General features: G+C 46.7%; 20 protein-coding genes across 28 annotated transcripts; 7 read left to right on the top strand and 13 right to left on the bottom strand.

Moving 5' to 3' along the window:
- The first annotated feature begins 622 nt into the window (after positions 1-622).
- On the top strand, positions 623-2,038 carry LOC117846901 (cytochrome P450 89A2). The gene has a single exon (XM_034728026.2). The coding sequence runs from the start codon at positions 855-857 to the stop codon at positions 1,935-1,937; it is 1,083 nt and encodes a 360-aa protein (XP_034583917.1). The 5' UTR covers positions 623-854; the 3' UTR covers positions 1,938-2,038.
- Positions 2,039-11,884: 9,846 nt separating this feature from the next.
- Positions 11,885-20,749, bottom strand: LOC117849480 (DExH-box ATP-dependent RNA helicase DExH12). Of its 2 annotated transcripts, none has more exons than XM_034731047.2 (5): positions 20,589-20,749; positions 19,753-20,477; positions 17,391-19,649; positions 15,488-15,877; positions 11,885-15,354 (listed from the first exon to the last, which is right to left on the bottom strand). In XM_034731047.2, the coding sequence occupies exons 2-5, from the start codon at positions 20,470-20,472 to the stop codon at positions 12,187-12,189; spliced, it is 6,537 nt and encodes a 2,178-aa protein (XP_034586938.1). In that variant the 5' UTR covers positions 20,473-20,477; positions 20,589-20,749; the 3' UTR covers positions 11,885-12,186. The 2 variants fall into 2 exon arrangements, with proteins under 2 accessions (XP_034586938.1, XP_072147691.1); XM_072291590.1 differs by having other exon boundaries at positions 19,753-20,507; positions 20,589-20,746.
- Positions 20,750-27,223: 6,474 nt separating this feature from the next.
- Positions 27,224-29,829, top strand: LOC117861725 (salt tolerance receptor-like cytoplasmic kinase 1). The gene is made up of 2 exons (XM_034745276.2): positions 27,224-27,955; positions 28,841-29,829. The coding sequence occupies exons 1-2, from the start codon at positions 27,289-27,291 to the stop codon at positions 29,545-29,547; spliced, it is 1,374 nt and encodes a 457-aa protein (XP_034601167.1). The 5' UTR covers positions 27,224-27,288; the 3' UTR covers positions 29,548-29,829.
- A 598-nt stretch (positions 29,830-30,427) lies between these two features.
- Positions 30,428-34,585, bottom strand: LOC117861737 (uncharacterized). Its single transcript, XM_034745285.2, has 10 exons — positions 34,277-34,585; positions 33,468-33,546; positions 33,265-33,359; positions 32,618-32,722; positions 32,437-32,516; positions 32,116-32,206; positions 31,903-32,010; positions 31,384-31,470; positions 31,170-31,238; positions 30,428-30,930 (listed from the first exon to the last, which is right to left on the bottom strand). Exons 1-10 carry the CDS (start codon positions 34,484-34,486, stop codon positions 30,790-30,792), a joined length of 1,065 nt encoding a protein of 354 aa, XP_034601176.1. The 5' UTR covers positions 34,487-34,585; the 3' UTR covers positions 30,428-30,789.
- An 875-nt stretch (positions 34,586-35,460) lies between these two features.
- LOC117849641 (uncharacterized) lies at positions 35,461-39,927 on the bottom strand. Of its 7 annotated transcripts, none has more exons than XR_004639070.2 (9): positions 39,729-39,927; positions 39,130-39,204; positions 38,912-39,008; positions 37,793-38,583; positions 37,561-37,672; positions 36,984-37,079; positions 36,798-36,888; positions 36,335-36,476; positions 35,461-36,068 (listed from the first exon to the last, which is right to left on the bottom strand). XR_004639070.2 is itself a non-coding variant. In XM_034731266.2 (8 exons), exons 2-7 carry the CDS (start codon positions 39,183-39,185, stop codon positions 36,805-36,807), a joined length of 1,236 nt encoding a protein of 411 aa, XP_034587157.1. In that variant the 5' UTR covers positions 39,186-39,204; positions 39,729-39,926; the 3' UTR covers positions 35,461-36,068; positions 36,798-36,804. The 7 variants fall into 7 exon arrangements, 1 of the variants encoding a protein (XP_034587157.1); XR_004639072.2 differs by having other exon boundaries at positions 36,353-36,476; XR_004639069.2 differs by having other exon boundaries at positions 36,335-36,440; positions 39,729-39,926.
- Positions 39,928-40,139: 212 nt separating this feature from the next.
- LOC117849663 (uncharacterized) lies at positions 40,140-43,648 on the top strand. 2 transcript variants are annotated; one of them, XM_034731306.2, is made up of 6 exons: positions 40,140-40,704; positions 40,791-40,842; positions 41,188-41,339; positions 41,414-41,527; positions 42,055-42,177; positions 42,447-42,587. In XM_034731306.2, the coding sequence occupies exons 1-5, from the start codon at positions 40,345-40,347 to the stop codon at positions 42,139-42,141; spliced, it is 765 nt and encodes a 254-aa protein (XP_034587197.1). In that variant the 5' UTR covers positions 40,140-40,344; the 3' UTR covers positions 42,142-42,177; positions 42,447-42,587. The 2 variants fall into 2 exon arrangements, with proteins under 2 accessions (XP_034587197.1, XP_034587188.1); XM_034731297.2 differs by lacking the exon at positions 42,055-42,177 and adding an exon at positions 43,169-43,648 and having other exon boundaries at positions 40,150-40,704; positions 42,447-42,599.
- A 2,239-nt stretch (positions 43,649-45,887) lies between these two features.
- LOC117844102 (RING-H2 finger protein ATL79) lies at positions 45,888-47,136 on the top strand. Its single transcript, XM_034724879.2, has one exon. It carries the CDS (start codon positions 46,227-46,229, stop codon positions 46,860-46,862), a length of 636 nt encoding a protein of 211 aa, XP_034580770.1. The 5' UTR covers positions 45,888-46,226; the 3' UTR covers positions 46,863-47,136.
- A 7,101-nt stretch (positions 47,137-54,237) lies between these two features.
- On the top strand, positions 54,238-56,153 carry LOC117865679 (uncharacterized). The gene has a single exon (XM_034749910.2). The coding sequence runs from the start codon at positions 54,426-54,428 to the stop codon at positions 55,188-55,190; it is 765 nt and encodes a 254-aa protein (XP_034605801.1). The 5' UTR covers positions 54,238-54,425; the 3' UTR covers positions 55,191-56,153.
- Positions 56,154-56,781: 628 nt separating this feature from the next.
- LOC117846892 (putative pentatricopeptide repeat-containing protein At1g68930) lies at positions 56,782-57,486 on the bottom strand. Its single transcript, XM_034728016.1, has one exon. It carries the CDS (start codon positions 57,484-57,486, stop codon positions 56,782-56,784), a length of 705 nt encoding a protein of 234 aa, XP_034583907.1.
- Positions 57,487-70,417: 12,931 nt separating this feature from the next.
- LOC117845458 (L-type lectin-domain containing receptor kinase IX.1) lies at positions 70,418-73,010 on the top strand. Its single transcript, XM_034726510.2, has 3 exons — positions 70,418-71,599; positions 71,712-71,861; positions 71,967-73,010. The coding sequence occupies exons 1-3, from the start codon at positions 70,696-70,698 to the stop codon at positions 72,869-72,871; spliced, it is 1,959 nt and encodes a 652-aa protein (XP_034582401.1). The 5' UTR covers positions 70,418-70,695; the 3' UTR covers positions 72,872-73,010.
- Positions 73,011-77,965: 4,955 nt separating this feature from the next.
- On the top strand, positions 77,966-79,152 carry LOC117834175 (L-type lectin-domain containing receptor kinase IX.2). Its single transcript, XM_034713800.2, has one exon. It carries the CDS (start codon positions 78,209-78,211, stop codon positions 79,031-79,033), a length of 825 nt encoding a protein of 274 aa, XP_034569691.1. The 5' UTR covers positions 77,966-78,208; the 3' UTR covers positions 79,034-79,152.
- A 1,866-nt stretch (positions 79,153-81,018) lies between these two features.
- Positions 81,019-84,554, bottom strand: LOC117861538 (sucrose:sucrose 1-fructosyltransferase). The gene is made up of 3 exons (XM_034745111.2): positions 83,880-84,554; positions 82,569-83,464; positions 81,019-82,026 (listed from the first exon to the last, which is right to left on the bottom strand). The coding sequence occupies exons 1-3, from the start codon at positions 84,301-84,303 to the stop codon at positions 81,340-81,342; spliced, it is 2,007 nt and encodes a 668-aa protein (XP_034601002.1). The 5' UTR covers positions 84,304-84,554; the 3' UTR covers positions 81,019-81,339.
- Positions 84,555-94,724: 10,170 nt separating this feature from the next.
- LOC117849171 (uncharacterized) lies at positions 94,725-97,700 on the bottom strand. The gene is made up of 3 exons (XM_034730754.2): positions 96,712-97,700; positions 96,079-96,354; positions 94,725-95,220 (listed from the first exon to the last, which is right to left on the bottom strand). Exons 1-3 carry the CDS (start codon positions 97,462-97,464, stop codon positions 95,017-95,019), a joined length of 1,233 nt encoding a protein of 410 aa, XP_034586645.1. The 5' UTR covers positions 97,465-97,700; the 3' UTR covers positions 94,725-95,016.
- Positions 97,701-98,851: 1,151 nt separating this feature from the next.
- LOC117849186 (L-lactate dehydrogenase A) lies at positions 98,852-100,197 on the bottom strand. Its single transcript, XM_034730763.2, has one exon. The coding sequence runs from the start codon at positions 100,140-100,142 to the stop codon at positions 99,084-99,086; it is 1,059 nt and encodes a 352-aa protein (XP_034586654.1). The 5' UTR covers positions 100,143-100,197; the 3' UTR covers positions 98,852-99,083.
- A 3,456-nt stretch (positions 100,198-103,653) lies between these two features.
- LOC117849180 (L-lactate dehydrogenase) lies at positions 103,654-105,465 on the bottom strand. The gene is made up of 2 exons (XM_034730760.2): positions 104,774-105,465; positions 103,654-104,442 (listed from the first exon to the last, which is right to left on the bottom strand). Exons 1-2 carry the CDS (start codon positions 105,389-105,391, stop codon positions 103,996-103,998), a joined length of 1,065 nt encoding a protein of 354 aa, XP_034586651.1. The 5' UTR covers positions 105,392-105,465; the 3' UTR covers positions 103,654-103,995.
- Positions 105,466-106,582: 1,117 nt separating this feature from the next.
- LOC117849160 (dihydrolipoyllysine-residue acetyltransferase component 3 of pyruvate dehydrogenase complex, mitochondrial) lies at positions 106,583-113,084 on the bottom strand. The gene is made up of 18 exons (XM_034730745.2): positions 112,912-113,084; positions 112,067-112,157; positions 111,443-111,605; positions 110,931-110,971; positions 110,366-110,421; positions 110,196-110,270; positions 109,998-110,090; positions 109,632-109,880; positions 109,483-109,555; positions 108,637-108,713; positions 108,467-108,552; positions 108,281-108,356; positions 108,058-108,125; positions 107,905-107,971; positions 107,717-107,812; positions 107,548-107,650; positions 107,128-107,223; positions 106,583-107,042 (listed from the first exon to the last, which is right to left on the bottom strand). Exons 1-18 carry the CDS (start codon positions 112,945-112,947, stop codon positions 106,972-106,974), a joined length of 1,617 nt encoding a protein of 538 aa, XP_034586636.1. The 5' UTR covers positions 112,948-113,084; the 3' UTR covers positions 106,583-106,971.
- A 695-nt stretch (positions 113,085-113,779) lies between these two features.
- On the bottom strand, positions 113,780-121,005 carry LOC117849141 (protein transport protein SEC16A homolog). The gene is made up of 13 exons (XM_034730730.2): positions 118,739-121,005; positions 118,300-118,617; positions 117,717-117,845; positions 117,521-117,643; positions 117,246-117,404; positions 116,860-116,985; positions 116,638-116,772; positions 116,324-116,451; positions 116,116-116,227; positions 115,653-115,979; positions 115,430-115,546; positions 115,027-115,322; positions 113,780-114,924 (listed from the first exon to the last, which is right to left on the bottom strand). Exons 1-13 carry the CDS (start codon positions 120,698-120,700, stop codon positions 114,372-114,374), a joined length of 4,485 nt encoding a protein of 1,494 aa, XP_034586621.1. The 5' UTR covers positions 120,701-121,005; the 3' UTR covers positions 113,780-114,371.
- A 580-nt stretch (positions 121,006-121,585) lies between these two features.
- LOC117849202 (uncharacterized) lies at positions 121,586-123,772 on the bottom strand. The gene is made up of 8 exons (XM_034730776.2): positions 123,585-123,772; positions 123,410-123,493; positions 123,253-123,333; positions 122,956-123,095; positions 122,720-122,810; positions 122,514-122,583; positions 122,055-122,117; positions 121,586-121,971 (listed from the first exon to the last, which is right to left on the bottom strand). The coding sequence occupies exons 1-8, from the start codon at positions 123,644-123,646 to the stop codon at positions 121,894-121,896; spliced, it is 669 nt and encodes a 222-aa protein (XP_034586667.1). The 5' UTR covers positions 123,647-123,772; the 3' UTR covers positions 121,586-121,893.
- A 189-nt stretch (positions 123,773-123,961) lies between these two features.
- On the bottom strand, positions 123,962-127,340 carry LOC117849194 (RGS1-HXK1-interacting protein 1). Its single transcript, XM_034730771.2, has 9 exons — positions 126,816-127,340; positions 126,652-126,718; positions 126,432-126,509; positions 125,908-125,960; positions 125,524-125,607; positions 125,374-125,426; positions 125,203-125,267; positions 125,038-125,096; positions 123,962-124,427 (listed from the first exon to the last, which is right to left on the bottom strand). The coding sequence occupies exons 1-9, from the start codon at positions 127,107-127,109 to the stop codon at positions 124,338-124,340; spliced, it is 843 nt and encodes a 280-aa protein (XP_034586662.1). The 5' UTR covers positions 127,110-127,340; the 3' UTR covers positions 123,962-124,337.
- A 150-nt stretch (positions 127,341-127,490) lies between these two features.
- LOC117849152 (putative nitric oxide synthase) lies at positions 127,491-131,297 on the bottom strand. Its single transcript, XM_034730739.2, has 13 exons — positions 130,866-131,297; positions 130,587-130,772; positions 130,393-130,479; positions 130,231-130,310; positions 130,051-130,132; positions 129,878-129,898; positions 129,601-129,646; positions 129,364-129,482; positions 128,966-129,079; positions 128,803-128,877; positions 128,606-128,695; positions 128,162-128,271; positions 127,491-127,917 (listed from the first exon to the last, which is right to left on the bottom strand). Exons 1-13 carry the CDS (start codon positions 131,247-131,249, stop codon positions 127,662-127,664), a joined length of 1,650 nt encoding a protein of 549 aa, XP_034586630.1. The 5' UTR covers positions 131,250-131,297; the 3' UTR covers positions 127,491-127,661.
- Positions 131,298-135,256: the final 3,959 nt, after the last annotated feature.

Below are 135,256 nucleotides of genomic sequence, written 5' to 3'. Positions count from 1 at the left end.
ACATTTTTGTGAACGATAAGGCTTCCACTACCTGGAGCGCCCAAATCTATTGATAGGGAACTGAGGCTCGATTGGTGGAGAAAGACGACATTTATTTGAAGATCTAGGCTTCCAATTAAAGATGATTCGAACCAAACTACTGTAACCACTGACTATATATGAACAACGCATGGCATCATTCAAGTGACAAATGGAACATGAATCACAATGAACAATTGCAAATATACATGAAGTATGCAACGGAGATAAAAATCAGTTAGCCTAATCGACAAAGTGACCATGAGAATAAGAACATGAGCTTTGATCCATGGCAATTGATCCAAGTGACAACAAGTGCAACACGGCGCAACAAAGCAAATGCTTACATACACGCATATACACTTGGGTGATCTTGAGATTCATAAAATGAGCATGGCCGCCTCGCTATCCACGGGAACATCAACTATCAACTGAACTACAAGAATAATTAACCATAAATATGAGTACATAACTGAACTAAAAGAATATCGACGTTATCGCAGAAATCAATTGATCATAAGCGCAGGCATCGCCATTCGCCTCCTCCTCTGTGTTGGCTTCACCCAGGAACACTAGGAACGCTTGCTCTCTCTCTCAATCACGACAGCAACGCAAGGAAGAAGATGAACAGTAGATTTTCCGGCGACGAACGCCGTGGAGCCTATCGCTCCTGTATCTTGGCACTGGACTTCGCTCGGCTCGAACAGAACGAACTGGATACACGGTGATTTTATAGCCGCAGCCCCAGGCAACTAACTCCTGCGATCACCCACGCGCACGTACGCACAAGCTCCTGGACACGCAGCAATGGAGCCTCCTCTCGCTTCACGGCGGCCATGCTAGCAAGAACAAGCTCCCTCTTCGCGCCCGCCGGTGCTGCTCTTCCGGCGGCCATCTTCGACCTCGCCCCGCTCCTCCAAGACATGCACGCGCGCTACGGCCCCGTCATCTCCTTCCGCCTCGCCCGCACGCTCGTCTTCGTCGCCGACCGCCGCCTCACGCACCGCGCCCTTGTCCAGGGCGTCGCCACCTTCGCCGACCGCCCACCGCCCGTCGACCCAGCCAGCCTCTTCAGCGCCGGCGGCCGCGACGTCAGTTCCTCGCCCTACGGGGCCTACTGGTGCCTCGTGCGCCGCAACCTCACCGGCGAGGCGCTGCAGCCGGCCCGCCTCGCCCTCTTCGCGCCCGCCAGGCGGTGGGCGTGCGACGGCCTCGTCGCCAGCCTCCGCGCGCGCGCCGGCGGCGGCGACGACGGCAAGGCCGCCGTGGTCACGCTGAGGCCGTTCCTGCGACGCGCCATGTTCGAGCTGCTCGTGTACATGTGCTTCGGCGCACTGCGAGTTCCCGACCCCGACGAGGGTGACCGGCCGCTGACGGACACCGAGATGGTCAGCCTCTGCTCCGAGATCCTCAACGGCGGCACGGACACGACGGTCACCCTGGTGGAGTGGATCATGGCCGAGCTGGTGAACCACCCCGACGTCCAGGCCAAGGTGCACGACGAGGTGAAATCCAACGACGGCGGCGACATGCAGGCGATGCCGTACCTGAAGGCCGTGTGGACGGCGGCGCGGGAGTTCCGGCCGGAGCGGTTCCTGGACGGCGGCGAGGGCTACGGCGTGGACATGACGGGGAGCAGGGAGATCAAGATGATGCCCTTCGGCGCCGGGCGGAGGATGTGCCCCGGATACGCGGTGGGCATGCACCACGCCGAGTACTTGGTGGCGAGGATGGTGCGGGACCGGGAGTGGCGGCCGGCGGTGGACATGGCGGAGGCGCTGGACTTCACCGTCGTGATGAAGCACCCGCTTCGTGCACGCATCAGCGCCAGAAAAATAAGCCAAACTTATGTGCGTGTTGCTAATTGGTACTGTACGTGCACGCGCATCATTGGTATACCAATGCCTCCCTCGACCTAGCTTTAACCATTCAGCCATGGATGCTTAACAGGGATCATCGTACATCGTAAATAACCAATTTTCATATAGAAAGACATATCATAGAAAAATGAAATCGAAAATATTCGGAGATGGCAAATATTCGGAGATGACTATGAAAACACCTCTCTGGATCCTCGAATTGAAAGAGAGATTGAGAGGGATCAAGAATCCTAATTCTCGCTATTTGGAATGGATCCAATTCTATTGAGTCTGACCCATAGTGATCATTTCTCTTTAGCTTCCCGGGATCCGACCTCCCCTGCGGTGGCGGCAACCTGCCGATGTCTGGGCCCACCAACCTCCCTGGCGGCAAGCTGCCGATGTCCGGGCCCACCAAGGTGTCTTCCGTGGATAGGATCAGTTTCCTTCCCGACGACACGCGCAACATCGTGTCTCGTCCGTGGATTCCCAGTAAGGGACGCTGTCAGAACAAATGGCATTTATACACTAACCACGTCACGCCAACAGAGCCAGTTGTAAGGGTGCCTCCGACTATGCTCCCCACCACGGTCCCAACCAACACTCCACCGGACGGTCCAGCAGGCCGCTACGTGTCGGGCAGCGGAGGGCTAGGCAGCGGCGGCGGGCGGGGTGGAGGAGTTGGGGATGATGACGGCGGAGGGGGAGGAGGGGCAGCAGCCGGCGGTTGGAACCGCCTTCTTGCGCCCCCCGCACGTGCCGTAGAGCATCGACACCGAGTCGATGCCGAGGTTGGCTTCGGTGAAGGCGCTGTACTCGCCGATGCTGCAGAGACAGCTGCGATCCGGGTTGTCTACAGTGTCCAGCAACGCCGAGCAGCAGTCTGGAGGAGGAACGGCTGTCAAGAATGTACACTGCTCCGCCAGCCTTGCCGCAAGAGTAGAGTTGTTGCATTTCGACGCCATTCCTACTCATGCATGTCATTACTGTCTACATTAATTAGATAGATGCGCTGCGTTCGTGACTAACAGTTAACTCAAATGAAACCAACTAACTGCAAACCGACTACTCCAGCTACTTTCATTGATCTATGGCAAAAGGAATAAACTACTACTACTACAATGAACAATACTCCTTTCGCGGCATGTCCTACATATGTAATAAACAATTACATACGGATCCTACACACTCCATCTTGTTTATTGGTCAGGAATGGAAACAATTGCATACCTCCTTTTGGTATCCTGACCACTGACACCACGATGTCGCTGGGGCTGGCATGGGGTGCGAGTTGGGAGCTTGTAGCTGCTGCAGAGTCAGACACGAAATAAATATATGATCCAACAAGTCTTTTGCTGCATTCAGCTAGTTCAATGCAGTGCGTGTAGGGGGTGGGTGTTGAACTATGCAATGCATACTTGGAATATTCTAGACGATTGTGGAGATCTCAACTTTGCCATGTATAAGGATAAGATCACGGTAAGGTAAGAAGGTTCTAGAGAATTGGAGAGAATGCATGAGCCATGATTGTCATACTTCATGGTGAAGTGTAGAATACTTTAGAACTAGATATTTTAGCATGGTAGAAATATAAGAAACTAGATAAGGATGAGGAGGGTTCTAGAGTTAGGATATTTTGTATTAAAGAGTGTGGAAGTTGCCACATGGCAACACCACAATAATCATGAGCACCTATGAATAGAGGTGCTTCACTGCCTCCTAGCCGATTTCTCAATAGTGAGCGAGACTAATTATTAACATATACATGTAGAATTTCTGCAATATTTGCTGCAATCAACAGGTTCATCCTAGAAGGTTGAAGAAAACAAATAAAATCTACTTAGAAATTAACTCCAAAGTATCTAACGCTAAAATGCAACTCAAACGTACGTCATAGTTAGGTTCATCCTGCTCCAGGACACCAAAAACATCTCCATAGAGTTGGCGTCCATGCTGTCGGAGAGAAACAATACAAGGCTTAGAACTTAGAAAAGGAACTACCAGAACATCAAGGCAACGTAAAGAGTTTCAATGGATGATATTCCTCATCAGGAGGCTTTCCCCGCTTCCTTGGTCGATAACCAAAACTGGCACCAGGAGGGACTGGAGCATTTAGACCGTCAGTTTCATCTTCTATAAAAACAAATAGAGAAGAGTAGTAAGTCTACCAATAAAATAGTTTTTTTTCCTAAAAAGTAATCAGCATACCAACTCCAGTAAAGAGTTTCTTTCCATGGTCTGGTTCCGGAGAGGGCCAACAACTCCAAGGCTCGGTATCACGGTAACCCTATGGCAGAAGAAAGAAGTGAAGATATAGAAATCAAACAACCCGAAAGGTAAATGCTAGGACATCAATGTACCAAAAATATAAACAATGAAATTTGCATTGTCTAATCTGAAGTTGGAAGGCTGCAAATAGATATGAAGAAGGTTTAAATCACAAGCTGAAACTCCAGTATGTACTCTGAGGTGCTAAAACAAGACTTATACAGAATAGTTATACATACAAATGTAACATTGAGGATTAACATGGGATTGCATGGATTTATGAGATCCGGGATAAATGGATAGTCACGACACCAACAGTTTCTTCTAGTAGCATCATAAATACCCAAATATTCACAATTCCCTCTCTCTCTCTCTTCGACGAAAAAATCGATAATAGGGGTCATGGAAATGATTTATTCGATCATAATAGTAACCACCATCACTGTGATCACTATCGTCATTGGAGTTCCTTGTGGGGGAATCGTCAGAAAGATCATCAGTGTCCAGTACAACAAATGGAAAATAGTATAGCACTTTACGCAAGGCATAGGCTTGTGTATGCGTCCATGCAGATGCAGGGGTGTGTGTGTACCCTTGCCCTAGAAAGTGGAGAACGAGTATGCACTGTGGAGCTCAATCTGGTCATTGCAAGAAAGAGATCCATTACTTTAATGATGATTCTTGCATATGTAACCAGGGATGACAATGCTGAGACAAAGCCCTCTTTGTTCAAACCATGGTCATCGTAAGTGAAATAATTTATGAGTGCAAGCAACAAAAGCATACTGTTGCTTGATAAATCATGCAGCTTAATTCGAACGAAATATGACTACACGAGACAATACAAGAGGGCTGACATGACAAAACTCCAACTGGCAAGGAAATTAAGCAAATAATGAAATTCTGAGTAAAGAATTAAAAATAGCATCTGCAAGACAAAGCAGTAGATTTTTGAACAAGACCATAAAGATACCAAGGGAAATGAAGTCTGACCATGAAAGCGTCTAGCATAAATAGTAGCAGAGAAGCGCAGGGTTGTAGGCCAAAGTATTGCTTTCATGAAAGACTTTAGGCAGCACAAGACACAACACTACTATTCTACAAGGTTGAGGTCGACGCAAGTGTTTGGCTAATGCACAATTATGATGGCAACTCATGAAAGACATTGATAATTGTCATTGCCAGCTTCTAATGAAAACCTTCTGGCAGAGTTATAAACTATAAATCAGAATAATTCAAAACAACATGAAAAACATTGTAAACATTCCTATTACGCACCAAAAAGCTAGTACATGACAGTGGGTGGTTGTCTATTAAAACCATGCTGGAACTCATAGAAGAAACATCCTGACTTTCTTTGTTTCCAGCACAACCCAACTGAGGACCAAAATATAGGGCTTAAAGAACACAGCATGCTTGGGAAGGTAAAAGTGATTCATTACTTCATGCAACATACAACTTGATATGGCCAATCTACATGACAAAATGGCAAATCTGAGAAACTCATCACAAAAGGGAGAACCTCATTGCTTTCAATAATCTGCGAGGAGTAGTAGACCAGTCGATTAATCAAATTTACCAATGATCCAAACATGAGGAGGGTTTAATTGATCAATCGCATCCAACACTGTGGGTAATAGAGCCATACCTTGAAGATTTCACTTGGCAAAGGTTCTTCTCCACCATCCATCACATATTGAATCTAGAATGAACACAACCTCGGAAGGTAAGATCAATAAATTGTACTGCAAGATATATGATGACGCAACAACAAACAAGCTACTTTGCCGCCCATAGTTAAAGGTGGTACAATGCAGTGTCAAGTTGGTGGCTCTAACAAGTTTGGATGCTAGGACCAAAGCAAACCACCAAAATAGAGTTTGAACCAACTATAACACGGACCCATTTATGTGATCGGCGGCGGCTCCACGACCGCACCCGCGGCAATCGGCGGCGGCTCGACCGGCATTTGCGCGACGACGGCGTTCACGGCGGTCATCGTTAGGGTTACATCACAAAACCTATAACTTTGTATGAAACAGGTACAGATCTGCTCCAGAGCAACTTATATCACCAAACTGTAGAAGCACTACATATCCATGGCAGCTTACCATGTATGGGTAGGGTAAGCTGCAGCTTGCCATTGCCTGGCAGGATTGGTATATCCATGGCCTCACAGTAGCTACAAATCGAATCAAGAAAAACAATGTTATTTTTGGGTCTAAGATCAAGAGGGGGGGCAAGAGAGAGGAGGAGGGGGCGAGAGATTCGCAAGGAAGTGAAATACGGTGATATTGCGTCGCCACGGGCAGAGCTACGCGGGCGGCCGGGCAAAGAGAACGTGGGTGGCCGGGCAAAGAGCTATGCGGGCGGCCGAGCAGAGAAGAGAAACCCTAAGCATCAGTCACATTGCCTTATAAAGGTCTCCCGGGCGGGCCTATGGACCTCTATGAAACAGAGGCGGCCCAAGGCACCCGCCTGGATCGCACATGCGGCCCAATGGACTGCATCGACTGCCATGTCTCCCCGAGCGAGCAGCCTCGCACATGCGTCCTGAAATCGGATGGACTGCATCGACTGCCATTTCTCCTCGAGCGAGCAGCCTTGCACATGCGGCCCAAAACTGGATGGACTGCATCGACTGCCATGTCTCCTCGAGCGAGCGGCCTTTCGCACATGCGGTCCGAAGCCGGATGGATCGGCTACCTTTGCTGCAAAGGTGCAAGATATAACACAAAAAATTATTAGATCTATAGAACAAATCAGTTGTACCGACAAAAAATATGATTAGATCTAATCTTATCGATGAGCCGCCTCCGACTGTTTGCAGCCATCTCCCTACTACGTCTCGTCGAATTCTCCACGGGACCAACAGGATTGAGGAGGACTAAGGGGTAAATCCCTTTCAATCCGCTCCAAACCGAACAAGGCCTCGGGGATGTCGGCAAGGTCGTCGAGTTTGTTAATTTGTTCTCCTTATCGCTAAATTAAATTCTTCATGGGATGGAGAACAGACTAGCAGGCTTGACGACCTCGTTGAGTTCTCAAAGAGTTTGGCGAGATGATAACAGAGTAACAGGCTTGACGAACTCGCCGAGTTCTCAAAGGGGTCAGGATCTGCATCTAATCAGGAGGTGGGAGGGAGGGGGCCGGGCGCACGATGGTATCGAGTATCGTGTTTATATAGAATAGGGTGACCAGGCCGTTTGTGCCAAGCGCCTAGTGTTTAATTGCGTGCCCATTCGCATGCCAGGCCTATATATGGACCTAATCAGGTCTTTTTTCCTTGTGCCTCTAAAGTTTAGCTGGTTAAATTTTGCTGCTAAGGATTTAAACAGGTCCAGCGAAAACTCAGCTAAATTTTAACTACAACAAAAAAAACTTTAGCCATATAGCTAGCCAAGAGTAGCTAAAACCAGCTAAATATGATCAAAGAACAAAATACTACGGGTTTAGCAAAACTGCCACAGCATTAACTCATGAAGAGGGCCGCCAGCAATACAGGAAGGGTAGCATGGTCACTTATTTTCAACAACTAGCAATTACCTAACCTTTAGCAAGTTAAAAAGGCTTCAATCTTTGATACAAACATTACCCATCTTTTGATCGGTAACCGCACAAATTAGTTTGCTTACCTGCATAGGAGTTATGGTATGGTAGATGGTAGAGTTACCACTCTCCTTTTCCTCCTCAGTCCTCCACACACTAAAACACATACAATCCTCGCAGAAATTCACAGTATTTCTAAGAGGACCACACAGATACATTATTCTTATTCACTTATTGCATTTTCATTTGTTATATGCAAAGCAAAGTTAAAAAGGAAACAACTCCCACATATGTAAGCTCTGAAACTCAATACTGTTACAGGATGAAAAGAAACTGAAGAATCCCCATTGACCTAAAGCATCGTGACAATGCTTCACCAAAAAGCTTGTAGAATTTTAAAGTAAAATACTGAATTCACGTGACAATAAATCTGATAAATAGTGCAATGTGACATTACCTCTTAATATCTCATAAATAGTGCAAAAAATTATTTCTTTCCCCATTGCCATGTACTGTACCATTCTTTGATTTGTAATTGCTGCCGGTGGAGTGCGTTTGTGTTTCCTGTCCTACGTAGATTATTAGCCTGCATGTAAAAACTAACATCTCGTTTGTTTGGATTAATGTGTATTGGTGTGAGTGTTGAATGATGGAATTAGAGGTATTTTACGATTTATTTTAATTCGAATTAGAGAATAAAACATGACATAAACGATAGCATAAACAGGAGCCTAAACACTTGTGCTTGTAGCAACGAACATAAAATAACAGAAGACACACAATCAACCAGAAAGTTCATTAGAGAGTACCCTGAGGCGGGGCCAGTTCTGAAGGAACCAAATGCGCTGTTACCCGATATCGTTAGTCGAGCCTATTCGATGTAGCCGATAAAACGTTGACGCAGTGTAGAGTTAATGTGGTGCAGATGCATCACCGGGAAGTAGACATAGACGAACAACGAGCAATCGTGCAAGATTGCGCTCCTCAAAAACTTGATCGCCCTTCTACTCCTCGGGTGGGGTGCAGAGTCTCTAGCAAGGGTGCAGCTTCAGAGGCCTGCTCTTCCGGCAAAGTCCGTACACTCAGATCGCCGGAACGGGGACAACAAAACGCAGCGCAGCAATGGAGAAGCTATGGTGGTGTGTGGCTCGCGTGGAAGACAGAGAGAGAAGTGTCTTATATAAGCCCTGGCCCTGGTGGACCCCTAAGTATCCCAGTAAATGACATTAACCTCCGCCATCAACCAGAGACTTAAAATCGTTAGTTTAGTAAATCAACCAGAACGCGCCAGTTACCAGTCACCAATCACTGATCAGAGCGGCAAAACATGACCAAGCCTCTGAACCAGCTTACCACATAAGCGAGAATCGGTGGAAATAAGCAAAGCATTTGACGGGATTCTCGTTTATTTCTACCGATAAGCAGCTTATAAGTAGAAACAAATGGGCCATAAAACAGTAGCATGATTACTGTACAAGGAAAGAAGCATTATAACATAGAACAGACAGCCAAATTGTTCCAAATAAGAAAAGAAGGAATTGACATCACAATAATCGAACTACAGAACATTCCTTCTTCCTGCACCCGAGTATCGATTAAGTGTGATTAATTGATCTTAATGAGAAAAAGAACTAGTGAAAAGAGGTATGGTGGTTCATATGTTGAGCAAGGCAAAAGTGCAAACAAATAGTTTGCACATGAACAGAAGAACACCACAACAACGTAAGCTGTCTAATTGTCTATCAAGTATCAAGCTGATTTCATGGTCCTTGTTTCAACAAGTGGGACTAGCTTAGGGATAGTATCAACCAGCTATCCGCTAGTTTTCTGTACTGTAATAAAGTCTAGTATAGGACATAAGCCCTAGCCTGTAGTCTACAAAATCTGCCAATATTTTGCTTTCAGAGCCATGTCTATAGGATATGGGCCTTAGAATGTCAACTCTAGCTATGAGAATACTGAAATATTTGTTATGCTATAGGCAATTTGGAGTTAATAAACATGTATGTAAATGTAAGAAAAAAATATTTGTAGAAACTGGTTCAGCTTTTCAGTAACTAGCAACTTAAAATGGTGCCAATCAGCCAATGTACTATCGGTGATTAGAAGCACAGAACATAGAAAAGGTTAGACAAATAGGAAGCAAAAGATTGTGATTGCCGGGGAATGGGAAAAGGAAGAAGAGCAATCAAGAACACAAATGCTGTACTGGTTCTTGTTTAATTGAATTATTCCAGAGCTTGAATGTCTTGCATAATATAGAAATTAAAGAAAGAAAGAGAGAAAAATAGAAAACAAGATAAGATAGACTTAACCTCCTAATTCTTCTGCAAATTATACATTCATACCTTGCAGCTCCATTTTGCAATGTCGAATTCCTAACAATAAATCTGATTTTTGCACCGTGGAGGAACGCCGGCAAGCACTCCATTGGACATTATTGTTTACATACAAGGCATTGAAGGTATCTGAACTTGTGTTTTCACTCCACTTTGATGTATGTGGCACAAATCATCAGAATGCCAATATCCAAAGTAATGTGCCACAGCACACCAAAACGGCTAGAAACACATCTTGATCAAAACGGCTGCATTGATAGAAAAAGCCTAGCTAGGGAGTATGGAACCAAAACCAAACCCATTTATAGGACATAATGCATGCCATAATGGTCGGATCACTTAAGAAACAACAGAATCTATACGCTGGCCCAAATAAGCGGGGGGTGCCACGTTATGTTGTCACAAGTGATTAAGTGAAGTAGTTCAGTTGTAGTCTCTCCACTTCTTCAGCACTTAACTGCTATTGCAACGTCAATCTACAGTCTATACATACCCTCAAGCGTCTATGCCTGTTTAAATCTCCATTCTCAATAGATGATACGATGGTTAATTCGTTAAATATAGCAAACAGATTCAGAAATATACCAAATTTTAATATGGAATACCACATGTTGTATGTTGAGAGTAGAAAAAGTTTAAAGGTCCAAAGAGAAAAATAAATAAATTATTTGCCGAGTGCCACATGTTTACACTCAGCAAACATGATGATGATTGTACACGTGGCACATTCTTTGCCGAGTGCCTACCTTTGCCGAGTGTTTTTGTCTCTTTTAACGAGTGTATTTGTTTGCCTAGTGTTGGATGCTCGGCAAATGTACTAACGGATGGCAAACATATTGACAGATGTCCACGTGGTGTTTCTTTCCCAAATGCCTCCATTTTGCCGAGTGTTTTTTTCTCGTTTGCCGAGTGCCAAACTTTACCGAGTGTTTTTTTTCCCTCTTTTGCCAAGTGTAAATATTTTGCCGAGTGTTTTTTGACAGCACAAGGCAAATAGCTTCTTTGCCGAGTGCCCGATAGAATGCACTCGGCAAACGTTTTAGCACTCGGCAAACACCCAGTTTCTGGTAATGCAGCACAGCAGCGTGACGAATAGGCTAGGAATTCCAATTCGGATACAATACTGAAGCAAATTAAAAAATAATCCATCGGTGCACAATATATATGAATATACATGTTGTTCATGACCACTGCTGTTACATGTTCTTCATGACCAGCATAAACACTCGTCACGTCTGTTCTTCCCCATGATTCAATGTTTATTTTCCTGCTTTGAAGAATGCTGCCAAGTATAACAAGGAAGGCGACGACTAATGCAATGCAAGAGAATCTTGAATTTGAATGTTATGGGTATGGGGCATTTAGTTTTGTGGACATCCTGCCACGTTCTCCTTCTCCTAGGTGCTTCCATTTGTGGCATCGGGATTTTCGTTTCTGTTATTCCTAAACCTTTTAGTTTGATCCTAGCTCATGATCGAATCATATCTCCTTTTTGTTACTATTAGCTTCTGCTGCTTATGAATATGTGTCGTCAGAACTGCTTCAGCTGTTTTCAATGAGGTTTGCTGTCACATCTATGGCTTCATGGCAGCCTGTTGCTTCTGTTGTGTTGGACAGCATCCTGGTGACGGAACTGCTTATGTCCCCATCAAGTAATTCAGAAGCAATTTTGCTTTTTTTTAGCATCTTTTAACAAACAGGGTGAAACAACAAACAGGGTGAAACATGAGAGAAGGTATCAAGGGCAAAATCAATTCTGCATCAAGTTTTTTCACCCTCATAGCAGATACTGTCAACTATTAACTAGTGATAACATCATGCATGACGTGCTCAAAACTGCAATTGTCAAAATTTGCATCCAACCAGGAAGAGAGTCTCAACTATTATAGAGCACATCATCGTCCTTGCAAATATCAAAAGTTCAAAACAGGACTAAGGCTACCTGTAAGGCTCATGGCTGACCACAAGCAGCAGCTTACAGGTGCAAGAGTACAAGCACATAAAGATATATCTAAAACGTTTGGTTACGAGTTACAATACACTCTAGAAATATGAGTACAAGCAACCCCGTGTCAGATGACATAAATCTGTCGCTCTTCATCATCAATCTCCAGCATCCTTGACAGATGACATAAATCTGTCGCTCTTCATCATCAATCTCCAGCATCCTTGACATCAACCGTGAACTCATACTCCTGGTCGCAGCCCAAGTAAGAATCTGACATCAAATAAATCATGTAATCCTTTCTCCCAGCTTCTGCAGGAGCACTGAACTCAAGCTTCACCCTTGCCCGCTTCTGCAGTGCGACTCTCTTGATTGCCAGCAACTGGTTGGTGGAGCTGTCACCAATCACCAGCCACCAGCCTTCTTCCTTGGGCTTGGGGAACCTCGGCGCATGAACTGGCCCAACCTCAGACGGCAGGTTCGTCATGTCACGCTCCAGCGTTACCTGCACTGTCACATTGTCACCGGCACTAATGTCGTCACCCTCACGGACCTCATAGGCCATATCAACATTGGGGAACCGCTTGAAGAACTCAATGATATCCTGCAGCTGAGAGTTTGATAGCTGCAACAGATCCCGCATCTCATCAATACCCATCTCAGCAAGATCAAAGATGCTCTCAATGGGCTTCCCTTCATTTTCCTGGCACCTCCGAGCCAAATCCTTTGTGAAGTGTGGAACTTGAAGCAGAACAGAATCACGATCCCACATGCCTTGTGTCACCATTTGACTCAACTCCATTGTATTAAGAGCAAGACTAAGCCAACCATTGCTGGATATAACATCAACCATTGCCTGGAGCAACCTATGGGCAGAAAGGAGAATTTCCCGCTGATCAGCTGCCAGGTTCCCAACAACATTGTGCCTTGAAAAATGGGCTTGCAGTAGAGCATTGGCCTTCACATGTGGATCACCATACTTGGGCTTCTCAATAGAGAATCTCTGGTGGCGAACAAGCCTCTCAATGAAATCTTCCTCACCTGGACGACCTGGAAGTTCTGCATATTCTGATGCAGATGCTAGAATCTCTAGGAGTCCTTTCATCTTAGTCTTCTGGGTCAGCATAGAACTGAAACGTTCAATAGTTGTGTAGCTAATATAGTAGTATGAAGCAATAAGGCCAAGGTTAAGAGGCTTCAGGTACATGTCCTCCTCTATAGCCACACACTTGCTTGATTCCAGGTCATTCAGGATTGTCTCAATCAACTCTGAAAGATGATCTGAAAGATGCCTGTGACTTACACCCTGAAGATTATAGTAGTTAGGATTCTTGGTCAGCCGCCGGTACATGAAAGTCCATGTAAGGTAGTCTACAGCATCTTGCTTGTTCTCCACAACACCAACCACCACCTCAGCATTCATATGATCATGCAAGAAATGGTGAAGATTGCTCTCAACAGGGAAGGCCTCAAAAAGGAACTTCTTGTAGTACTCTTTGCGAGGTGCATGACATAATATAACACATTTCCCTGAGTTGTCTTGAAGTGGCCTGCTGGCATGACCCATCATCTGGAGCAGATCTGTTATTGGATAATCAGTGTGAGCATTCTCACGGCCATCATAATACTGAGTCCCCATGACAACAACCAAATGAGCAGGCAATGGTCTTCCCCAGCACATTGTGCTGCTTGCAACACAGACTTGAATCCTCCCACCAAGGAACAGCTGGGTTACAAGTTCCTGATCAAGTTCACTTAGACCCTCATGCAAGTAGCCTACACCACATTTAAGCGTATTCTTAAGCGTCTCTTCTTCGACGCCACTGGTGAAAGTATCCATCTCTTCTTCTGACCCAAGGAGAAATGGTGTTCCACCACCCTCAACACTAGAGTACGCACACAAGTCCAATGCAGTCAACCTTGCATGCTTCCTTGTCGGTACATACACCAGGGCAGGCTTACCACTCTTTGCATGCTGTGTGATGGCAGTGTATGTAGGCTTTGTCATTGCTTGCATCCTTGCCTCAAAGTTTGCTATATCCACACCTTGAATGTGAATTTCCAATGGCACAGGTCGCACTGCCGGAGGGAAGTTAAAGAGGCCGTGAGAGGTGGCACCAATCCACTCACCAAGATCTTTAGCATTTGCAAGTGATGCTGAAAGTGCTACGATCCGTATGTTACTACCAATATGGCTTGAAATACGCCTCATCCTAGATACAATGACCTCCAAAACATGTCCCTTGTCAGACCCAAGTAGATGAAGTTCATCAACTATGAATAAGCTGACCTGTTGAATGTGCTTTCGCTGTTTCCACCGGCGAGACAGTGCATCCCACTTCTCAGGAGTACTGATTATGATCTCCCCTTTATCCAGAAGCTTCAAATCAGCTGCAGTTTCACCAGTGAGCTCAACTACCTTGGCAAATTCTCCAAATTTCCGCTCCCAGTCCCTGTATCTTTCTTTTGCAAGAGCTTCAATGGGAGCTATATAAACAACCCGCATGTTGCTCTCACCAGACACTGCCCTCTGGTGGTTCCTTAGTATAGCAAACTCAGCACATATTGTCTTCCCACTGCCTGTTGGTGCAGCAACCAACACGCTATCATCACTATTATACAAGACGGTGAATACTTGAGTCTGGATGGGATTGAAATGCTTGAAAGAACTGTAGAGGCCCTCATATCGTGCATTTCTCAGTGCACTAACAGGAAGAGGCTGCAGATCAAGCAATTCAGTTGGTGGTGCATATTTTTCTGGTAGAATTAAATGCCTGAAGCAGACAGGGAGAATTGTCTGAGAACCAAGCCACTTATCAGACACAACACGAATAAAATACTGTGGGGGAAGTGGCTCATATATTGGCACTGTGAAGTTCAATGTATGATCTTCATCAACATATTGCTTCTTAAGCAAAAAATATTCATGGTGAAGAATGTACTCGCCATCATTGTCCTCAACTATAACCCAGAAGGGCTCCACATATCCATGTATTTTATCATCCCACTGGAAATCAGGTGTAATGGTCAGCTCAAAACCCAAAACTGTACGGGTAAAGGGTTGGACATGGGCTGACAGATTCAATTTTGGTAGCTGGTGGATGCACTTGTGCAGCTGCCTCCCCATCTTGGGATAGCGGATAAGTTCACCAATTTCCTGTGATGAAAGATCATAGTACCTCTCCCAAGCCAACTCCTTCTTCTCCAGTTTCATCAAAATCTCCTTTGGAATTCCAGGAAATTGGCGCAAGGGAGTTTGAACACTCCACATTTGTTTATCAACCATCTTGCAAAGATTCAGTGCCTTCTCTGCTAGTTGAGCCCATCCCCTCTTCAAAACAATCTCAAATAGTGCTCGTAAAAGACGGCCAGCACTCTGCATTACAGAAGGGAAAACATAACTATACAATACAATGTAAGCAAGAAATTCAGGTTCAGTAAGTGTATTCAGTAAGGTGAAAGCATGCGAATGAAGTTTAGAAAGTGTAGTTGGCAGAAAAACGCATTACCTGTCTAATGTAGACCATATCAGAACTAAGAGAAAGGCCTTCCAGTTTCAGCCTAGAAATGTATGCTTGCAGCAGAACATTGATCTTTGCACTGGGTTCCTCCAAGCTCTCTTTCACAGGAATCGGGACGCGATCCAAAAGCTTCGCAAGTTCCATTTTCTCATCTTGCCTGACACCAACATACTTGAATTCTTCACTCAGCGAAAACAGTCGACACAGCTCAATATCACCCATTGTAGGCTTCAGGTACTCATTGTATGTTGAGATAGTCCCATGACTAATATAGTAATAACTGGCAATCCTTCCCAGGTCAGTAACTTGAAAGTATCCTGTCTTCCTGTCATACTTTATCAAATTGTTCCTATCCAGTAGATTTGCAGCAGAATGTATCTGCAGCAGCATAAAAATACAAAAAGATCAAGAACAGAACGCACAGAGACAATATGCTGTAAAATGAATTGTATACACAATAACAACTTAAGCCAAAACTTCTTCAGATCTTGTAGTTAGTACCATGAAGTACACATAATACTCCAACAAATACAAGACTCATCTGGCACAAATGAATATCAGCAACCTACATCTTCTTTTCTAACCAAGAAAACAATAATTTGAAAGGGTTCCAATATGATTTACTTCCATTCATGTTAGCACATAACTATAGATACTTTCTGAAGCAAATTTTTTGCACAACAAATTTAACATGTCTGTCAAAAAAAATGTCCTACCAAAAAAAACTGTAGCAATTTTCTATATGCCTACCCAATACCCATTTCACATTATTATCATATGCACATGAAATACATCATACAATGTGCAGGTGGTACAAACAAGTTTATGTTCTGAACCCGTGTACCTATGGAGGAAAAAAACTGTAGCAATGCTTTACCTAGCCAATACCCACATCGTTATTATTATACACATGTGAAAGGAACATACCAGTATGTATAGTGGAAAGATAAAAGAACATGCTCAAAAAAACTGGTTTATTTGGGCTATTCGACAACTAGTGCAACCACAACATGCAGCAATAAATTTATGTTGCACAGAGGAAAATGAACAAATACTACAAGGTCGTCCTACAGTATAAGTGTGTGTAGATCTTTGTAATTGCATAAGGAAACCATTACCCAAAGAAAGCAGCAATACGACACTGCAATACAATATTTCCTGAATATAAGTTAAAACTATGTTGCGAATGCAATACATAATTTACCCCTACTGCAGAGATTATTCAATGATGCTAGGCTAATTATTAGATTCTAACATAATAAGGCTCAGGAAATATTTTGCGTGTGCAGTTGTGAGAACCTATGTGGCAGATGACTTCTAGAAATAGATTGGCCAAAGAAGACACATTAGCAATTGGAGCACATGTATACATAGGAAAGGACCAAACTAGTGCAACCACTGCACATGCAGCAACAAATTTATGCTGCACAAAGTAATAAATACTACAACATCATCCAACAGTACAAGTGTTTTAATAAACATCCTGTAATTGCCCAATGATGACTTGGCTCAAGAAGAGCAGCAATATGGCACTGGTACTACAGTATTTTCTGAATAGCAGTCAAGATTATTCAGCAATGATGCCAATGCAGATAACATATCTTAATCTACATGCCCTTACTGCAGAGATTATTCACCAACAATGCTAGGCTAATGCAAGTGTTGACTATTAGATTACAACAAAAGGCTTAAGAAATATTTTAGACGTGCATTTGTGAGAACCTATGGGCAGAAGACATCTAGAAATAGATTCACCTAAGGATATACATCATCAATTAGAGCACATTTACATAGGCAAGGTACACAGTAATTGAGAAATAAAACAGTAAGGATGAGCAAGTACCACGAACTTTAAAAAGTAAAAACAAACAGAAATACACAGTGTACTTACCAAGTCAGCTCTCCTTCCATCAAGTGTTTTATCACTCTCAAAGATGTCTGCTGGCAAACCATACAATGCTGGATTGCGGAGCATCCGAATATAGAGGTAAGTGTAGCCAAGCCACGAGCATGCCTCCCGAGCATTCTGAATAGTCCCCAGAACAATCTCTGCATTCAATTGATCAGCTAATTGAGATACAAACTGACTCTCAATAGGTAGCTGCTGATTCATAAGAGACAGGTAAAACTGCAATTCACTGTGGCCAGTCAAGATTATTCCCTCTCCATGTGTATCATACTGAGGCCTTCCTGCACGACCAAGCATCTGCATAACATCCAGCGGACTTAGTTCTGTCCAAGCACCTTTTTCCGGGTTGTAAATCTGGGTACCCTTTATAATAACAGTATGTGCAGGCAAATTGACACCCCATGCAAGGGTGGCAGTCGACACAAGAACCTGTATGTGCTTATCAGCAAAAAGTTCCTCAACGAGTTCACGGTCAACCCTTGCCATCCCAGCATGATGAATAGCAAACCCATACGGGAGGAGGTCTTTAAGATCATTGTTTTTGACAAGTTCTGCATGAGTGCCAAGGATCTCTTGGCTTGCACTCTCGTTCTTCAGGAAGCGGCTAACTGTGTCGTTAGCCAAAGCTGTATCTCTGATTGCTTTGGCAGTTTTCGCCGTCTCCTTCCTTGAGTGTACAAATATAAGCACTTGATGCTTACCAGCAGCAGCCATAACCTTCTCATAACAAATCTCATTCATCAACTGGAACCTCTGTAGTGGTTTCCTCACAGTGATCCCAATGTACTGCTGAGCAAGAGGGCAAGGCCGGTAACTGTTGTCGAAATGGAAAATGCTCTTTTTAGGAACACGCAAAAATAACGCAACATCTTCATAGTTTGGTAGTGTCGCAGAAAGCCCAACCAGACGAATATGTTCCTTGGTCGTCTCAATCTGCCTGACAGTCCTGGCAACAATGCTCTCCAGAACAGGCCCTCTGTTATCATGTAGCAGATGGATCTCATCAATGATTAACAGCTTTACCATTTGGGTATAGGTTCTGTCCCCTGATTTCCTAGTCACAATATCCCATTTCTCAGGTGTCGTGACAATAATCTGTGTTTCATCAATCTGTTGCTTGGTCAGGTTCTGGTCTCCGCTGAGTTCCCTAACAGTAACATTGAAAGGTGCCAAACGCTTTGATAGATTTCCAACAACTTCAGCGACCAAAGCCTTCATCGGGGCCACATAGACAATTTTGTACTTGGTATTGTCAAACTCTCCATCCTTCATATGCAGACCAATCTGTTGAAGGATCGTAAGAACAGCCACGTTTGTTTTACCAGCACCAGTCGGAGCACATAGAAGGATATTATCCGGCTTGAAAAGAGCAGTATCATAGACCCTGCTCTGAACTCTGTTCAGCGCAGACATCCCTTCAAAAGCTGGCTGCGCCCACTCTGGCAAGTCAGATATCTTCACAATCTTCTCCCCGGTTTCATATGGCTTAGCTTTCAATGCTGGCACATGAACCTCCTCGTATCCCTTGTGAGGGGTTCTAAACGACCCAGCAGGAAGTTCACATTTCTTGTTAGCCATGAAGAGACCACCCTGGTGAAAAGCGAGGCTGTCAAGATCAAGCAGCTGCCTCTGTCCTTTCAACCATCCACTCTCCATATCCCTCTCGGCTGCCCTGCGATCCCTCGGACCATCAGCGCCAGCACCATCATTGTTGAGGAGCCTCTTGGCCTCATCCCTGATGCTTTTCTCGAGGTTCTTCTGCCTCTCCTTTGCAGATGCTCTGGTTGCATGTAGCTGCTCCAATATTGGAGCCAAGCTCGGGTCACTAGCCATCTCTTCCTCTATCTTGGTCCTCTGTTCCTGATCTTCAGCCCTGGCCAAGCGGGTGCACCAAACAATCTTGAGACGGTTGCGCAGCAGCAACTTAATGAGATCAAACTTGTCATAGTCCAGGAGCATGACAAGGCGATTCTCGACATCTCTGTCATCACCCTCAGCAATGATCTTCAAGATCTCCTCCGCAAGCTTCTGGCTCTGCTGGGCGTCAATGTTCCCGTCCCCATATGCTTGGGATATCTTCCTCTGGAGCCAGTAAGCATCAATGTCCTGAACATTGATGGCCAGTCCCTGGTTGGCGTTCTGCATGTCATCGTCATCCAACTCGCCACCCATCTGCATGCCTCCAGGACCATTCAACTCCGTTGCTTCGTCCTCATCATCCTCATCCAAGTCATCTTGCACCTGACATGCAGCAGTAATAGTAAGTAAATATACATCTCAGTTAAGTTGAAGAAGGATGGCAAGACAAATATACTAAATGTATGCATATGTGCGTAGTTCGTACCTGATCAAAATCACTCTCCTCGTCTTCATCTGACTCTTCAAACTCGACAGCAACACCGACATCATCATCCAGGGTGGTGTCCATGGCATCGCCAGATGGCCCACCGGCAGCGTCGCCAGCTGCCGCATCGTGGAAGTCGGTGATGAGCTTGCCAATGGAGACGAGCTGGTCAAAGAGCTGGTTGGAGATGGGGTTGAGGAGCTGCTCAATGTCCTTCTTCTTGTCAGGGTTCTTGATCTTGTCATTCTTGAGGGTGGCGAGCACCTCGTCGGCGGCCCCAGCTAGGACATCGAGCGGCTGGCCGCCGAGCTGCTGCTGGATGACGCTGAGCAGGGCCTCGTAGGCGGCGCGCGTCTCCTTGGTCTGGGGCTTGTAGACGACGTCGTCGGTGAGGGAGAGGACGCTGACGTCCTGGGTGGAGGCGGCGCGGCGCCTGCGCTTGGCGTCGCGTCGGGGGATGTCGGGGTCGGCGGCGTCGCGCTTGGTCTTCTTGGTGCGCGCCTTGGTGAGCTTCTCCTCGAGCTCGGGCGGCCTGTTCTGGACGGCGCGGTCGCCGAAGGACCTGGGGTCGATGCGGCCATAGAGCGTCTCGGGCTCGCCGGTGGGCTCGTGGGTGTCGCGGGGGCGGGAGTCGGTGGTGAGGACGAGGCTGGAGTTGGCGCGGTACTCGTACTGCTTGAAGCGCGCGTGCGCCTCGGCGCCGCCGCCGAGGTTCGCCATGGGTGCTGCAGAATCGGCACGACGAGTTATCAAATCTGGATTGGAAACCTAATTAATCTGAGGCAAGCGGGGGGAGAAGCAATCGAAGCAGAAGAGAGCGGCGAGCAAGGTATTACCTTTGGAGCGGCGGGTAGAGGCGGAGTCCTCCTGGCGGTCTCCCGGCGGGGGAGGATCCGCGTCTCGTCGGCCTCCCGTCGCGGCGTCGGGGGGCGAGCGAGACTGCTAGGGATTTGCTTCGCTTCAGTGTTGGATTGATTTTCGATGCGGCGGGGGAGAAGAGGGAGACCCAAGCCCTAATCTTTTTTTTTTTCTAGGCAGGCAGGGCGGTTCGAAAGGGCGAGGAGAACCGACTTGGGGCCCGACCGACTTACCTATCCTGGGCCGGCCCAAATAAGAAGAGCCCAAATGCGGCCCTGGTATAACAATGCGGCCCAAATGAATGGATTCATCGCACCATGTTCGTTGACTTGGGTGCAAAGTACGTACGTGTTGGGAAAATAAAGTTGAGATTCTTTTAAAAAAAATGAAAATAGTTTCAGCCTCGACGGCAAAGAAGAAGAACGAAGACGGAGTAAAGAACCAGCAAGATGCAATTTATAAATAAAAAACAACATGGTTTGGTTGACCGGTCAGTCAGAAGCTAAGGACGTTACGATGTCGATGTCGTCCGCTAAATGCATACTGATAGTATGTATATACTAATTCAATGCTAGTAGCTAATAAGTAGTTGATCATCCAATTCCTACGAGTAATGTCCATCTTAATTCTATATGTCGATTTCCTACCACCCATAAAATGGATTGTATAGCATGTATACATACCACGTGCAAGTCAAACTCTTCTTATTAGCATTATATATACTTTTTTTCCATTGTATAGTTAGAGCAACTACCGCCGGCGCCTCATATAAAAAGTATAGGAACGGTTTAATTAAGATATACTCCAAATTACTATTCGTTTTAGCTTTTCTAGATACATAGAATTTTTTACGTATCTAAATATAATATATATCTAGTAATTTGGAGTATAAAAAGTTATGTATTTAGAAAAGTCAAAATGAATAGTAATTTGGGATGGAGGAATATACTTTAATTTCTTTCCATTATATATGTATATACTTTTTTGTTAAAAAAGGATATACGCGCAGTCCACAAAGGTGTAGCTTTGATCATCCATTTCTATAATTACGTTTCTTGATGAGAGTATAGTGGCATCAACCTTATGTTACCATAAACTACATTTATTATTACCATTGATTTATTGGTTGTCAAAGCTTAATAAGCTAGCCTTATTAGGGACAAATCTAGAATTACTCGTATATGATTGGAGGAATTAATAAGTGGTTTTTAGTAATAACAGGAAATTAATTAAGAGGAAGAAGTACGAAGAAAATATGTCCTTGATATTTAGGGTTTAGGCAGAAGCCATTAATTAATAATTTGATGTGGCAGTGCCGTACGGTGCGTGCAAAACGGATACGATAGGAGTAGTCAGTTCGTACGCACTCCCCCGTCCAGCACGCTTGCCTGCACCCTACCCTACCGTATCAAAGCACTATGTTCAAGTCCAGCATTAGGTACTATAGCGTAGTACGTACGTACGTTGATGCGACTGATAGCTAAAACTGTCCTTGTACCGATTATGGCTTGTTTCAAACTATTTGTTGTATAGGGCTAGCTTCTATCAGATTAAACATGCATGGATATATCACCAAATTAAACCGAGCGTATTATGTCGGTGTGCCAAAATTAAAATAACATGGAGAGATCTTCCATCCAGGCTTTTTAGCCGCGGTCGCTTTTGGACCTGGGACTAAAGGGCTTTAGTTCCAGGTCTCTAGTCCCGGGTCAAACGTAGGGCCGGTCCTGAGATTTGGAGGCCCGGGATGAAAGTAAACTCGGGGCCCTTTAATATAAACATTATAGCAAATATATATAAAATGTTACCAATAAATACTTAAATGTATCTAAAAACAATATTTATATTAAATTATTTATACATATCACCTCAAATTCTGCGATCATCTCAGCACAAGCTAAGAAATTACCATTATTATCATTATAAAGTTGCTGATTGCTTCCTCTGAAAGTCAAATTGCGTTTACCAAAAAAATTTCACATTGGCTATTATTCTTAACAAAACTTACCTCAACCGTTCTTTCTCCTTTGTGATTTGCTATTTGCTGCTGCATTTCTTTGTCAATTATTTCCTTTTTCCGCAGTCTAGCTCTTAATTCATTCCAATTGTTCATGTTGCTCGACACTATTTTCATGTTCTCTAAGCTTCTCACTGATATGCCTCCAATTTCTAAACCCATCACTTGCTAAGGAACTAGGACTTTTGCTAGTGCTAGACTTGAAGATCTTATAGCAAAAATAAAAAACTTTATCAACGTGCTTCAAATAAACTAACCATTTTCTATCATGTACCTCTCCATTGCTTAATTTTCTAGAATAATGAGCATATAAAAATGTCTTGAGGTGGCATTCAGAAGAAATTCAATATTTTCTTCTATTATAGGCACTTTCTTGACTAATATGTCTCTTGCTTTATTATCAAGATTATCCCAATTTCTTGGATCATAAATATCTGAAGTGTAAACTGGTTGCTCATCAACACTAGCAAACTGTGCATGTGCACCTGATGCATTTACTATGTTCTTAGAGTCACTTGCATTGTTATCATCGACGATGATGTTAACATTTTCTTCATGATTCCCATTAGTTGGTTTATCCACAACAACTATTGCAACTCATCTGGGTTCGTCGAAGCGCCCGTATTACTCTCAGGGCCTTGATTACTCTTGCAAAATTTATCCATAGCTCCGCTTTGTGATTCTATCAACTCATCCACACCTTGTTTTCTTTTCTTTTTTCTCGTTACCTGATTCATAATTTCTAGATGACATGATATCCCACGGTGCTAAAATTATTATAAATACACAATAGTTATAAATTAGTTGAGATTAAATAACTTGTGATAGTGAATTAATAATTCATGGTATGGAGAATTGGGGAATTAGTAATCAAATCGTCTGATTACAGAAGCAAATTGACGATCTCCTATCCGATCTCCGCCCGTCCGCCGTTCCGCCGAGGGGGGGCAGGAGGAAGGAAGAAGACGGGCTCCTACTAGGATTCCTCTATAATCCTACTAGGACTCATACCATGTAATCCTACTAGTACTCCGCCTTATAACGACTAGTTTTCCCACCTCCTGGAGTATATAAAGGAGGGCAAGGGTACCTAGATCAGCAGAACCCTCAGAACCATCCAAGAGGTTCAACACCAAACAACACCCAAGCGCAGGACGCAATATACAACACCCCAAACAGGACGTAGGGTATTACGCTACTCTGGCGGTCCGAATCTATATAAATCCGTGTCTTGTGTCCTCGCTTTTACCTTTGAGTTCCAGATCCGACGATTCCCCACCAACCAATCTACTACCTCGAGTACCCCCTCGGTAGGTTGCCGGTATAAAACACTGACAGGGCGCGCGATGCAAGTGGGAGAGAGGACCAACAGCAGGATGAGGCGATAGGGATGAGGCGGCGCGGTAGATGAATTGGGTCCTTTTTTTTACCACGAAGTGGGCCCACCTTAATATCACCTTTTACTGTGAACCATTGTGGGCGGGGCAATAACAAAGGCTACCTTTTTCTGAGCTCCCACCTTAATGCTACTTGGAACATAAGCATTGTCCTTGCCTTAAGAATTGCGTTACCGTTACTATGCCCCTGGGATTTGGTCGCCGCGACCACACACTCTACCCCCCAGGGCTGGCCCTGGTCAAACGGCCACCGCTAACGTGAGTTTTAGTCCTAGTTGGTAATATCAATCGGGACTAAAGAGACCCTTTAGTCCCGATTGTAACGGCTAGTGGGACGAGCGAATCTGGTAAGACGTTTAGTCTCGGTTGAAAACACCAACCGGGACTAAAGGCCCCCCCTTAGTCTCGGTTGGAATTACCAACCGGGACTAAATGCCTCGCCTCACCAACCGGGGCCTTTAGTTCCCCCCCTCTCTCCACCTTATCCTCACCAACTGGGACTAAAGAGTTTAGTCTCGACAGATTAGTCCAGGTTGGATTTTCGGAACCTATGCGTCTCTCCAACCGGGACTAATGATCGCTTTTCCACCAGTGATACCTGAAATGGCCTCATAATAATATAATAAACCACATAATACCCAAAAATAAACAAAACCAAAATAAATAATCAAACAAGTATAAATAAATATTCTTTAGTTGCAAAAGGGAGAAAGCTAGAGAAATAAACTAATCCGTAGTTAGCCACTTAATTTGGTGGTTGCATGGATATACATCATGCGATTATTAGATGTTAATATATATCGACCTGATTGAACAAAATTAAAGTGAAAAATACGTACCCATCTGCGTATATCAACAGTTAACGACAGTTGAACCGTTATCTCTGTTTGTGCCTGCATACGACTGGCACAATCCAAAAGATATTTTTTTTAGATCAAGGAAAACGTTCAATCCAAAAGATATATCCAACCACAACTAATATAATATATATCAATAGGCATTTGGTTGTTGCATGCACTGCACGTTTGGTTTATTCGATCTGATGGAGTGTCACTTTTAGCCCTGTCGGTTTTCACTATAATTTCCAATTGCTGCTGCATCTGCATGCGCGCGATGGATGGATGCCACTCAGATCATACATGAAACCTATAATCAATTTAATTAGCAGCACTACAAGTAGAAAATTTAATTATATTCGTGCTTTTCGTTTAATCAAATTATTTATTTCCTAGTTAGTTAGACTTGCTTTTCTATCGTTTGTTTGTGTACAGTACGAGATATTGCTAGCTCTTGACATGATATGACTTTAGTTTGGTATCATATATGATGCATGGAATGTATATGTAAAGTAGCAGTTGCGTGCATAGATATATAATTAATTAACTAACTAACTCTTGCATGCCACCTTTAATCCTTTTTGATTGAGATACATATATGCTGCGAATATATATAGCTACGCACCAACTACAACTGAGAATCTGTGGCGTGCCAAGAAATGCATACATTATCATCAGTAGTGTAGCCGGTATGCATGTCACATATGACAATGAGAGTAGCAGGAACGCGGACGAATGGAGCATCTGACGTGAGCGAGCGAGTATAGAAAAACAAGTTGCTTGCTTTTGTGCTGACATCGATCGATCTTCAGTATGAAAGCGAGAAAGAGAGCGACGGTTCACCTCACCGACAACATAATCTTCGGAGTTCGTAGATCGATGCAGTTTCTGACGAACAATATTATTGAGCAACGACTCAGCTGAGTCTAGCTTGTGTCTCAAGTTTACATATGGTGTTTCACCCCCGACCAGGGTTAACTGATGATTTCGTCAGAAACAGCTTATTATGAGAAGTACAGATAAAGTGGTTGCTGCCACGCATTATTGGCCTCCATCTCGCTGATGCTAGTTAGATATATTTTGGCATATTGCTTGTGTATTAGCTTAGCTAACCATATGGTGATGATGATGAGATGATGGATGGACCCTGTAGCATATTCTCAATTAGCAATAAATCCGTTGGACAACTAACAACTGAGGAACACGAGCAAGTACGATCGACCATGTCGTCACATCTCCATCGATCAATAGGGAACGCTAGCTGTTGCAGCTTCAAGCAAGCAGAGCACTGTTGTACCTCGATCGACGATCGCTTCCAAAAGAAACTACTGTTGTCGTCTGTTTTGCATGCCTTTGGAGAGAGAGATAATTCTTTGTTTATGCATGTAATTAACGTTTAACGATCCAAGCAGATGATGTCGTAGCTAATTATATTAATTAATTACCAGTACTGCATCCACAGTACAGTTTGGTGATAGCTGCGCTGCAGGTATATGCATGCATGCACACGGCACTGTGGTACGCTGCTAGCTGCTGCTTCAACTCAGCAACAGTAGTAGCTGCTAGCTATAGACAGCTGAGGCCAAACCTACTAGTAGTCCTCTATGTACTGTAAATTAAACCGTACGTCCTCTCTCCTAATCTTCTTTTTACTGTACTACTACGTGCCTGATGTGTTGTGTGTTGGGCATGCATCGGAACCAGCGTTACGTTCATTCATTGCACGTACTATATAGTGGTACATGTACGTACGTGCCCATGACCTCATCGATCGATTAAAATTCGTGTGCAGTTCGTTAATAACCGTGTAAACAATGTACAACAGGATCGAGTTGGCGTACGTGCCACCTGGGTGGACTTCACACTGCTCTAGCATAGCATAGTACATGCATATGCATACTACTCGTGTATATAACTAACAATATCGTCGCGCCGTCCACTACAAACAGCCACTAAACATTTGCATTAATTTAATCGGATATATATTATGCTGATCGATGACATTAATCTCGTCACAAGCTAAGTTTGCATTGGTCCCTGCATCTATCGCATATTCGCGTTGCTTCATTCATATGCATGTAGGAAGGTGTGGGTACTAAAAAAATAAAGTACATATAGGGATTTTATCTTTACAATTAGTACAACATTTTGACCATTGATTTAATTTCATACCATAGTCTACTCGATCTTTGCAAATCCAGTTTGAAGCTAAAGCCGGCCTGCATCATTCATCACACTGTTCCCTTTTTCTTTGTTAATTCTAGTCCTCCGCTCCATCTTCTCTCTTTTTTCCTTTTGAGCGGCACTCTTCAACAACCCATCGATGGAGACGGAGTGAATAATGAAACGAGTTAGCTGGTGCATACAAATCAGGCTAGCTCTCCCTCCCTGATTCCCTTTAATTTCATTTCCATCTGATTAATTATATATGATCCCGTGCTGTATTGTATCAGTATTATATACATTTATACACCACTGCACCATCATATATATCGCCTTGAATTCACCTCTGGTTGTATTGCAGCTCCCCCGTTTCCTGCTCTCCCATCCCATTCCCCCCCACACTGAAGCAGCTGCTGCTTCTGACAAGCAAGCAACAGCGCAACCGCGAGCGGCCGCCATGGAACTGCCCGTGGCGCTCGCCATCATCTTCTTCTGCGTCCTCCTCCTCGCCTCCGCGGCCATCGCCTGCCTCCTCGTCCGCCACTGCCTCGCCGCCCTCCGCCGCCCCGACGCCGACCCCGAGGCGCCACTGCCTCACCACCACCAGCCGCAGTACGAGCTGGCCTTGTCATCGGAGTCGCCGCCAGCGGCTGCGGCCAAGCAGCAGCAGCAGCAGCAAGCGCCGCGGCGGCTGGCGTGGCGGGAGGTGGAGGCGCTCACCGGCGGCTTCGACGAGGCGGCCGTCGTGGGCCGCGGCGGCTCCAGCACCGTCTACCTCGCCAGGCTCCGCGACGGCGCGCCCGTCGCCGTCAAGGTGCACCGCTGGTGCGGCGGCGAGAGGCGCCTGCGCGCGTTCCGCCAGGAGCTCGACCTGCTCCGCCGGCTCCGGCACCCGCACATCGTCGCGCTCCTCGCGTACTCCGACGACCACGGTGCGTGCTCATTTTTGTTTAATTATTCGTCTTCCCCTGTTACTTTACTTTTCTGCTCTATTCTTTTTTTTTTGTCTGCTCGTAAAGAATGAATAAGTGAAGCTTTGACGCTACGCTACGCTACGCTACGCTGCTTGGTCCATCTGCTTCAAACAAACTGTCCCTGTTACAAACTTGCTTCTTCCTTGCCCTTTTTAATCACTGATGGCTCCTCTTGATCGATTAGCTTGTTTAACTTCATGTAAGTTCTGGATACCCACCAGTTTATATGCAAGCAAATAAGAACTAATTTGGATTAGCATGAATATTTCTTACACATACATGCTGGCAAAATTTTCTTTTCTTTTTTGGCATGCACGCATTGACGACTTTGTTTACCCCTCAGTACTTATTTACAAGTCATGCTTTTATATATACTTTTTTTTGAGGGAAAAGAAATAGCTTTATTATGTAGACTCGAGCAGTGTTGCTAGTCACCGAGGGGGAAAAAATATTGCAAATAAAAATGAAAAACAGGAGGGGGTGGTTGCTAGTTGCTACAGCTGCAAAGGGTGCGCGCGTGACATCACTTTACTCCCCTCCACCTAACGAGAGGAGAGAGGAGAGCAACGGCTACACCTCCCGCGTATTTATTTCTTTTTGTACCATCTCCACTCCTTTCGTCAAAGTAGAACCAAACCTGCAGCTCGCCGATCAGTTTGGTCGTCGCTGTCGATTCCCTTCGCTTTCACAGTTCACCCCGCGGTTAAAACATACTAGTAAACACCCATGCATGCATGTTCCTAGTCGTATCAAAGAAATTACAGTGCACAGTGTCCTCCTCAGCAAATTAACCATTGAGGAAGAGCAAGTAATAAATTATTGTTACTGCCTACGTGCGTGCAGAGGAAGGCGGCGCGCTGGTCCTGGAGTACCTCGCCGGCGGCACGCTGGCCGACCGGCTCCACGGCGGCGCCACGGCCCCTCCTCTCTCCTGGCCCCAGCGCATGCGCATCGTCCACGACGTGGCCTGCGCGCTGGAGCACCTGCACGACGCCTCCGCCGGCGGCGGCGGCGCGCCCCCCGTGGTGCACGGCGACGTGTCGGCGTCCAACGTGCTCCTCGACGGCCGTGGCCTCGGCGCGCGGCTCTGCGACCTGGGCTCCGCCTGCGAGGGCTTCTCCGCCGCCGTCGCCCCCACGCGCGCCGCCGTGGGCTCGCCGGGCTACGCCGACCCATTCTTCCTCCGCACCGGCATCGTGTCCAAGAAGTCCGACGTGTACAGCTTCGGCGTGCTGCTGCTCGAGGCCGTCACGGGCCTGCCAGCCGCCGGCGAGCCCGGGTCGGAGAACCTGGCGGCGAGGATACTGCCGCGCGTCAGGGCGCGCGGGGTGGCCGGGCTCGTCGACGCCAGGCTAGGGGAAGGGTACGATGAGGAAGAGGCCGGCGAGGTGGCGAGGATCGCCGTGGAGTGCGCGGCGGCGCAGCCGGGGCTCCGGCCGGCGATGGCGCAGGTGCGCGCGTCCATCGCGGAGAAGGCGGCGAGGTCCATTGCCAAGGCCGATCACGGTGACCACCATATTCAGCTGAGCAAGCTGTTGGAGCTCACATGATTCAGGATTATTCTTCGTTCCCATTTTAATTTCCTAGCAGCAAATTGCTTGTTTGTGTCTCTTTTATTTGTGTGTTTGTTCTTGTAGCATTAGTACTAGAATCACCGTTTGGCTGTTCTCGTTGACTAGGGTACAAAGATCGATGGCGAGAACTTAGGCTTGTAAGGAAATGATTGTGCATTGGGAGAGGACAGAGGTTGACCAGAGTGAAATGTAAATATGATGGGATGGATTTTTTTTTTCAGTATCAGTAATTAAAAAGGGTAAAGTTTGTCTGGCCCAGCTCTGCACCAGCTAGTAGAAATGTAGAGATGGGTGATGATGTGCAAGCAGAGCAGAGGAGAAGCATTCAAGTTGTTTGGGGTCGAAAAGCAGGGGCAGTTTTGGAGGGCGGGCCGGCAGGCATATGATTGTTCAAGGATTGGGTTGCGGCTTTGCTCCGTTTCTAGCGGGATTGGATTCTCCAAGCCTGGTCCTGCCCTGCAGATGTTTTTCGCGATTTAGTGCTTGGCATATGAGAGAGCAGCAGAATTTCCAGGACCACGGCATCCAAAACAGATGCATTTTTTTTTCTCTGACCAGACGCACTTGGAACAAGGATAGGCCATTTTTAGAATTCCCAGGACCACGGCATCAAAAACAATGGAAAATACACAAAAATTTATTTGAGCCGCAATATGCACCTGGAACAAAATGATGAATCCCCGTGAGCACTATTCTAACAGCAACAACAAAAAAGTCCCATGAGAATGTACACTAGTAGTCTGCTATTGGGATACTGTTGATAACATATGACCAATAATAAGCTTAACCTTATGTTAAGTAGTTGCAGCAAGGTTGCTTGCCATCATACCATGTGATGGATTGCCAGCACAAGTAGTTGGAGCACAAGACAGAAATGACACTCGTCATTCACACCACCCTGTTTAAAAGAGCCATGACACCACCAAACCTTACAAGCCTCTGCACCATTTATACAGAGCTGCAACAGTCTAATACCCTTATTCTATACACAACTTTGGATACATTACCTATCTTTATCAAAACTCAAAGATTTAGAGCTCAAGCATACATGCAAACTCGCAATTTTCAACTGAAGTGGAAATATTTGTATCTTTTAGTCGTGTCGTCTAGGGTGCCAACTTGAATGACCAATTACCGAAGCAGGGGATTACAAGCAGCCAAAAATGTTTTATGGGTCAAAGGATTTACAAAAGAGATGGTGTCAGAGTTCTGCTTTCGTCAATTTTGATGCGGGCGGTCCTGCCTGCTCTTTGCCCTCTTCATCTTTGCTTTGAACCTCAACTTCAATACCAGTGTCTCCACAGTGTTGACAAAGTTGCCCACTGCCATTACCACCAGCAAGATCCCACAAACTACAACCTGGCAAAATTTGAAAACATGGTGCAAACTTCAGTTCATGACAAAGTGCCATACCAACATGGTCAGGACAGTTTTGACCTATCACTCCATAACCACCTTGATTCTTTAAATATTTTTTCAAATATTAGGCAAGGCAATAAATTCCGAATAGCAATAAATTCAACCAAGGACAGCTGGACAATATCTAATCCTATCTGCCATTCAACTGCCAATAGCGAAAAATGTTAAATTATGCTTGCCTGCCATTCGGAGGCAAGCCCGTGCAAAGCTGTCTGAAGAAGCAAAACTCCAACATACGCTTCAAAACCCTGCAAGCATGGAGTAACAAGGATCAAGTGATCAGTGCAGCATACAGAGGATATCTGTGATATACATAATTTATGTACAAAGGACTGACGACATGTTCTGAAGGAGCTACTAGGAACTGCAGCGCTTTGAATTAACACCACATACCTGTAATATAAAAAGGACAGGGTACAGCAACAAGAGCTGTCCCTCCACACCGGCTGTTTCTCCAGCGACAACATCCATTCTTTTTGCCTGTGTGTTGTGAGGAAAGTCACGTTGAGCTTAAAAAAGGTATTTGCATAATGATATCAGACAAAATTGATTGGATGGTTCACATTCTAGCAGTAACCATAACCACTGCCCCAAGGTTTTTTTTACCAGAGTTCGCTATAGCTTAAATGTAAAACTAAGAAAAACATCAAATAGATTGATGTACTCTTCATAAGCACCAAGTGAAGATACACATGTCCAAGTTCTATCATATACAGGAAACTTTTTGGTTCTAATTAGAGTCATGTTCTGGAACACTGAGACGTGCCCATCCTTTGAATCGAGGTCAAGAAATTTCCAAAGCTACAGTCATGTGATCCAAATTGCGAGTGTTAACTCGTGTTGTACTGAAACTTTCAATTATGTATATGTATATTGATTATTTTTGTTTCTTGAATCACGACAAGATATTACCTTTCCTAGAGCTATGCGAGTGCGTAATCTTTGGCGCTGATATCTGTTCTGTAGATGCATTGCAATCCCTTGCATTATTGCCCAACGCAGGAAGAGTTGCACCCCTCTCTGCAAAAGATCAGTGTTTGAGTGCAGTGTTCGAAGATTCAGGATTGCTGCCAAATGATGCCTACTCCAGTGCCTCCTCCAGGAAAAAAAAATTAGAGCATGTACCTGCTTACTAGAACAATCAGGCTGTCCCTTTATCTCCCATGTAAGGCTAATAAGAGCCATTACCATTGCTAGATAGTGGTGATATATCCACCTGAAAATAGTAGCGAAACATTATAAAAGGAGCATGCACTGGAGAAGAAATCTAACAAGTAAATAAACTAAACATAGTTTTTAGATGTTGATCAAAGTCCCTTCAAGTACCGACAAATTATTTGACTTGAGAAAACTTAACTAAACATGTTTGCAAATGACGCTTAAGTGCTGCAGTCAAATGTTTTAAATATCTTAAGCAATGAAAGTTCAGAAGTGATGATCCCTTACCATGGACGAATGTCACTACCATTTGCAATCAACACATTCTCCCGCAAAGCAAAGCTAGCGTACAGGAACAGTAACCAAGCCTGACAAATGGAAAGACACTATTTAGAATGTTCTTGTTGGACAATACAGTGCTTTAGCAGGGTAAAAATATTCAAGGAGTATCATAGTACTCATGAAATACCTGGTAGACCTGAACTGCCCAAGCTGGAAGGCATCCATCCCATATCCACCATCTCAGTAGGAGGAGGATAGATGGAAACAGCAGAAACTTATAGGCAGTCCTATCCTGCCAATAGAAAAGGTTAAAACATCAACACCATTTGTGTCATGCATTCTTATAGTTTACAAGATGCAATGTCAGTTCAGCTCTAAGATCAATCAATTAAGGATTATTTGGATTCGAAATTTAAATATGTACTTGTACATAACTTTACAACATATTTACCATCATACAGCCCAGCACTGTATGTTTCTTTAGTAACTAGAGGTTTGCAAAACATAACTGTATCACACAAAACAGGCTAGATGTTTCACTGGAACGCTTTCTGAATTTTCCATGTTTACCCAATTATCCTGATGATTTAAATTTCCCTTAAATTTTGTAAGCAGTGGTAGATTAAAGGTGAGATGTTATATGAGTTTATTTCATAATGCTTACAGAAATCAAATTTTACGCGCATAGGAGCAATCATTAGAGTGCGCAAGCCATGACTAGAAAGGGTCTAAAGTTTAAGCAGATGATATTGTCAATTCATCTCTTGATATCATATCCGAAAAAAAATCTATATACTCTTTTTGAATGACATTGAGGAAGTATCTTAAGCGTACCCTGTAATTATTGTACTCATCCTTGATTTTGAGCTTATCTTCCTTCCTAGCCACCCGCACATTCACAGGGCCTAGAAACATCTTAAGGAACTTCCCTGCATGTTCAGAAGAAAGTACATCAAAATCCACAAATCATTACCTGACATAAGCATTAAACTTCAGCCCAAGCAAAAAGGTGGTATATGAAATGAAACATATCTAACCATTTCTCTTGCTGGGGAGAAATGAGGCCACATCACTATCTGCGATGGCAACCCTGGCACGCTCCAATTCCTCCTCGACCTGCAGCAAGTACAAATGTCAGATTTAGCTGATGTCCACATCAAACAACAAACGCATATATGCTCACAAGGATAGAGCTTAAGTGCTGCAAGGTGTTAATAAGTAAGAACATGCTTAGGGTTTTACAAGAGGTGATGTTTCAGGTTTACAGCAGTACATAACCTCCTAAGAACAGGTATGAACTGCCTGGTTGCAAAGGGCAGGCGATGAGTGCAGAACGAGAGCCCGCTAGGTCCAAGCAAAATTAGCTTGAATTCACACAGGCACATGAGCTGTCGTCCTACTGGCAAGTCCTCCCACTTGGTGCGACAACAAGGTACTAGTATGCGTTCCTAAACGTGGATTGGGCTCCAATCCTCGAGCATCCGAAACTGTATTGGAACGTAACCATTGGAGCGCATGCAGTGTAGGGAGGATGTCTGCGCTTCAAAACTCTGCTATGCGGGGACAATAAGAATAGCCAACCTAATTAATCCTCCTCCAGGCGGATATCTTGATGCCTAATCATACAATGGGGATGGTGGCCCAAATTTTGATGATATCCCCGCCGTAGGGTCCATGGCCCACGCATGGAGCACGAGCAGGCATAAATTTGGTTTGGCAAGCTGATCGCGATCTGGAATTCGAAGCAAAGCGTGGTGAAGGCACCCGCGCGGCGCGGCGTCGAGGTAATCGAGCCCGTACGAGGAAGGAAGGAGGTGGAGGATGGGGTAGAGAAGGCGAGGAGGACCTTGTCGACCGCGGAGGGGTCGAGGGCGGGTAGCGAGCCCTGGAGGCGGCGGACGTCGGCGTCGAGTGCGACGGCGCGGCGGCGCAGCGCCTCCTCCTCGGCGGCGCGCGTGGCGACGAGGGCGGCGGCCGCCTCCCGCAGCTCCCGCGCCGCCTCGGCCGCGGCCGCCGCCTCCGCCTCGAGGCCGCGGGCGTCGCCGACGCGTGACATTGGGCTGGTGCGGCGGTGGGGGCAGCCGGGGTTGGAAATCGAAATTCGGAGGATGGATGGATTTTGCTTTTGTGTGAGGTGCGGCGTGTTCGTGCGGTGTGCCTTCCACGTTGTCACTGCCGGGTGGGCCCCACCCCCCGCCTAAAGGGAAGGGAAGGGAAGAGAGGAAAGACAACCAAGGAGGACCTCTCTTTTTGGCGTCTCTACTGCAAACTAAGTATATCTACGGTTATATATACATGCATGTCGTTAAGCATCAGTATCTAGGACAAGTATAGGGTTCTAGTTGACCGCCAAGCAAAACCTGGTCTAGATAGTCGTGCTGCATAACTAATACGCATCCGCTGCCGTGCCTAACAAAAAAAATAATGAAACAATTAGTTTACATCCAACCATTATAGTATTATCATCCTATCACGCTCTTGACCGGTCATAAGCTAACGGGATTATCGTATGCCCATAATGCACTGTTACAAAAACTGGACTCAATTCAACCTGACCGTATACATTTCCTTCCATTTTTGATCTTCCAAGTAGCAATCGAGTACTAGACTAGATAGGAGCTGTTCATCCGGCACAAAAGGCGTTAACAGAGGGGGCGTTAGGTTCCAGCACCTGTCACATCGAATGTTTATATACTAATTAGGAGTATTAAATGTAGACTATTTACAAAACCTATTATACAGATGGAGGCTAAACAGCGAGATAAATCTATTAAGCCTAATTAGTCCATGATTTGACAATGTGCTGCTACAATAAACATTTGCTAATGATGGATTAATTAGGCTTAATAGATTCACCTCGTCTGTGTAATTAGTTTTATAATTAACTCATATTTAATCCTCCTAATTAGCCTCTGAATATTCGATGTGACACGGACTAAACTTTAGCTCGAGGAACCAAACTCCCCCAGAGTTCTGTACTGGGAGATGTGCAATTCAGTGGAAAAGGAATGGCTTGCTTGCCACCCAACATCCAACAAACATCTGCACGTAGCATTCACAAACAGTACTTTCAGGTACCAGGATGGTAGGCAGCATGACACAACAGATAACCGCCACCAAGTCACCTTGTACATATGTTAAGTTCCATGCAATCCAAGTGCAGTGCATAAGGAACACTCTCAATATGCCTGCCAGTTCACCCCAAGACAGAAAAAAAAAACCCATCAGGTCCCACGAACCGACAAGTTTCAGACAATTCCACTTGGATGTTCTTTGCTTCAGGAACCTCATACTGCAACAGAAAGCAGCTTACACCATTTACAGATTCCCACTCATGGCACTCATGCACAATGCAGTCCTCAAGTCGATATTCTAGTCAGCTGAGCTGACTGTGCAGCATCAGATCCATCACAAAAGGCTAACTGTTCGGGATCCAAGGGCAATAGTGTTTCGTAGGATATTGTATATGTACAAAGACTTGATTCCTCCGCTTCAACTCAAGTGACTCTGACGGTCTCTCGTAGGTTGGCCACAGAAGACAGCAACGCTAAGTGCTGTTTCATTTAACTACAGCTGCAGATGCAACCCCCGTCAACTGGTAGATCCAGTCGGCAAACAGTCAGGCTGCTTCAAAGGTCCTGCAAACAGCAGCACAATCAGTCTGGTCGCTTCAAAGATCCTGCAACCTAAGTTAACATATAGTAAGCAGCAAGCCTCACTTCCCATTTCACTCGACATATACTGCTGTCCTAGTTTGCACAGATTTTTCTGATTTTTATATATATATATTTAAAGATAGGGCATAGTGTCAAATATTAAATGAAAAAGTTGAAAAGATATCAATATCATTTACGTTCGTGTATTTCTTTAACAGATATGGGCGTAGGAAAAAAATATATCATACTTCTCTGCAGAGCCATACATGCTACGGCATTCATACATTGCCCAACCAATTGGAGAGCTCGAAAATGTATTAGATGTCCTTGTTTCTTCAAACTGGGAAGAGAACCCTGTATGCACAATACATATGATCGCCATCCCAATTTCTGTTAAGCCATTAGAAATATGCTCCAAATTATCCAGGTAATGCTGCATGAATATAATATCGTGCTAGGCCAAGTAGCTGGTATCAAGGAGTCCATAAAATGGCGGTGTGCAAACAAATAGTTCCTTAGCCACGATTTTTCATAAATTGAATCAATCATTTTGTTTAGCTTACTGTATCATCTGAATGATGGATATCAAGGGGTTGATAAAATGGTGGCGCACAAACTTACTATAGCCATGATTTTCCATAAACTGAATCACTCATCTTGTTAATCTTACCATAACATCTGAATAATAGATAAAAAGCTTTTCATACTTACCAGGAATCTAAAACCTGACAAGTATACTGTCAATTGTCTTGAGTTGCTCTATTTCTTCTGAACCAGCAATTCCAGAATCCACATAACACAACTGATAACATGACATGAACAATGGATCATGTATTATATTGCTGCATCACATGCCTGTAATCCTTCTTAATTTCATGTATTTTGGCCATGGTGTACCTGATACTGTGGCTTCCTGAGGGTGTGGACACCTCTTTTCACCAGAGATTGCCATCCTTTTTTACTTCTGAGAGTCCTTTCTAGATCCGCTGTTCTCTATGGCCATTAAAGAAAAATATTTGAATAATGTATTGACAGGGCAAACAGTAATTCAAAGTCTAGACTAGCAGTTTCAAAGTGGATTATGTTTATACAAAGTAAAGGAACCAAGGAAAATAAAATTTAATCCACAATATGCTGACATGGTACAAGGAATAATACAGGCAGGTGCATTTCTGTAGTCTAGTTGCTGCCTTTTCAATCTATATCACAATAATCCATTCACATGAAAAGCAAGAGGTTCTGAAGCTTCTTTGCAGTGTAAAAAGTAAATGCACACTAAGCATCCATTCACAATTTATGTAGGTGGTCCTTGAAGTGATTGTTCAGAAAATGTGAAACATGAAAATAGCAAATATCTTTGAAATCAACAAGCTAACAGCATACCTTCAAACAGACTGAAACTACATCATAGATAACTGAAACATTGAAGGGAAAATAGTTCACATTAACAAAAGGTATGGTGACAGTAACTTACATGACCAGGATCTAAAATCAAAAGGGTATATTGGTCCTGAGATCCACGACCCTTTTTCTTTTGAATCCCAACTATTGTCCTTGAATGGCCTTGATGTTGGAAATACAGTGGGCTGTGAATGACACCTCTTTAGTTAGTCAATACCAATCTTCAGAGTTATTTCTAGAAACTGCAAGCATTTCAGATTATGCCAAAGAACATTTCTCAAACATGGAGACATAGAAGCTCTTACCTTTTGTTGCTGACAGTGACACGGGGTGTGGTAAATCTATCAGAGCAGCCACTTGCAAAGTAGTTCCAAATCCAGTCAACAAGGACCTGCTGTCCTCTCATACTTTCAGCATCCTCTTGACAAAGTTCAGACGATGATTTTGGAGGATTATTCTTTATCAAGAACTTGTCCATAGGCCCTTGTACTTGACTCGCTGCATGTTTTCCATTCTTACTTTTGAGGCCAGATGATTCTGTGCTATCAAAATCTACGATCCTTGCATGGAGGCCAAAAGAGCGAAAGAGGGTAGCACATTCTGTAGTCCCTATCCATTTCTTGGCACCGTAAACTTTGTTATCAAAGTGGTTCGAACCAATGATATCAAAATTTTTATCCCAAGCAATCTCAAGCCATCTCTGGAGAGATGGGATGTCAGGAACAAATCCAGAACCACCAAATAACACCTCTCTAGCTTCTGGTCTTTGCTTCAACAGATGAGAGCTCAGCATCTGAATATTTCTCCACCCACAACCCCATCCCTTATCTTCTGATGGAAGACTCTGATGATGCTCAATATAGCCTGATATCATACATGTTGAAGAACCACCTTCTGACTCCAAGCAGCTCCTCAATAAGCTCATTATACCTCCTTCTACTTCTTGAACTTTACTTCGAATTTGTGCTCCGACCAAGCAAGAAATCTGTTCATCTAATAACTTTCCATAATGATGCAAGTATTCACTATGACTTGATGAGGCCCCTTGAGCATTAGAGTCACTGGTGAATGATCCCGCACAATGTTCAGGACCATCCTGCAAAAAAATACCAGCTGCATTGGTAACTTTTCAAAAAGAAGGAATGCAAAACATCAAGTCCCAAAAAGTGTTTCTGCCTTTCTGGGCCAGTGGAGCACACTAGGATGATAAGAACCTGCAACTCACATAGAACTTCTACTCTTGAAATGAACAGTGACCAGTGTCTACTGTCCTTAAGAAAGAGAAAATCGTGAGTGGAACATTGCCATGATATATTTACTAGATTCAGCAAGTGTTATGCAGAGAAAGCATTCTATTCTACTATTGAAAAGAACCACGATCTACAGCAGCTATTATTAAAATAGAAAAAAAGCGATTTCGCTACCATGATATCTGTATTTGATTCAGCAAGTGCCATCTGATGTGCCAATTCCATGTCCTTTTGAAGTTGATCATCATCCTCAAAGTGGATGTTGGCATGCCTACAAATGATGAGGGAAAACTTTGCGTAAGATACTGGTGAGTGGGATATAATACCATACTGGAGAGAAAAGAGTCAGGAGAGGTCAAATTGTAGAAGCACAGAGAAGAATCGGCCATTACTGCTCCAGCTCAGCTGTAAGAACTTGTATATTGCAGATGGGGCAGGATGAGATCATCTTGACAGGAATACTCCTACTGTAGGAAATAAAAGTGGTAAAGAACTCAGTGTTTGAGAAGTAAAATAAATAGAACAAAATAAGAAATTATGCGAGTCATCAGGATCAAAACAATGAGTGTGTCTTGAAAATCATATCTAGTGCGTGCATGCCAGAAAGCCTGTGACTGATGACCTCATAGACTGAGAAGTGAGCGCCAGATAAGATAGCTGCTCAAAAAATATAAACATAATTCTCACGAAGAGTTCGAATCTTCTGGTGCATACGGATTAAGGTAAGGAAATGTGGTGAAACTCACAAATGAGGCTGTTGCCTGTTTCAAACTGGCCTATGACGTATGCAGCATTGGATTATCCACTTAAACAAACAAAATGCACTGACTGTTGAGATGATTAGCATTTAGACAAGTAGTAGCAGTGATCCAAGTGCAGAGAAATCCTATTAAAAATCAATCGACCTAGCAAACTTTGTTTCGCAGATGCATGTTTGGTTGGAAAGGAACATCGGCGGCGAAAAAAGGGAAACAAAGCGAGAAGCGTATACCAATTCCAGTCCCTAGCAACTGGTTAGCAGGGACGGAGAACTTCTCCAACGCCGGCGGAGTTGGGAGGCCGAGGAAGACAGCGACGGCAACGCGTGCCCGGTGCGGCGCGCGGGAGGGGACGACGGACGGCGGGGCCGGCGGGCGGCGGCGCGAGAGGTTGGATGGATGGATTTGGGGGGAAATTGTGGTGCGAGACGACGTCACGAGCGAGACGACACACTTCGTCGGGACGGACAGTTGGGCCTTGTATGGGCTGTTCCATGGGCTTCCCAGCAAAAGCTGTGGCCCAACTATATACTACTATTGGACCTTGTTGACCCAAAAGCTGTGTGGTTGCTAGAACCCTTGGATCCTCCAGGTGGTCACCGCGCGACCGTCCGATCGTCTTTGCGGCCTTATCCCGCTCCTCTCGCTCCATCTCAACTTGCTTTCCTTCCCCATCGCCCGACAGGCCACGACGGAGCTGCGCGCGCCGCCGCCCTCTGCTCCCGCGACGGCGAGGACCTGTCCTGTCCAGCCCAGCCAAACACGGCATAAATAAACCCCATCCGCACACGTTGGATGTATGCGTCACTACAACGCCACCACCTGTAAATCAATCCTGTAACCGTCGCCATGTCGCATGCCGCCGCCGCCGCCGCCGCCATCCCGCTGCGTCGCCCGTTCCTCCTCTCCCTCAAGCCGGCCCACCTCCTGTCCTCCCTCGCGGCGCCCTCACCTGGCCTCCGCCACCCGCGCGCGCTCCGGCCCGCGGGCCCTCTGCCCACCGACGCCGCCGAGGACACCGACGATCCGGACGCCGGGGACGGCGCCGCAGTGCCCTTCCGGAGGAGCCGCAACGCGCTCAAGAGGGATGCCCGCCGCGCCGTGCGGTGGGGCATGGAGCTTGCCAAGTTCCCGCCTCCGCAGATCAAGCGCATCCTGAGGGCTGCCTCACTGGAAACCGAGGTGTTCGACGCGCTCATGATCGTCAAGGTAGGGTAGGCTGCATCCGTTTGTTCGTTCGTTTCGGTTGCGTTTGATCACGGAATTGCAATACTCATTTCTTGATTTGTTTGCAGAGATTTGGGCCGGATGTGCGGGAAGGAAAGAGGAGGCAGTACAATTACATCGGTCTGTCTGCTTCTCTGGTCCTTTCTTCTCTTTACGGCCATCCATTTTCGTGTTGCTCCATTGCTGTGTTATTCAGATGTGCTGTGGTTGTTTTCTGTTCATTTAAATCGCGTCAGGTCTCCAAACATTTGGTCGACTCTAAGTTTGAAAGTACTTGCTGATGGCTATATGGTTTTTGTATTTATAATTCTGAAATTGCTGTGTGAAATTTACCTAAGATGTGTCAATCAATGGACATTTGAAGTAACCCTTTTAGAAAAGAAACTGAATAAATAATTATTAAGGTTATATTGTCGTCACATATTAATAGCAATTTAATGTTATTATGTGATCAATTTCGACCAGGAAGTCTTCTGCGCAATGCACAACCGGAATTGATGGATACTCTAATACAGGCTTCCAAGGATGGAGGTGACAGCAAGTTAGATACCTTGCTGAGTGAAAACGCATTGTTGGTGGAAGAGGAGGAAGTGGAGGATCTACCTGATGAAGAAGAGGTAGCTTATTTGCTCAACATAACAAGGTTTTTAATCTAGCAAACAATAGACTAACTGTTTATCATTTCGAATAGGATGATGAAGAGTATATGAAAGTTGCAGATAGATGGTTTGATGGTCTCCTTTGCAAAGACATCTCAGTTACTAATGAAGTTTATGCTGTCCATAATGTTGAGTTTGATCGTCAGGTATCCTCTGTGCTGACATTTAATATATCATTCAACAATGTAACTAGAGTGTTTGCTTATGCAATGGAAATCTGTAGCGCACGACCTTTGCGAACTGTCTGGCTCCCAATGTTTAAACCTTGTTGTATTTCTATCTGAAAATATTTTGTGTTTTCCTGTTGTTCAACCAAAGTATGCATATTTTCTCTTTGCTTTGATTTATATGTCACTGATGTTATTGTCTCGTGTGTTGTCATTTGTTATAGAGCTACGCATGATTCCATGTAGCAACCATATTTATGGATTAGGACTGCAACAACCTTAGTTGCTGAGCAAGTGATGTTAGGTCTATATAATCAGTTAATGTATGTATCCTGATTGAGGCTAAGTATACTAATTATAAGAAGCTACTTTACTGAAACATGAATATTGTTATGTCAAACTACATTATGGATGACTGCTATTTTCCCAGGATTTTTAAGAACATAATTCTGATTCCCATGCGCCATGATCAAAGAAACAATAAGACTTTTGTTGATCCTGTTCAGATTATGCAACATGATTGCAATGCTCCCACATGGGAAGCATGGTTAGTAGCATTGCAATCTTACCATCATTATGCGCAGATGCAGTAATAGCAGTGTTTGCTTTTCAACGTTCTTTGTGATATGGTAAGTAAGACCGTACGCAAGCCTTCTTGATCCTTCTTACTGGCGCTTTTTTAGTATGTAAAGGTGAACACTTCTAGTCCTGGAGCCTAATACATCCAACATCTGATACTGGTGTTTACTTCAAAATCTATAACTTTCACATGAATACCAGTTGAAAGTATCTGGGATGCTCCTGCACCACCCAAACTTCCTAATTAATTCAACTAAGTCAACTGCATTATTACGGCTCAATATATGGTTCCTGTCAGCTCTTAACATTTCGCCAACAGGAACTGCGGAAGCTCGTGAGGAGAGTCCACATGGTTCAGGAAAGCACACAAATTAAAGATGGCGAGGAAGGATCCAGCGGGAAGCTTTCCAGAGCAAAGAAACCGCTTCTGAGGTTCCTTCGCTCCCTTGCAAAGGAGGCGTGTGCTGAATAGGTGAGCCGCATTTTATAGCTTCTTGTAGGATTATGTATGGCTATATATAATTGCAAAAATACAACTTTGGTAGAAATACTACCCAAATGTCTGCCATTGGCAAAACAACCTAGCAAATTTCTGAACTGACATCTGCACTTATACAGGGCATGCTGTCCCTGTGGCCACCAAACTAGCTAACTGTTATTAGTCCCAGCCTGGCCCAGAGGCCCAACAGGGAATAAAAAATATGCTGTCCCTGTGACCACCCAAGGCCCAAACTAGCTAACTGTTGATGAGTGCAGTGGTTTGTGCAGTACAGCATTAGTTATTAGTCCCAGCCTCTGGCCCAGAGGCCCAACGGGAGAAAAAAAAATGGTCATGACTGGCTGCTCAACTGGGGCAATCCAGGCATGTTGGACCTTATGTTACTGCTATGGTTTTCAATTGTGCCTAAAGGTTATCTTTGGAAATTATACTAAATCCCTGCATTCAAAGCCTACAGTGCTAAAAAAAGACTAGCTTACCTTCTCATTGTGTAAACTTAAAAAAATTAGTTAGAAAATTAATACATTTCTTGTTATATTCAGGCAAAAAGACTTACTAATACTTGGAAGGATGGACAGTGGAGTGCAAGTTTGTATCTCACTACCCACTCACGTCCATAGTTTGTATCATTCGTTTCACCAAGGTTGTGTAAGGAGGCTCACCGGCAATGGGGGTTTTTTTTACTCCAATTATATTGACAGCGGCAGCCTGGTATGCTGTGGTCAGTGAGCTAAATTACCATGGATGGAGTTTTGGGTGCACTCATTTCAACGAGGATACGCAGCTTAATTGGGGAATCATATCATGCGGAGACGTGCTTAATTGTTGCTTAATTGTCTCCCAGATATCGATCTGCCATCTACCTGCTGTACGAAAATGGATTATCGATGCCGTAGTATTTTTTGGACAAAAGAAAAGCAGTTATTATTTCTGAAATCGAGTTGCTTTGCTGTGCTGGCGATTCTGTATTTTATCAATCATTTATAAATTTTTTTTAGATAAAGGAAATGTTTCAGTGGCTATTGTTGACCGTAGTTATCCTAGTCTGTTTGTTGGTTGCAACTGACTGATCTTGATCCCTGAACACATTGTGGTCTGTGGTCTGATCTAGAGGTAGACGATTGGTTGGGATGATGATACCACATTGTGGTCTGTGTTGGACGAGTGATTGATTAGTTGGCGGCGCCGCGCGCCGCCATCCGATCATTCATCCCGTTCATACATGTGTCACCCTCGATCGAGAGAATGAGGATGAGATTGGTGTTGGTGTTGGCTTCCCTGATGCATACGGCACCCCCTACCAGCAAACCAATTCCCTTGTAGCTGCTACAGTGCAGACCAACCAATTCGATCTATCATTAAAAAGAATGTTGTGGTCTCTCTTGAAACCATGCAACAATGTATTGATAATATAATCTAAAAATTATCTCTTGGCACTGCACACTTTGTTGAAACGAAAAGAATGTTGTGGCCTCTCTTGAAACAATGTAAAAATGTATTGAATTGACGTTTTGTACGTACACCATGCTGATGATATAATCTAAAAATTATCACTTTGTTCAAATCAAAAGACCACACACACACACCATGCTTACGAGATCAATGCTTGAAAAGGAACAGAAAATGCTGTCTTGAGCAGGCGAGTGCGAGTCTGTGGGCGGGGATCCAACACCAGCAGCTCTAGCATGGATGCCTTGGACGTACGGCTTGGCACGCCACCGGTCCTCTGCCCGCGCGTGATGAGGAAGGAGACAACGCCAGGAACCGGCACGCCACCCGGCCACCACTGAGGCCTAAGCTATTCACCTGTTGATACTGCTAGTAGTTGACTGGTCTAGGAAGGCTCCTCCGGAGACTGTTTTTGAGGTGTTTGGGAGGCATGGGCTAAACTTTAACCCCTGTCACATCGGATGTTTGACACTAATTAGGAGTATTAAACATAGATTAATTACAAAACTAATTACACAACCTCTAGGCTAAATCGCGAGATGAATCTATTAAGCCTAATTAGTCCATAATTTGACAATGTGGTGCTACAGTAACCATTTGCTAATGATGGATTAATTAGGCTTAATAGATTCGCCTCGCGATTTAGCCTAGGGTTTCTGCTATTAGTTTTATAATTAGCTCATGTTTATTTCTCCTAATTAGCATCCAAACATTCGATGTGACAGAGCTAAACTTTAACCCTTGCTATCCAAACACCCCCTTTGTCGGGAGAGAGCAAGGCTCTTGTTTCGATCAGAGAATCGGGATTCTGCTGCCTCTGCGGCTGTCTGAGATTACAAGCCAGAGCACGGCGGGCGAGCGTTGGTGAAGAGGCGGCCGACATGGCCATCGTGTTGCTAATCGGTTTCTGCGAAGATGTGTCTCGCTGCTGCGTAGCTGGCTTATGGTTGTGCCGGTGGATGCGATAGCGTTACATTAATGAACCAAACAAAGATAGTAATTATGCATCCCACCTCAGTAATTATGCCCAACTAAAAAACTACCTCAGTTGAAGGTATGTTTGGTTCCAGCGGCTTATTTTTAGCACATGTCACATCGAATATTTAGATACTAATTAGGAGTATTAAACATAGACTGTTTACAAAACCCATTATACAAATGGAGGCTAAACGGTGAGACGAATCTATTAAGTCTAAGACCCCGTTTGGTTCGGGTTGCTAAATTTTAGCACCCGTCACATCGAATGTTTATATACTAATTAGTAGTATTAAACGTAGACTATTTACAAAACCCATTGCATGGATGGAGGCTAAAATGCGAGACAAATCTATTAAGCCTAATTAATCCATGATTTGACAATGTACTGCTACAGTAACCATTTGCTAATGATGGATTAATTAGACTTAATAGATTCGTCTCGCTCTTAGCCTCCATCTGTGTAATTAGTTTTATAATTAACTCATGTTTAGTCCTCCTAATTAGCATCCGAACATCAGATATGACATTGCTAAAGTTTAGCACCTAGTATCAAACGTCCCCTAATTAGTCCATGATTTGACAATGTGCTGCTACAGTAAACATTTGCTAATGATGGATTAATTAGGTTTAATAGATTCGTCTCGCCGTTTAGCCTCCATTTGTGCAATTAGTTTTATAATTAATTTATATTTAGTCCTTCTAATTAGCAGTCAAATATTTGATGTGACACGGACTAAACTGGTTTAGCTCGAGGAAACAAACGCCACGTACATCTCAATGGTAGATAAGAGCGATGGATACATGCCCTGGTCCCGGGCGCTGTGTGTGCAGTGAGCCAGTGAGAGATGGAGTGAGACGACGTGTTGTCGGCCTCAGGACTGTACGCCTGCATACGCGGCATCGTTTGCCTGGAAAATGAAAAGCAATCCATCAAGCTAGTTATTAAGAGAGGGATGGATCGGGAATGAAAACGACTCGCCCACCGGACCCGATTTAAGCCGCACACCAAATTTTGCAGTTGGCCTCTAGCCAATTCCTTTCCTGTTGCCGGATTCCCTTGAGTTCACCAGTCACCTGCTGCTGCTCCTGCTGCTGCTGCTGCTGGTGGTATGCTAGCTTAGTAGCACTGCACCATCATATCGGAAACCTCCTCTGGTCCTCTCCCACAGGGCCATGGCGATGGCGCCGCAGGGGCAGGAGCAGGAACATGAGCATCCGCACGGCGGCCAGCGCCCGGTGCCCACCGGCAACAGGAGCAGGCCCGGCGGCGGCGCGGCCGCTGCCGGCAGCAGCACCATCGCCACCAACCGCTGGGGCCCCTACTCGGGCGCCGGCGACTTCGCCAGCAACATGGCCGTCATCCTCGCCGCCCTGCTCGCCGCGCTCGCGCTCGCCCTCGCGCTTAACGCCGCCGTGCGCTACCTGCTCCGCCGCAGCCGCAGAGCCCGCCGGCGCGCCGACGCCAGCACCACCGATGGAACGGAGGCGGCGGACACCGCCGACCCGGAGAAGGCGGCCCCTCCGCCGCCGCCCCCGGCCCTGGTGTACTCGGCGGCCGGGACGAAGCTGGCGGGCGCCGCGGCGGAGTGCGCCATCTGCCTCGCCGAGTTCGTCGACGGGGACGCCGTGCGCGTCATGCCGGCCTGCGGCCACGGCTTCCACGCCCGCTGCATCGAGCGCTGGCTCGCCGGGGGTCGACGCTCCTCCTGCCCGACGTGCCGCGCGCCGCTGCTGGCCGCCGCCGCCTCCGAGACCGCCGGAGCCGCGGCCAACCAGCCTACCGCCGCCGCCGCATCATCATCTTCTTGATACATGGTTCAGCTCGGCAGCCCTGCTCCTGGCAGGTGTTCGTTGCCTTTCCTCTTGTTTCTTTTTCTCTTTTCTCTCTGTGTAAATATTGATCTCAGTCAGCAGAGGAGAGGGGAGATTGAAGTGGATGGATGATTTGTTTGATGCCTTTGTCAAGAACTTCTAGTGTGGATTGATGTTCTTTCAGTTCATCTCCATCTCGGTAGCTATTTCATTCCCTTCTCTGTAAGGGTAATCATTTGATGAGAGCAGAGCTTCTTTCTAGTTTGGATAAGCTGCTGCTGCTGGGTGTCCAAAGGAATTGCCTGTTTGCCTGTCAGCCTGTGTGCAGAGATCACAACAAGAGGCGCAACCAAACCTTGATCGTGTAGCGACTTTAATTTTGCTGGGAAACCTTGAAATCGTTCAAGCTGAAATAGCGATTGAAATAGCGATCGATTGTTTTGATTTTTCTAAATTCATAGATATTAATATTCACCTAGACCTATACTATATCTAGATAGTAAAGATTATGTACCACTATATCTATATCTGGATACCACTATATCTATATCTGGATGGTAAAGATTATGTATTTAGAAAAGAGAAGCATGCATGACAGTCGACTGGGTAACTGATTAGCAGACGATCAGAATTGACAGTTACTGTGGCAGTCAACTGAAAAGTGTTCCATCTCCATCAGTATGTACTGTATGGTCATGAGCAGCAAGCACACGGGTCCCTTTCCTGTGTTGTACGACGGACGTACGCGACTGTGCACGTACGCTAGCTCTTGACCTCGTGTCGATCCAAGGATGGATTTGTTGGGTACCTTCTCGATCGATCCATGGACGCGACTGGTCACAGCACAGCCTGAAGCCAGCCATGCATCTCGATCGATGAATGGAGATTAGAATCATCATCATTCAGGTCACAGCTTTGAGATGGAACTCTGAATCCATCCATTGCCTGCTCGGTCAGGCCCCAGCTCGAATCATGCTCACAGCATGCATGATGCATCAGGACCAAGATTAGAATCGAGATGCCGTGCGCATTGTGCTAGCCATAGCATGATACTATCTATCATTGGCCCTCCCCTCGATCATATGCTCATGCATATTGTGTGTGTATGGCATGTACCGTACGTACACTCCTCATCTCCATCGCTCTATTTGTTTGGCAGCAGCTTCGCTAGCTTCTTCATTCGATTCTCATCCATTATTGATGCTTCATCAGAAACACTAAGGTTTTTTTTCCCGTGAATACACAGGAGAGCTACGTATCTTTATATTAAGAAGATGATGAATAAAAGTTAGTACAACACAGGCCTTTCGGATGAACGCACACGGTTAAGACTTTGTTAACTATTACATAAACGATCAACAACCGATTAGGCAAATTCGAAGCTCACTATCAGACTAGACCGTTCCTTGAGCTTCTGATGGCACCGGCCAGCCTAGGGTGGATAGATGATTGGCGCCTGCAGCAGACCAAAGCATTGCTTCCTCTAGGAATTGTTGTAGCAGCTGCGCCGGTTGCATGGGAGACGTTCTGCTGAACACTCTATTGTTACGCTCTTTTCAAATCTTCCGGGAGACAAGCATGAAGCTTGAATCAAGTCATTTCCTCTGTCCAGTGTTTAGGCACTGTCTCTTCTGAAGCCACCACTCGACTAAACCCATATCCTGACTTGGCGCCAAATGTGCAGGATGGAACCATGTCTGTTGTAAGTATGAGCAATGGGCCAACAGGTGGTCAGCACTTTCCAGTTCCTGATCGCATAAGGCACATGCGGTGACCATGCATTATGTTGATTGTGTACCTAGAAATGAATGATTCTCGTTTCTCATTTTCTTTATGGCAAGGATGACACATGCTGAAACACAATCATCATCATATCCAAGAGGTGCCTTTACACTTAATACTAGCTTAAATGCCCGTGTGTTACTATGATTTCTTACCTACTCCCAAGTTGTCATCCGCTAACTCCTAGTTCGCTTGCTTCACTTCCTAATCTGGTTTAGGATGTTTCATAATATTTGTATACATCTATGATAATAATAAGCGGACAACTCCTTTGAATTGTACATGGCTATTTGAATGGTGGAATCTTAATTTTTATACATATATATGTGTCCTACATCTGGTTCAAACATGCATTAAAACTTCCGGTAAGATTCAGTATTAATGCAACTCTTGTCTTAGCTTTTATGAATATGCAACTTACTATGAACATAAGAGATTGTCCACAAAACTTCCAGCCTATAAAAAGAAAAAAAAACTACAGGGCTAAAATAAATGCTCAGTTCTTGATTATAATATGCTCAACAATTCATGCCTGAGTGTATACACCCTGACAACCTGACATCATGACCTAGTTGCTCTAAGAAACATGAACAATCAACCAATGCAAGTATCTTTCTGCAATTTGCTCCTCATAATATAGTCAATGATGAACAAATGTTCTACCTGCAAATTAATTTTCAGATTCAGATAGTAAAGGTATAGTGGTCGACCTAGTATCTTGCGGCTGAAAATTTCAACATATAAGGATAAATCATATTTAATATTTGTCCATCAGTTGGGCTAAAATCCTTCATAACAAAAAATCATGATTATTGTTAGGTATCTGAGAGAGGGCGTTGTACTATGACGAACACAAATTGTAGAAGAGAAGGCACAGTATCCGAGTGATCCACAATAATCTCATCAATCATATTACAAAATAAGTGGAGCAAGAAGATCCCTCTTATCATTAATTTACCTCTCTTATCATTAATTCTAGTGACTTAAAAATTACCCGTGCAGATAAGCCCTAAGGGTTCCTCAAAAATACCCACTGCCACGTAGCATTAACTTGAGAGAACAAGTTGAGAAGTGCCTTGGTCTATTTGTGATGAGTGATTGACTAGATGATTTGAGGCTTTACCGGTTGAGTCCATATTCCATATGTGCTTGATTATACTAATGGCTAATCGTAGGTGTGTGTTGTGGTATTTGAGTATACCATATGTTGTGTGTTGTGTCTCTTGGCTTGTGATGTGTAGGTGTAGGATGCGACATGGTGGTCGACGGCATGAGGTGAAGGTCAAGCGTGAAAGGTCCATGCCAATGTACTAGGGCTGTGAAGGGTGGACACGAGTAGGCTTGGACTGAGGGACCCGAGGAGTCTGGGCGGAGTCATGGGTGATCCACATGGTGCACGGAAGAGCAAGAGTACATGGATGGTGATTGAGACGGCGTTGGTCAAGTCAAGCGGGATGGAGGCGAGTCAAGTAGGCGGCCCGGGAGCCAGGAGCGAAAGACTTGGAGGCGTCGAAGGCTTGGCGGAGGCTGAACACGCGTTGACATCGGTGAGTCACGCCTTGCGGGGCGTGCAAGAGGGTTTGACCGGTTTGACCTCAAAATCGGTGGTGAGTCACACCAGGTGGGTGTGCCAAGGGTTTGAACGGTTTGGCCTCAAAACCGAGGGACGAGTCCAATGCGGCTGGACGGCATCGACATCATGGAGGTCGCGTGGTGGCCAAGCGAAGATGGACGGTTTGGGTCGTTTGGGCCTCAAAACCACCGCACAGGCAGGTTTGATGGTTTGGGCCTCAAAACCAGGGGTCAAGCCCGATGCGGCCAGAGCTTCAAGAAGGAGGGCACATGGCATCATTGCAGAGCTTGCGTCGAGGCGAAGCAAAGTCGTGAAGGTGACGTGTCCGTCCGATAAGTGAAGAAAAAGTTGGACGGTTTTGCCCCTAGGGGGTTTGGAGTTGTATGCTTCATGTAAGGGCAACTTGGGAAATAGCCAAGTGCCTATATATATGAGAGATGGCTGGTTGGGGCAGCCATCCTTTTGGTTATTTTGGTGGGGGTTTTCTCATTTACTTTGTGAGAGCCTTTGGTAGAGGGAGAGAGGAGGGATCTTTGTGTTGATCTTTTTGCCATCCAAGTTTTGATTGTGCTTAGAAGTGCCTTGTAACCGGACATGGTTAAGTAATCCAATGATCTATTTCGTTCCATCTTGCTCCATCCCGTTTGGATTTGTGATTCCTGTTTGTGTTCTTCGCGTTCTTCGTTTCTTCCTTCTCACCCCTTTCACGTTTTTGTTTGATTCATATTTTGTGGGGGTTTTTGAGTGGAACCAATTATTTGGAAAAGAACTAGGACATGAGTTGAACTTTTCCACTGAAAGGATTTGATTGAAATCTCATGAGTTCATAGATCGGGACGATTCAAGTTTGGAGGTTGAAAAAGTTGTGCTCTTCACAAGATTTATAATTCCCCTTTTATTGACAAATTGTTTAGGGATGATTTATTAGTATTAGTTTCTCTACTATCTTGTGATGCTATGGTTCAAATTTCGTGATTTTTGAAGATCGTTTGGTCGAGTTTCGGATTTTTCTTCTCTCCTCACGAAGGCTGAAATCTGGAATTCCAAAATATTTCAGAGCATATTTCGGAAATTTCCGGACCTCCGGAAGTTTACGAAGGTTTCTCTGGAAATCTTGGAATATCCGGAATTTTCCGAAGGTTCCTCCGGATTTTTCCGAACTGAGGTGTTAGTTTTAAAAGTCATTCTTCCGATACTCATTTGGACTCGTTCTTTCTTCCACTACTCTCAATTTGGGTCCCTAGCATCATTCCTGGGTCCATTAGCTTGTGAATAGGTAAGTGGACTTGATTTTGCTAGAAGAGAGGTTTAGGGGATTTTAGCCAAAGTTCTCGAAGAAAATTTAAATCGGCTCTCATTCACCCCTTTGGTCGCCTTTCTGGTCCTTTTGTCTCGCTCCCGATCCCCACCCCATCGCCACCCATCAACACATTGTCGACACCACCCATACCCATCGCCCGTGGCTCCCGCGGCCGCCGCCGGTCGAGCCTCTCCTACGCCGCCCGCACTGCTCTGCCCCCCGCTAAGCCCCTCTTCGCTGCCCAGGCGGTCGCCGAAGGTGGCTGGAGGTGCTGGAGGTGGCGGCGGCGTAGCTGCAGGGGAGAAGGAGGCGGCACGGCATGCGGTGGTGGAGGCCGCTTCTTCTGCAGGAAATGGTATCCCCCGCCCGTCGCCACCACCGCCGGAGCCAGCGCGGCGTGCCTACTGCCGCCAGATGTAGCGACCTGGATCCGTCATCGACGAACATGGTGAGCCCGGTTGCGCCGGCAGTAGACGGTGCCCCCGATCCTTGGCCCCAGCGATGCCCCGCATCCAGGTGACCCTGATCCGGAGCTCCTTGCGCGACGACAACACGGGTCGAGCGTCAGGAGCTGGATGTGCAGTGGAGGTGTGGAGTAAGAAGAGGATAAGAGAGAAGAAGAGACGAGAGATAAGGGTAGAATTGACTATAGCAACCATTTATCTAAGGGATCCAAACACATCTTGCTAAACTTTAACCAACTACTACTTTAGTCAACTAAACTTTAGTTTTAAATTTTAATTGGCTAAATTTTAGTTGAGGTGGATCCAAAGAGGGTCTAAGAGCAACTCCAAAAGTTTCCCAAAAAGTTCTTCCCAAAACTATATATTGGGAGTTCTTCCGAAAAAATTTCCCCAAAAAATATATCAACCCACAACAGATCACTAATAACTAACACCCAATATTTCAAAACGGGCTAGGTTATCATAATTACGCCAGCACAACGCCTCCTGTTCTATCCCCGTCTCATTCTTTCTTCAACCTCCTCTAGCCGAAGAAGAACTCGCCGATCTGCAAGCCTCCAATCCTCCCCTGCACTTGTGTTTGACCACGCCAGCTTGCAGCTTTGCTCCGTGCCTTGCCTGTACTTGGATTGGAGCTCAATGGTTGGACGAAGATTCATCAAAATCCCCGTGAAAAGAGATGAGCAGAAGCTCATTGGGGTTCACAGCCACAGCTCGCGCAGCTCATAAAAAAGAAGCTCAAGCCGTAGTTGGACGAGCTTGCCCGTGCCCGCGGTGGAGCACGCGAGCCCCTGGCCGCCCGCGAAGTCCATTCCTGCTGGCCCTTCTAGCGCCGCGCGCGGAGCTCGCCCCCCGCCGCCCATGAGCTCGCCATAGCTGGCCATGCCCGCGCCGCTCGTGGAGCTCGCCCGACCCTGCCTTCAACTCGCACTGCGCCGGCCTCTCCTCGCGCCACGTGAGGGACGGAGCAAAATGGCCCGTGACTGGGGACCGAGAGTATGCCCCGTCCGTTCATTCCGGTGGTACGTATAAATGGCCAAACGGCCGGTCCGACCCAACCTGGCATGGACACGATTTGGCCCGGCATGATTAGGTCCGGCCTGATTAGGCCCGCGCAATAATCATGCCTGGCAGTGCTGGCCCACGTGCTGAAGGAGGGGCCAGGCACGGCCCACGGCCTTCTTAGGCAGGCCGTGCCGGCACGCTGGCTTGGCAGGCCTTAATGGCCTCGCCGTGCTCGGGCCGGTCCACGGCACGGCTCCGTCTCCTCCTATTCCCCACCGCTCAGGCGATGCGTCCGCGGCTCCGCGCCAGCACCGGCTCAGGCGACGCGGCCGCGGGGGTGGAGGTGCATGAGCAGCACGATAACGCCACGGGGGCGGCGCAGGCGCAACACGCCGCGGACGCGCCCGACTTCACCCTCCCGGCGAGACAGAGGCTAGAGGGAGGCGGTGGAGGGAAGTGGTGGAACGCGCGGGGGACGTCCGGGAGGTGGCGGGAGGAAGTGGGGGAGGCGGCGGGAGCCGGGAGAGCGGGGGAGCCGAAGGGTCGGAAGGACGGGAAGAAGAAGCGTGGGAGGCGGCTGGGACTGGGAAGGTGGTAGCAATAGCCGGGGTGGGGTTTGGGGAGGCCTAAACAGGTTGGAACATGCCTTAGCCGGGCCTAGCAAGCCTAAACAGGCCGTGCCGCCCGTTGTTGGCCCACGGGCCAAATGGGCTAGGCCGTGCCGAGCCAGCCCATGGGCTGAGGCAACAGCCCAGGCCCAGCCCGTGGTGTAGGCCTGGCCGGGCCAGCCTACAAGGCTGCCGTGCCGGACTTGGGCCAAAATGTTCTGCCGTGGTTCGGCCCACGGACCACGGGCCATATTGACAACTATAGTGGTACGGAGTCATTCTTGTGGGAGGGGGCGATTGGGGAGGAAGGACGTCACCCATATTATGGACGGTAATAGGTTCTGTTTTCGCGTCGCGAATTAATTGAAAAGTTTTTGGAGCGTTGTGGTTTTTTTCTCTCTCACTAAATGAGATGTTAGGGGTCGCGAATTAATTGAAAAGTTTTTGGAGCGTTGTGGTTTTTTTCTCTCTCACTAAATGAGATGTTAGGGGTAGGATACAGAATTCTTTCGAGTTGCTCTGAGTCTGCCTGCCGGGATGCGGAACTTGCGAAGACAGAGAGCATGGGGAGGGAGACGAGGACAAGCAGAGACCGTTAAGAAAAGTTGCAACAGCCCACATGTAAAAGGCTGTACGCCACGTCACCCTCGTCCTCATCGATCGATCGAGCAGTCCATATCACACACCTGCACCACCATCGATCACCGCCACACCAGACTCTGCAGGGAATGAAGAAGCCATCCGTATCCGTATAAAGGACGAAAGCAGCAGCAGCACTGCACCATCGGAAACCTCATCAGTCTCCTCTGATCCTCTCCCACAGGGGCCATGGCGATGGCGCCGCAGGGGCAGGAGCAGGAACATGAGCAGCCGCACGGCCACCGCCCGGTTCCGACCAACAGCAACATGCCCGGCGGCGCGGCCGCTGCCAGCACCATCGCCACCAACCGCTGGGGCCCCTACTCGGCCGCCGGCGACTTCGCCCGCTACATGGCCGTCATCCTCGCCGTCCTGCCCGCCGGGCTCGCGCTCAACGCCGCCGTGCGCTACCTGCTCCGCTGCAGCCGCAGAGCCCGCCGGCAAGGCGGCGCCAGTGCCACGGAGGCGGACCCCGACCCCGACCCGGAGAAGGCCGCCCGTCCCCAACCCCCTCCGCCGCCCCCGGCCCTGGTGTACTCGGCGGCCGTGACGAAGCTGGCGGGCGCCGCGGCGGAGTGCGCCATCTGCCTCGCCGAGTTCGTCGACGGTGACACCGTGCGCGTCATGCCGGCCTGCGGCCACGGCTTCCACGCCCGCTGCATCGAGCGCTGGCTCGCGGGGGGACGACGCTCCTCCTTCCCGACATGCCTCGCGCCGCTGCTGCCCGCCGCCGCCGCCGCCGCCGCCGCCGCGACCGCCGGAGCCGCGGCCCAGCAGCATGCCGCCGCCGCCGCCGCCGCATCATCATCATACGTACGTACGTACGTATATATATGTATGTATGTATGTATGTATATGTATGTATGTAAGGCTCTTGTTTCTTTTTTCTTTTCTCTCTGTGTAAAAATTGATCTCAGTCAGCAGAGGAGAGAGGAAATTGAAGTGGATGGATGATTTTACTTGTCAATAACTAGTGTGGATTGCTGTTCTTTCAGCTAATTAAGCTCGATCTCGGTTGCTGCTGCTGAGAATCCAAAGGGAAACCATGATCATGATATGTAGCTGAAACAGCTAGCGGTTATTAGCTAGGATTTTGAAGCAGCTGAAGTTGGATGGGGCACACAGTGCTTTAGTATTTGTTTGGTAGCTTCTTCATTCGATCCTCATCTTATCACGACGTACGCATGACCAAATGCATTGTTGCTTTATGATCAGAAACACAACAAGGTGCAGGAACAAATCGAACGACGACGGTCATTTTCGGTCCCCCCAGTGCCCCCAGATGATTCCTCAGAAAGGTTGCCACAAGAGAAATGTCTCTGGACCTGATGTCCGCAGCTTCAGGAGTACCAACGGTCCTTACCTTCAGGTTGTCCTACAGTGCAATGTTCATCAGTAGCAGCACAAAAGCAAGCTGACTGATTCAGCTCTCGGTCCTTTCTGCACTGAAGAAGAAGACCAAGGCCATCTTTTTCCTAAACTGTCACAAACACGGATCAGTCATGGATGCTGTCGGCATTTCAAATTGAAAGCTGACTTGCTGCTGCTAATCTCCGAGCTTCAGAGCGATTGCTCCATGCATTATCCAGCTCGCACAATTCTGAAGCCCACCACAGTTTTTGCAGTTATGGCCTCTGTTCTTTGGTAGATAAAAGAGAGGTAGAAATTCAAGGATTTCAGATATGAAGATCATACAGCCAGAGACAGCCTCAGTCACATCTGAGCTGAATTCTATTCAAGAAGTGCCGTATCCTCCTTTCTGAGGAATCAGCTGGATCAGGCTTGGTGTACTAGTCTCATTGTGTAATTACCGGTTGCTTTTGTGTAAGCTACCCCTCTATTCTTCTGTAACTTTTCTAACTGTGATTTGAGTTGATAAAGAAATTATTCTGGTCGGTCACTGGCCTACAGAGCTAGTACCTGTCAATTGTTATCAGCACCTTCGGTATGCTCACAAGATAATGTTCTGCATGCCATAGCTGGAAACAGCTTCACACTTTGGCTGTCAGAAGGCATAACCATCGAAAATTAGGAAGCTGGTAGTTACTAATTTCAGCTTTCGTGCGTACCATCAAACAAATCTCCCAAAGAAGAATATAAAGCCAGCTGGTGGGCACAATATTCAATCCATGTAATTCCCAGTCAAACTTCACACTTGGATGAATGGTCAGAATCAAATAGGGTGCCATCACCAGAAGTCCCCACAAGAGCATAGGCCATTGCTGAGCTTGTGGAATCTGACAGCGTCCCTCACAAGAATATCACGGCCAGTTATCTTAGATATGAACTTTGTAGCATTGTGACAATCTACACAAACCCGCAGATTCTTGACGATACGAATCGGCATTTCCTGTGGAACAAATATTAATCCGAAGGCAATTGCAAGCTTCTCTCTGTGATGGCTGAGCATGTGAACCTGATCAGAATCTGCCGCATCATGCAACACTGAAACTGACATCAGGTTTGTATCCTTGTTCAACCATCTTAGAGTTGAGCCACTCGAGCTTTTCATAAATCCCCTTGGATGGAGAAGGGGCGAGACTGATCAATGAGACCGATCATCAGCTGAAAAGATGTGAACTTTATTCTTATATTTGATCCAGCTACAGCCTGGCTCCTTCATTCCACGCCTTAGCTGGGGAACCTCATTCCATTGACCTTTAGCAGCATGCATGCTCCACAGAAACAAGTAACTAGCCGGGTTCCGGGGATCAATCTCAGCAGCCCATTTGCTGATTTCCATATCACCACGCAGCCTGCAAGCACTCAGCAATGTGCCCCATCCAATTGCGTCAGGGCATACCGGCATTTGCTTTATGAACTCCTCAGCTTCTTTTAACCTCCCTGATCTGCTGTACAAGTCAATCATGCAGGTGTAGTGATCATCTACAGGCACAATACCATTGTCCTTCTGCATGGAATAAAAGTAGCCGCGTCCTTTCTCTACAAACCCAGCACGGCTACATGCAGAAAAGACACCAATAAATGTTACCCCATCAGGCTTGACGCCCTTTGACAACATCTTCTCAAACAAATCAATAGTTTCTTTCGCTTTCCCAAATTGAGGATACCCACAGACAAGGGCTGTCCAGTGTCCAGGAGACCTGATCGGCGGCAACATCGCGAAGGCACCATCGCGGTCGCGGCATCGAAGCCTTCGAGAGAAGCAAGTGACAGTTGGCAAGTACCTGCTGGCAATGGAGCCAGACCTGCACGTCGTGGATCCCCCGGGGGTAAGCTGCCTCACCATGGTGCGGCCACACCCATCCGATCCGATCCCGCAGTACGGACGGCACCTGGAGTCCGGCTTCGTCGCCGCCGCCCACAAGAGCTTGGTCGTCATCTACGTCACCAGGTACTCGGGATGGTACCTGGTCTTGGACTTGGCATCTTCCTCGCCGCGCAGCTTCACGATCCCCGGTATCGCCTACCCTGACTCTTACAGGTGCGCCGGCCCCGGGGCCACCGTCATCACGCCACTCCACCCTGGCGCCTTCGTCCTCGCCGAGCTGCTCTTGAGCCTCCGCTGCCCCATCAAGGGGCTTTCGTCGGTCATGCTCTGCTTCTGGAACTCCCATAGTTCGTCGTGGGACAAGAAGGCCGGCGACCTCCCCGCCCAGGTGTGCCACGTGTGGGAGGTTCACATGTCCTTCCCTGTCCAGAGCAGGAACCTCTTGTGCTGGGTCGATCTTCTCCCGGATTGCTACTCTGCAATCTCGATGAGGTCCACTCGGACTTGCACATGTCTTTCGTTCCGCTGCCCCCAAATAGCTGCGAAGAATTCGACCAGCAGCGGCTGCCGAACCCGCAAGACTTTAGACTTTCATCTACGAAAGTTGTGCATTCGATTTCTTGTTTCCTGGAGATAATACAATAGGCCGCTTATACTAAGGTCCTGTTTGGATCCCATAGCAAAACTTTAGTCCTGCACTTTTAGTCCATTTTTTTTCTATGAGGATCCAAACAGGTGGGCTAAAGTGAGCAAATAGCAAAAATCCGGGCTAAAGTTTTTTTCTCCCAAAGAGACCCTAAACTGGGCTAAAGTCCCTGGGGGTGGGCGCTGGACGCCCCCATACCCCCACTTGCCCATCCACCCCGCTGCTCTTTCCTGTACATGTGCATGGAGTCATTAAATGAGGGGCAAATCAGTTATTGTTTGATGAAAGTCTAAAGTTTAGCCCATGGATCCAAACAGTCCAGCAGGACTAAAGTTTAGGGGCTAAAGTTTAGCGCATGGACTAATGATCTAAACAACACCTAAAGATCACTCAAAGATAGATGTATGTTGGTTGTTAAATGTACTTACCGGCCAACCCTTCCCCTGCACCTAACTTTGGTGGTGCAGTTATTGCAAACTTTGCAATCAAGGAGAAGCTTTTTTCATCTAAGACCTTTCCAAGATAAACAACATAGCTGTCACAATTCATTATTCCTTTCTTTTCACAAGAATGTTCTACCATCATTTTTGCAGTGGTAGCGCACAAGTTCTGTTGCAGGGAAATGGACCTATCGTGAACCTTGACACAAAACTGTTATAAAAGAAATAAAATTAGCCCAAACTGAACACCCCTAGAGCAGATACTCTCCTTGTTGATGGTGACAAAATCAAATGTCGGGTGGTGTATTCACTGCTTCTGCCATCCCTCTCAAGGATTCCTCCCCTTGAGCGGCGTTGAATGGTGGTACGTGGAGCTCGGATGTACTGGAGGTGGCACCATCAGCTCCAAGGGAGGTCATTGTTTCTGGTGAGCTTTGGCTTGCACGTCCTTTCGCCGCCCTAAGTCCCCTTCCTGTTGCGCTGTCACTCAAATGGTGGGCAACGGCGGGACGACATAGCTACGAGGGGTGGGGCAAGGTGCAACGGTCACAGTGTAACTGACAAGTACGTTGTTCGGTGGAGACGCTAATCGGTGATCAATGGTTGTCTTTTGGTTGTGTCATGTTTTGTCTTTGAATTGTTTGTGAGTTGTGTTCCTGTCGTTCCTCTATTGTACTCTGGTGTTGTATCTACCACATCCCCTTCTACTTCCATCTTGGCTCTTGAAGCCATTGTAACCGCGTAAATGTTGTACCATCACCAGCTTGCCGGCATCTGTGGTAATATAATTCAAGTGGTCCCCCCTGACCTGTCAAAAAAATGTAGCCACTTTAATTTGCTGGGAAACCTTGAAACCGTTCTAGCTGAAACAGATTAGCTAGGACTTTGAAGCAGCTGAAGTTGGATGAAGCACAGTGCTTTAGTATTTGTTTGGTAGCTTCTTCATTCGATTCTCATCTCATCACGACGTACGCATGACCAAATGCATTGATGCTTTATGATCAAAAACACAACAAGGTAGCAGGAACAATCGAGCGACAATGGTCATTTTCGGTCCCCAGTGCCCTAGATTATCCAGATGGCCCCTCGTAATTGATTGTGTAGTACAAACAAATGAATGATTCCCGTTTCCCGTTTTCTCCACGACAAGGGTGACACATGTTGAAACATGCACAATGCAAGCTAGCATCATCATATCCAAGAGGTGGTTTCACATTTGATAGGAAATTTTGAAACCCTAGATATGCATGTATTCATGCATGGTTCAACAACAACTTAAGCATATATATATGCACATATATAGAGAATGGAAACACCAATTGTCAAAGGTATCTGGACTCCCGACTCCCGAGCGCTCCCGACGGGCGACTCGGGAGGCGAAACACGACTCCCCCAGTAGCCCGCCTCTCGCCTGACTCCGGCCAACAGCGGAGCCGAAGCCGACCCCCCGCGTCGTGTTCTCTTCCTCCCCTTTCCTCCTCCTCTCTCCCTCTCCACTCCCACTCCGCAAACCCTAGCACCGCCGTTGGCAGATCCACCTCCCCCGTGACCTGATCTACACGTCCACGGCGCGGGGCCCCTTCCCCGACGACGGCTACCACGTCCTCCCCCCCTTTTTTTCCGTCACTGCCTGGAGGTCAAGAGGGATGCCCTCCTCATCCTCCCCGTCTTGAACCGGAGTGGTCCTCGACTCAAACTCATCCTCTTCTCACAAGAATGGCTTCAGATCTGCAATATTAAATGTGGAACTAACCCCAAAGTCTACATGCAACTCAAGTTTGTATGCATTATCATTGATCTTCTCAAGAATTTTAAAAGGTCCATTAGCGTTTGGCATCAATTTTGACTTTCTCAATTTAGGAAATCGATCTTTATGCAAGTGTAACCAAACAAGATCACTAGGTTCAAAGGTTAAATGTTTCTTGCCCTAGCTACCATAAACTCTGTATTTGGCAAGTTACCATTGTTAGATCTGAAAGTTACCAAAGTTAGATCCTAACCTGTTCAGGAAGGACGAACTCAAGTTTTAAGATTAAAGACATCAGAGGATCCTTGAGCACAGAACAAAAACACCGAACAAATTATTGTGTATATACCTTGAGGTGTGTCAGCAACTCATGTTATCATGTATCTCTGTTAAATCTTTATCATATTTGTCCTCCGACTGTGTTTTATGTAAGAACTCTGGTTTGTAATCTATTTAAGTATTTCCAACTTGGTTTGTAAACTAAATCCGTGTACTCTATGTTTGTAAATTGAAATGCCATGTTGTATTGTCCGTGCTCACTTTCGTGTGAGACTTGCTGCATACTATTTTGATCAATGGAATCGGTGGTTAAATCGGGACGCTACTCGACAGACTGTCCAATTATATCGGTTGAAGTGCGATTGACATTTACTTCATTAATATGATAAGGGCCAGTGAGCTTCATTCGGTGTAATTGAGGTGTTTCTGCCACATAGGTCTTGCCCCCGTTAGAAGTCCAAACCCTTACAAATCCCATGTCCAAATATAACACCTAATTCGAGTCGAAATCGGTCTGGCCATCCTGTGAAACCGGTGTGACCGGTTTTCCTTGGTGTAGATATTCCCAAAGTCATAACTCCCCCATCCAATTTCTGAATCAAACGTTCTACATATGCATTTTGACCGTCTCAACGAGAGCTATGCAATGATAAAGTCCAACTTGCAATTTAAGCACACGAGCTAAACTGGTCTGACCGACCATGCTCTCTGCAGCAGTTAAGAAAGACCATGTAATGATGCTAATTTCACATGACAGAACGAAGAGATAGATCATCCAAAGCTTCAACTTCACATGATTCAGTTGCGGAGGTCAGCAAACTTAATCTTTTTTCCACTTGGCCCCATCCCAATTGCTTCCACCGCTCTCTAGCAGAAACAGACATACTTGTCAAAAATATAAACAGCCCTTTACCTACTTCAAAGGTGTTCTCACAAATGTAGGTTGCAGAACAAATATAAACGGCTCTTTCATTCAAAGAATAAAAGTTAAAACAAAGTTTGGAAGAAACACGGAGCATTATTATGTGCCAAATGAGTAAGTAAGGTTTTACTCCAACTGGATCAGCTACACAAAAAAAGCATAAAAAACGGTGGAATTGGAATTGATAAAACTAAGTGTGTTCTACATAGTGTTCTACCTGGTGATACTTTGAGCTCAGCTGGGAGGCGGCATCGAAGGTAATGCGGAAACGCGAACTTAACAATGTTCTTGGGAGATTTTGCTGGGTGGCGGAGATGACCCTGGTTTTGCGCGTGTCAACAGAAAGCAGGAACTGCACATTCCTAACCCAGTAGCCCTCGATTTGTTCCAGATCGCTCGGAATGACAAGTTAGACGACGCCATGTTCCTGCGTGCTCAGGTTAGGGAACAATGGTGTAACCGCGGCAAGCCCATGGAGATGTATGTCTCGTCTGCCCAGAGATCGTCTAGACGCAGCACCGTGTCCTTCGTCCAGCTAGTGGATGGCCCGTCAAGGTCCAGGGTGTAGGTGACGAGCGAGATTGGGGTGCCCTCCACGAAGCCATCCATGGCGAAAAACTTGATGGTGCCGTCAACACAAGCCATGGTGCGGAAGTCTTGCGGGTTCGGCAGCCGCTGCTGGTCGAATGCTTCGCAGCTGTTGGGGGGCAGCGGAACAAAAGACATGTGCAACTCCGAGCGGACCTCGTCGAGATCGCAGAGCAGCAACCCGTGGAGAAGATCGACCCAGCACAAGAGGTTCCTGCTCTGGACAGGGAAGGACATGTGAACCTCCCACTCGTGGCACACCTGGACGGGGAGGTCGCTGGTCTTGTAGTCCCACGCCCACGACGAACTATGGGAGTTCCAGAGGCAGAGCATGGCCGACGAAAGCCCCTTGCTTGGGCGGCGGAGGCTCAAGAGCAGCTCGGCGAGGAAGAAGGCGCCAGGGTGGAGTGGCGTGATGACGGTGGTCCCGATGCCGGCGATACCGGGGATCGTGAAGCTGCGCGGCGAGGAAGATGCCAAGTCCAAGACCAGGTACCATCCCGAGTACCAGGCGCCGGCGTAGATGGCGACCAAGCTCTTGTGGGCGGCGGCGACGAAGCCGGAGTCCAGGTGCCGTCCGTACTGTGCGATCGGATCGGATGGGTGTGGCCGTACCATGGTGAGGCAGCTTACCCCCGGGGGATCCACGACCTGCAGATCTGTCTCCATGGCCAGCAGGTACTTGCCAACTGTTGCTTCCTTGTCTTCAAGGCTTCGATGCCGCGACCGCGATGTTGCCGCCGACCACCCCCGGTGCTTCTTCTCCGAGCGGCTCTGCCTCTAAGGGATGGTCGCGGAAGAAAACGGAGCGGTCAAGCACGACGCGAGCAGGGGCCATGGCGCAAAGAATTGGTAGGGTAGGCTTGTTGGATTGGATCTATCGAAGAAGATGGCGGCAGCGGCGGAGGAGCCTCATATTTGACGGTGTATGCCGGGCGGGATTGGACTCTGCTTTCGCTTGGGCCTCAAAGGGATATGTTTAGTATGGGCCGACTAAACATATGGGCCAACCAATGCATGCGGCCCATTTGCATTACCATTTGTGTGAGCTGGTCAGAGGTGATCCAGCAATACGTCCACGGACCATATTTGACCGTAGTGCTTCGCGGTCACGCAAAAGCATTCGGAAAGCTACTTTCTTTACGATGGGTCGGTCAGACCAGTTTAGGTTTGCAAGTTGGACTTCATCGTTGCATAACTCTCGTTGAGACGATTAAAACACATATATAGAACGTTTGATTCGGAAATCGGATGGGAGAGTTATGACTTTGGAAATATCTGCACCAAGGAAAACTGGTTAGAACGGTTTCACAGGGCGGCCCGGTCGGTTTTGGTCCCGAATTAGGAGTTGTATTTTGACATGGGATTTGTAAGGGTTTCGAATCCTAATGAGGGCAAGACCTATGTGACAGAAACACCTCAATTACACTGGATGAAGCTCACTGGCCCTTATCATATTAATGAAGTAAAAGTCAATCACACTTCAACCGATATAATTGGACTGTCGAGTAGCGCCCCGATTTAACCACCAATTCCATTGATCGAAACAATACGCAACAAGTCTCACGTGAAGGTGAGCACAAACGATACAACATGGCATTTCAGTTTACAAACATAGTGACGGGTTCATAGACCTGGGGTCCCCAACTGCACCGTTTCCCTAGGCGCTCGGTGTCGGTGTTTTAGACCGGCGACCCGCCTAGAGGGTACCCTAGGTGGTCTTTTGTGCGGTAAGGATCGTCGAGAATCAAGGAATCAATGGTGACGCAAGGAACACGATTTAGACAGGTTCGGGCCGCTAGATCGTGTAATACCCTACGTCATGTGTGTTTGTTCGTATTGATCTTGGATGAGCTGGAGTTGTTCTGTTGGTGCGAGTTGGGAGCTCGTAGCTGCTGCAGAGTCAGACACGAAATAAATATATGATCCAACAAGTCTTTTGCTACATTCAGCTAGTTCAATGCAGTGCGTGTAGGGGGTGGGTGTTGAAATATGCAATGCATACTTGGAAGATTCTAAACGATTGTGGAGATCTGAACGTTGCCATGTATAAGGATAAGATCACGGCAAGGTAAGAAGGTTCTAGAGAATTGGAGAGAATGCATGAGCCATGATTGTCATACTTCATGGTGAAGTGTAGAATACTATAGAACTAGATATTTTAGCATGGTAGAAATATAAGAAACTAGATAAGGATGAGGAGGGTTCTAGAGTTAGGATATTTTGTATTAAAGAGTGTGGAAGTTGCCACATGGCAACGCCACAATGATCATGAGCACTTATGAATAGAGGTGCTTCACTGCCTCCTAGCCGATTTCTCAATAGTGAGCAAGACTAATTATTAACATATACATGTAGAATGTAGTATAATTATTAGCATATATACATGTAGAACGTAGAATAATAGCCAATTCGCTCTTCCATCGGAATAGTTTTGCAAAACTCACTCAACCTTATAGCATCATCTTTACAGGTTTCCACCACAAGTATATACCAATCGTACTAGAGAAATGGACTAGCAGCTGAAAAATGTATGCAAAAAGAAAAACACTTGTTAAAAAAGTGAAAAAGCAAAACATTTTTGGTTCAATATTTTTGCTTCTGCATTCTATAAAAAGCAAACACTAATTTTAGATACCAAAAAGAAAACACTTGTTAAAAGAGTGAAAATAAGTTCTTTTTATCAAAAAGAAAACATAACAAGGGTGAAAATAAGTTCTTTTTTTAAAGCATGCAAATATACAATGTAAAAATAAGACATAAGATTATACCTCATCACCAAACATTCTTTGTAGAAGTTTTATGTTTGGTATTTCATGTCCCTCTTTTATCATTCTAACTTCAGCATCCCTATCCTGAAAAAAGAACAAACACAAATTATAGAAAAAATAATAATCACACAATCATATTGTACAAATCAAAATTGAATAGCAAATACCTTTATTTTTTTCCAATGCTTCACATAACTCCTAATCTTGTCAGCATCTTTTCTTTCAGAATGTATAACTCATCCTTTGTGAACTTGAGCTTGGGATTAGGCTCAATGTTATTTAATTCCATTATTTCTACGCAACAGGTGCATAACACTTGCTTAGCAATTGGATCCCATATAGTTTTCTTATCCACCTGCCACCATCAGAAAAGATCAATACATTAATACAAGTCAAATCAAATCTGAGGGAAATGACCTCGTTCCAAAGAACACTCAAAAGTATTAGCTCCATTACTCACCCTAAACCCAAGCTCCTTCCTCTGCGGAAGCTTCCGCAGGTCAATCACATCAGTCGGACTGTTCCAAGAGAAAAATTAGGAGTGCATGTCTATTGTGCATACAAAACACTAAACAAAAAAATATAGGAAGTCACCTTGAGATGGTGATCACTAATAACATCTGATAGAAAGACTCGTAACCGGTTTGATAACATTTTTTATAGTACCTTGTAAACCACGTTACATAAGCTTATAAGCTTATAGGTCGAAACTGGGAAACCAGCGTAGGATTATTTACCTTTGGGATCAACACAATAGTGGTGTCATTCCACCCCTCTGGTATATTTGTCGTGTTTACAGCCTCCATTACTTCCAACACCAAATCTTCTCCCAGTAACTCCCAATATTTTTTATAGAATACCGCATGCATCCCATCTGGTCCGGGTGCCTTCAAATCACCAATTTGGAACAACACTCTCTTTATCTCCTCTGCTGTGAACGGCCTTATCAACTCCGTATTCATGTCCTGAGTGACTGAACGTTTGACATCTAACAATACACTCGGATCGGGATTGCCTACTTCTGATGTAAATAGAGTCTCAAAATAGCTTTGGACAATATTGCACATCGTACCTCCATCTTCGTGTCTTGTACCATTGTCATCCATCAGGCCCTTGATTGTGTTTTTCTTCCTCCTCTTGGTTGCGAAGTTGTGGAAAAAACTTGTGTTTCTATCTCCCTGCTTGAGCCAATTTGCTCTAGCACGTTGGAACCAATGGATTTCCTCTTGTTCTAACATCTATTCCAGTCGTACCATGACTTCTTTCTGTGATTCTGTATTAGCAGCCGTCATTGGCCCCCTTTTCAACCTCTCAAGTTCCCTCTTTAGATCAGATATCCTTTTGGCCGGAGCCTTTAGGACATCTTTATCCCATTTGTGTAGTTCTTCGTGGACATTGTTTATATAGAATAGGGCGACCAGGCCGTTCGTGCCAAGCGCCTAGTGTTTAATTGCGTGCCCATTTGCATGCCAGGCCTATATATGGACCTAATCAGGTCTTTTTTCCATGTGCCTCTAAAGTTTAGCTGGTTAAATTTTGCTGCTAAGAATTTAAATAGGTCCAGCGAAAACTCAGCTAAATTTTAACTAAAAAAAACTTTAGCCATATAGCTAGTCAAGAGTAGCTAAGACCAGCTAAATATGATCAAAGATAAAAATACCCCTACGGGTTTAGCAAAACTGCCACAGCATTAACTCATGAAGAGGGCCGCCAGCAATACAGGAAGGGTAGCATGGTCACTTATTTTCAACAACTAGCAATTACCTAACCTTTAGCAAGTTAAAAAGGCTTCAATCTTTGATACAAACATTACCCATCTTTTGATCGGTAACCGCACAAATTAGTTTGCTTACCTGCATAGGAGTTATGGTATGGTAGATGGTAGAGTTACCACTCTCCTTTTCCTCCTCAGTCCTCCACACACTAAAACACATACAATCCTCGCAGAAATTCACGGTATTTCTAAGAGGATCACACAGATACATTATTCTTATTCACTTATTGCATTTTCATTTGTTATATGCAAAGCAAAGTTAAAAAGGAAACAAGTCCCACATATGTAAGCTCTGAAACTCAATACTGTTACAGGATGAAAAGAAACTGAAGAATCCCCATTGACCTAAAGCATCGTGACAATGCTTCACCAAAAAGCTTGTAGAATTTTAAAGTAAAATACTGAATTCACGTGACAATAAATCTGATAAATAGTGCAATGTGACATTACCTCTTAATATCTCATAAATAGTGCAAAAAATTATTTCTTTCCCCATTGCCATGTACTGTACCATTCTTTGATTTGTAATCGCTGCCGGTGGAGTGCGTTTGTGTTTCCTGTCCTACCTGTAGATTATTAGCCTGCATGTAAAAACTAACATCTCGTTTGTTTGGATTAATGTGTATTGGTTGAGTGTTGAATGATGGAATTAGAGGTATTTTACGGTTTATTTTAATTCGAATTAGAGAATAAAACATCGTGTCTCGACTGTCGATTCCCAGTAAGGGACGCTGTCAGATTCCCAGTGTTGTAAGGGACGCTGTCGATTCCCAGTAGCCCACTGCGAGTTCCCGACCCCGACGAGGGTGACCGGCCGCTGACGGACACCGAGATGGTCAGCCTCTGCTCCGAGATCCTCAACGGCGGCACGGACACGACGGTCACCCTGGTGGAGTGGATCATGGCCGAGCTGGTGAACCACCCCGACGTCCAGGCCAAGGTGCACAACGAGGTGAAATCCAACGACAGCGGCGACATGCAGGCGATGCCGTACCTGAAGGCCGTGTGGACGGCGGCGCGGGAGTTCCGGCCGGAGAGGTTCCTGGACGGCGGCGAGGGCTACGGCATGGACATCACGGGGAGCAGGGAGATCAAGATGATCCCGGGGATGCAGGCCTTCCCGCTCTGGCAAATTGACCTGCCTGTAACGTTTGGGGACCGTGCAAACTTTCGCACAGAGATCCTAACCTTCGACATGGTAGACTTTGAGGGGTACTACCAACCATTTTTGGACGCCCATGCTATGCGCAGTTCATGGCGGTCCCGAACTACACTTACCTCAAGCTGAAGATGTCAGGCCCGAACGGCACCATCATTGTGAGCAGTCCTTTCCCGCACGCCTACACATCTCGAGCATGCCACCGGTCTCGCCAACTCCGAAGAGCTCTAGAGGCTCCGGAAAGAGGTCGCTCCGACCATGCCTGGCTACAACAAGCTGACCACCGCGAGCGCGTTCAGCCTGACTGACGAGACCAAGGCTCAAAACCCGATAAGCAGCGCCTTTGCCGCTTCGACGATGGGAGCTTTGGTAGAGGGAGATAGGGGTAATCTTTGTTTGATTTTTTTTTGCTATCCTAGTTTGGATTGTGCTAAGGAGTGGCTTGTAACCGAACATGGTAAAGTAATTTAAAAATTTATTTCGTGCCATCTTGTGCTATCCTCTTGGAATCTGAAATTTATCTTTTTCGGTATTTTCGACGGTATTTTTGGGGGTTTCTTCGTTCTTCGCGATTCGCGGTGATTTGGGACATTTTGAGTCGAACCGATTGTTTTTAGACGAACTGGGACGTGAGTTGAACCCTTCCACCGATAAAATTTGATTGAAACCTTACGAGCTCATAGATCGGGGTGATTCATTTTTTAGAGTTGCAAATGTGGTGTTCGTCACGTGATCTGATTTAGCTTTCCTATTGCATTGTGATTGCTTGGTTCAATTTTGATGATAGTTGGTTGTGATTTGATCAAGAATCGATCGAATCTGTGTTCGTGGGTTCGTTTATGGAGTTCTATCCTACAGGTCGCGGACAGTCCGCCCAAGAGCTCAGACTATCTATCAGGGCCGGACCGTCCGCTCTGAGTGCTGCTGACCGTCCGCTTTTGGAGTTGTTTTGCGTGACTCTTCGGTCCGCGCTTCTGTTCTTTCGCGCAGGGCATCGCGAGCAGGCAGCCACGCGCACGCAAGCGCACCAGGCTCAGCGCAGCGGGAGTACGTGCAGCAGGTCGCACGCAGGCCGGTGGCACCAGGTTCTCGCGAGCGCAGCAGGCCGGCGAGTGCAACCAGACCTGCAGGCAAGCAGGCAGGCCAGGAGGCGCTGCAGGCGAGCTGGCCGGCAGACAGGTCACAAGCACCAGCGGTAGGTGGAGGTAAGCAAAAGTGAATTGTCACTTTCATACTGCAGTGTCCAATGATTAGCGAATCATTGCCTGTTTAAATGGAGTAGCTAGCAAAGCTTTGCATGATTCGGCCGGCTGTAGCAGCTCTTGTTTTATTCAGTGAGCTCATCCTTTGTTTTCCAGCAGCAGAGCAGACTAGCAATGGTTGCAGAGTAGCTCAGCTAATTTTATGCTACTTGTGATTCATAAGCAGCCACCACAGCTACCTCTAACACTGCAAGGCCGCTGTGCAGTGACCCCAACCGCTCATAGACAAAATTGGAGGTCGGCTACCAGGTTGGAAAGGAAAGATGTTATCGCTGGCAGGACGAGAGACACTTGTTAAAAGTGTGCTAACGTCCCAACCAATCTACCACCTCACGGTCTTCCCGATACACAAATGGCTCATAAAACAGATTGATCGATTGCGGCGAGGTTTTCTTTGGAAAGGAGAAGAACCGGAGAAAGTCCATGGGGGACACTGCTTGGTTAACTGGACAACAACATGTATGCCAAAGGAGTGGGGAGGATTGGGCATTTTGGACATAGAAAGACTAGCAAGGGCCCTTCGGCTAAGGTGGTGTTGGTTTCAATGGAAAAATGATAATAAACCATGGAAAGGACTTGATATCCCCTGTACCAAAGCTGATAGGGAGCTTTTCAATGCTTCAACAATAGTGACAGTGGGCAATGGCAAGAAGGCTTCTTTCTGGCACTCCTCTTGGATTAATGGATCAGCTCCCAAAAACATTGCACCGAAACTCTTTCAGAAATCTAGACGAAAAAATCTCACAGTCGCAAAAGCGCTAGAGAACAACTATTGGTTGGATCAAATCTGCCCCCTCACAACCGGAGAGGAAATACGAGAGTATGTCCAATTATGGGAGGAAATCAACGCGCAACAGCGCAACCCAGATTTTGATGATGACATCAAATGGCGCTGGACAGCGGACGGCGAATACTCATCCAAAAGTGCATACCTCATCCAGTTGCAAGGACGAACAAAGCAAATGAACATTACTCCGGTGTGGAAAGCAAAAGCAGAACCCAAATGCAAGATATTTGCCTGGATTCTCTTACATAGGAAAATTCTTACGGCAGATAATTTAGCAAAAAGGGGATGGCCGCACAATCTGATCTGTAAACTTTGCAACACTGAGCCGGAAACGCTGACACATTTATGCAAAAATTGCACTTACACCGCAACGGTCTGGAACAAGTTGGTAACATGGTTTACCCTACAGCATCTATCAGTCACAAACGGACCATCTTCGATTCACAGATGGTGGAAAAAAAGCCGAAAACTCATATCAACACAGAACAAATCACTTTTTGATGGATTGATCATATATTTTTGGTGGAACATATGGAAGGAAAGAAACCGTAGGACATTTAATCATCAAAGCAAGACCGAGGAGGAGGTAGCTTATCTCATAAAGGAAGACCACCAGCAACTACAGCTTTCCAAGCACAGTGCAGGCCGAAACCCCCTGCAATTTTCCTGAGTTGTTCAGTCGTTTTTTCTTTTTCTCTCTGTTTTTTAGAGGAGTATCAGTTGTTCTTTGCCTAGTAGGGGGACGGTTGGCCCTGCTAGTTGTATTTTCTTTTTTTTTCTGCTTTTTCATCTAATAAAAATTCGGCAAAGCTCTTGCCGTCCGTTCAAAAAAAAATCTCTCGACCTCCATAAATGCTTGGCCCATGCTATAGTCTTTCTTGCCAACGGAAAAAACCCCAGCTAGCTGCCTGTAACGAAGAGAGCAGAGCGACATTGCTCTTCTCCTGCTGCCCAACCATGGCCTATCGAAGAGCTTCCCTCTTCCTCCTCCTCGCAACAACTGCTCACTTGTGCTTCATGTCTCCTCACAACACCGCTGCTGCTGTGTCTTTCAGCTACAACTTCGCCAAGGCGAGCGACCGAGATAAACTCTGGTGCGCCAACGACAACTCCTCTTACACCGGCGACGGAATCAGTATTACAAAGATGAACAAATGGAGCACCGGCCGTGTGGCCTACAAGGAGGCGGTGCGCCTATGGGACGACCGCACCGGCGAGCGAGCCAGCTTCCACACGAGCTTCTCGTTCGCCATCGGGCGAAGCGGCAGCGGTGACAACAACACAGGGGCCGATGGCATGGCGTTCTTCGTCGGGCCTTTCCCCCCGAGCCTGCCACAGGACTCGGACGGCGCCTTCCTCGGGCTCTTCCCTAACAACAAGTCGGCGCAGGGAACCATCGGCGTGGAGTTCGACACGTTGTGGAACGCAGCACCGGCAGATTGGGAACCTAATGACATCACCACCGACCACGTCGGCATCGAGGTGGGCAACATCTGGAACATTGCCAACTACACCAAGGACTTGCCAAGCGGGAGCCTCTCTGGCCCCATGGAGGCGAACATCGCGTACGACGCGGGCTCCAAGCTGATGTTGGTGACCCTGCGACTGGCCAACGGGAGTAGCGTCAGCGTCCAAGCGGCGTTGGACTTGAAGGACGTTGCAGGACTGGGTCCAGACGCGGCCGTGGGATTTTCGGCGGCCACCGGGGGCCTGTTCGAGTCGCATCAGCTACTTTCCTGGTCTTTCAGCTCAACAGGTACTATTTTGGAACGGAGGGCTCTCTCACGCGCGCTCTCCCTCTCTGAATCTCTGATAGATGAGCACTTGCTTAACATAAATTATACTGTTGTTGATGCGCTGACGTACAGATCTACCAAGTAATAAGACCGGCCAGCTACGGGTAATACTACTGCTGTCTGCTGCGAGTGCATTATTATTGACCGGTTTAGTGGCTGCTCTCCTTTGCTATATCATGCGTAGACCGCGCCAGGACCAGGATATCCCCGTAGATTTGCAAGGTAAAAGATATCATCTTGCGTTGTTCCAGTTTAATTTCCTACTAAATCAAACTGGTCAACGAGCGAGTCAAAAAGAAGTTTTCATTTATTCGTTTTTTTTTACAGTGGCAAGAAGATTCTCCTACAACGAGCTGTCTGCGGCGACCAGCAATTTCTCCAAGGACAGGAAGCTCGGCGCGGGCTCCTTCGGGGAAGTGTACAGGGGGGAGCTGCAGGATCCGCGCATGCCGCCGGTTGTGGCAGTGAAGAAGTTGACAAGGCTGATGGAGCAGACCAGGAAGGACTTCGTCACCGAGATCAACACACTGGGCCAGCTCAGCCATCGGAACCTTGTGAAGCTCCTCGGCTGGTGCAGCGGCGGCGAGCTCCTTCTCGTGTACGAGCTGGTAACGAATGGGAGCCTCGAGGAGCACCTCCACGGGTCGGAGAGGCTGCTGACATGGCCGGAGAGGTACAAGATCGTGCTGGGCATCGGCGCCGCCATAGACTACCTCCACAACGGCTTTCGGAACCGCATCCTGCACCGGGACATCAAGCCGAGCAACGTGATGCTAGACGACGCCTTCGACGCCAAGCTCGGCGACTTCGGGCTCGTGAGGCAGCTGGTCGACCCCGAACAGGGTTCCCTCGGAGGCACGGGCATGATCGGGACCAGGGTATACATGGATCCCATATGCATCACCAGCGACACGGTGAGCACAGCGTCCGACATGTACAGCTTCGGCGTGCTGCTACTGGAGATCGCCGCGGGCATGAAGCCGGCCTTGGTGCAGGGAGCAGCAGCAAGAGATCACCTCTCAAACACCCTCGTCGAAGCTGTCCGGGAATCTTACGCTAGGGGTGCGGTCCTCGTCATGGCCGACAAACGGCTCAAGGGCAACTTCAACAGCAGCCAGATGGAGCGTGTGCTGGCCGTTGGCCACTTGTGTGTCGAGCTGGAACGCCAGCACCGCCCGAATATCAAAAGAGCCATCAACTTGCTCTCGGATCCCAGCCTTCCGTTATTATAGGATAGAAAATGATTACTTGGCGAGTTAACACTGTATAAACCAACCATTGCTTTCTAAGTTTCTATGATCCGCTAGAATCAGGCCGTCAATTTTGTAATTTTCTTTTTTGCATTTATCTGCTGATGAATTGGCTGCTTGACAGATTCATTCATTTTAACTAGGGCATTGGTTAGGCCAAACAGCATTAGACAGGCAATTTAAGCAAGAAAAAAGGGGGATTGGGGGAGGTTTACAGCGGGCTTTTGCTATGTTACGTTGAAGTGAAGATAGAACACCAGGTTTCCACGAGTAACCGTTCTTCTCGTCGCAATCTCTGGCTCCAGAGGCGGGCTTCGTCCCTGCATGAGATCCAAAACCGCGCTATTGACGGGGGAGCGCTAGAAAACAACTTCATTGCGGGATTTCTAGAGATTCCAGGTTAGCAGAATGATAAAACTGAAGAAGTGAAGTTCAGCGACTATTGTCGGACGAGGAATAGTCCACAAGTTTTGAGTTGAGGCCCCCTGTGTGTCCATCCCTAGCGAGTTCCAGACTTGAGCCGTGAAAGGGCAACTGAGGATTATGTGGTTGATGTCCTCCACTGCTCTGCACAGCTCGCACGAGGGGCTGTCGATGATGTTATTTCTGAAGAAGTTTGCCCGACAGTTTATCCGATCCTGAACCAACAGCCAAATGAAGAATTGTACACGGGGAGGAGCTCTATTGCACCAAACATACTTTGCAAAGGTGCATGGAGGGGATCCTTGGGTTGCTAAGATTTTCCTGTATGCGGTGCCTGAACATACGGAGTTCCAGAAATTAGGTTGCTGCGCTGCCGATCTTCCCCTTCCCTGAGCCTGACCTGATTGAGCATTCCATTCAGTTCAGATAACTCTTCTCTTGCCAAGCGCGTCAGGCATGGCACCAGATAGTTTTCCAGGCCCTCTCTCACAACCAATGCAACAGATGCATCCGTTCTCTCAACGTGGGAGTAGAGTGCAGGGAAGAGCAGCTCCGGCCAACACTGAGCCATTGGTCATGCCAGAAGCTTGTAGTTTCTCCATTGTGTAATTCAGCCAAGGTAGCAGCACGATATAAGGGGAGCAAGCTCTGCAGACTTGCCCAATGTACCTCGTCAATTTCCCCATTTAGAGTGACCATGTTGGTGTGCCCACGCGCCCAGAGTGCCCATGAAGACCATTCAGGATGGAAGAGACGGTGTACCGATTTTAACAGCAGACTCTTGTTTTGAGCGGCCAGATCCTTAATACCAAGCCCACCCTGTTCCTTTGGTTGGCAAGCTCGCTCCCAAGCAACTAGGCATCGTGCATCACTCACACTTTCTTCCCCAGACCACAGAAAGCTTCGTTGACGGTGGTTCATACCTTCAATGACTCCAGGAGGGAGTAGGATGGCCGACATTGCATAGGTTAGTTGGCTGTCCATCACAGAGTTGATCAATACTGCTCTTCCTATTGGGTTAAGGAGGCAGGCATGCCACCCACTGAGCTAGTGGTCTGCTCTCGCGATCATGGGACTGAAAGCTGCTAGGTTCAACTTTTCATTGGATAAAGGCAGCCCTAGGTATGTTTGAGGGAAGGGTCCCACCTGACAGCCAGGATGGATTGCAGACTTGTTGTCAGTGCACCGTCGATGTTCATTGGGATCATAGTGATTTTGTGGAAGTTGATATGCAACCCAGTGTAGGAAGAAAACTTGTCCAGCACCTGTTTCAGAGCATGCACACCATTAGTGTCAGCTTGTAGAAGGAGCAGTGTGTCATCTGCATACTGCATAATAGGACATGGCTGCCCCTGAACTACTGGGTGTTGAATTTGGTTGTATTTTTTGATCATTTGTTGTAGGACATCTACCACCAAGAGGAATAAGTACGGTGATAGGGGATCTCCCTAGCGAAGACCGCGTTTGCAACTGAACCATGGACCGGGTACCCCATTAACAAGTACTGCCAGCTTTGAGCTTCGCAACATTTGAGTGATCCATCTATTCCATACTGTAGGAAACCCTCTGGCCGTTAGAACTGCCAGTAGACTGTCCCAATTGACTGAATCGAATGCCTTAGCGAAATCCAATTTCAGCACGATGGTGGGGAGTTTTCTCCGGTGGCACACCTGGACCAATTCAGTTGCATAGACAAAATTCTCCGAAATAGAGTGGCCTTTTATGAAACCTGTCTAATCTGGATCCACGAGCTTGGGGATTTGTAGTTGGAGGCGCGAGGTGAGCATTTTTTTACATGATCTTCAAGGAGCACTTCTGTAAACATATCGGTCAAAAATCCACTGGCGCTGTTGCCGTGGCGCTCTTTGGAATCATTACTATATAAGCCCGGTTCAGGCGTTCCATCTTAGTTGAACCGTCGTGGAACGCCTGGGCCAGCCATAGAACTGTCAGAGCAATTGTGGTCCAGGCATGAACGCGTCGGGGGGGATCCACTAACCATGCAGATATCGCGGGCTTTAGGTATGGCGTGGCATGCGGGAGAAGCAAGGCTTCTGCGTGCAACACGCTTGCCTTTGTCAGTGGGCTCACGGAAGAGATCCCCCAGAAAGTAGGGACCATCTTCCGCGGTGCTCGCGGCGGTAGGAAGCTGGAGGTTGAAAGCAGACCCGCTGCTGGTGGAGGGAAGCATTCTCAGCGGGTCGAACACTGACATGAACGGCGGCAAGTTCAGTGGGGTTGGCGGTGGAGTGGGGGTGGCAGATGGCGGCGGCGATTCACGGGGCCGGAAAGGAACGGCGTTGACAGGGACACGGGAAGCGGGCAGGGGGATGGTGGGGCGGCGGCGCAGATGCGGCGTGTGCTCGCGTGGAACACCATCGGGCAAGGGTGGCTCCGGTGACCGCTACCATGGTAGATGTGGCACTGGATTGGGTCTCGACAGTCACGCATGCAGTGGTCTCGCGCAAGACAGCGATAGCACCTGGAGTGGTGAAGCGGGATGGGTTTTAGGTGCCTTTGGGATGTTGGGGGAGGGGGCCGGCGTGCGCGCGGCTTGCATGTAGGGCATGTTAATGGTGGTAGATGGAGAATTCAAAGTTGAGGCGACGTTGCCTTCTTGAGCTCGGGGAACAGGGGCGTTTGCGCGCCGCCCGTCATGTCACGGGGTGGGGAGCAGCCCAAAATTCCGAATCCGAGGAGATCTTTGGCGCATCACCATGGCGTGGTTGAGGTGTGCCCATTTTCCCATGGAGCGCAGGGCAGGCGGTAGCAGAGTTGTTTTTCGCGTCCCGCGCTCATCAGTGCTGGTATGAACGGGTGGGTGGGGCGCATTGATCACGCTTTCTTCCTCCTGGAGCTGGGATGCCATAGCCAATGCCAAAGCTTCTTCTTGGTGCAAACAGAACCGTAGTCCATGGAACTCAAGGTGACCCCGGGTAACAAGGAAAGCAACGACATTGTGATTTGAGAGCCTGGCTCGGAAAACACCCCTACTGATGCAGTGCACACGGACTATGAGAGGCTGGGTTGTGAGGAGGTAGGAAAGAATGGACGTAAGAAAGGAAGAATTGAAACGCGGAGCGGTGAAAGGGGGGTGATCCAGATGTAAGGGTTAGGGGTGGAGGGGAGGGCACCTGGACAGGCGATGGTGTGCAGGTCTCTGAGGATGAGTTCCTGCAGGCGAGCTCCGGACCTGGCGATGCTGTCCACAGCAGAGGCGGCGGCGGCAACGGACCGAAGAAGCAGTCGGGGGCGCGTCATCGGGCGAGCGCGGCGGCGGCGGCGTGTGGTGGCGGTGGGTGGCTGGGGCGGAAGCGCGGCGCCGGCGCCGGTGTGAGGTGCACCAGAGCCGGGGGCGTTCGCGTCGCTAGGCACGGGCGACGCCATCTTTCCGCGGCACTGGTCCCGAGTCCTCAGTCATGCCCCATTTGTGATTTGTCAATGACTTGTATTGCCTGTAGCAAGTTTCTGTTTCTCTTAGGCCATGGTCTTTTGTTTTCTCTTTCCAGATTTAACTATGGCACACGCTTTAATTTTTAGTGGACCAGTGATGATGAACAGTCGGAGCTGACGAGTTTGGGCTTGCTATACCAACAGAGACGCCGAGGCCTCTTCGACGCGGCCCACGGACCAAATCAAGGGAAGGGTTGGGCAGCCTAACAAGCCAGGCATGGTCCGCATTTGACTCAAGAAAATGGATGGAGTGATAAGGTTGGAACACCGAGCTAAATTTGAGGAACAGACGGGCATTTTACTCAAGAAAATGGATGGAGTGATAAGGTTTGACTTGCCATGTGGGGAGAAGATGAGGTCGTCGAGTGGGGATCGTGAAGAAAATGGATGGAGTGATAATGCGTGCAGCACGGTAAAACAATAATCGCGTGAGAATTTCTCAGCAATTTCGTCCATGGTGCGCTTGTGGGACGACCGCACCGGCAAGAGAACAAGCTTCACCACTAGCTTCTCGTTCGACATCAACGGCAACGACACTGATGATCGCAACAAACGCGGAGATGGCGTTCTTCGTCGGGACCGCCAGACTCGCGCGGCGCCTTTCTAGGGCTCTTCAGCAACTACTCCAACAACCCATCGCCGCCGCAGACCGTCGGCGTGGAGTTCGACACATGCAAAAGCTCAGGCTTGGACCCCGCCGACGTCACCGCCGACCACATCGGCATCGACATCAACAACATCAGCTCCACAAGTTATTCCGAGTTGCCAAACTTGGCCCTCTCTGGTACCATGTTGGCAAGCATCACGTACGATGGAAGATCGAAGATCATGTCCGTTAGCCTTAATTGTATAGAACCCCCCCTCCCCCCCCCCCCCCCCCCCCCCCCCCCCAAAAAAAAAACAGTACATTATATTTTTCATTTAATTATAGAGGAAGTGTAGAGAGCATTAGAGGAGGCAATTATGTTTCTTTGAGGAAACAACAATAATGCAAGACCGAGCTATGGGTTATAATTTTGATAGCTCTCGCAAGTGCATCATTAGCCGGTATAGTGGCTGCTCTGCTTTGCCTTGTCATGCGTAGACAGGGACCGGAGGTGATACCGTTGCCAGGTAAAGACCATCTATCGTCTGTCTATTTGATTTCTCTCTCTCTCTCTCTCTCTCTCTCTCTCTCTCTCTCTCTCTCTCTCTCACACACACACACACACACACACACACACACACACACACACTCACAGAGAGATCAAACGAGTTCAAGCAGTGCACACTGTGTAGCCAACTTACTAGTATCTTTCTCTCTCCTTTCTGAAACAAAACCCAGTGGCGAGGAAATTCTCATACCGCGAACTGTCCACGGCGACCAAGAACTTCTCCGAGGACAGGAAGCTCGGTGAAGAATCCTTCGGGGAAGTGTACAGAGGGGAGCTGCGGGATCCGCGCATGCCCCATGTGGCAGTGAAGAGGTTGACAAAGCTGTTGGAGCAAACCAGGCGGGACTACGTCACCGAGATCATGATCTTGGGCCAGCTGAAGCACCGCAACCTTGTGAAGCTCGTTGGGTGGTGCGACGGCGGTGGAGACGACAAGCCTCTGCTCGTGTACGAGCTGGTAGCCAACGGAAGCCTCGACGACCACCTCCACGGGTCGTCGGAGAGGCTGCTGACATGGCCGCAGAGGTACAAGATCGTGATCGGCATCGGCTCCGCCATAGAATACCTCCACACCGGCGACAAGGACCCCATCCTGCACCGGGACATCAAGCCCAGCAACGTGATGCTGGACGGCGCGTTTGAGGCCAAGCTCGGCGACTTCGGGCTCGTGAGGCAGGTCAAGCCCGGGCAGGGCTCCCTCAGAGGCACGGCCATGGTCGGGAGCTGGGAGTACATGGACCCCAAGTGCATCACCACCGACTCGGCGACCACGGCGTCCGACATGTACAGCTTCGGGGTGCTGCTGCTGGAGATCGCCACCGGCAAGAGGCCACGGGTGCCGCGGGACGATGAAGAACTAAGCCTCCGAAACGCCCTCGTCGACGCTGTCCGGGAGTCTTACGACAAGGGTGCGGTCCTCGAGATGGCCGACGCGCGGCTGAACGGCGACTTCGACGAGAGGCAGATGGAGCGTGTGATGCTCGTCGGGCTCTTGTGTGTCAACCAGGATCGTGGGAACCGGCTGGGCATCAGAGAAGCTGTCAATTTACTCTCGAATATCAGACTCTCGAATATCAGACACCCGTTACCTGAACCTGAAGGTATCAGCACATGATAGAAAATGATTGGTACCTGAATCTCAGACGTGCACCTAGCAGGGAGTATGTAGTTCTGTGTCTCTTTTACCATAGTAGGGTACGCTGTCAGCTGCCTATCCTTTAGGGGTGTTTGGTTCCCCTCCTTAAAGTTTAGTCACGTCACATCAAATATTTGATACTAATTAGGAGTATTAAACATAAATGGCGAGATGAATCTATTAATCCTAATTAGTCCATAATTTGACAATGTGCTGCTACAGTAATCATTTACTAATGATGGATTAATTAGGCTTAATAGATTCGTCTCGCCGTTTAGCCTCCATCTGTGCAATTAGTTTTATAATTAACTCATATTTAGTCCTCTTAATTAACCTCCGAATATTCGATGTGACACGGACTAAACTTTAGCTCAAGGAACCAAACACCCCCTTGCTGTTTGACCATTGTTTTCTCTTGTCAGATTTATTTGAGACAATATCTTTGGTGTATACATGTTTGTCGTGTTGGCCGCTGTCCATGGCGGTCGGTCGTGGTTAGCACATCTAACGGTCTGCTCGAAGTGGTAGATGTAACAAACTCTCTAGCAACGTGCTCAGGCATTCAACACAGAAAAATCAGTACCGTCGGATGTTCTGATACCCCACCTGAGGAATGTCAGAGCAATCATTGAAGCAATTGATATGCTACGAAGAAGTTAAGTCAAAGTCATACCATCGAAAGTTCCGGTGGCCACTTTTCTAATAGCGTTGGAGCAATTGCTACAAGGAAGGGAGAAACCCTAGACCATCGGATGTTCCGATGATAAGTCAAGGAAGATGTCGGACAAAGCATATTTTCTTTGAGAAGTTCCAGAAAGGTTTTGAACAAAAATCCTTTAGCACCGGATGATCCGACGGCACCATCAGAGAAAGCATAAGAACAATGACGTCAAGGGGATCCAACGGCTATGTGACGTGAATAGTGACACTGGATGATCCGATGGGGGCATTGGATAAAGCGTCGGATGAATTCCTGAGGAACTTGTGCGTGGGGAGCCAACGGCTAGTTGCACCGAATGTTTCGATGCAGGTCAAAAATATATCACTGGAACATCCGATGGTATCCTTTTTCACTAGCAGTTGGAGCAACAGCTCTTTGAGTCCTTGGGGCTATTTATACCCCCACCACTCGCCCATTTGGAGTTGTTGGAGTGTCCAGGGATGCATTGAAGATCAAGACTCATGAAGAACACATCCATGCCACCAAAAGTGCTTAAGTGATCCATCAAAGGCTTAGCACAAGCTTAGAAGAGTGAGTAGTGCTAGGATAGACCTAGAGAGGAGTGAGTGCAAAATGTATCGACCTTGTGATCAGATTCTAGAGTGAACCACCGCTGTGCAAGAGGTGAGCCAACGCCTCGGTGGCTCGCCGGAACGTCTTCGACCCTCCGGCTTGGTGTGGAGCAACGTTGACGACCTTTTGCGGGGGACGTGGAGACCCCCTTCCTTCATGGAGAAGCTCCTTAGTGGAGACATCATCAAGGTGACTGAGGGACTTGGTGTGAGACTTAGTGGCCGAGCCTTTGTGGCAAGTTAAGGGGCACCTTGAGAGAGACTTGGTGACCGGGAAGAAATACTCTTGTATGAGCACTTCAACAACGTGGATTAGTGATGGCTTAGTGCCTACCGATACCACGGGATAAATCTTTGTGTCAATAGTTTGCTTCCCCTCGTATCCTCCTTACGTTTCCACATTTCATACTTGCAGCTTGTGTGCCTTTACTTTCCTAGAGTAGTATCTTGATAGGATTGGCTATAGGTTGTAAAACTTATTTTGTGATAAGGGTTTCACACTATATCAACCATAGATTGCACATCTAGATAGCATAATCTAGTTTATGTTTTGATTGTAACTAGTGAAAGCCATAGGTTTAGCTTTTAAGTTGACTAATTCACCCCCTCCTCCTCTTAAACTACGAGCACCGATTCCTTACAACACCGAAAATATTGAGAGAATTAAAATCTAGGAGTATGTAGACAATTGACTCATGGGTGTTGATGTATGAATGTACAACCAGAGGCTATCATAATGTAGCCTTGCTTGCATCTTGGCGTCTTCCACTAGGTAGTATTCTCTCCGGCCCAAATTACTATTTGTTTTGATTTTTCATTTGGCACGGAGAAAGTACAGTAGGAAGAAAGCCTCGAGCAAATAATAATTAGAAAAAAGGGAAACAAAAATAAAGCAGGGGATATCGAAAAGGGAAACAAAAATTGATAGGTACAAGCGGCAGCAGAAAGATGCTTTTCTCTGTATCAAAAAATGAAGTGGATAGCTGCATGGCTCAGAGTTGGGCCACGTAGTCGTGGTTGTAGGACGAGTCCATCTCGTGGACGACGAGCTTCTTGGCCGTGACCCGGGCGGCGGTGGCGTTGTTGAAGAGGTAGACGCCGGCGTTGGCGTAGATGGCCTCCGTCGGGTAGACGCGCGAGGTGGCCGTGGACCTTCCGCCCTGCGCGAAGCTCTCGACGATGGAGTGGTCGACGAGCACCCGCAGCGAGAGGGTCTCGCCGTCGAGCACGGGGAGGGCGCTGCCGACGACGCGCTTGACGATGTCGTTGGCGCTGGAGGACCGCGACTCGTCCTGGCAGAAGTGCGTGGTGATGCCGCCGTCGAGGCCCTTGGCGACGTAGAAGTAGACGGCGGTCTGCTCGTGGAGGTGCTTGTCGGCGAGGACGAGCAGGCCAAAGGGCCCGAGCGCGCCCCGGTTGGCGGCGCCGCCGCTGGTGCTGCAGTTGTAGCCGACGTCGGCCTCGTTGAGAGCCATGACGGCGTGGCGGTCGACCTCGAACTCGGCGACGATGTCGAGCTGGGTGGCGCGGTGGAGGTTGAGCGGGAACACGGAGCCGTAGTCGATGGTGATGCCGCTGAGGTCGGTGGAGTTGGTGCGCAGCGTCTCGACCTCATCGACGGGCCACTGGAGCAGGTTGCTGCCGGTCTTAGTGTCGAACAGCACCGTGCGGGGGATCGACTGCCATGGCGCAATTACTAGTTAGTTGTTGTTTCATCAGTAATTAAGCCAAACACAATTAGTAATTAAGCTGGAACAGGCCATGTCATCCAAAACTGACAGCAACTAACAAGACAAGTGCCAGTGCAACCATGGAAGCTAGCAAGTTGCAACCATGGAGCTAGCATGCCGCACATGAGCTCATCAAGATGACAGCCATCACTTATGTCCCGTGAACTGTACTAACAGCTTGATGATTATTAGTATTGGTATCTCAACAGTGGCCCAGCCAGCAAAGCTGACAGCAGCATGGACATGATGCCGACACGGTGTAAGTTGCAATTGCAAGCTAAGTGGGTGCCATTATATTATATTGTCGTCGTCCCATTCCGACGTGTCTTCTGAGCTGTCTAGTATATGTGGATCCCATTCCCAGCCCAGCCAAAAAGTGCACAACACAATAATACTAATGGACAGCAGTAAAATAAAGATGCAGAGTAGAGCATACATGCGACAAAAAGAATATACGATGCGAATACGAGCAGAAAGCAGCAAATGTGTACCTGGAGCGACGCCCATCCCTTGGACACGTCTGCTCTCTCCGAGTCGGTCTCGCCGACCCATCCCCAGAGCACGCGGCGGCGCTTCGCCGGGTCGTAGAAGGTCTTGGACGCGTAGAACTTGCCCCAGTCGTAGCGCAGGCCGATGCCGACGTCCCTGGCGGCGTCGAGCGGCGTCCACGCGTTGGCCGCGGCGTCGTACCGCCCAAGCGCGTAGTAGTCGTGGCGGTCGTCGTCCATGCTGGCCTTCATGACGTGCACGACGTCCCCGACGACGACGCCGTTCTCGGATATGGCGTCGGACATGTCGATGCCGTTCTCGGAGCCCCTGCCGCGTGTGCCCACGGGGTAGAAGTCGATGCACTCCCACATGCCGGTGCCCTCGACGCGGTGGAGGAGGCCCGGGAGGAGGTCGAAGTGGATGAAATCCTTGGTTTTGTAGGTGACGGCGATGCCGGCGTGGTGGGGGTCCTTGGAGCCGATGACGATGCGCCAGGTGCGGTCGGAGGGGTCGAACCAGGCGGTGGTCGGGTCGCGGAAGTCCTTGGGGCCGATGGCCGGCGGCGGGAACAGCACGGGGTTGCCCTCGTACTTGGTCCAGTTGGTGAGGAGCGGGTCGGAGGGGTCGGAGGGGACGGCGAGGCACTGCACCTGCACCGACTCGTTGGTGGAGCCGGTGTAGAGCATGGCGAGGCGGCCGTCGGGGAGGGTGGTGGCGGACCCCGTCCACACGCCGTTGATGTCGTACCACTGGTCGGGAACCATGGCCAGGGGGAGGTGCCGCCAGTGGACAAGGTCGCGGGACACGGCGTGGCCCCAAGCGATCTTGTTGCCCCAGATCGCGCCGTCCGGGTTGTACTGGTAGAACAGGTGGTACCACCCCTTGTAGTACACGGGGCCTGCAACAACCATGGATTAGTTACTAGTATTACCATGCATATATCATCATGTACTCCATCAGAGAAAGATGTTGAGTGACAAGGACGATGGATGGAAGGATAGAAAAGAAAGGAAGCAAATAATGCAATGCAAAATTCTGGTGGTTTGTTGGACCATGGACGAATCCCAGGCATGGTATCCACAATTCTAGCCACCAGAATTTCTAAAAGCAACGGATGGGGATCAGCATCCACAACCACAAGAATGGGACAGCTAGCCTATGACTAATATAATTAGGTTGCCGATCCAACAGGCAACAGCTCCAGATGATTACTCGGATCGATCAAATAAGGGCAGTGCACAATGTATGATCAAGTGCATGGATTTATTACTATAGATGATGATTACTGCAGAACGAACGAGGAATTGGCTTACCATTCGGATCGTTCATCCAGTTCTTCTGCGGCTGGAAGTGGAAGCCCGTGCGCTGCCATTGCAGCATCGCGTTGCTCCATGGGAAGGCGTTGCCGCCGCCCTCGCCGCCGCCCAGCAGCATGCCCGACGACGACGCGCCGGACGTCTTCTCCGACACGCCGGCCTCGGGGCCCCTGCTGCTCATCCTCGCCGCCGGCGCCGGCATGGGCCGCGGGGGCGCGATGCGGACGACGCCGGCCAGCGCCGCGACGGCGAGCAGCAGCGCGGCGGACAGGACCAGCGCCGCGGCGCACAGCGGCCTCCGGCGGCCGCCGCGGGCGCGGCCGGTGCCGGAGACCTCGCCGGACGCGGCGTCCGCGGCCGGCAGCGGCGAGTAGGAGTAGGGGAGCGGCGTCGTGGAGGGAGCACTGTCCCGGGTCTCCATTGTCTACCTAGCTGTCTCTGTCGACCTCTAGATGGATTAATGGAAGAAGAAGAAGAAGAAGAAGGTAGAATTAATGGCGGACGCGCGGCCGGACGGCCTCGTCGCCGATCTCGGGCCCCGGTTGGCCTTGTATTCTGTTCTATTATTAACAAGAACACAAGTCTCGGCGTGTGAAGGCTAAGCGCTCGTCGAGATGGTATTTATAGGTGGGCAGAGTCTCTCACGGAAGGATCGATGGCTCTCATGCCCTCTCCATCTTCATCTCCATCTCCATCTCCATCTCCTCCGGCGGGTCGGGTCAGGTTGGGTGTTGTGCTCATCATCCACTTGGATGGCCGCTGTTCGGCACATGGCACGGCCCCGTTGGGTTTTCTTCTCTCTGATCCCTGGGCCCGCATTGTCTGGGATCCCATCACCGTCGTTGCTTCCTCCAACAATACGTAGGTCCCGTTTGTTTCCGCCGCTAATCGGTGGAAATAAGTGAGAATTCCGTCAAACGTTTTGCTTATTTCCATCAATTCTCGCTTATGTGGTAAGTCGCTTTATAGATTTGAACTATAAGAAGCGAGAAAAACTTCGCTTAGATTATAATCCAAGCGTGGTTAGAAGAAGCGTATCCAAACAGAGTTGTACTCCTACTCGTAGATGCCGCAGCAACATGGTGATGGAGATGGAGTTCCACATGCATCACCATGTTCTCCATCGTGTATCGGTATTGTAATGTAATGCGTACAGGAATAGGTTATCATGCACGCATGTTCTAGCTACTAGCTAAGTCCAACTCCAGCAGGATATGTACCAGGTAAATAATGTATACTATTGCCGATTCACCCTATACATAGAGGCACGTACGTCTAGCTAATTTGCTTGGAGGTATATATCTGTTAATCGATTCAAACTCATCTAATTAATACCAGAATTAACCATGTTGGATTAGGACGCACCATGTTTTCACCATAATTGTGATCGATCAGTATAACAACAATGTTTAGTATAAGATTTTTTTTTTTGGCATGGCTCAAAGCAAGCATGGAACTACATTGCAAACTTTTCGCCGTGCTGTGGCTAGGATCTTGCGACGTATTGAGGAGGAGATATAGCTAGAATGGCAATGCAGCAAACCCATCTTTCTTAGCCTGACTTTCTCATCCTACAAACTGTGCGGATGCAAACCTGAACTTGTACAGTTTATGATTGATCGGGGCATGGCAGATGCATGTTCTTTAGGTTCTCCCGTAACGTGATGCCCGAGTGCTCAGCGCCGGCCGGCCGGCCGGCCGGCCACGTGAATTAATATCCCGATCTGGCGATGAATTAGGCCATCCAACTAGTAGAGATCTTCCTCATGCAGCTAGCTAGCTTGCCTTCCGTGTCGCCGTCAGTTGAGGAAACAAACTAACCATATACTAGTGGGGGCTACCTAGCTGCTTCCCTCCTCCTATCTTTACACTGTGGAAAACTGAGCAGTAGTCCCGGTCGGAGAGAGTCACATCTCTCGAATATCTAACCAGGACTAACTATTCGGGACTAAAGGTCTGTTTGGGACTGCTTCACTTAAAAAAAAACAGCTCCACTCCACCAACTCCACCTTTTTTAGCTCCACTCCACCAAATTTGGAGTTATGTACCTGTTTGGCTACCATATGCAAATCTAACTTCAGGAATTGTAGGCTGCCTTGGAGGCCTTCTTGCTCTGTCCTTGGCTCTGGCCTCTTCCTGGCATCTTCTTGCCACGGCCATGGCTGACATTAGCTTCGTCCGGTCCAAGCTTGGGGCCAGCCAGGCCTTGGCCACCCCCAAACAGGCCCTGGCCGCCCCCAGCCAGGCCGCCGGCCACATGGTCATCCAGACCATCCACTGGGCTGGCCAGAGAGGGGCTACCGTTGACCAGGCCGGGTGCTAGATAGGTCGCGCCTGCCCATGGCCGAGCCTCTCGCCATAGCCGAGCCCCTTGTTGGTTGTTGTGTTGAGGCCGCGGCCCTGGGGGCGAGCCATGGCTGTCCCCGTGGCTGCCGGCAGGTGGACCTAGCAGCACGGGCGGTGTTGGCGGCGAGGACTCTTTGGGCGGCGTGTGCTTGGGGTCAAAATCAATCCAGACGGAGGAGTGATCAATGGAATTTCATCATTGGGGAGTTGTGATCACTGGCGTCCATCTCATTTTTTTTGCCGCCGGAGGGAGGGCAGAAGGCGGTGGCGGCAAACAGAAAATACAAGGGGAGGAGCTGGCACAATAGATGCGTCGGGAGGGAACCGAGGGGGCAGAACGGTACCAGCCCTTTTTTCCGAAGGGGTATGTGTAACCAGTAGCATTGGTGGGTAATTTCCACCCAACACCAAGAGAAGGTATGAAACCTGTGTTTTTAGAGCATCCTTTGAGGAGCTCCAGAAAACCTTGGAGTTGCCCCCCAGATCCACATTTTTTCTGGAGTTGGTATAGTTGGAGCTGGAGGTGTTTGGCAAGATGATTTTGGAGCAGAGCTACAAAACCTGGAGCGGAGCAGTACCAAACACGCCCTAAAGGTCTCCCTCTTTAGTTCCGGTTGGTACCACCATGCATGCGCATGCAGGCGCATGCACGTGGCCCCTTTAGTCCCGGTTGGTACTAAATACTTTTCCTTTTTACCTTGAATTCTTTTCCATATTAATGCTAATTGTTACTTCACTTACATATATACATATATACGTATACATCCTTAGCATACACTATTTACACGTATACGCTCGTATTGTATGCATGTCGTATATATATTTCATGATGGTAATATTAATTTTAACTACTATATATACAATTCTTAGTAGTTTACACATCAAACTAGTATTCATACAATTACTATATATAGAATAATTTGTCATCATAATTCTTAGGATCCTTCCGTCGTGGTGTTGCTCGGTTCGGCTATTGAATGTCCATCGTAATAAAATTCTCCATTGGAATTTATCACCTCGTCCACTAGAAATCCTATGAGAGCTTCTTGGATTGCCAAAAGTCTCTCATTCGCCAAGAGTTCTTCTCTAATATGGATCATCTGTAATTTGGAAATATGTGAATGTTACACTAAGAAGCTAGAAAACAATTAATTATTAATAGGTTTATTTTATGTATAGTTATATGGTCCGATATCACCTTGTTCCTCATGAAATGGTACATGTGCTCACAGACGTAGTATCCATATAAATTATTCTCTTGTTCATGTCTCAAGCACTTTAGTGGAAAAAAAGTTATGAAATATTCGTGTTATGGAATGTACAAAATGCGCAAACTTCATACATACCAAGGAACGTTGTACTGAATGTAAGTTTTTCTTTGAAATCACCACGGTAATGCTTACGGAATCATTTCCATGCACTGCGAATTAAAATAATGAATGATACAGTGTTAGGTGATAATTTAGGAAACAAGCATCCAATTTCTCGTATTCATCACCACAATAGAGGATACAATCATTAGGGCATGTGTGCATCTTCTGAACCTCCAATCCTAGAGAGCAAATAATCTATTTAGCTTCATATGTTGTGGACGACAATTCATTATTCTCGGGAAGCATGTTCTTTACAATTTTCGATATCCACTGAAATGTTTTATTGGACACACCATTTTTTGCCTTCCATTGCAGCATTTCCAGTGTGGTACCCAATTTTTTATGCCCCTACTTCCAATCTGGGTACAATAATTTTTTGTGATCATCTATCATGCGCTGCAACTTTTCTGATTCCTTCTCAGTTTCGCAGTATTTCTATGCATCCCGTAGCACTGGACCATTCTCTATCTCTAAAACATAAAACAAAACATAATAACAATAAATGCATAAATCCTCTCCATTCTCCCTCATTGTAAAAAAACTCATTTTTCTCTATCTCTAAAGCATAAAACAAAGCATAATAACAATAAATGAAGGGAGCATGAATTAGTTAACATTTACAACACTTTGGATGAGTGAAATCTTGACGAAAATGAGGAAAAAAATTAGGCAGGAGGCAGCACCTCCCTAAGCTTGCTTGCTCGCCACGGAGAAGGAGCCCGAGCTCTCAGTCTGATAAGTGGATCGAGCTTGGGGAGGAAGAAGGGGATTTTTATAGAGCGTGCGTTTAGTTCCGGTTGGAAAAACCAACCAGAACTATGCCTCTCATTTAGTCCGTTGGTGTTACCAACTAGGACTAAATGATTAATCCCGGTTGGTAATAACAACCAGGACTAAATGAGAGCAGTTGGTTTTTCCAACCGAGATTAAATGATCCACCAGATTCCATGGTCCATCCTAACTGTTACAACCGGGATTAAAGGGGGAGCTTTAGTCCCGATTGATATTACCAACTAGGATTAAAGCTCTCGTTAGATGTGGCTGTCGGTGGTGGCCGTTTGGATCAGAGAGAGGACTTCCTTTAGTCCATATCAAAAACGTATGTCTCTGATCGAAAAGTCCTCTCTGTACTCAGTGTTAATTTAGTTTCGGTTTAATTGGATCCATGCTCCGGTACGTCTCTACATACAGCATCCCTCTAATTAATATAATTATGCTCATCGTCATCATCGCCGAGCTTATTAGCTTTCTCACTGCCAACTGAATTCGACTTTGGTTTTTAGCGAGTGATCGATCATCATACAGCTAGCAGGAAGAGTTGCCTTCTTGCTGGCGTTGTACCGTTGCTCGACCCCTACTGCTGCCATGATCATCACTTCGATATTACTATATTACTCCATGCATGGATTAACCCAGCAAGGCATGCGGCGCGAGCATGATGAATCCTATCCTAATACTATACACAACCAGCATGCATGTGCCTAGGCGGCCACTGCATGTTATGTTACCACTGCAAAAAATTTCATTCCTTGCAGTTTTGTCTTGCCATTTACTTGCCTGCCTCTGCTACCTAAGCTGAAATGCATGAAGCATGCATGCATCGCCGACAACAAAACTGTGAGTATTCTTCATTCTGCGCTGCTTCACTGAACCAACTATCAAGTAGGAGTATACTGGCCCTGTAGACTTGTATAATTACATGGACCAAGAGGAGATTCCATGGCCCACCAATAATGGAGACGCTGATGGCTTCCAACCCCGCCTCCTCTCTCGTGGTCAGCAATATAAGTCGTAAGAAGAACCATCAGCCTCGTCAGCGCATGGGTTGGCCTGCATGATAGATATATGGCCCACACCTTAACCCTTCCTTCTTGCTCTCTACGTGGAATTAGCCACAACTCAAGCATAGTCTACTCAGTAGATTCTAAGCCATCGAACCTACACTACTAAAAAAATTGTAATCACTGCGGGGCCATTACCACCGGTTTAACTGCTCCACGGCCCCATCTAACTTAAAACCGGCGGCGAAAATGACTTTCACCGCCTGTTGGTATTGTAACCCGACGGTGATAGCATCACCGTCGGACTTTAAGACGCATCGGCAGTGGAAGTGGGTCACGGACCCGAAAAAACAGTTGAATGGAGTTAAATTTGTCTCGCGTCCGACGCCTCTCTGACTCGCGCACCTCTCTCTCCGTCCCCCTCTCTCTGACTCGCCCCTCCTCTTTCTCTCTCGATATCTTCTCTCCGCCCCTCCTCTCTCTCTATCTATCTCCTCTTCGGTGCCTAGCGGCGGATCCCCCTTTCCCTCTGCAACCTCTCCCCTCCCCCATCCGCTCGTCCCTCACTTGTAGTGAGGAGCGGCGGCGGGGTGAGGAGCGATGGGGCAAGAAGGTCAGGGTGGCGAGTGCGGTGGCGCGGTGGTGAGCGACGAGCGTGGCGGCGTGGGCTCAACCCCTCTCCCCGATGCACGGCCTCATCCCCCTCTCTCAGATCCGACGAGTGCGGTGGCGGGCGACGAGTGCGGCGGCTGGGCAGGCGGGCCATCCAGATCCAGTGACCTCCCAGGTGCGCCACCTCCCTCCCTCCTCTCTCTCTCTGTGTGTGTGTGTGTGTGCGTGCGTGCGTGTGTGTTGACGAGGCTACGGCGGCGGCCATAGCGCGTAGCAGGGCGCGGCTAGGGGGTGCGGCGGCGCGTGGCCTGGTAGCGCCTGGCCGGGCCAGAACCGACGGTTATATGACGGATCCAAAATCGGCGGTGAAGGCCGGTTTGGAGCCGGCGGTGATGAAGTGTTCTATAGTAGTGCTAACTAGTTGGTGTTATGGATTTGTGGCCCCATCTTTTTCTCTCTTTTAGTGAGGGTGTTCTGTGATTATTTGTCATTTACTAGTGTTTTTTTTCTTGGTTCACCTACACATACATTGTAATGTATTGACAAGGACTCTTACTAATAAATCCAACAAAGCAAATGCCTTTGGTCCACTGCGCCCATACATCCTGTGGGTCATGCCAAGTGGCGGCATTTTGGTGAGCAGACAATGATGGTTCCCGGGCGGGCCGATCGCATCACCGAACCGAAGGAGCATCGACACGCCACATGCCTCTCTCGTGGACACGGTGGATCTATCGGAGTGTGAGATCCCAGCAGCATCTTGTTGTCACCGTCTACCTCTAATCCTCTATACTACTGCAGATCATCAACAGATCGAGGCAACCAAATCAGCAATGTGAATATGTGATGATGAACGGATGGTGTAGCAGGCAAGCAACCTTCCTTGCTGCCGAGTCAGCATTGTTTGGGTACAATAATGCAGGGGAAGCGACGCTGACACATCCTCTCCTACAGGAACAGTAGGTAGGTAGCCCAACTGGTGGCTGCGCCTCTTTCCAAGTGTCCGGAGGTGCCACCTCAGCAGCCTCCAATGCTCACTGTTCAATTACCCTGCCACAGACAGGTCATCGACACTTTGGCCTCGTTTGGTATGCCTCCCGTCGGCTTCGGTTTCAGCACTATGCAGCACTGACAACACTTTGTTCGGCTCCACCGGCGTCCCCTCTTTCTAGTTTATTTTTTCACTCATTTTACCTTTTTTTCACTCGTTCCGAATTCACGCTACAGTTAAAAACAGTGCAACATAGTGTCGTGCTGCTGAAGTGCGAAGCTAAAACCGAAACCCGTGAACCCGTGCCAAGAGAACCAAGAGAACCTAAATCTGCACGCTCACAAGGTATTCCATCTGATTACTGCATTGCATGCACATTGCATTGGAGGGTGCTGTGATGCGACAGGTAAGCAACAAGGCTAGCGGTCTTGGACCCGTGACATGCTACAGTGTTGTTGGCATGGCATCATCAAAAGCAACGCACCAACCTGAGTAGCTTGGTACCTTGATGCATGGCCAAGCACGACACGTAGCTCCCGTTTCCAGACTTGTCCTCGCTCGGTCGGTCGGCCTCGCAGGACCATGCACATATTATTAGCAGTAGGAAGCAAGGAGGAGATTGAGTTACAGTAATGATACCTACTCCTCCATTTTAAATTATAAACATAATCATATATCTAAGTAAAACTATGCGTAAAAAAATGAGGAGGTAGAAGAGAGACGGAACAACAACATCAATGTGGCGCCAACCTCCTACAATTATGCTAGCGATATGATGATGGATTTCGCATTCAGGCCACGTGGATCCACGCCGACGCCTTGTTCTTCGCTTTTAGTCATCCTGTGATGTGGTGTGATGGAGCAAGCTTTGTCCGGTTCAACCTCGTGGCGTGTGTAAACCCCACGTGGACCCTGGACCCCACGTTCTGAATCCTGATGCCGACATGTACCATCATGCACACCATCCACTTTAATCATTTGCTCAACCTCAGATAAAAATAATTTTCGATAAAATTTTAGTCTTTTATGGTTTGGAGCCAGCCGCCGCCCTTGATCGTTCATGCATGGAAAATTCAGCTCCTGCAGCTATCTTTTATCCATTTTTTTATGAGCCCAAATATGTTCTATTACAAGCACGGAATATATATATAATTATACAAGTAGATTTACCGCAAAGAATATATATGTATATACAAGTAGATTAAAAAAAGGCCAGTACAAGTGTGTGGCCTTGCGAACAAGAAGAAGAATTCTTTTCACAATGCCAGCCACTAGACACCTCAGCTGTGACTCGGACATTGCACAACGGTGAATCCTGACCTCATCTTCGCTTGAGGCTCCCAGCCACCCTATACCTTAAATTCTAAACGGCAAAGCGACAGCGCGGGCCCAGCTCCAATAATTCCATCTGGTGGCCCCTCCAAAGATGCATGCAGCAGAATCCAATCCAATCCCTCTGCATCTGCAGCTTGGCACCCACATGGCACTGCCAGCTCAAATGCAAACCTTTTCTGACCAAATTCAGATGCGGCTCTGGTCTTGTGCGGCTAATCCCTGCATACTTCTTCTTCTCTTAATGAAATATGTGCCAAGGTACCGTCGCGAGAAAAAATCCCTACGTACGAGAGCGGTATCAGATGAAGGTCGTCAGGTCTGAAAGTGCCCCGAGTGTGTGTAATCTCCAATAATTACGTTTCTTTATTATTAAGCAGCTAACAACGGACGGACGTGTGCAGATTCTCGCTCAAATAATTGATTGATCCCACCAATAATTCACTTTGTTTAACCATTCCTGCGCCCGATCTTGAGTGCAAGGCCAACATTGCTGTATCATATTCAGGCAATCATTGCACAAGAGAACAACCGCCACCAGCTCAGCTTCTCTCCATCTCTACTGCACGAGAGCAGCACATGAAACTTACGAGATGGTGTAAGAGCACTGTTTCTCTGTATGTCTGGTAGCACCTGTGGACAAGTGGTGGATCTCAACAATGTCTTTTCTGACCACCTGTATGACCCACCCTTTTCTGTAGGTCTCAGCTCCAACTTAACAACAATGAACATTTTTATAGATAATGGAACCTCTCGAAGAAGAGGATCAGTCCACTATTATTAGCACGTTGTTACACCCATAAGTTTGAAAAACGATACGAAGCCGACTCACTAAAAGACCATCCATTTGAATTAAATAAGCGTAAAGCTGCCATCTCTAATCTCCGGCATGCCAAAATGAAGAGCTTCTCATTGTTCTAACATCACTGCAACTTAGCCCAAAATCGGAGTCAATACGTTCCCTGAATAGTACCTGCAAAAAAGTTTTTAGTCGACATTTGTCAAATACAATCTCATTTCGAGACAGCCATATTGCCCAGCAAAAAGCTGATACCCCCGTTAGTAAGTATAGATATGGCTTGTGCCCCCTGTTTAACCTATGAAGAGAACATATCATTCATGATTGTTGGTGGAGAAATACCAAACTATATGTATAGCACGCTATAGAAATTTGGCATACCAACCATGAAGGAAAATATGATCAATGGATTCCTCATAACTACAAAAGCAGCAGCATCTATCCCTATTTCAATTTCTCCTAACTAAGTTATCTTTTGTTAGAATAATCCCTTTCTTTAAATACCACATGAAAATCTTAATTTTCAATGGTAATCTCATATGCCATATTTCCTATGTAACTCTAACTCCGGAACTGACGAGATGCTTATACATAGATTTCACAGTAAACAATCCATCAAAGAAACACATCTGTCTCTTCATTAAGGTTAACTTGAACTATTCTACCAAGAGGTTGTGCCATTCTAATAGCTTATTACCAGCTAATGATCTTCTGAAAGATATATTAAGCGATATAGCGCTAAAGACATCAGCCACAAGTGGTGTGTTTTTTTCAAACTATATTGTACAAGTTAGGATATTGGGACATTAACGTCCTGTTCCCAAGTTATCAATCTTCCCAAAATCACTGAACTGAAGCACCATTTCTTCTGCATTTGAGGGGGTGGTCACCAGAAACAAGCCCTCTGCTTGGATTTAGGTTAGCTTTATGCACATAACCATGATATAAATTTTCTCCAGCAAAGCGGCTGGGAGCAAACCACCCACCTGAATTAGATTGGGCAATAAATCCTGTTCGTTATTCGTTTATCAAGTAATACCGTATTTTGTAATTGGAGTAGCAAGTGGAAGAAGAACAATTGCCACACAGCTGTGGTCTACCTCAAATCAGGTATTGGAGGTTACACTAGCTTTCTTTTTTTTAAAAAAAAAAATCCGATCAACCTAGGCGAAGCGAAATGGCATTGTAAATAATAAGACATGCACACTCATTTTGCTCGAGATGAATAGACAATGGAAGCCCTATTGGTTGGATAGGGTACATGCTTAACATCACTCACTGGGCCAGGCCGGCCAGGTCGATGGGCCTTTCCGCTATTCAACATGACCACAGAGCTGAAATTGCTGATGACATACAGAAACCAGGCCCACACCGATTAAGATTTTCTTTTTATTAGGACGACTCATCTGTTTATGCAGCAGAAAACTTCACGGCTTCACGCGATAAATGTTTTGAGGATGGCAAGATTTTCGCAGAACAAAAAAGTTTCCAAAATTAGGATGGGACAACAAAGGTAGTACCCTAACTCAAATGTTAGCACATCACGTTTCCATCAGCTGAAATGGCAAACGCTAGCACAGGCAGTTGGTGAAAGGCAACACACCATGGTGATGAATTGATGCCAATTTTTATTAGAGTTTCACCACCCATGATGGATGATGAATTAGTTTACACACATCACCGAAATCTAGGAATAAGGAAACACCTAGGAACAGGTCCAAACATAACATGGATCATACTGCTAGCACAGCATTACAAGCAACAGCATTCTAGTAGTAAATACAACAACGCAAGGTTCTAGCAAACATCTGATCAGGGGTGTTCTCAGCAGTTGCACAAACTCTATAAGTCCGCATGACATCCTGCTAGTCCGCTACAAGCATTCCATCACTGATGAATCTTACTTGCCCTCCTCGACAATTCTGACGACATTTTTGACACCATCCCTCATCTCCTTTGGGATGGCTCCACCTTCTGGGAGATCAAACTTCCTGCGGCTAAGTGTCCTTGGCTTCCCTGGTGGCTGAGGGTCAACAATCTCCAACATCCCCTCAAGTTCCTCAAGCATCGATCTCTTGGCATTGCGAACCATGTAGTCCGGTCCCTGGCAAGCACAAAGTAATGCATTGGCACATGAAACAGGAACATAAGGGGATTATCATTTAAATTGTTTCTTCTTGCATTGTTTTTTCAGGATCAATTGCAAGGCAGAGTAACAGGGAATCAGACAAAAAAACCTTAACGGAATGTTTTTTTTCCCAAACAGTGAAGGTGATGTAGTTTGAGTTTCCACAGTTCACGTATTCACAAAAGACCTTAAACTGTGAGCATGATTAGAAGATTCTTTTGTTTTCCCTTTTTGCAGGTCATAAATTGGAAATTCTTTGCAGCTTTGTCCTTAGATTACAATCTGCCCTAAAAACTGCAAACTTTTAAAGGTGCATGGAGTTGTGAAGTGGCCAAACAGAGGCTAGAGCAGCAAACATTTGACGGTACAAAAAACTTATATAGTGTAAAAAATGTACTGAAATGATTTAAATTTAAGCCATAAAGGCTAACACCCTTAAAGGCAGTCATGTGTCAGTCATTGGACAGAGCATATTATATATACACCAGCAACCATATTAAAAGATCAACTGTGAAAGCAATAAGTCAACTCTAGTACATGTTTCAGATTTTTTTTCAAGTTAATGTGCACATCATGTAAGACCATAACAATAGTGCCACAGAGCATGTCATCACCACTTTCATCTAGTGTCCTGGATAATATTGATAGTAAAACGTAATTTGTAGTACTCTAAACAACATTGCATAGTGCTAACAGATTCTTGTGTAAAACAGTTGTCATAACCGAAACTGAAAATGAACAACTGCGTATGGTGAACAAGTGAACATACACGGAATACAAGTTTAGTATTAACATATACTAGTGAAAGTAGCATCAAATGGGTGAAGAACTTACCTCAAGGGCATCAACGGTCAAGAGCAGCACAATGATTTTCTCAGCGAACCTCTGGCGCTCTTCAGAGTCATGGGCAATGCGGCGGCGGTATGAGATGTTGTAGAAGAAGGACCTGATCTCCTTGAGCTTGGCTTTGGCCACAGCAAGGTCGCGGAGGCATCGGAGCACCTGGGAGCGATGGGCCAGGTGCGCCCTGTAGCTCATCTGTATCAGCAATGCAGCATCTTGTTGGGATAGTTCCTTCTTCTTTCCCTTGGCATGGCTCATTTCAAATGCCTGGGGAGAGGAGCATGATGTGATTACAGGCACAAATGGCCAACAAATTGAATTCTTTTTTTTTGTAGCTATAAGAATGCAATGCAAGGTTGAATTAACTAAACCCCCAACTATTCAGTAACTTCAGCACCCAAAATCCATTTGTTTTTTTTCCCAAATGGTTAGCACAGAATGGAATCTAAAATCACGGGAATTCCTAAGAAAAAGATCGCATTTCTCACAGATCTTGCCGAGCTGTGAGCCACGCAGCAGGAACTGACATAAAAATGCAATCTTTGCTGTACATTTGACCAAATCTAGGCGCCGCATTATAGTTCGCCTACCAAACGCAGGCAGTACAGTGCATAAAGATCTGACCTTCCTGATGGCGACACATCCCTTGGTGTTGTCCTCGATCTCGACGATCTCGACGTTGCCCTTCTTCTTCTTCATATCCTTGGGCTTGTTCTCCTCCTTGACTTTGTTGACGGCGGCGGTGGCGGCCTTGTCTTGGTCGTCGTCGTCGCCGTAGGTCTCCTCGACGGAGTAGGAGTTGGACCATGGCTCGAGCCACCCTTTGCCCTTGATCTCCTTGGCCCACTTGACCTTGGTGGTGCCGGCGGCGGATGCCTTGGACTCCCACTTCCACTTGCGGTCGAAGCCGTCGTCGTTGGGGGTCTTGAGCTCGGCCTCCCACTTGTAGGCCTTCCCGCCGGCGGGCTTGTCCTCGGCGACCCACTTGACCTTCCTGCCGTCGGCCTCGGCGGCGTAGGTGTACTTGCGGCGGGGCGCCGGGGGTGGTGGGGCGAGCGCGCGCTCGAGCGCGGAGACGCGGTGGCCGAGCGCGTCGAGGAGGAAGGGGTCGAAGAAGGCGGGGCACGGGGGCGCGGCGGCGCGGGGAGGGAGGAGGAGGTCGAGGTCGAGGTCGAGGTCGAGGTGGAAGGTGTCGATCGGGGATGGGGAGGTGAAGCCGAGGGGGCAGGAGGGGTGGTCGTCGAGGAGGAAGCGGTGGTGGGCGGAGGAGGTGGAGAATGGGCAGGAGGAGAAGGAGGAGGAGGTGGGGAAGGGGAAGAAGGGGTCGTCGCCGGCGTGGAGGTCGAGGAGGCGGAGGAGGAATTGATCGCGGCTCATGGTGGGCGGTGGCGGTGGACGCGAGCTGCTGCTGGAGAGGGATGGGGAGTGAGGAGTGAAACCGCGGCGAGGCGAGATGTTGTTGGATTCGGAGGGGGAAGCGATGACGGCGACCGTGATGGGAAGTGACTGCTCTACCCCCCGCTCGTTTCAGAGGGCAAGGCGAGTGCTTTGCACGGGGTAAAACGGGAACACGGATCTTGAGAGCAGCAATGTGAATCAGAAACCGCAGGAGGAGGAGGAAGGAGATAGAATCCTAGCTGGCTTGGTGCGGTCAAGGAGATCCATCCGACCGTGAGACACGCTCACGATCCACCACCTACCCTGCTCTCCTCCAAAAGACCAATGATCCACTGTCTGAAAAAGCAGCAGATGAACAGGGAATGGGGGAATCCCAAGGCGCACATGAATGGGTGTACCGTGTACGTGAATGGCAGCGGCAGCCATGTGCCGTGCTCTCAGCTTCCTCCTGCGGCTTCACACCACACTGACCCCACTACCCCAGCCCAGGGCCCAGGCAAATGCAGCGGCTCACTTTCTGGCATCCTACCCCGGCTCCTCGGTACCTCATGATCGTCCTATCCCATGGAAGATGGAACACACTGGCGAGCAACAACACCAGATTGATGCAGCGTTGGTGGCCAAGGATGCAAGATATAACGTTGGCCGCGAGTAGCTAATGATTTTCCCTCTTCTCACTTATCGTTTCTTGTAGTTCAAATATCTAAAACAGCTTACCACGATAAGCAAGAATCAAGATGTTTAATAGGATTCTTACTTATTTTTGCCGATAAGAGACGAGGCCCTTGAGGTTGATCACCTCGTAGGCCTTGTTCATCGGGACAAATGGAAGCTCCTTTCCGTTTTTTCATTCTTCAAAGATTGCATGTCTTGTTGAGATCATCATCACTGGAAGGTACTTTGATATCTTAAAAAGTTTAACAAATTGACCTCTTACATAAAATCAAAGGACAGATGAGGCCCACTTAGTTTCAGAAAAAAAAGATGAGGCCCACTGCCTCACGGTCAATTATAAATAAGATGAGAGGGTCCATGGGCGGCGAGAGCGTCGTCGACCTGCGGATCCAATGCTGCTGTGATCACGATCCAATACCATGGCAGTGGGCCTATCTTAGCCCATATGGCATGTGTTCAATATCAAAAAGGTAGCTTAGTGTAGCCGTTGGCCCGTTGTTGCCGAGCATGGGGCAATATAAACCGCAGTCATCCCTCAGGGGTGGGCCACAAACGTGGCCCAACCGTTCTTCGTCTTCTCGTCGTCCATGCAAATACATTGATGACACGAGGGCTTAGTGCAAATATGCAAATGAAGAAACTAAAAATTCTAATCACCTAGGCTAAATAAAATATAGGTGAGCTAGGCAAATATTGCTTCTCAATAACATTTTATTTTCAAGTTAATTACAAGACAAGCATACAAAATGAAAAGTCATTGATGTTACAGACTCTAAAGCAAATGGTTACATCAACCAAATGCTCCATATTACACCACAAAAAAATTATTAACAAGTGCACTAATTATTGACTATATAGAAAACTGACATGAGCTCGCGAATCACACGACCCATCACCATGAGACGACAGAGTAGTCATTATCATCAGAGGCCCAGGAGCTGGCTGTTCTCCCAGAGCGTCTTGGCCGACTGCCTGAGCCTCCTTGCCTCCTCCTCGGTGAGCTCCATGTCCGCGACGCCCAGGACGCCGCCACGGCCAAGCCTAGCGGGCAGGCTGAGGAACACCTCGTGGTCGTCGGCTATGCCGTGGAAGCCGGTGGCGAGCACGGACACCGGGTGGATGCGGCGCTGGTCGCGGAGTATGGAGGCCACGAGGTTGGCGACGGAGTAGCCGATGGCCCAGGAGGTGTATCCCTTGAGGCTGATCACCTCGTAGGCGCTGTTGACGACGGCACGCCGGATGCTCTCCAGGGCTTCCTCGTCGAAGCTGCTGTGGCTCTCCTGCAGCGACTTGAGCACCGGCATCCCCGCCACGCTCACCGTCGACCATATCGCCACCGAGCTGTCGCCGTGCTCGCCCACCATGTAAGCCTGCACGTCCTGCGCGTTGACGTCGAGGTGCTCGGCGAGGAGGAACCTGAACCTGGAGGAGTCGAGGTTGGTGCCGGAGCCGATGACGCGGTTGACCGGGAACCCCGACAGCTTCCACGCCACGTAGGTGAGGATGTCGACGGGGTTGGAGACGATGAGCAGGATGGCGTCCGGCGAGTGCTCCGCCAGCGCCGGCACGATCTTCCTGAACAGCGCCACGTTCCTCTGCAGCAGGTTGAGCCTCGTCTCGCCGGGGATCTGGCGCGCCCCCGCGGTGACGATGGCGAGGTCGGAGCCCCTGGTGACGGCGATGTCCGTGTCGGAGACGAGGCGCGTGCGCGGCAGGAACGCCGCCGCGTGCTGCAGGTCCAGCATCTCCCCGCGGAGCTTGTCCGGGACCGCGTCCACCAGCGCGATCTCGTCGGCGAGGTCCCGCGTCAGGATGGTCTGCGCGATGGCCATGCCCACGTTGCCGGCGCCGATGACGGAGACCTTGGTGAGCCTCCGGCGGTGCGACGTCGGCGTGGTGTCGTCGGCGACGGGGCGGAAGAAGCCCGATGCCGCGCCGTTGGCGTCGAAGCCCAGCTCGGAGAGGGACGAAGCCTTCTTCATCGATCTTAATTTGTTTGTTGATGATGCAAGTGACGTTGAGAGAGATCGAGAGAGAGATAGGTGATGGATGGTGAGGTGATAAGGGCTGTTGCTATTTATAAGCTAGCGAAGCCCCCTGAAATGCTCTTTTTTTTAAGTAAAATGCGGATCGATCGATGGGTGCACTTTTCCATATTGAAAACTTCAACTTTCTTGCAGGGCAGGATTATATTCGGCGTTGAAATTAGTAAAGTAGGCGCGGCAGCACGCAGGGGCGAGGAACGGAGTAAAATCCTGGAGGGTTGGCAGCCCCCTGGATGGCATGTAGCCGCCGGTTTCATTTTCATCCATCCATATCAGCTCCTCACTACTATCCATGCATGTAGTATCCGACGACGCTAGCTTATCATGGATATTCCTTATACGTACTATATATAATAAGGGGCCCTTATATCATTGCTGCTTGCTGTTTTTGCAAACGAAACAAGAGCCATCAGTTCAAAACAAAATGCATGCTTGCATTGACCACTCTATGGCTATATTATGCGTTGATTTCGATGTAATGAAAAAATTTGCATCGTGGAACTATATGTATACGATCGACATGCAAAAACAGGGGGCAAGGCAGCAGTAGTTTGCGTTGGATCCTCCACTGCTATATGAAAAAAGGAATGATAAAATGCGCGACCACTTTTCAGATAATATAATATAAATATATGATATAACATAATTAAGATAGCTGGTCCTTTGTAGTTCCAGCAACGACATGGATGGTCAGATCAGCAGGCCATTTTGGAAGGAATTTGCTTGGAAAGGAAGGCGTTGAAAGGTGGTAATCCTGGAGGCGAAGCCGCCGGATTGGGAGGCGGCTGCTGCTGGTTTTCCTTTCTCCCTTCTTCCTTGTTTCCTAATCTCCGTACGTACTTACTAGTATGATGGCACCGTCAAACGGCCCACCTGAATTTGCTAGTCCTCCTCCGTCTTATTAGACGTACGCACGCCAGCCGGTTTTCACCTAACTAACGTCCACACCTTAGATCGATTTTCTCCATAGATTCCGTTCTGCGGTCCATTATTCCACCATGACCTTGGCTAGCTGCTGAAGCTTTCTTTCTTCCCAAGAGGAAGCTTCGGTGAATGGTCATGACGGCCCAAATCCTAGTCACTGTGCCGGTCGGTGGGGTGCCCTGCACCAATCACCATCACCGTGCTTATTAGGAGTATTAAATATAGACTATTTACAAAACCCATTGTACGGATGGAGGCGAACCTATTAAGCCTAATTAGTCTATGATTTGACAATGTGCTGTTATATTAACCATTTGCTAATGATGGATTAATTAGGCTTAATAGATTCGTCTCGTCGTTTAGCCTCCATCTATGTAATTAGTTTTATAATTAACTAATATTTAGTCCTCCTAATTAGCCTCCGAATATTCAATGTGACACGGACTAAACTTTAGCTCCAGGATCCAAACACCCCGTTAAAGACACCTGCGAATGTTTTGCCTGCAGCAGGAGACGGTCGGCCTGCAACACCCAAAATAGTTTTTTTTAAGACCCAAAACATTATTTGACTGAGGTCTCTATTTTTTTTTAAAAAAAATTGGCCCAATTAGCCCACCTCTTTGGTCCACACGAGTTGGGGGCTAGGCTAGTCCAGCCCATTTGGCCCAACTAGATAGGCCTCCGCTTTTCCAACCTAGTCCGATCCTGCTAAGGAAAGGGAATCCTCCACATAAATACATAAATGGCGTTACAGAGAAACGGCTAGGATCAGATCAAGAGATAGTCGACAATTGTGATGGAGGTGAGCAAGGCGGCGAGCGGCGGCATGGAGACAGCGGTGGCGGACGAGGGCATCTTAAGTCCACCAAACTGCCGCCAGCCACAGAGACAACGAGGAAGAGGAGGACGGAGCTCATGCGGGTGGATCAAGAGCTCATCAACACGCTGATGGTCGAGGAACTAGAGCACCAAGTCTACCCTAACTTCACCGAGGGCATCTTGTAGCGCATGGTGGATGGGATTGAGGATCTTGAGGAAGCGGAGGATACCCGAGCCCTCTTGGCCAGCAGCGTAGCCGCGTTCCAGGCGGCGTACAACAGGGAAATGTGTTAACTGAAGGGTAGTTGGGATAGAAGAGAGGAAGGAATTTGGAGCACGAGCAAGCAAGGGACAGGAAGAAGAATAGAGACGGCACCACGAGGTCCGTTAGCTTGCTGAAGGAGTTGATTGTTCATACATGTTAAAGATGCTCTCCTCCTCTACCTCACCTCTATAAGTAAACGCAGCTATTACATGGGCTAGGTCCTATTTCGTGCATGCAAGCACCCATCAGACAGTCCAGTCTTCTCCGGTCCAAAGTGAATTGGGCTTCCTAGGTCTGGAACTGGTTGGCCCATTTGCTGTTGTCGGCACCTGCTCATGATATTGGCTTGATGACGTAGTGCTGACATTCCCCCTCCCTTGAGACGCTACTTGACCCAAGCAGGCGCAAATGAAAAAAGCTGTTGCAAGGCAATAATATCCTCCCAAGCTGCCATTTCTACCGGCCAATTTGACCATTTCACCAAAATTTGTTGCACCGGTTGAATACCCTGAGTAGTCAGGCGATGCTGCGGAATCAATTTGAATGTCCAAGTCAAAAGGAAAGGAAGGCAATACCTCGACGTCTTCAGTGACTGCAGCCTTCAATTGACTGATGCGAAACATAGGGTGAATAGACGACGAAGCAGGTAACAGCAGTTTGTAAGTCATCTTTCCCACATTGGCCACAATCTTGAATGGACCGAAGTATTTGAAAGCCATCTTCCTCACGAAGCCAATGAAGATTGCACATACGGCTAGAGTTTCAAGAAGACCAGATCACCGACCTCGAACTTGCGTTCTGATCTATTCTTATCTTCTTGACGTTTCATTCTCATGCGAGATCGAGTTAGATGTTGCTTGTTAATGCTCGTTATTTACATACTTTTAGTGCTATTTAAGTGGTATTTTCATACATATTCTTATACTAACCCGTCACTTGGCACTTGAAATAACCCCATTATCGCATATGTGTTGTATTTTGGAGCATATTGCAAAATCACAAGAAATATGATATAATTGAAGGATTTTTCTACAAGTTGGAATTGGACCCGGACTTTGGACATTCGAAGGCCCAAATACAAACATTGAACTATAAGCCCGCGGGAGGAACTAAAACTTGCATAGGCTATATCTTCCTCATCCGAACTCCGATGGAGGCAAATTTACAGGAAAAATTTCATAGCTCAGTTTTTAAAAGAAAAGAAGAAAGGCTAGTTCCTTTTGGAAGACAGATCGGGTGCAGTGGTCACTACCACCGCAAGACAGTAATCCATCCAAGGGACAATCTCCTATTCTCTTCATGTTGGCGTGCTGAATTCTCAGAGATACAGAGCACATACTGAACATGTTTTTTTTGCTGTGAGTTACTATTTCATTCAACGACAAATTAATATTTTGATCCACCCTTTTGAAGACTATCTACATGTGCAAATTGTTCAGGTAAGCTGAATATATGGTGCTTGAGCACTAAACTTTTCAGTAAAAATAAACCGCAGGAACAATTAGGTCTAGTTTGGTGAAGCTCCCACCAACTCCAACTTCACCTGACATACACCACTATTCATATAGTGTAGCTACACTGTTCACGGAAGTCGGTTTTGTTTCTCCCTCCTCCTCGCCCTCACGGACCGGCGAGCCGGAGCCGGATGGCACCAAACGAGCCCTTAACGAGAAAGCACATGAATGAAGTCTAACATTGAAAAAGGCGACGCGGCAGCGTGGGGTAGCAATAGCAAGGAACCCGATCCAAAACACAGTGAGATGGATCCCAATGAATTAAAGATCAGAGGCCGAGCTGCTGGCAGTTCTCCCAGAGCGTCTTGGCGGAGCGGCGGAGCTTCTTGGCCTCCTCCTCGGTGAGCTCCATCTCCGCGACGCCGAGCACGCCGCCGCGTCCGAGCCTTGCGGGCAGGCTGAGGAAGACGTCGTTCTCGGGCGCGATGCCGTGGAACCCCCTGGCGAGGACGGAGACGGGGTGGATGCGGCGCTGGTCCCGGAGGAGCGAGGCGGCGAGGCTGGCGACGGAGTAGCCGATGGCCCAGGAGGTGTAGCCCTTGAGGCTGATCACCTCGTAGGCGCTGTCGACGACGGAGCGGCGGATGCCCTCGAGCGCCTCCTCGTCGAAGCAGCGGTGGCTCGCCTGCAGCGACTTGAGCACCGGCATCCCCGCCACGCTGACGCTCGACCACACCGCCACCGAGCTGTCGCCGTGCTCGCCGACCATGTACGCCTGCAATTTCAGCAACCACGCAGTCAATTTCATGCCATGCCAATTATTATGTTAATAATCTAAGCAAAACCAAAGGAGTGACAAATTCAGAACAAATATTCCTCGATCGCTCTTCATAGATGCTAATGCTAATTTCCTGACGCTCGTTGACCCGTTCGTACCAATGGCATGTGGGCAGGCAAAAGGAGCCACCCATGTGTGCCCCCGACACGACGCCACTGCCTGCCTATGTGCGGGGCCCACGTGTCATGTCAATCCACCACTCCCCACTCTCCACTGACGAGAGGAGCGAGACGGGACAAGGGGGAAGGAAGGGGATGGACGGACGGACCTGCACGTCCTGTGCGTTGACGTCGAGGTGCTCGGCGAGGAGGAACCTGAACCTTGAGGAGTCGAGGTTGGTGCCGGACCCGATGACGCGGCTCGCCGGGAACCCCGACAGCTTCCAGGCCACGTAGGTGAGCACGTCGACGGGGTTGGACACGACGAGCAGCAGCGCCTCCGGCGAGTGCTCCGCCAGCGCCGGCACGATCTTCCTGAAGAGCGCCACGTTCCGCTGCAGCAGGTTGAGCCTCGTCTCCCCGGGGATCTGGCGCGCCCCCGCGGTGACGATGGCGAGGTCGGAGCCCCTGGTGACGGCCAGATCCGTGTCGGAGACGAGGCGCGTCCGCGGCAGGAACGCCGCCGCGTGCTGCAGGTCCAGCATCTCCCCGCGGAGCTTGTCCGGGACCGCGTCCACCAGCGCGATCTCGTCGGCGAGGTCCCGGGTCAGGATGGTCTGCGCGATGGCCATGCCCACGTTGCCGGCCCCGATCACAGACACCTTGGTGAGCCTCCGGCGGTGCGCCGTGGGCGTGGCGGTGGCGTCGTCGGACACGGGGCGGAAGAAGCCCGACGACGCGTCGCCCGCGTCGAACCCCAGCTCCGACAGCGACGAAGCCTTCTTCATCGCTCTTGCTGCTTGGTTTTTGGGATCTGATTATAGTGATTGTTCTTGTTGTTCAATGGTGAGGAATGGAGATGACTGCGACTTATATGGAAGGCCCCGAAACCGCTTACCACTTACCACCATGTGAATGAAACCGCTTTTCCTTTGGGCCCGGAAAGCTAGCTGGCTTGACCTGACACGGACATATATCCAGTGCAAGTTGTGGTAAAATAAACAAGGTAATTGTGCACCGAAACAAAGGCGTAGGTGCTGGTTTTGTTAGCCGTGTGGTGTGATCATGGCGGCACTAGTAGTTAACTTTAAATATCAATATGAAAGGGTTGAATGAACTGTATGTGAAATGTTGCTCCGTCACAAGGCTAGATGCCAGCCATTGCATCTGTTCCAGAGGAAATGGAGCGTATCGTATGCAAGAGATGATGGACAAGCATCAAGATTTTTGGAATCTTAATTGGAGGGGCGTTTGGGTCAGGGAATCGGATTCCATTCCCTAGTGAATTCAATCAGGTTATCCGGCACTAAGAGCTTGTTTGCTTCGGGCTGGAGCTGCCTGGCTGAGGCAGCGCTCCCAGGCATCCGATTTTAGTGGCTGAGATTGCTGCCTACGGGATCTCAAGATCCAAACAAGCGCTAAAGATCGTCCGCTGATTAAACCGGACTGCCTGCTTGGGATAGATAAGACGAGAGATCTGGAGGGCAACCGATTAACGCATGATATAGCAAGCAGTATGGGTCAAAAACCACGGACTGGCTAGGTCGACTGGATCATGGATGCTTGGAATGCTGCAGTGAAAGCTCCGCTGGCTGCGTGCGTTGAAAGCTCCCCCTACTAGTCAGAAGTTGGTCGGTGCCCTCTCTCCCTCTCTCTCTCTCTCTGGAGATGAAACAGCAGCCGTCGCCTCCGGTTTTTGCTCCGGTTTCATCGACCTTTCCCTCTGGAAGGCTATCGATTGTTTCTTGGAGGGGAGGCCAGGAACCTACAATACCATCTGGAACACACGACTTTGCACCTTCCATAGCTGACATCGTCAGAGACGAGCTGCTTTTTCCTTGCTTTCTCGCCTTTATTTTCCCATTTCACCTCACCACCAGCGTTGCTTACCAGCATTACCATAGCATCCAAATGACTAATATCAATGGAGTACATCGTAAATTCATCAAGCTTGCCAAACCAACAAGTTCACATAGCAATGGCAAAAACCCAAACAGTTTCTTCCCTGATTAGACTTCATTTATTCCAACCAACTATCCCTGTGCATAGGAAACGCAAAATGCTATACTCAAAAGTGTTCTCCGGGGCAGCGACATTCTCATGCCACAACGCAAACCCCCAAAAAGAAATGAGCTCAATGAGGCTTTGCAAGTTGATCCTACTAATCCAGCCTAACACTGGCAGCATCAAAAAAGGGTAAACGGAAAATCAGATCATTCTGTGTTGGTTGCGTGCTCTTGGTTTCCAGGTCCTCCTTTAGACCGTCACGAGATTATACAAAATGGAGACACCACTTTCGGGGTGGCCGAGTTGAGTTATTCCACAGCTTCACAAGAATTGTCTGCCTTGTTGGTCATCATCCTAAACTTCACAGCAGCATTGAGGTTGGGTTCTCGATGTAGCCCTTGAATGCTTTCAGAAATTCCGCACCAATTGCACCTATTTCCACCAACAGCAAAAGGTTACTTTCCCAACCACACCACTGTCCATGGATAGATACATCGCAGACAGATCAAAATCTTACCATCAATAACCCTGTGGTCACAGCTCAGCGTTGCTGACATGAACGAACCGAACTCATACTGACCATCAGCGGAACCGGGTATCACCCTCTTCTCAGCTGCTCAAGAAAATAAAAGCTGATTAGCAATGAAAGAACATCAGGCACTACAAGCAGAACATACAGCTATCAATCATTCAAAGCTACAGATACAGTGCAGAAACAAAACACATGGCGCCTAAACTCTATGTTCCAAATCCTGTTTACAGAGCTGAATTTTCTCATCAGCAGCAGTACCGCATCAAGATTATATATGGTTTCTTAATCCAAGTGTTGAGTCAGATTCGCACAAAGAAAGTGCTACAAATGCAAGATACTGTACTGTTACTTATACGCATGATCAATAGAACAGCATATAAGCGGAAATGTTCAAGAAATAATTACCAGAACCAATGGCCAAAATTGCAGACTGAGGAGGATTTATGATGGCGCAGAATTGCTTAATTCCAAAGGGACCTCCCAAGTTTGATACCGTGAAGGTGCCACCCTGAAAATGAAGCACCAAATGTCATATTTTGTTCATACTACTTAGCATCAACTATATGCTCCATACCTCATAATCTGCTGGTTTTAAGGTGTTATCCCTTGCTTTTTGAGCCAACTGCTTCACCTCCTCGGCAATTGTACCAAGTCCCTTCTTGTCTGCGTCCTACAGCGTAAGTACAAGTCAGAATTTCCTCCCAAAAACTACAAGTTAGAAACAGAAACAGAAAGCATGAATTGGACAAAGTTGTGACTTACCCTAATTACTGGAACAAACAATCCATGTTCTGTCTGTACAGCGACATTGATATTCACATTGTGGTATCTGTGTCAGGAATAAGTGTCACATTCAACAGTTGCAGGCTTAGAACTAATATCTTTTCCCCAGTAAAATGAACCATCAGAACTCACTGGCGAATAAAGTCGTTCATCCATGAGCTGTTACATTGAGGGACCTTTCGTAGAGCCAAAGCTGCAGCCTGCATATCAAATAAAGACAGATTCAATAATGCACAGCAGAGAGGATATTAATAGACAATATTATCTAAAAAATAGAGTGCACATACCCAATCCTCACAAAAAACCTAGGTGGACAACAGAAAACCAAACCTAAAAGGTGGAACCGTGAAATTACCTTGATGACAAGATCATTGATAGATATTTTCTTTCCACCAGAGGCATCCTGCAGCGGATTCAGTTCACCTCGCAACCTGGATTAGAATGAAATAAAGAACTCAAAGTCAGGAGTAAGAAAAGCATCAGTGCCGTTCCACCAATGGAAATAGTGCTTTAAATTACAATTATTAGGTTAGAAACATACTTGACAAGTTTGTCAACACGTGCATCAACTGTCAAGTAGTAATGTGGAATGGTTTGTTTAGATGCTAGCAGGCGGTTTGCAGTAACCTGAAGACAATAAAAAGTCAACACTCAGGCTCGTAACATGTAATATGAAAATCTTGCCTGCATTAATGGGCCTTCGAAATTTACCTTTCTTATCTGTGCATTTGGAATATCAACATAACCTAAGCCTGGAGCTGCAAAAGCCTCACTCTGTCCACCCTTGGCTACACAAGTTTCATTAATGCAAAGTAGGGAAATATCAGAAGGTTAATGAAAACCAAAATGCCAAATCATGCAAATTATTATTAACAGAAGTGAAAAAGATGCACTAATCATGTTGTAGCAAGCCTACATTAAAGTCCTTATGACTGTGCATTAAGTATAGCAAGAGTCAGGGAAACATCATTAAAAAAATGAACTGTCCTCTGCAGATCGAACTAAGACACCCGGCAGAGAAACAAAAGAATGTGATGGCACCACTTAGGGCCAGTTTGCAGTTGTTGTGTCGAGCTTATTTTTCAGGCTGCTGTGAAAATGCAGTCATAGCAGTTAGCACCATTTTTGGCAAGTCAGATTAAAGCTTAGTGAAATCTGTCATCCAATGGTCAGTCTCTATTTTTTTTCTCATGTAAAATTCTCTCTAATAACTAAATCAAGTTCCAGTTATTTGGAAAGTAAACAATACCTGATTCGTAACATGGCTTAAAAACCAGTTACAGCCAAACACTAAACTATGAAAAGTATTTCCAGCAAGTGAGGCTACCGCAATGCCAATACGGAGCCTGAGGCTTGTGCAGTTCAAGACACCTATTATTAACTCTTAAAAGCTCTCTAAGATAAATCTTGAGCATCTTGAACAAACCTTTATACACAACATTATACAACAACCATGACAAGTATTTACATGGGAAAGACATCCAAATTTAACATGACAATACGGATGCATAGCTTAGAAGAGATTTAATGGTTGCAACAAGAGAAATAATAACTCACCCAAGTAGTCTTCAATGTCTGCCTTCAAAATACGCCCATCAGGACCTGTACCTTTCACACTTGACAGTGGGACCTGTTTCAAGGAACACAATCTGATTTCATGAACAGTTCATCAGAACTATCAATACAGCAGAACAACAAGAGCTTACATTGTTATCTTCAGCGAGTTTCCGGGCAAGAGGGCTGGCAAATATGCGATCTCCAGATTGAGAAGCTTCCTCATTCTTCGGGGCCTTGGGCTCAGGAGTCTTAGTAGGCGCTTTCTCCTCAACCTTTGGCTGTGAAGGTTCAGGTTGAGCCTTTGATTCAGCAGGAGCTACAGGTTCAGCTGAAGATGATGGCTTATAGTCCTTAAACTTCTCAATGTCAGCCTCTTCTTCCACAGTTATAGCAATTATCTAAGGACACAGGATCAGTCAAATTATTAAACCCAGGTTATGTCAGAAAAATAAACATTCACTGCAAATATCTACAGGGATAAAAGAAATATTTGTTCTTAGTCAGTAAGTATGTACCTCGCCAACTTTAATCTCCTTGGCACCATCTCCTTGAATGATCTTAGCAAGATAGCCCTCTTCCATGCACTCCATCTCCACAGTGGCTTTATCCTGATCCCAGGAATCCACCCAAAGGTTATTTGGTTCCACTTCACCTTAAGTAACAGAAAACACTAAACAAAATATGCTGTATATTTAACAGATTAGAAAACTTACAGTTTCCACCTCGCAGAGAACCTCACCAGGGGAGACCTTGTCTCCTTCCTTCTTAAGCCACTTGGCAATGTTTCCCTACAATGAATTAAGGAACAAAGACAAGCAGTAATCCTGATCTCAGTTCAGCTATTATTCAGCTAATAGTAATGATTTTTGGGTAACAAACATACCTCAGTCATTGTTGGCGAAAGTGATGGCATTCCGATTTCTTGATGGGGTGGCAGATCTGGAATTAGTACAATATGTTCATGTGAATAACATAGGACCTTGCTCTTGCTAATGGAATTTATATATTCGAGATAACAAAACTTAAACAAATGGTGGAGATACCCAGCCCAACATCAGAAGATACTAGATCTTGCAGACAGAAAGCAAGCAAAACAAAATCTTTGTCGCAGGACAGAAAATTGCCTGGAAAATTCAAACAGGAAAAGGTGGGGGCGAATCTGACTATATTTCTATATCTTAATTGTATTGTAGACTAACATAATACAGCTTGACATGTGCATGCATAGATGAAATTTTTTGACAAGGATACATAGAGGAGCAAATTTGTAACAAAAGAATAAAAAATAGATTGCCGGCAGCCAGCAGATGCTATTCTGCATATGCAATTGCAAGGAACCCTGAATTTTTCATGAATATCTTTAGAAGAAGGAACTGGATCTACTTGCAATATGTCACCATATGAAAGCCAAATTATAAGCATTAAAATGCACAACAAACAAGCAGTACCTGCACTACTTGAGAATGGCCGTGCTGAAGCCACCTGTCCACTGCCAATAACCAAAAAGTAAATGTCAAAACAGCTTCAGCATTAATTATCAAGATCTGATGGCAAAACATCAAGGTCAGGACATTCCATAAGGAAATTACTCTGAATAATGAGCAATATAGAGTTCAAATAATTGTTCCAGACTAGGTTTAGTACCTTAGTTATATATTTTTTTTCTCAAACTGCTAGTACATTAGACCTTAGTTATAAAGCAGAGCAGATTACCATTTGTGCGTTCTCTAAACTGTGGATAGAAATGAAGTTTAACGGGAATAATTCAGTGGAACTTTAAAAGATCTAAACGGATTTGGTTTATCTGAGCCACCAAGATCAGATCTAATAGGTGTAAAAAGAAGATCGGGTTCAGTACTCAACATTTCTAGTTCTCAATTTCTATTTTAACATGGTTAATATTAGATGTGTTCCAATACAGCTCTATGAGCTAAGAATAAAAGAATAAAAAAGCACATACCATGAGAATGGACCATTGACACCACTAACAGCACTTGGGATAAGGCTGTTGGATGCTCTTGTCCAAGTGTAGCTTCTGCTTACTCCCAGTGCAAATGTCTCGAGCTCTTTTGCAGGCTGGCTATGCTTGGAAAATCTGGCGCCTCCGGTTCTTTTTCCAACGCCTGATGAAACCAAAGGCATTACACGATGAATGGAAACAATGTAGGAATCTAAGAAAGGCTAACTATTCACTGTACGCATTTCCTAAAAAAATAAGAAACAACTATTTCCGAAATAGGGTAAACATCCAAAATGTCAAACTAATGAGCTGATGAATCAGAAATTCACATGACAGGAAATGAAAGGATCAAACTTAATAAGCCAAAACTCCAATGGTGAGAGAAATAAGAATAGTAAAGATGCCGCAAATGTAAGCAGGATAAATCAAGGATGCTTCTATATCACAGATAAACATCTTATAAAACTAAATGTAGTAGATGAAGTGCATTGCCAATAAAATGTTCATGTCAGTTGGAAATGTACTGGTTCAGTGGATAAATTGCAGAAGCTATTGACCTCTTGAGAAACGTGTCATTGGAAAGGGGGGAACAAACGAAAAGAAAGTGAGAATGGTGCCACATACCATTTTCCTTGACAAAGGAGCCGGGACTGCTAGAGAAATACCGAACAAGACCAGAACGCTCGCAACCTACAGCATTTTGCAAACTCCGCAGCTGTAGAAGCACACAGAGACAGCAGTGTTATACAGTATAATAGCTGATTACTCCGTAATTCAATGAGTGAACACCAAACGCGGGATATGAACTCTAGCAACCAAGAGATGTTTGCTGCACTACTAGTCAATAGAGCGAGCTGTCCTCAAGCAGCATCCTAGCTGCAGCAAAGACAGGCCCATACATCCACAACGAAAAACAAGAGCATTCGGGCAGTCTTAATACGAAGCTACAACTCACAGGTTAGCTATAAGAGGGCACATTGACAGTCTGTAGGTTTGGATCAAAGCAAGTGCAGTCAATGTCATGACAGTTGAAGACCTCGCCTTGTAGAATCCAAACTGATGCTCCAACCAAATTTACCTTGAGAATTAAATAAAAAGGGTATCTCCAGCCCATCACAAATTAGCCTGAGGGTGATTAAATATTCGACCAGCCAACGACTTTACTCATCCCATTCGATCGTCTGGATGGGAATTATACGAGCATGCCGCACCGAATAGATAGCATGCATTCGCCCGGGAAGTCACATCCACGAGAGATTAGCAGCCTGATTACATGTCTAGATTATCTATTTACAAGTGAAGAGAATCCGCAGATTATTCCCTGCCCCCATGCCCAATCAACCAACCCCGGCAATTACAAAACGCAGCGCGCGATTACCCGCAGAGGCGTCGGATCGAACAGATCGGAAGACGACGGGGAACGGGTTCCCAAAATTCAGGGGGGGAGCGCGTGAGATGCAGAGACGGACCTTGCGGGAGTGACGGAGAAGCTGTGCGGCGGACATGGCGACCTGAGGCAATGGGCGCGTGGGTGGGTCTAGGGTTCGGGCTCCTTTTGGATGGGATGCGGCGGCGGCCGCGGAGGAGATCGGGGGGAAGGAGGGAGGGAGGAGGGGGAGGGGAGGGAGGAGATGGGAATGTATGAAGGAGCCAGCGGGTCGTGACGTCAGCCTGCCGTATATATTTGGGTAGTTGGGGGTGGGCCTTGTTGCCCCTGCGGGCAGCAGATGGGCAACTTGGGCTTGGCCACCACCTTCTTCCTCGTCTGGTCTCCTCCCTCCATCGAAGAACAACACCAGTACGACTTGGCCTGCCTCTCTTGTTTTCTACTGCTGCCTGCCCCAAGGCTTTCCACCGAGATATAAAAAACGGCGTTGCTGGACGCTTCGACAAAACATTAAAAATTATTCGATCGTAAAGTTTTACAATCAAAAGAAATTTTGATTATCCCCAAAGAATAAACAGTGCTAACATGGTTTGGAAGAATTTGCTTGTGGTTTCGTCAAAACTGGAATTGGGCAGGAGCAGGGATAATCCGTACGACGGCCGCCAGCAGCATGCTGCTTCTCTTCCGACATGTCAACAAGGGACACCCGAGTCTTCCCCGCCCATGTCTCTTCCAAAATATAACGTGCCAAACATACATACCCCTTATGGCTTGCCTGATCAGCTATACGGCTTGCGCTTTTCCAAACAGAGAATGAGAATGGCAAACACTGTCCACCTCAAAGATACAGCCACAGCACATCCACCATCTAATCTCAACAACATGCTGACATCACAATAGACAATTGCGTTCTGTTATATCAGCCAGTATCCACAAGAAAACACGAGGAATGCTGAGCACATGATCGTTTTAAGATGAAAGAATCGATTCGTCTCCAAAGAATAAACAGTGATAATACATGGTATGGGGCAAGTACAGTACACTATAACAACAACACTCTACTTAGCCATGTCTTCGTACACTAGAACACACTTGCTCTTCTCCTATCCTTCTCCAAAAAAGGAAAAAAACAAAATGGAGTGGGGATGTGAATTTGCTTGCGTTTCAATGAATTCGGCTAGGGGCAGATTATCTGTACAAGGGCATCTGCATGCTGCTTTTCTTCTCACCTGTAAACAAGGGCCACCCAACTCTTTACCTTCCCTCTAAAACATAAACCAACATATATAGCTACAAAATATTCAAAAACCCAGCATTCCTAGTAGTACAGGTCCGATGCACCTCCGTGCTTTAGTGCGGGCTCCAGAATCTCGTGCAACCTCGCACAAGTCCATTCCACTTGCGGCATCCCCTTGATCAGGATTATAAGGTAAACTTCTTTCTCTTCCACCCACTTGGGATTTCTGGAACCATCAGAGGCTGCCATGGTTGTCTGTGGATAAAATTACATGACTTGCAACGGTCATGCTGAGGGGTAGCCACTCAGAGCTCGACCTCATGAAGATCCTCTGCCAATCCGTTCAACTGCAAAGATGAGTTGCTGTTGGAACGGCTGTGTGATGGATTCCCGGGCATGAGTGGTGAAGGCATGGTCTGTCCTTTGGGTGATCTAGAGCCAGAGAAAGCACTATACTGCTCAGAGTATGTTCCACTCCAGGACGCGGCTCGTGATCTTGAGAATGAGCTGTTGTTGCTTAATGATGACACCCCGGAACCCTGGTATGGGGTGGAGATGTTGTCCATACTCGATTGCCGATGAATTGTTGATGCAATTGGTGCGGAAAATTGTGTCGATGGTGGGGGCGAAGAAAATGATGTTTCTGCTGGTGGTGAGGCTGACCGCTCATCCTGATGGATGGTTTCACTGTGTATCTCTGCTGCTTGGTGTGGCTGTGGCATCATCTGGTCTGCAGCAGCTGCTGCAGTCGGCATGAAGAACTTGGCACCTGCTGGCGGTGTCACGGATGGAGCAGCAGGTTTGTTATACGATGGAACTGCTCCAGATACACCTGACTTATTGAATGTGTCCACATATCTAAAATGAAGAACAGAAAAGCCATCAGTTCTCCAATTAATACCTTAGATAGCAATATAGAAACATAACTGAGAGTAAATGGCAATACTACTACTGAATTACCTGGACCGGACACCCATCCGTCCACGAGCAGAAAACTGGTTTTGGCTAGGTGGAATTGGTGGCATCCCCAAACCTTGCTCTGAAGAATTTGAGGATTTCCATTCGATGACTCCATTGGGAGCATGGCTTCCACTCATGGGGCCATTCAAGTTATGGTCTGGCATACCATTTTGGAATGATGGTTTTGTTGGAGGTGGAGGTAGAGGAGGCTCCTCAGCAGGAATTGCAGCACCTTCTTCCACCCACCGCTTCAACTTCTCATCATAATAAAACTTGTTCTGGTCCCCTAATTTTGCCTTCGGATCAGAAATAGGATCTCAATGTTAGCATTGCATATAGAGGAGACAATCTGATAAAAAAAAAGTGGATACTCCAGTTTCATAACAAAGTAATCAGCAAATACCTGGCGATGGGATTTTGACACAAATCCCATAGTCTTCTGCAGTGTGGAGCCTAACCAACCAAACCGAGAACTGCCAGATCCTGATGCACTGCTCTGTGTGCCATCTGATCCAGCACCCTGTCAGAATTTTATAATGAAATGAGGGGATGAAACATTTCATCTTTCAAACTCAACATCAACAAACCAGAAGCTAATCCCTCTTAAAGTTTCTCTTCGTAAGTACCTGTTTTGATGTTCTGCCAAAGTCTGGCTCAGAAACACTTCTGTTGTGTGCAATTTTCCTGCCAGCGCCACCACTATTGTCTGCTATCTCAGTCATCGACTGCATTGAAGCAGATGGCATTAACGATGACATGGCCATTACCGATTGGCTATTTACAAATTTTGCAGCTGCAGGCACAGAGTGGCTCTCTCTATCATTAACAGATCCATGTGGCAGTGGTGGAAGTGGTGCAGATGGTGTACCCATCATGCGGGATATAGATTTATCAAGTGAGGTGAAAATCTTCCCAACTAGTTTTGCTGGGGCAAGATTTGTACCATATCCACCCTACAGAAAAAACAAGCAAAAAGATGGGTTAATGATAAGTGAACCAATGAAGAGAGATTGAGAGAGCATGGAACCACAGATATAACACACACAAAAAAAAAATATATTTGTAATATACTAAATGGCATGGTCCAACCTGCTGGTGAGTGCGTATCCTCTCCTCGAGAGAAGAAAATAATTGTTTCCATGCCTCCAATTCAGGGGCACGGCCAGAGGCTTTCAGCACCTTCATAGACGCTTGGCAATACCTGGAGGAGTTAATATTCAACTGGGTCATAATGTACAAGTACAGACAAGGGAAAGCACTAAGTCATTTGCTTGTTATGGACAAGCCAGCAACCTACCTCAAAGAATCAGAAATCTTCCCCACTTCCGCAAGCATGTATGCATATATCAGCTTATATGGCTGAAAGGGTAGCAGAATATACTGAGAATTACCAAGCACCTTTGCGTATTCATATACCTCTGTCCTCTGTTGTTCGCATTTTAAAGATATTAGACAGTGAATGGCTAAGGAAAATAAACCAATAATTGATTATGCACAATCCTGCCAATGTATCCATGTAATAATTGTTCTAAATGTCATGTCTAGGAAAGAGGCTTAAGTAAACACCTACTTCATATACAAAACTTTTGCAGGTAAAACACAGTACCGAACCTGAATGGCTTCAGGGCTGGCGAACGTTCGAGGACATTTCAAGTGGTCTGCACCAATGAGGCATAACCTTGCACTTTCCGAGTACGAATCAATATTTAGTTCAGCAACTAAATAGCATGAATGAGCAGCTGCAACCTGTATCCATTGTGTGTAAGGTTCTTGATCACACATACCAGGAAAAATAGTATGAAAACTGCATCTACGAATACATATGATACAAACCTCAATTTTCTCTTTCCAAAGGCAATCACCAAGATGTGTAATTACTAGATCATCACCTTTTGTCCTGTTTGCAGTAATAATAGCCAAATTCTCCTCCCAATCATCCAACATACCATTAGGACCAGGCTGTCTCAAAAAAACAACAAATTGTGAACAGAGTTGCAAAGTGAACAGAAAACCATGAAAATTACTGCTAAGCAATACCCAGGTGCCGTGATACCGCACTAAACAAGACATGATAGCATATCACTAATCACACAGGCGGCAAGCAATGACAACAAAAATGGTAAGAGACTTTTTTCTACAACTTTGAAATATAATCAGTACTTGATGGTCAAAACAATAAGACATCTAAGAACTGAGAAACTCATTAACTGTGCAAGTACCTCCATAGGTTGATGGGATGTACCATAGTCGCTGTTGACATTGCTCTCAACATTGAAAACATCTGCAGGTTGTCCAGCAATGAGAAGGCATAGGGTTCGCAGAGGTGACCCAGATACAAAATGGGAGTGAGCCATTTTCTTCACTGTATCCACATAAAACTGTACCACCAGTCCAGAAAAAAAAACCAATGAAACTAACTTGGAAATAAAAACCAGACAAGCAATTCAAGCAATGTGTTAGACTACAAAAAGGGAGTCATTTAAGTCAAACATACCTGATCACCAAGCTGTAAAGCCAGTATGATCGCAGGTCCCCAAAGTTGACCTCCTTGGGCACACTGAAGGGCCTCTTTTCTTCTCCCAGAAACTAGAAGATTTTGGACCTCTTGGGCAACAGCCTAAAAGGGTAGTAGTCTCAATAAAGGACATTTGGCAAAAAAAAAAAAGATATCGAGCTCGAATAAAACTTACCTGCATCTGGCCTTCGGAAGGAATATTTTTCATGCAGTGAACAATGGATCCATAATCTCCCATATGAACACCAGTTCTCTTGCAGGAAGAAAATAGCTTAGTTACTGCCATTTCTGGGCCATCTGTCTCCTATTAAGAATTCATATAAAAGTTAGGTACGATTAATAAAGCTAGGAAGGATTTCTATACTGCAGAGATTTTAAAGTAGTTGAATTCTCCCTCATGATGAAACATGAAAAAAATGAAATCAAGCAAAGTTCCACGTGATGATACTAATAATAGTAAATTATAACTTTACATGGTTGAAATATTGATCATAAGCAAATTCCAGATCATATGAGTATATATAAATCTGTAGGTTTAGTTGCTTATCCAACTTTGGTGTATCCAACAACTCTGAGACCAGTATGGTTTAGTGCTAATTTGCTATGCCAAAATTATCATAACACAATATTTAATTCTTCTGATGCAAGCTGTCAAAATCAACAAGGACAATAAAGGGGAACAGGCCAGAAAATAGAGAAGGCATATAACGTAACGATCCGATTATAGCTGCAACAGGATAGAGTACAAGAGGGCGTACCTCTTGGTCAGACCCAAAAGGTGAACGAAGTTTTCCATAGTGCTGACACAGTATCTTCAGCAATGAAATAAGCAACTTGCGAGTATCACCTCTCTGGAATTCAGGGGAGGAAGGTTCATACCATGAAATCATCTCATCAAGCCACTTATTTACATCCTTTGATGCAGCACTTCCACCGACTAGAGGACCAGGAACATGTTGACGGCATAAAGCATTGAAGTAACCAAGTGCACTGCCATTAGTGATACTTGAAGGATCAACTTTATCTAAAACCACCTCCGATAGATTAAGAACTGACACTGTGCCGCTAGGGTCGCCCTTTAATTGCAAGAAGAAAAAAGAAAGAAATATTTTAGTCAGCTAAAAAACATGTGATGTCGTTTTGTTACATGGAACCTATTAGGGTAGTCTCGGAAAAAAAAGGAAACTATTAAGGTACCTGATTTCCACTGTTAAAGCTTGTGGCCATTGAGCTGGTTTCCTTCATGACTATAAGCTTCCCTCCAAACCCAAAAGAAACGAGAGCATGTGGTGGTCGTCCAGCCGATGACCTCCCTTCATGATGGGAGTGGCCGAAGGCATTTGCTCCCAGAAATTGTTGCTGATTAAAGTTCATGGAGTTCTCAGTACTCAAATAGCTGTTTGGCAGGTGCCCTTGTGGGTTTGCATTTGCTTGGTTCTGGACGTCATATGTATTTTGCATTGGGACAAAGCCTTGAGTATTCACAGCACCATTGACATCACCATAACCCTGGTGGTTTGCAGAAGTGTCAAAGCCCATGTTGCTAGGTTGATGACCTGAAGAAGGTTGGGAACCCATGTAACTAGCATGTTGAGCTGAAGAGGGTTCAAATATCTTGAAACTGGTATTGTAACCTGTAGATGTTTCAAATTCTTTGTAACTGGCCTGATGACCAGTGGAAGGCATGAATCCCTTGGAAGCACTGCGGTGACCCGTGGAAGGTTCAAATGCCTTGTAACCACTCTGGTTGCTCATGGAAGGTTCAAATGCCTTGTAACCACTCTGGTTACTCATGGAAGGTTCAAACGCTTTGTGACTGGTCTGGTGACCCATGGCAGGTTCAAACGCTTTATAACCGGCATGATAACCTGCGGAAGGTTCAAACGCCTTGTAACTAGATTGTTGACTGTCAGAGGAGCTATAACCAGTCTGAAGACTTGATGATTCAAAGCTCTTGTGTCCACCATAGTGATCTGTAACAGTTTCAGCTGTGTTAAAAGCAACCTGTTGGCTTGTAAAGGAACTGATAGTCTCAGCATTTGCATGTTGGTCAAAACCATTGAACCTACTTGTCAGGCTGTTATCTGTGGCACTTTCAGATTGCACGGTGTTACCAAATGCATCAGTTGTCTGCCGTTGGCTCTGAGGAGCAAAACTATTCGTGAACGAGTTATGTTGGTTCACCTGGTTGTGGACAGTAAGGTCCTCAGTTTGTTTGGCATTATAACCTGTCCCTCCAGAAGTCGCAACAGCACCAGAACCGGAAGTCGCAGCAGTCTGAACAGCGCCAGTTGTTCCAGCCTGCATGGCGGCCTGCTGGTATGACTCGAGCGACTGCCACTGCTGGGTGTTGGTATCAAAGTACCAACCTGGGTATTCTGCATAGAAGAGCATGTTGGGTGGGTACTCTGAGGCACCCCCCTGCCCCCAACTCGAGACACCGGCTGTGGCAGAGCCCTCCTCAGCAATCGGCTCAAGCCCTGCATGTGCTGAATTCTGCAGGTACGAAGCGTCAAGCTGCTGCTGCTGTAGATTCTGACTGCTATTGTCCACCACCTGCGCTGCATTCCCGGTTGTATTGGAAGTATCAACCTGGTACCATTGCTGCGTCACCTCATCATACTTCCACCCAGGGTACATGGTTTCGAAATACTTTGGATCTGTGGAATCCACAGCACCACTGCCGGTCCTCTGGAGCTGCCCGTCGGCATTCTGATCGGAGGTGGAGGTCCCCCCGAAGAAGTCCTGATCCGTCACCTGAGCGGCCAAGCTCTGATTCCCGGCGAAGAAGTCGTGATCCGAGGTCCCCACGGAGGTGTCGAGGGTCTGGCTCCCGAAAAAGCTGTCGGCGGCGGCGCCTCCCGAGAGATCAGCAAATGGATCAGCGCCATCGTCCGGCCCACCTCCGAAGGAGGCCCACTGCACCTGCTTGACGGTGGTGTGGAGGCCGGCGCCGGCCTTGGGTGAGCCACCCTCCGGAGGCGCCGCCTCGGTGGCGGGTGGCGGGGCAGGTGGGTCGTCGTCGGCGAGGCTGACGTCGGAGACGTCGCGAGCCAACGCGGCGTCGGGGGCGTCGTTGGCGGGGGCGTCGTCGTCGTCGACGAGCTTGTCGAAGAAGTCGGCGTCGGTCTGGTCGTCGGGGGCGAAGGAAGAGGCCATGCGGGAGGAATTGGATCTCTCTGGGCGGGGGCGGGGGCGGATCCGAGCGGGGGTGGATCTAGGGTTGGTTGGCTGCTCGGTTCCTGGCTCTGGCTCTCAATTGAAATGAAATGGTGGGGCAGAGGCGGAGGCTCACCGGCCGGCGCGGGGCGGCGGATCGGGATCGCAGGAGGAGGAGGAGGCGGGAGGCGGGAGGGGCGGTTGCGGTCACGACCACGCCAGCCGACGTCGCATCGCGCCACCCGTACCCATCTCTTTACCCGTCCCGCTCTCTTCTCTTCTCTTCTCCTGCGTATGCTATGCTTCCTCTCCCGGCAATTTTTCTCACTTCCCTCGTTATTACTGTTATTATTACTTCCTTCCCCTAGGCTTAGTTGTAAGCAAATTTATATTTTACTCTATGAAAAACTTTCCTGTGACAACGATGTTGATGCTTCTTCTGCGTTTGATGTTCGTCGATCGTAACATATCGTCATTATTGGGCCTGTTTGCTTCAGCTTATTCAGTCGGCTTATCAGTCATCAAACAGTGTTTTCCTCTCCCAACAAATCAGCCGTTTCAGCTTTTCAACCGGCTTATAAATTATTCTATTTTTCGCTAACGATGTACCGGTACTCCACTCTGCGATGAAAATATGATTCGACGTTGGAAGTTGCTGGAGATGGGAAGAGCAAGGGGGGTGGGTGCTGGGTTGCTCCATAAGCACCATCACAACAATCTCACCGGATGTTTTCTTCCCAATCTCATCCCTTGGACAGTTGGATGCCTAGGAGAGCACACATGAGCGACTGAGATGGGCTAGCCCTAGAATGACACAGTGTGCCCTTAGCCAAGCTTTCCTTTCAAAGATCAAACATCCAACACGAAATGGACACATTCACAACATCACAAGCAAATAATAACCATATCAATTTCTTGTCCAACTTAGCTATCATTTAAGTCTAACAAATTAACCAATGGTAAGCTGCACGTTCAATCAGCACAGGACCGTTCCAACTTACAGCTGTAGAAACAAAATGGAACCATTATAACTGAGTTAATGACCCCACTGTTACACTAACCATATACTAATACAACACTCCTGTAAGTACATAGCTAACAGCCTAATAGTAAATGAGATATAAAATGGACAAACATAAAGAGTAACAAATAAGCCAAAACTTTCAATGGGTGTTCTGCAGTTTCCAGTTATATCAAATTCGCCTGCGGTTATCTACCCTTGGTTTCTTGGATGCAGCTGCAGCATTGGAGTTATCATCACCAGATTGTATCTGGTATTTTTCAAGGAGCAAACTTTTAGTTTATCAGCATAATTGTCGTATGCTAAATAATAGACTGCAAGGATAGTCTTTACCTTATCAAGCTTCTCTCTGACTAGCTTTACAGTTGCGTTCATTGACTCAGATGGAAAATAATCCTACAGAAAAAATATATATTTCTCCACATATTGGTAAAGTAGCATTCAACTCAAGGAAAGGAAACCATGACCCATAAAAACAAAAGGACAAGCTACTCAAGTGGCAGGGTACGTTAAAGATGTATGCATTGCAAATTACCGTAGGGTATGTTAAAGATGTACGCATTGCAAATTACCGTAGCATGATATCCACTAAAGTTACAGGTTTGGTCCCTACGAGTTACTTTAGTTAAATAAGCTAATGCAAAGATGTCTGTTTTCTAGACATTTACATACCTTAGTTGAACAAAGTTGATTCATTAGCATTGTAGTAGCATCCTTAAAATATGTCAAACTTAACAAGGAATGATTTCTGGTTAACCAGATTAAACATCTTTAATCATTTTTACCGCGTACCTTGTTAGAGGGCACATGACTGAAACGAGGATCTTCAATATGAGATGCATGATTTGTCTTCAAATATTCCCTGAAGATGAATGAAATGAGCCTTAGAAGCACAGTCAAACTAATGGTTTTACCTAGTCTCAAAGAACAGTCAAACTGTAAGGGTTTTAGCCAAGCATTATTGGTCAATTTATGTTACCAATGTATGAAATGCTAACCTCTTATTGAAATTCATCTGATGGTGGTTTCCACTAGATGATCCCTGAGCTAGAGAATACTGAGAAGTCCCTTCAGGTCTGCCAGCAGACGCTGAAAATGGAAGCAAATATCTCAATCCAAGTTACCAGGGCAAATAAATTAGAAATGTTCATAATACTAAAAAATATTGTTTGTGTTGTTTTCGTAATAATGCATGCAAATCTGTAAAGACCAAAGAGTTAAACTGGAGCCACACATTTTATTCGGCCAAGGACTTCTTTTCTCCTAACTTCCAGTTTCTCCTTGGTATCAAGAAGGCTCTCAAAATGAGGTGCATAGGTCACCTGGAGCCTGTTGCCAAGAAATACAGACTCATCGAGCTTCCTCTTTGCAAACCTGCAGAATCAGAGCAACAATTTCACATTTCAAACGGAAGCCGCTAATTCTAGACTTTACTTCAAGGAAAGATGCCAATAGTTGCAGCTGATCGGCTCGAGCTGTATCACTAGCAACTGGACCAACGGATAGAGATGGTTGCAATCAGATCAATCACCTGGCGTTGCTGACCTGTGAGAACTTGATGAAGAAGACGTCGGTGTAGGGTTCACAATCCTCGGCATCCATGGGCTTGCACCTGAAAGGAAAAGGGGGAATCAAGCAGGGCCGATAGGAACATCTGGGAGCGGGAGGAGAAAGAAGGCGAGACTGACTCCTCCACCGGGCCGTACGTCCCGAAGAGATTGGCCAGGTCGTCGCCGCATCCGAGTGACGGCACGTTGCGCACGACCAAGTACCTGCGGGACCAAGCAGCTGGATCACGCGGAGAAGAAGAAGGGGAAGGAAGTAGGTAGGGTTAGGGTCTTAGGGAGGGATGGTGGGTGCTACTTGGACTCGTCGCAGACAGTGTAGACGCGCACGGCGGGCGGCTCGTCGCGGTCGCGTGGCATCTCTCCCGCCGATGATCGGAGAGACGGGCCTAGGGGACGCTTCGGAGGCTGCCGGCGCTGCGGGAGCTGGAGGCTGGACGGAGAGGAGGCCCGCGCTGAAAGGAGGCAAAAGCTTGACGCTGCGTAATTCACGCGGTTTTAGCAAAATTTGTACAAATCAAACTCAACCGCGCAAGATCCATGTGTTTCTTTTCTTTTTCTTTTTTTTTGAATGAACAGGATGTATTTATTTTCAGAAAAATTAAGGATAGTAATAAGGACTTATAAACGGCAAAGAGAAGAGAAGAATTGAATTGTTATCTCGTGTCTCATCAGTGATCGGGAGGACCGAAATTGGCCCAAAAAATTCCATTCAAATGCTAATTAGTTCAAAGATTTGATTCCACAACACGGACGAAGCAACAAAGCATTTATCGTTTTTTCTGTCATCCACCGGAAATGTGACATCATGTAGAAAAACAAAAATTCACAAGCCATCTGATGGATCATGGATGTGAACATGTCGATAGGCAAAACATTACAAAATGTGTTCCTGTTACTAAGGTTCCGCAACATTTGGCGGCAGCACATTTACAGGTCTGCGCGAGAGACAAAACTTATTTTTTTCCCCCTTCCTCCAAAACCAAGTGGGCAGTATAACATTCACCACTGACATGGGACTCCTCTTCCTCAGAACAAACTAGAGAGGCAGTTAGATGGGGACACCGTAATTTACAATCTTTGAGAGCGCGGCGTTAAGCACTCGCTTCTCCTTCTTAACCTGAGAAGCTAGGCCAGATATCTGCAAGACATGAAAAAACAATCTCTGCTGTGAGTTTAGGTCATGGCCATCCATCTCTAGAAATGCACAATTTGTTGAGAGGCAGAAATTATAGCTCATGCGCAGATACATACAGTACTCATGCTGCTATACATTATTTTTATAAGGTGCATGTAAAATCGATTAGCAATAGAAATACCACACAGCGTACAGCACAGTTTTAACTAACCACTCAGAAACATGAGATGTGATAACTGGTGAGGAATACTTGGTGAAATATAAGTTGCTATGTATATAGCATTCCATAGCCCAAAGGAATCGTCTGATATTAAATGCAATTTTGGCTGTCCTTAATAAAACTAGATTCATTCTCTATACAGGAGATTCTGAGAGGTCCAACAACAATATACATCCCATATATACAAATGGTACACTGTTTAAAATATTCATTCGCACACACATAATATCCATGCCAGGAGCAATTAGTAAGGCTGCAAAGGAAAGTCTTCATTTAAACCCCATATTTTAGAATACAGTTACGAGACACGTATCATTAAAAACTTTAATTTGCTAGAAAAAGTTGATTCCTATGAACATCACCATCTCCAAAGATACAGGCCGATTTACTAACCTCTGATTGAAATTCGGATGCATGTGCTCTGGGAAGCTGATCAAGAATGCCCTTCAGACCTAACAAGACACAATTCATCAAATGTAAAACTCAGATAAAATTATTTCCATACCAGAAGTCAAATATCATGACACAAAACTAATATCTAGAGAAATTCTTACACACCTACTGCCTGTTGTTCAATATCACTAATCTCGTTCAACTCATGTTGAATAGCACGCCCTTCTTCCCTGATAAAGCAGAAAGTATTCCCATGTTATATTAGAGAAATAATAAAGGGAATAAAATGATAAAAAGGAGGGAGGGAGGGAGAGGGGGAGGGGGAGAGGGATATGCCTGAGTGTATTCCATCCTTTCTGAAATCTTTTCTCTGCGGTTGCTGCTCTATCCTGTATTCCATATGCATAAATTAGCCACAAATAGCATCAGAAGTTAAAATAGAAAAAATGTGAAAAAATGGTTCAATTATCTTCAAAAAAAAATTACCATCAATTTTTGGCTTTCATTGGACACAAGATTCACAGTTTGCCGCATGTGATTCACTTCAGCTTGTATGCCAGAAAGTAGGGTCTACAGTATGGAAACTTTCGTTAGACAATCAACCTAATTCTTACAGTTTCTAAGAAAAAACAATCTTCCAAGCATCATATTTGATTTTATTTTGACTGTCATGAATCATGTTCAAATTTGTAGTAAAACAACACGAACATGTATCCGAACACTAGCATGTAGTCATAGGTGCATAGACAGTCATCCAGTACAACTGTAAGAGAATGATAACTTTAAGAAAGATGGTGCATTGTCTTTGAAGAGTGTGAATCTATCAAGTGACAGAAGTATGTAGTAATCAAACTGACGTAGAGATCTTACCTCCTTGCTAACAAACATGCGCCGAACTCGCTGAATAAGGTAGCTCCTTGGCCCTGCAAGGATTCATTCATATAACATTTAATAGTATAGAAAGGCTCAATTTTCAGCCCTTTTGAGGTAATATTGGAACAAATTTCCACTGAATCAGCAAGTTCACTACATTGGAACTTTGTGCCATAGAACCCTAGGCAGCTAAGTATAGGATGGATAGTTTGAACAGTCACAGCAGCCTTATATGGATTTCATGAAAAGGCAAATCATGAAACTAATGTATTCACTATCTTAAACCAACCAGAAAAGGATATCTACATCATATTCTAAGAAAAAGCAATACATTGACTCAGCAAGGTCCCAAAACATCTCAATCAATCATAAGGAATCAATCATAGAGTTTCAAAAGTCTCTTAAGAAACTAATTTGGATTGGCATGTGGTAATTAGCATTTGGAAAGCCTCTAATGCAAACAGGTGAAACTCATTCAACACAGCACGAGAAAGCAAAGAAGTTGCAAGGAAACATATTACTTTTGAACAGCACAATCCCTGCAAGGGTTGCAGAGCCTGCAGCAATGCCTGGATGCATTATCGCCATGATGACGCCCTCTGCAACCAGTAACTACACATTCAATGCTCGAATAAAATGAAATGAATAGCATAATTTCACGAACAAAGAAGAAGCAGCATCAACGAGACATTATATTAAAATCCATAAGAGTGAAGAGTCTGATCAGTGGTAAAATGGTACCTTTGATCTTGCCAAACACCATCTGTTCGTGAGTGGAGTACTCCTTCTTTACCCATTCCAACTCCTCCTGCGAACAGGACAGTAAAAGGATTGAGCTTTACTAAATTGTGCCTAGATCGAAGCGAGGGGAATGGGGCAATGGGCCAAGATCGAGAGGGCGTCACCTTTGCGATGAGGGTGAGGTCGGATGCTGCCGCGTAGGCTGAGGAGGCGGCCGTGGAGGAAGCGGAAGCCGCCGCGCAGGCGGACGAGGTGGCAATGGTGGCGGCGGAGGCTAGGGCAGCCTTGGCGGCGTCGGCCTTCTCGGTGCTGAAGGTCTCGGCCCAGCGGGTGAAGTCAGCGGCGGCCGCCGCGGCGGAGGCGGCGGAGGAGGCGACCATGGAGGAGATGGAGCCGATCTCCGGCAGCGGTGGCGGCGGGGCCGGAGAGCCGCCGGAGCTGGTGGGCGCGTCGGCCATGGTGGTGCGGCGGAGTCGGACGGATCCAATGGACCAAATGAGGAATAAGGAGAAAGGTTGGCGTAACGCTCAGAATACGCTTCCTGACTCCATACACGTTGGAGAAAGGTTGGAGCCTATTTTATTTTGAATAAGTAAAATGCATCCCTTCTTGCTGAAATTTATCCTTTTCTTCTCTTCACCTATCATTATATTCCTCGCAATTACTTAGCTCTTGAGCTATCAACTTTTTGATAATGGCAGATTATTGGACCTTATTACCCTCCAACTGCTTTGCGCTTGAAGGTCCACACCATTGTTCATCTGTATGATTTTCTCAAGGATGGAGTAGATGGTAGAGGCCTAGAGGGAACTTCATTTAAAGCTCAAAATCTATGCATCTATATCAAATGTATCCTGAATCTTTTTTATTAGCTATTCAACTTATCCTAACACCAGTTATCCCAGGATGGCAGCATCATGTGAGAGCACAAAGCCGTATTTGGATTACACAAAATTGTACTAGCGCACAGCGCACTCGATTACAACTACAAGGCAGGATGGAAGGCAGCATCAGTAATGCCATTTAGGTCTCAACTCCTCTTCTTCCTCTGTCAGTTCCTGATACCGATACCACTGCGATGCTGCTTTACCAACGGGCAATGGGGAACGGACGAAGACCTCAACCGGTTTGGGTACATGAACCATCAAATGCAGCTCACCGTCATCATATTCTTCCTTGACGTTGCCGTCCGGATTGTTTGATGGCACGCCTGATGGCTCCACAGAAATCCACCCAAGCCCAGAGATCGCTATGTCACAAGCAGGCCTGCATTAGACATTGCTACAGATCAGTTCATTAAGCAAAGTACCCAATGAACCAGCTTCTAAAATAGTGTTACACGAGAAAGCTATGGTTCCTAGTTTTCTTGTTATCTGGACAAGATAGTAGATACCCTACCATCTCCACGGGGCAAGAAGAAAGCTAAGCTGCCAATAAACTATTGATGTAGTACTGACCATAAATGAATGATGGGTAAAGCTATGGCTTCACTATTATTTGCAAGCTTTACCTATCACGTTCTTCGTATTTTATCTTCAACTCGCGAACACCCTGCAGCCCTGCCCATCCTTCAGCTCTCTCCTTACCAGTTGGGGGAGTTAGTGTCACTGCAACTTCAGTCTGAAAAGTGAAAAGAACAACAGGGTCAAAAATGAAAGCACACATTGTTTCAGGTGAGCCTATTTTTTTTTATAAGTAGAGGAGCCCCAATTTGATACATGAAAAGAAATTGCATGTAAACACTGAAAGTGAAAGGCATGGCCGTAAGGCAGAAATGTGAATCCCTTTCTCACTTTTGGAGGACAGAATCCAGGATTGTGGATCAGAAAGTGGGGAAGAAGAATGGGAGTGGGAGAAGTAGAACAGCAGGAGAAGCAAGTCTCTCTTTCTTAAGTAGAACAAAATTTAACTGGTATTAAACAATGAACTGTCATACCAATTGGAATACGCATACCTTGTAAAATTGGTCGGCTTCAGTGGTTGGGACCACATTAACCTTTAACTTCTTGGGTCCATAGAATGTCAGTCGCGTGCGTGGAAGAGCCTATGTCATCATCAATTGTCACTTTGTAAGTTACAGGTTCCTACTTGGCAAGGGAGTATCAGAAGATAAGAAAAAATCTCAAAGTGAAGTAGAGCTCGTTTAGGTACCTTGACAACATCAATGCGGACAAGCCCAGCCCAGAATAAAGAATTCCCACTCAATTCAACATCTGTATCATTAGCCTGAACATAACATCATGTTCTGAAGAAAAAGATTAGTGTGGAAGTTTTGAGGAAGGAACCTGTGTTCCAGAGAATGAAATATACATACGGGAAAACATCGCCCCTTTAGACGACTTTGTGGTGCGAGGGAAGGCAGATCATCAGCATGTATAACTGCTGCTTGCCTATGGTGAAGATGGACACCCGGTGTATCATATAATTTCTGTTGTGCAAACATTGAAGGATATGTCAGTAGACTTCTAAGTTCTAACTGGGTCTCTAAGTAGAAGATAAAAAATATCAGGATAATCAGAGAGAACACATATGTCAGTGCATTTCATATTCAGAGGATCAAGGTACTTCAGAAGTATAGATACATTTACATTAGTTACTGAAAGAATTTTTATTTACGAATTGCCAGTGAGCACAGGATATCAAATTTATTGTCTGCACAGCTATATCCATATATATGTTCTCAGAAAATCAAAAGACTAAGCGGAATCATACCCCTCCTCCTAAGAATGCTTCGATTTGAATAGGGCCGAGGGTTGTTCCAGGAACAGCAGACTGTATTGGTTTGTATTTTTGAGCTGCAGCTGCCACCGGATCCTTATATGCCATTGTTCCTACAACAGAAGAAACTCCAACGATCAGCATAACAATGAAAAAAATAAGCAACATTGTTTATGCGGTAAGAGCTACATCATGAATAGAAAACAAATATCAATGATAGGAGAGGCATACTTAGCAAAGCACTGATAAATGCAGATTTCCCAACATTCGCGGAACCCTGTAGTAGAGTATAATATTGGTCAAGTATAACTAAGGTGGCCAACAACAGAAATACTAAATATCATTTGTATTCTTCAAAGTTCTATTGCCTGAATTAATGAAGTTAAGTTTCTATAAATTGCAGAAATTGCATATAATGCAGTGCACAAATCTCCCAACAGCACTTGCACTCATATTTTTTCCTGCTATCTAACAACACAACACAAAAATACAACTGAGGAGTGCTTACCAGTATATATACATCTCGGCCCTAGTACAAAAGGGAACATCAGTTAGGATTGTGAAACGTACAAGAAGCAAAGGAAGTAAAGATCGACAGTAACAGAGATGATAATTCGAGTATGTCCTAGAAATGGGTAATCTGAATGCAATAACTCTATTAAGAAAAAAAGGCATGCTGACCTTCTTTTCCTGCTGAATCTCTGCTATAACCCCTGTGATGCCAACCAATGACTTTGAGCTTGTCAAATGGACACTAAGGACGCTACAAAATAGCAAGTAATAACAAATACAACTTCAAATGGGTAAAAGCATTTGATGAAAGTACTGTGGAAGGAGGAACAGCAAGGAGAAGATTCCTACTTAAGCTTCTTCTTGACAACTGACTCAACAACCCAGTCGCCTACGCAGTTCAAGTCAGTGTCTCTAGGAAGTAGATCAACCTACAGAAGAAGTAGCTTTGGTTGGCTGACTGGCAACAGAAATAGTACCCAAAAAAAAGATAAGAGTTGATAAAACAAGCACCTTTGTTATGACGAGTATAATAGGATTAGCACCAGCGAAATCGCGTACTCGTGCCAGGAAACTCCCATTGAAGTCAACGATGTCAACCTGCATGAAATGAAGACGGAATCAGTGACCCGAAAAAAAAGAGTAGATGGGAGAAAATCAAAGTGATGTATTGAGCTTGTTTGACAGAAAAAAGTTAAGTTATCTACCAATTTGACTATCAAGGCTTTCTCGTGGCGGAGGTAGGAGAGCTTCTCCCTGAGTTGTTCCGCGGAAACAAATTGCTTGCCGCCAGGATAACCACCGTGGCCACCAACAGCAGTGACCATATGGCCATGAGACAGCAGCTTACATCTTCCGCACAGGACGGTTCTTAGTTGATGGTGCCTCTTTTTCTGGGCACAGGAGAAATGAAATCAGACCGCTTGCAGGTTTGGTGTGAGACGAAGGAAAGGGGAAGAAGTTGGCAGAATAAATAAATAGTATACCAGGTCGTAGGTGGCGGGTTCGACGTATCCCGGCGCGCCCTCCTCCACCGTCTGCAGCGGCGCGCCGCATCCGTAGCAGGACGCGAGGCCGGACGGCTTGCGCGCCAGCGCCCGGCGCTTCTCCTTGCGGCGGCGGCGCCTTTCGGCGTCTTCGGGCGCGAGGACGCTCGCGGCGGCCTCGGTGGCGAGCTGGCGGCCGAGGAAGCGGTCCCCCCGCGTGGGCGCGGCGGGGCCGGCGCCATCGGGCGGGGAGGGCGGGGGAGCAGCGTTGGCGGCGCGCGGGCGGTGGTGGAGGGTGAGGGGCCTGGGAGCGGCGAGAGGTGGAGGCGGTGGCGGGGTTTTGGGGAAGGAGAGGAAGGGAAGGTGCGGCGACGCCATGGCCATGGGCAGCTGTTTATCCGGGTCCGGGAGACGAAGCACAGCGGGAGCTGCAGCACGCGGCGGTGGGTGGTAATATTAATATCTTCTTCTTTCTTGTCCTCCCGATCCAAACAAAAAATTGAAAGAAAAAAGAAGGCCCGGAGAGCATATAATTGAGCCCAGGCCAGCCCGCCGCTGCCAGGGCCTGGACCCTGCACATTGACAGTAACGACTCAGGCCTGCCCTGCCTGTCTGTGGGCCTACTTGCGTTTACCTCTCATCTGGCCGGGCCCCCGCTGTCCTGTCCTCCTCTTGCATTTTTCCAGTTTTCTTACCATTATTAATATTATTATTATTATTAATATTATCACTGCAAGAGCGACAATCTTCCTGGACCCTTTCTATTTGAAATGGCCAACAATTCATAATCTTATGTTACTTTATCTACTAGTACTCCAACGACACGTACGTAACGTACGGTCTAGCTAGTCAACTGTGGCCAGCAACTGCCTGGTCATCAGATCACTTGACTTATTAGAAAAATTATGAATCATTATCTAAAAAAAGAAAGAAAAAGTACGAATGACAAATTTTAGACTACAACAAGCCTACTGCAGCTGCAGTACAGCCGGTGGGAGGTCCTAGCGGCTACGTATCGTATGGATCGTTACCTACCTAGTACCTACTACTGCTGCCGCCTACCTGATGATGAATCTAAAGCCGAAAAGGCAGGATAGATTGGGGCTGCCAAGAACGTGTCACGGAACTTTTTTTTTTTTACAACTGGCACGTCTATTTCATTGATAAAGAGAATTTTTTTACAGAAGTCGCAAAAATAGTTACAATTTTATTCTCGCGAGAGTAATGCTGCTAAGGGCCTCGCTCCTGCGGCGATCCACGCGGACACCTCCTCTTTAATCTTCCCTAAGATGGAGATTGAGGAAGATTCATGTCGATTAAAAATTCTTGCGTTCCGTTCCTTCCAAATTTTCAAGATTATCAGCATCGTGAGGCTAGGCAGCTGTGTCATCGTGGTGGTATTGTTCCACCATTCTAGGGCGTTGTTCGCTTGCCTCCAAGTTGACGGCTTGAGATGCGGAGCTCCAACCCATATTGCCATGTGATCCTAGATTTTCCTTGTGAACCTACATTCAGCTAATAGGCGAACGTTGGTTTCCATTGTTTGCCTGCATAAGGAGCATGTGGGGTTGTGTGGCCATCCTCGTCTTGCTAATCGATCTGAGGACCAGACACGGTTCTGGAGTATCAACCACGCAAAGAACTTGCATTTTGGCGGCATCCATGTTTACCGGATTGATCATAGGGTCGGTGTGGTAGTGCAACCAATAAATTGTGCTTTGTATGCAGATGCAGTTGAGTATTCGTTGTTCGCCGTCACTTTCCATCTGATTGTGTCCGGTTGGTGTTGTTGTAGACCAGTCAGTTGTAGTAAGGTCCAGAGTTGGACAAATTCGCTGAGGTGTGTGGTGGTGAGTCATATCCTTCTTCGTAGCTCTCGTATCCAGTTGTTATTCTGTAGGGCGTCTGCAACCGTTCGTTGTTTCTTTTTTGAGAGGCTATACAAGTTTGGTGTGATATCTTTGGGCCTCAATGCCATAAACTTGTTTTAGTGCCATCTCCAAGGGTTATTGTCATGCACGCTGCGAAGAGGAGTTGCTCAACGTCATCACATGGAGTTTCCATCGCGACCCAGGCCTTTTCCCGGGAAACCCATTCGTGCCATAGCCACCGGAGCCGTAGTGCTCGTGCAAATTTCTAGAGATTCAGCCGTCCTAGGCCTCCATTTTCTTTGGGAAGACAGGATCTCGTCCAGTTGACTTTGCATTTCCCACCTATTAAAGCTTGGTCTTCTTCCCAAAGGAAGCACTTTCGAATCTTGTTGATCTCCTCGATTACTTCCTTATGTGGCTTTAATGCACTCAGGGAGTATACCGGTTGGGCAGTCAGGACCGATTTTATGAGGCTGACACGTCTTGCTTGTGCGAGGTTACGGCCATGCTGAGTTGAGAGTTTGCTCGCTGCTTTATCGACCAGAGGTTGGAAATTGACTTTACGCAGCCGTCTAGTCGAGAGCGGTAATCCCAGGTACTTCATCAGGAATCCAGAGCGTGTGACTGGCAAGCCAGCCAGCAGATCTTGCAGGTCAATGCCGCTGCAGCTTATCGGAGCCATGCTGGTTTTCTCTAAATAGGTGTTGAGCCTGATAGCTTCGCCAAAGTTACGCAATAGTTGTGCAGTGTTCAGGATGTCCCGCTTGTTTTGCTTGATGAAGATAGCTGCGTCGTCTGCATATAGTGTAGCCCGAAATCTTGCCATACGGCCACCTAGTTTGCTAAGAAGTTTCATTACTGTGGGTTTGGAGAGAAGGCGAGGCAGCGGATCAATTGCTAGAATGAATAAAAGTGGAGACAGGGGGTCTCCTTGACGCAATCCGCAGCCATGATTTATGGGGTCTAATGGTATGTCGTTGAGCAAAACTCTAGACGGGCAGGTGGTTAGAATGGCCGTTATCCACTCGCGCCATCTTGGTGGGAAGCCTCTATTTTGCATAAGAGTTAAGAGATAGTCCCACCAGACCAAGTCAAAGATTTTAGAGATGTCAAGCTTCATGAGTAAGGCTAGTGTTTTGTTTCCGTGGAAGCAGTAGGCAATGTTGTGAATGTACATGAAGTTGTCATGGATGTTGCGTCCCTTTATAAAAGTGCTTTGGCATGGAGACAAGTGTTGGCATGTAGGGTGCCAGTCGCAAAGCCAATATTTTGGTGATATCTTTGCAATCGTGTGAATAAGACTTATTGGCCGATAGTCCTGTACTGCATCTTCGCCTTCCTTTTTGGTATGAGGACGATTGTCGCTTTGTTGAGCAGGTTCAGGTTTGCACATCGGATGTTGTAGAAAGCGTTGATTGCTAGGATGACATCCTGCTTTATGATTGGCCAACACTTCTTGAAGAAGAGTCCAGTAAATCCATCGGGTCCTAGCGCCTTGTTGTGGGGGAGTTGGGCAATGGCATTCAAAATTTGTGTTTCGGTGAAGGGGACATCTAACCTAGCGAGATCAGCTATTAAGAATGTTAGATTTTCCCAGTTGAGGTCTCTTGTTCTATCGTATGGTGTTGCCATCACCGAGGAGAAGTGTGCTTGGATGGTTTCCTATTTCTCTTGATGGGAAATGGCCCATCCACATTCGTTACACAACCGTTGTATGAAGTTTTTTCATCATCTCCCATTCGCTTTTAGGTGGAAGAATCTGGTGTTTGAATCTAGTGTTTGCATCCCCTTCCTTTAGGTTGGTAATTCTTGAGCATTTTGGCGTTTCCGTGCTTTTTCGATGACCGCCTAGCCCAAAACCCTCTTTTTTTAGTTTTGATCTGATGCTATGCTCTGCCTCTGTGAGCTCTCTGTTTTCCTGGACGACATCTAGACGTAGGATGACCTCTTGGGTCATTAGTAGCTTAAGCCTTGCATCGGATATAATTGAGCTGCTCTAGGATCTTAACGCCCTTGTCATCTCGTATAGCTTGTGACCGAGGTAGTGAAATGGTTCGGTGTGAGTTGTGGGCTAATTCCATGCTATTTGTACCGTTTCCTTGAATTGCGGTAGTCTCGTCCAGAAGTTTTCGAATTTGAACAAAGTCGGTCATCACGATCCTGATTGGTGCGTGAGAATTAGGGGGCAGTGGTCACTGTGGGATGATGATAGAGCGTGCAGAACATGATCCGCATAGGCCAAGTCCCAGTCTTGATTGCAGAAAAATCTATCCAGTCGTACTAGCATCGGGCGCCTTCTTTCATTGCTCCATGTGAACTTACGGTTTTGGAGATGTATTTCTTTTAATTCGCAGAAGTTAAGCGTTGTTCTGAAACGCCTCATGAGTTGTAGGTTTAGGTTTCGGTTATTCTTGTCTCTTGCCTTGTAGATTAGGTTGAAGTCACCTAGGATCAGCTAGTTTGTGCCAGCGGACGGTTTGAGGGCGTGTACGTGTTGTAGAAATGTAGTTTTTTCTTGCC

The sequence above is a fragment of the Setaria viridis genome, chromosome 1, assembly GCF_005286985.2.
Source record: "Setaria viridis chromosome 1, Setaria_viridis_v4.0, whole genome shotgun sequence".
Lineage (NCBI taxonomy): Eukaryota > Viridiplantae > Streptophyta > Magnoliopsida > Poales > Poaceae > Setaria > Setaria viridis.
The sequence above is the reverse complement of the archived record's forward strand: the minus strand, read 5'-3'. Positions and strand labels throughout refer to the sequence as shown.

Excerpts from the sequence above, each read along its gene's own strand:
- LOC117861538 (XM_034745111.2), bottom strand. The coding sequence starts at position 84,303 with ATGGAGACCCGGGACAGTGCTCCCTCCACGACGCCGCTCCCCTACTCC. Across the intron at positions 83,465-83,879 it reads CTGGATGAACGATCCGAATG|GCCCCGTGTACTACAAGGGG; the intron begins GTAAGCCAATTC and ends TGGTTGTTGCAG. Across the intron at positions 82,027-82,568 it reads AGGGATGGGCGTCGCTCCAG|TCGATCCCCCGCACGGTGCT; the intron begins GTACACATTTGC and ends GCGCCATGGCAG.
- LOC117849194 (XM_034730771.2), bottom strand. The coding sequence starts at position 127,109 with ATGGCCGACGCGCCCACCAGCTCCGGCGGCTCTCCGGCCCCGCCGCCA. Across the intron at positions 125,097-125,202 it reads TATTGAACAACAGGCAGTAG|GTCTGAAGGGCATTCTTGAT; the intron begins GTGTGTAAGAAT and ends GTGTCTTGTTAG. Across the intron at positions 124,428-125,037 it reads CATCCGAATTTCAATCAGAG|ATATCTGGCCTAGCTTCTCA; the intron begins GTTAGTAAATCG and ends CATGTCTTGCAG.
- LOC117849152 (XM_034730739.2), bottom strand. The coding sequence starts at position 131,249 with ATGGCCATGGCGTCGCCGCACCTTCCCTTCCTCTCCTTCCCCAAAACC. Across the intron at positions 130,480-130,586 it reads AAGCCTTGATAGTCAAATTG|GTTGACATCGTTGACTTCAA; the intron begins GTAGATAACTTA and ends CATTTCATGCAG. Across the intron at positions 128,696-128,802 it reads TCCGCATTGATGTTGTCAAG|GCTCTTCCACGCACGCGACT; the intron begins GTACCTAAACGA and ends ATGATGACATAG.
- LOC117849180 (XM_034730760.2), bottom strand. The coding sequence starts at position 105,391 with ATGAAGAAGGCTTCGTCGCTGTCGGAGCTGGGGTTCGACGCGGGCGAC. Across the intron at positions 104,443-104,773 it reads TCAACGCACAGGACGTGCAG|GCGTACATGGTCGGCGAGCA; the intron begins GTCCGTCCGTCC and ends CTGAAATTGCAG.
- LOC117849141 (XM_034730730.2), bottom strand. The coding sequence starts at position 120,700 with ATGGCCTCTTCCTTCGCCCCCGACGACCAGACCGACGCCGACTTCTTC. Across the intron at positions 117,846-118,299 it reads CTTTTGGGTCTGACCAAGAG|GAGACAGATGGCCCAGAAAT; the intron begins GTACGCCCTCTT and ends AATTCTTAATAG. Across the intron at positions 115,323-115,429 it reads TGTCAAAATCCCATCGCCAG|GCAAAATTAGGGGACCAGAA; the intron begins GTATTTGCTGAT and ends TCTGATCCGAAG.
- LOC117849663 (XM_034731297.2), top strand. The coding sequence starts at position 40,345 with ATGTCGCATGCCGCCGCCGCCGCCGCCGCCATCCCGCTGCGTCGCCCG. Across the intron at positions 40,843-41,187 it reads GAGGCAGTACAATTACATCG|GAAGTCTTCTGCGCAATGCA; the intron begins GTCTGTCTGCTT and ends AATTTCGACCAG. Across the intron at positions 41,528-42,446 it reads ATGTTGAGTTTGATCGTCAG|GAACTGCGGAAGCTCGTGAG; the intron begins GTATCCTCTGTG and ends TTTCGCCAACAG.
- LOC117861725 (XM_034745276.2), top strand. The coding sequence starts at position 27,289 with ATGATCCCGTGCTGTATTGTATCAGTATTATATACATTTATACACCAC. Across the intron at positions 27,956-28,840 it reads CGCGTACTCCGACGACCACG|AGGAAGGCGGCGCGCTGGTC; the intron begins GTGCGTGCTCAT and ends ACGTGCGTGCAG.
- LOC117849186 (XM_034730763.2), bottom strand. The coding sequence starts at position 100,142 with ATGAAGAAGGCTTCGTCCCTCTCCGAGCTGGGCTTCGACGCCAACGGC.
- LOC117861737 (XM_034745285.2), bottom strand. The coding sequence starts at position 34,486 with ATGTCACGCGTCGGCGACGCCCGCGGCCTCGAGGCGGAGGCGGCGGCC. Across the intron at positions 32,011-32,115 it reads CTGATTGTTCTAGTAAGCAG|AGAGGGGTGCAACTCTTCCT; the intron begins GTACATGCTCTA and ends GATCTTTTGCAG. Across the intron at positions 31,239-31,383 it reads CTGTCCTTTTTATATTACAG|GGTTTTGAAGCGTATGTTGG; the intron begins GTATGTGGTGTT and ends CCATGCTTGCAG.
- LOC117849202 (XM_034730776.2), bottom strand. The coding sequence starts at position 123,646 with ATGCCACGCGACCGCGACGAGCCGCCCGCCGTGCGCGTCTACACTGTC. Across the intron at positions 123,494-123,584 it reads ACTGTCTGCGACGAGTCCAA|GTACTTGGTCGTGCGCAACG; the intron begins GTAGCACCCACC and ends TTGGTCCCGCAG. Across the intron at positions 122,584-122,719 it reads CAGATGAATTTCAATAAGAG|GGAATATTTGAAGACAAATC; the intron begins GTTAGCATTTCA and ends ATTCATCTTCAG.
- LOC117849641 (XM_034731266.2), bottom strand. The coding sequence starts at position 39,185 with ATGATCTCATCCTGCCCCATCTGCAATATACAAGTTCTTACAGCTGAG. Across the intron at positions 39,009-39,129 it reads CTTACAGCTGAGCTGGAGCA|GCATGCCAACATCCACTTTG; the intron begins GTAATGGCCGAT and ends CATCATTTGTAG. Across the intron at positions 38,584-38,911 it reads AATCAAATACAGATATCATG|GATGGTCCTGAACATTGTGC; the intron begins GTAGCGAAATCG and ends ATTTTTTTGCAG.
- LOC117849171 (XM_034730754.2), bottom strand. The coding sequence starts at position 97,464 with ATGAGCCGCGATCAATTCCTCCTCCGCCTCCTCGACCTCCACGCCGGC. Across the intron at positions 96,355-96,711 it reads GATGTGTCGCCATCAGGAAG|GCATTTGAAATGAGCCATGC; the intron begins GTCAGATCTTTA and ends TCCTCTCCCCAG. Across the intron at positions 95,221-96,078 it reads TGACCGTTGATGCCCTTGAG|GGACCGGACTACATGGTTCG; the intron begins GTAAGTTCTTCA and ends TGTGCTTGCCAG.
- LOC117844102 (XM_034724879.2), top strand. The coding sequence starts at position 46,227 with ATGGCGATGGCGCCGCAGGGGCAGGAGCAGGAACATGAGCATCCGCAC.
- LOC117849480 (XM_034731047.2), bottom strand. The coding sequence starts at position 20,472 with ATGGCGAACCTCGGCGGCGGCGCCGAGGCGCACGCGCGCTTCAAGCAG. Across the intron at positions 19,650-19,752 it reads AGGAGAGTGATTTTGATCAG|GTGCAAGATGACTTGGATGA; the intron begins GTACGAACTACG and ends GCTGCATGTCAG. Across the intron at positions 15,878-17,390 it reads ATGGAAGGAGAGCTGACTTG|ATACATTCTGCTGCAAATCT; the intron begins GTAAGTACACTG and ends ATGCTGCTGCAG.
- LOC117846892 (XM_034728016.1), bottom strand. The coding sequence starts at position 57,486 with ATGGTGAGGCAGCTTACCCCCGGGGGATCCACGACGTGCAGGTCTGGC.
- LOC117846901 (XM_034728026.2), top strand. The coding sequence starts at position 855 with ATGCTAGCAAGAACAAGCTCCCTCTTCGCGCCCGCCGGTGCTGCTCTT.
- LOC117834175 (XM_034713800.2), top strand. The coding sequence starts at position 78,209 with ATGCCCCATGTGGCAGTGAAGAGGTTGACAAAGCTGTTGGAGCAAACC.
- LOC117849160 (XM_034730745.2), bottom strand. The coding sequence starts at position 112,947 with ATGTCCGCCGCACAGCTTCTCCGTCACTCCCGCAAG. Across the intron at positions 109,881-109,997 it reads AGGAGATTAAAGTTGGCGAG|ATAATTGCTATAACTGTGGA; the intron begins GTACATACTTAC and ends CTGTGTCCTTAG. Across the intron at positions 109,556-109,631 it reads AACTCGCTGAAGATAACAAT|GTCCCACTGTCAAGTGTGAA; the intron begins GTAAGCTCTTGT and ends TCCTTGAAACAG.
- LOC117865679 (XM_034749910.2), top strand. The coding sequence starts at position 54,426 with ATGGCGATGGCGCCGCAGGGGCAGGAGCAGGAACATGAGCAGCCGCAC.
- LOC117845458 (XM_034726510.2), top strand. The coding sequence starts at position 70,696 with ATGCTTGGCCCATGCTATAGTCTTTCTTGCCAACGGAAAAAACCCCAG. Across the intron at positions 71,600-71,711 it reads CTGGTCTTTCAGCTCAACAG|ATCTACCAAGTAATAAGACC; the intron begins GTACTATTTTGG and ends GCTGACGTACAG. Across the intron at positions 71,862-71,966 it reads TATCCCCGTAGATTTGCAAG|TGGCAAGAAGATTCTCCTAC; the intron begins GTAAAAGATATC and ends TTTTTTTTACAG.